Source organism: Anoplolepis gracilipes, unplaced genomic scaffold (genome assembly GCF_047496725.1).
Source record: "Anoplolepis gracilipes unplaced genomic scaffold, ASM4749672v1 Contig22, whole genome shotgun sequence".
NCBI classification, from domain to species: domain Eukaryota; kingdom Metazoa; phylum Arthropoda; class Insecta; order Hymenoptera; family Formicidae; genus Anoplolepis; species Anoplolepis gracilipes.
The window spans coordinates 365,475-509,653 of NW_027328675.1; the positions used below are offsets into that span (position 1 = coordinate 365,475).

At 40.2% G+C, this 144,179-nt stretch overlaps 8 protein-coding genes and 2 pseudogenes across 8 annotated transcripts; 3 read left to right on the plus strand and 7 right to left on the minus strand.

The window, feature by feature from the left end:
* Window positions 1–62,181: 62,181 nt before the first annotated feature.
* On the minus strand, window positions 62,182–63,594 carry LOC140675954 (uncharacterized). The gene is made up of 4 exons (XM_072910545.1): window positions 63,346–63,594; window positions 63,009–63,267; window positions 62,657–62,912; window positions 62,182–62,584 (listed from the first exon to the last, which is right to left on the minus strand). Exons 1-4 carry the CDS (start codon window positions 63,592–63,594, stop codon window positions 62,182–62,184), a joined length of 1,167 nt encoding a protein of 388 aa, XP_072766646.1.
* A 135-nt stretch (window positions 63,595–63,729) lies between these two features.
* LOC140675955 (uncharacterized) lies at window positions 63,730–64,500 on the minus strand. The gene has a single exon (XM_072910546.1). The coding sequence runs from the start codon at window positions 64,498–64,500 to the stop codon at window positions 63,730–63,732; it is 771 nt and encodes a 256-aa protein (XP_072766647.1).
* A 3,244-nt stretch (window positions 64,501–67,744) lies between these two features.
* LOC140675956 (uncharacterized) lies at window positions 67,745–68,467 on the plus strand. The gene has a single exon (XM_072910548.1). The coding sequence runs from the start codon at window positions 67,745–67,747 to the stop codon at window positions 68,465–68,467; it is 723 nt and encodes a 240-aa protein (XP_072766649.1).
* Window positions 68,468–68,569: 102 nt separating this feature from the next.
* Window positions 68,570–69,652, plus strand: LOC140675957 (uncharacterized). The gene is made up of 2 exons (XM_072910549.1): window positions 68,570–69,457; window positions 69,518–69,652. Exons 1-2 carry the CDS (start codon window positions 68,570–68,572, stop codon window positions 69,650–69,652), a joined length of 1,023 nt encoding a protein of 340 aa, XP_072766650.1.
* Window positions 69,653–83,107: 13,455 nt separating this feature from the next.
* Window positions 83,108–85,495, minus strand: LOC140675958 (uncharacterized; annotated as a pseudogene).
* Window positions 85,496–90,984: 5,489 nt separating this feature from the next.
* LOC140675959 (uncharacterized) lies at window positions 90,985–93,479 on the minus strand. The gene is made up of 3 exons (XM_072910550.1): window positions 93,320–93,479; window positions 91,233–91,793; window positions 90,985–91,175 (listed from the first exon to the last, which is right to left on the minus strand). The coding sequence occupies exons 1-3, from the start codon at window positions 93,477–93,479 to the stop codon at window positions 90,985–90,987; spliced, it is 912 nt and encodes a 303-aa protein (XP_072766651.1).
* A 4,321-nt stretch (window positions 93,480–97,800) lies between these two features.
* On the minus strand, window positions 97,801–98,376 carry LOC140675968 (uncharacterized). The gene has a single exon (XM_072910558.1). The coding sequence runs from the start codon at window positions 98,374–98,376 to the stop codon at window positions 97,801–97,803; it is 576 nt and encodes a 191-aa protein (XP_072766659.1).
* Window positions 98,377–127,822: 29,446 nt separating this feature from the next.
* LOC140675960 (uncharacterized) lies at window positions 127,823–129,096 on the plus strand (annotated as a pseudogene).
* Window positions 129,097–131,097: 2,001 nt separating this feature from the next.
* LOC140675961 (uncharacterized) lies at window positions 131,098–131,649 on the minus strand. The gene has a single exon (XM_072910551.1). It carries the CDS (start codon window positions 131,647–131,649, stop codon window positions 131,098–131,100), a length of 552 nt encoding a protein of 183 aa, XP_072766652.1.
* An 8,328-nt stretch (window positions 131,650–139,977) lies between these two features.
* On the minus strand, window positions 139,978–140,613 carry LOC140675962 (peroxynitrite isomerase THAP4-like). The gene is made up of 2 exons (XM_072910552.1): window positions 140,470–140,613; window positions 139,978–140,070 (listed from the first exon to the last, which is right to left on the minus strand). The coding sequence occupies exons 1-2, from the start codon at window positions 140,611–140,613 to the stop codon at window positions 139,978–139,980; spliced, it is 237 nt and encodes a 78-aa protein (XP_072766653.1).
* Window positions 140,614–144,179: the final 3,566 nt, after the last annotated feature.

The window sequence follows — 144,179 nt, forward strand, 5'->3', positions numbered from 1 at the left end:
GACGCGAGTGACATTGTGATCGGACACGTGCAGAAAGTGATGCGAGACATAAGGCGTTTTCCAGCAAACGACACTGTGTAACACAGTGTCCATTAGTGTAAGTGAGATACAACGAATGTTCTCCCTCACACTAATGGAAACTATGTCGCCTGTGTTACTTACTGAAAAACGCCTATATTAATGTAAAAGTGAACACTGTGTTTAATGGCGAGTTTGTGACAGGCGATAAGCGCGCCAATAAAAGTGTCAATACAAAAAACTGTGAACTCTTTCGTACGTCTGATTTACACGAGTGGTACGAACGCCGCGTTATCGAGCCCACGCTAGCATCGCTAGAAGAATTTCAGGAACGTGATAGCGGATGGGTATTATCGCGTATACTAAATTTGACTGTAAATATAAATAAATATAATTCTATGCGTGCCGGATGTTGCGTGCAATACCGCGAAAGATAATAATGAAACGAGCAGTAGTTAACGTGCAATCTCAGGACAATGCATGTTTTGCGTGGGCGGTGGTGGCTGCTCTGTATCCAGTTGAAAGAAACACAGACCAACAATCATCATACCCGCATTATACAACAGAACTGAATCTTCAAAATATTGAGTTTGCAGTCATTCTTAATCAAATTAAAAAGTTTGAAATTTATAACAACATTTTAATCAACGTGTATACCATCGAGAATGAAAACATTAGCCCGTTACGCCTTACGGAGCAAAAAAGGCACAAGCACGTCAACTTGCTCTACGTGCAAGATGCGCGAGATATCGGACATTTCGCGTGGATCGAGAACATGTCCAGGCTCGTAAGTTCGCAACTCAGCAAACAATGGTCAAAAATATATCTGCGATCGGTACGTATATTTAATAAAACCGTCTAAAAAATATATATAAAACAAGGATATAAAAATTTTAACTTTTATTTTACAGATGCATGCATTATATTTACTCGGACGAGAAACTACAGTCGCATACAGTAGACTGTGGAAAGATGAAGACGACTGCACTATCCGGTTACCGAGCGATAAGAACAGGTGGCTCGCATTCACCAACTACAACAGGAAGGAGCGACTACCTTTCGTCGTGTATGCCGATCTGAAGTGCGTTTTGGTGAAAAAAGAAGAAAATTTTTATCAACATCACCAAGTATTTAGTATGGCTTATTATGTACATTGCTCGTACGATAATTCGTTATCCGCGTATCATTCTCGTTGCGAAGCCAATTGCGTTGCATGGTTCACCGACGAACTTAAAAATTTGGCGCAACGTATAGAAAATATTTTAACAACCAATGTCCCCATGGTAAATTTAACGCAAAATGAATGGAAAGAATTTCAAAGTGCGACTCAGTGTCATATATGTGAGAAACCATTCATAGAAAATGATACGCGCGTACGCGATCATTGTCATTTGACCGGGCGGTACAGAGGTCCCGCGCATTCAAATTGCAATCTAAATTACAAAGAATCTTTTTGCATTCCAATAGTATTTCACAATTTATCCGGTTACGATTCTTACTTTATAATCGAGGAAATAGTCACAGCGTACGAAGGGGAAATCGATTTACTTCCGATAACAAAAGAAAAATATATTTTATTTACAAAACATGTTAAAGGTACGAAAAACAAACCAGGAAATCACATTAAATTATCTTTCATAGATTCATATAAATTTCTGACAACAAGTCTCGACAAATTGGAATCTTTTCTGAGCAAGGATAAACTCAAAATTTTACAATCAGAATTTAAAAATTTACCGGCAGTAAATTTTAATTTATTAACAAGAAAAGGTGTCTTCCCGTACGAGTACATTGACTGCGTAGATAAATTGCAAGATACGGGTTTACATTTACAGGTACGCGCGTGCTAATAACAAGTACATGCAGTCGTATGACTCATCGAAATCATCAACGTACTTGATGTATTTCGATGTTAATAATTTATACGGATGGGAAATGTGTCAACCATTGCCCTATGCCGATTTTCAGTGGGTTGATAATGTTTCTAATTTTGATGTATCATCGATCACGCTCGATTCGTCTACAGGCTACATCCTCGAAGTCGACCTCGAGTATTCGCAGCATCTTCACGATTCGCACACTGACCTACCGTTTTGTCCGACACATGACAAACCACTCGGCAAGCGCGAGGACAAGCTTCTCGCAACCTTATATGATAAGAAACGTTACGTGATACACTACCGTAACGTGCAGCAATGTCACGTCACGATCTTCGTGTTACATAAATTCATTATATATTAAAATTTACTCAATTTCCGTGGCTTCGTACTTATATAGAACTCAACACAAAATTTAGAACACTGGTGAAAAATGAATTTGAAAAAAATTTGTACAAACTAATGAATAATGCCGTGTTTGGCAAAACGATGGAAAATGTGCGCAATCGCGTAGATGTTAAACTTTTAACAATGGTATGGAAGGTACGGCGCAGAGGCATTAATTGCAAAACCAAATTTTCATAGCAGGAGCGTTTTTTCGGATCTAATCGCTGTAGAATTACGTTAACTTGAGGTGAAATTTTACAAACCAATTTACATGGGGATGTGTATTCTCGATATATCCAAGATATGTTTGTACAAATTTCACCACGATTATATGGTGTCAATGTATCGGGAGAGATGCAAAGTCATGTACACTGACACGGATAGTCATATATCACATTGAGTGCGACGATGTGTACGAGAATATGAATTGCGACATCAGCAGATTTGATACGAGCGACTATGCGATAGACAATGCGTACGGTATATCGTTCGTGAATAAAAAGGTACCGGGTCTAATGAAGGATGAAAACAACGGTACCATAATGATCGAATTTGTCGGGCTTCGAGCAAAAATGTACGCGTTGCGCGTAGATGGTAAGAAGGTAAAAGGCGTCAAGAGTAACGTTGTCGCGAGAACGATAACGTTTGACGATTACACGCGGTGTTTGAACGAAGAGATTGAAATGACGCGTAGTCATTCGTGTATAAGATTAAAATTGCACGAGGTATACACCATTCGCGAAGCAAAAATTGCTCTAAGTCCGTACGACGACAAGCGGTATATCGTACCTACAACTACTGATATGTTACCGTAGGAACATTATAAAATACCATTGTAAATAATTGTATGCGTATTTCATATTTTATATATTGTAATGACTATTGGAAAGGATATATTAATAAAGATTTTGCATATTTCAAATATTTTATATATTTTTATATTGAATACATTGTATTTTTTATAAAATTAAATTACATGATCCTTATGTACTCAAGAATTGTGCGAACTATCAAATCCTAGCCATTTCACGTAAACCTCGTCACCCTGCGCAGAACCTTCTCCATGAGATACACACCTGGATAATTCGCGCGATGCAACTCGTGCTCGTAAAACGCTTCAGCGATAGATTTTTTGCGATAATCCTCGAGTAGATATGTTACGGGATTAGTACGCTGCACTTTAACAATCTTAAACAGCTCGGTTGCCCAATTTGATGTGTAACCCTTTTCGAAAAGTTTTTTGTATTTGCTAACGCGTACCGGATCACCTACTTTGAACTTTGCAGGACCCGCGATATTTATGCGGTTATACACGGTAGCCAAGAGTCTTTCAGCGATCGCGGGGGTGACGTCGACGGGTTACATGTTGATCGTTCGATGCTTCCGCGCGTTGTAATCCGATACGAGTCCCGGCAACGCGTTGATCCACTTATAAGTTCCGTTCAACGTAAACATCTTCCACATATCGTTCTTCAGCGTGCGATTGAATCGCTCGACGACCGACGCCTTCAATACCAAATATGTGGAATAGTGATTAATGTTATGTTTCCTTATAAGCCGTTGCACATCGGTATTGTAAAATTTCTTCCCGTTATCGGTTTGTATGTTTTTCGGGCATCTTTTGCTATCTCAAATTATTTCGGCGATTGCATCAGCCGTCTCGCTTCCACCTTTACTCTTGAATGGTACAGCCCACGCATACTTGCTCAACACATCGATGACGGTTAGTATGTAGTGGTAACCTTTGTTAAAACGAGAATACGGATGTATTTCGACGATGTCGGCTTGCCACAGATCATCGTATCCCCGCACTATGACGTGTCTTCGGGGAAAATTTTTTCTCGCCGACGCGTACAGTTCATTCACCAACTGCCATCTCTCCAAACTATGTTGATTCTTTGCTTTGTCAGTTTTTCTCGATGGCCGTTTGTTGTTCGCTTTTTTATCACTCATTTTCGTTTATCGTCCTTTAATAGCCGTTTTTTAAGTTCCGTTCGCGTTTCTGGCCCGTTTTTGACGCGTTCTTTATGTTCTGCTTGCGTTTTTGACCCGTTCTTAATCCGTTCGCAGCCGTTCTCGATCCGTTCTTGACCTGTTCTTGATTCGTTCTTGATCCGTTCGTAGCCGTTTCTGACCCGTTCTTGCGTTGTTCACCGCCGTCCTTCACCCATTCGAAAATTGTTCCTGACCCGTTCGCAGCCTTTTTCGCAGTCGTCTTTGACTCGTTCGTAGCCACTTCTGACCTGTTCGTAGCCTCATTTACAGACGTCTTTTGACCAATCGTAGCGGTTCTTGAGTTGTTTGTAACCTTGTATGTAGCCGTTAAGGACATGTTCGTAGCCTCGTTCGCAGCCCTGCTTGAGATGCTGATAGTCTCGTTGGAAGCTGTTGCTGCTGCTAGGTCGTTCACTGCCACTGCCACTACCACTGCCACTCATTGTAGTTAGATAGCAGTTCAATAATCCTTCGTAGCTGTTCGATAATTGTTCGCAGCCGTTCGATAATCCTTCGCAGCTGTTCGATAACTGTTTGATAGCCGCTCCTAACCTGTTCACTGATGCTCATTCAGGTTAATAGCTGTTTCTGAGTTAGCGTTAGCCGCGCGTTGAAGTTCGTTTAGCACAATCTGTATTGCTCGCACGTCCTTCTCAAACGATGCTAGCTTCTCGTCTGATTCTTTCTGTCGATTCATTAATCTTTTAACGCAGGACTCCACAGTTTGTTGACGGCATCGATGTCAGCTTCAGGTTGCGCTACACGGCGAATCTTACGCGACCTTGCGTCGAAGTCTGTAACGACGCGATACAGAGCGTTTTCGTGCACATATTTTTTACCAATCTATCCCAAGAACCGTTTGTGCCGGTTGCATCATTTCTTGGATCGAATAATCCAAATTTGTTGATAGGCATTTTTTTCCGATGCTTCGTAAAGTGTCACGCGACGCTGATCAACTAATTAATTTTGTCGAGACACCATTCAATTTATAATAATTTCTGCTTTGCGAAGTTCCTCGATGATCGACTGGATCTCGTTGTCGTGAGCGTTGTGACCAGCTTGGCACGAAGCGTCGAGCAATCGTAGCCGATTCATTAGCTCGTTGAGGTAGTCTCAGTGTACGTAATCAATCTTATTGTTGGTAAGTGTCATAGCGCGAGGTATAGAACCCCCCCTCCAGATTTTGTCTTTTTCGATTCGAGCGACATCAACGGTGCAGGTATTAGTTTGTACTTGTACCCCCTGTTACTCTTCAAATGGCCCTGCATATCATAATTGCGTTTATGCACGTTCGTCACCAATAATATGCTCTTGTATTTTTCCAAATAGTTTCCCCTCATGTAAAGTTCGTTATCAGGAATTCTCTTGAAGATTAACTCGTACAATCTTGGCGTACCGCCAATGTACCGCACGTTATCTATGGTAATAGAGTCATCTTTGTTGATGTCGAATCGCTTGTTGCCAAGTCGCATTTCATTCCTTCTATCAAAATAGACTCCATACACATGATCAATCTCGTGATTTCTGTTGCCACCGAGGAAAGCACCCATGTGCTTTTGTCCAAATGGCCAAAAGTGCCCGCAACGCTTCTTGACCTTCCTGCGTTTGTAACTTGTTTCGAACAAACGATGTTTCAAGCATGTTGCCCGAGGTTTCGAAAACATCTTCGTTTATGAGTGTTTTGGATATCAGGATGTACGCTTGTTGGTGTGGCTAACGGTGTAGAGGCTATCGACGATTCATACAGTAAAACGTCCGATCGTTTCCTTTTTTTTGGTGTAGCATCTTCCTCTTCTTCCTCTTCCTCTTCCTCTTCCTCTTCCTTCTCATCTTTATTCTCTTCCTTCTCATCTTCCTTGTACCGCTTGATGGGTAAGATTTTAATCTTTGCGCTACTCTCCGACTTATTTTGCACCAAGATCGAGTTGTTGACAATCTTTTGTAAAGGCTCGATAATAGGTTTAAAATGGGTCTTGACCGCGATATCGTCACCGATCTTACCGGTCTTCAAAGCGCGATGTTTCTTGCGGATCGATTCGCTCGTTTTCGGAATTTCCTTCGCCATCTTTTCACGCTCGCGAATATTATCGTTCCCAGCTATATCGGTAGAGTGTCGAACGCGTTTCATCCCTCACGACAGAATGTAGGCAACGACTAATCGTTTTGCGGTATCGCAAACACGTTAAATCCGTTTCTGTATCGCCCGCTTGTAAGCAAGCTATCTTTGTCTATCACTAGAAATCCATACTTTTGCTACCAACAAGTACGACATAACTCACTGAAATCCTCGTATGACATGTCGGTATTCACGTGATTGTACACGTGTTTCAAGTTGGTACCATCCTGTTTAAACAAGATTAGCAGGTTCGCGTTGTCGCGTAAAAGATGTTTCGGTATTCTCGTGTATGTCTGGCAGAGATAGAAGCAGTCGATGTTCGAGTGGCGTCCCATTGAAAAATATTCTCTTCGTATTCTATCGTATTTTGTTTGTCGCACGCCACATCATCGAAAACGAAAATCGAATTTGGACATGCTTCGCTCGGTGGAATGACGTTACTGTTATTGGAGAATGTAAAATAGCCGATTTCATCGATCGACGTTAACAAATTCTCCAGATATCGATATTTTGGCTGTTGCAGCGATTTTGAATATACGTACACATTTTCAAAGCGGACGCCGTGTGGGCTTTTTATTAAACTAATCAACACGTTAGTTTTACCGCAATTTGAGGGGCCGCAAACGATTGCGCGTATAGTATTCAGCAGCATCGTACCGTGTCTACGCATCTCCGTATTGTCTCCCATCGAGCGTAATCTGGCGTCGTAATTTGTCACGCGTATCGCGAAAGGTTGTCGCACGAATTTCATTTTCCCACTTCCGATTCGGATCGCGCGCCTGCCTATTTATAGCTGCGCGGAACTACAAAGTGCTCAGTAACGAAAGAATGTTTGTCCTGCTATCAAGTCCTTACGATATTCTCGATTTGAGTGCCGAACAGCTACAGTTTGTGTCTAAAGCAGTTTTATTGCGAATGTGTGGCAATCACGTCCACTGCGTGTGGGACAAACTTCCGGAATACATAAAGACGGATTCGGAGGTTCAGACCTATCGTCGCTGTTTCGAACATTACAATCGACCGTGACAACAAACGCACATTGACGGTCCAGCGCCGATGATGAAATATTGTCGTGAATGTCAACGCAAATAGGTAGAGATCTATTAAATCGCGTCATAAACGCACATCGACATTTGCTAATATCCAATCATCCGGCACTAAGAAAAAGAAATTGAACGTATCAAACGTTGCGTTTTTACAATTATTGAGATTCGCGGTGCGAAACATTTGAATGATGACTGACATTCTCACATCGCGGACGAGCCAATCTGACGATCGCATCGTCAAGATTGAGACTCACGCCTACAACCCATTCGCCAACACAACGTTCGGACACAGTAACGATAAGAATACACATACAAAAACAGGATCTGTATACATTGCCGTATGAAAGTTCTTATACATCGAGGGAGAATTGAAGATAAACAATCCAATTGACGGATCCAATGTGGTACTGCAAAATAATTGCGTCGCATTCATGTTTGATGAGATTCGATACGAACTCGATGGCGTGGAGATTGATCGCAACAGAAACGTGGGAATAACAAGCTCAAAAACTATGTAACACTATCATCCGATAGAAGCGTGATTATGAGAAATGCTGGCTGGAGTGATCCAACTACTGTGAATGGACACTTTAATTTTTGCGTACCGCTCTACATGTTATTGGGATTTTGCAAGGATTACAGACGCTTAGTAATTAACGCTCGTCACGAGTTGATCTTAATACGATCGCGCAATGATAACAATTGTCTGGTTGGAGCTTCGACGCTGGAGCCTGTGATCAACATATTCAAGATACAATGGCAAATGCCACATGTGTTGTTGAGTGAAATTAAGAAGCTGTCTATGCTGCGCGCTCTGGAAAGCGGACGCTACTTCAGCATGGGTTTTCGCTCGTGGGATCTGTACGAGTTTTCGCTGTTGCAGCGTACAACCAAGCATTCGTGGGCCATTAAGACTCAGCTGGAGAAACCATGATACGTTATCTTTGTTCTGCAGACAGGCCGGAAGATTGTTATGTCCGAGGATACGAGTAAATTCGACGACTGCAAATTAACAAACGTGAAACTCTATCTGAACTCGGAATGTTATCCGTACGACGACATGAATCTGGATTTCGATAAAAACAGATAGTCGATTCTGTACGACACGTACGCGCGTTTCTGCAAAAACTATTACGGATACGAGTACCTTGAACCGAGTCTCACCGTTTCACTGTTTTTACGTTACGGTCCGTTTGTGATCATTGATTGTTCTCGACAAAACGAATCGATCAAGAGCGCAACCGTGGATGTGCGATTGGAATTTGAGTGTAAAGAGAATGTGCCTAATAATACGACTGCGTACTGTCTCATCATACACGATCGCGTGATCCAGTACAATCCGTTAACCAACGTTGTGCGCAAAATCACCTAAGTGTTTGCGACAATAATTTAGAGAGAGAGGGGAAGCAGGATATAAATCTAAGTGTTACGAGATGGTTGTCATTCTTCTTCGTAACTGACGAAGAGAGATCTCGTCATGTCTGTACCAACGTTTGTCGATCTGCAAGGATTTATCGTTTCGAATAAATTCATCGCAAAGGAGGTGACGGTGCTGAGAAGAGGAACTGTTTCGCACACTACATTTTTCGGAGTCCTATATCATGGCATCTCCTTACAAAATCCGAAAATTGTCAGGCTTCATGGTTGATGGCGAATCATCATGGACTACAATGGGAGGATGGAATCGTTGCGTACAGCATGGCGAGACGATTGATTACAACAGCTGTGGTTGAAGAAAAAGAAGATGATGAAATGCAGTGTATCGTATACGTTAAAGGATACCGGAAACGAGAATGACTGGCTAATATGCTCGGCGACGATGCGAGAGAAAATTTAATCATCGAGACCTTGGATGCTGATTAGAACGATATCGAATTTCTAAATAATCTAGATGTTAAAAATACTATGCGATCTGGAAAACATGTTAAGAGTTGCGCATTACAAAATGTATTCAAAATATTTAACTGGTGGTCGCAACGCCAGAAAAAATTGCAAGATTTGGAAAAATAAAATATTTAAACATTAATATGTTTTATCTCTTATTCTCCCTCCTCATTCCCTTCCTCGCGAGTTGTTTAAGAATTCTTTTTTATCCGAGTATCGTCTCTCCTTTCTCCTAAAATTTCAGAGCGTTAAAGTATTTTAGAATCTCCCGCCACATTTATCACTAATCTCTTCCCACTACTTTGATAAAACGGGTGTCACGTATATTGGATTCTTCATACGATCAGTGTTGCGTTAAACGTTCGTGAAAATGGTTCACTTTTGAAATCTGGAAATATGTACTACGTCGAAAGAAGCAGTGGCGGCCCCAGCAGAAGCATGAATAATTACGTACCGAGTCGTTATGAAACTCCATCGTTTGAGAACAAATGTGACAAGTAAGTTTTTATTTAACTTCTTTCTGTTTTTAAACTAATTTTATTTTTATTTTTCCTCAGCAATTCGTTGGAGCGTCGTACGATTCGTATACTAGGTAGATGAAACGCATTGACAGCCACGGAATTCAAATTCCTTGAAATTGGTATCAACGTGGATCCACCGAGTTACGTAGAAATTGTCGTAGGAGATCATCAAGGAAAGGAACTGATATTATCTCTCGAAACGTGGAAAGAACTCTACGAGCAACGTAACAATATTCACAATTTACTGCGAAAGGACTTTAAAGATACCTATAATTTTATAAGCGTTGGACCGCTAATAGTGCAAGTTTATACGATTAACGACACCAAACTTAGAAGTCTTGAATCTTTAAACGTACGCATGATGATGATTGAACCGACGTTACACCGTATGTTTGATCTCGATCAATGCATCGATATAACCTTTGATCGATTGGTTAGAATTACCGAGATAATCGAGACTAAGTTTACACAATTCTCCAATATCGCTTCCACTGTAACGGATAATAAAGAAGTATCAAATGTAATACGCGCCAGCGACGCCTTCAATAAACATCAACTCGTCGATTGCGAACTGGTAGCTTTAGTTTTTAGTCACAATATGTAATAATAAAAAAAATATAAAAGAGAAGAATAAAGTTTTTTTAAAAATTTAAATCATGATATAATTTATTCGCACGCATTTCCCATCCGTGCTTCCTCGCACCCGTAAACAGTCCCAGTTCTCATATGTAGCTCGTTGCGGGGGATGACGTCATGCTGGGAAGGGAGAATGCCAAGTTAAGGACCGCGAAAAAGAGCCAACACCTAAAAGATAGATAGCGCGAGACGAAGGAGAGCGAGAGTGTAAGCGCTAGGAAAGAAAGAGATAGCGCGACATCAGAAGTAGCGTAAGGTTTAGGGATCGTGAGAGAGCGAGGCGAAGAAGAGCGAGAGAGTAAACGCTAGGAAAGAAAGAGATAGCGCTACATTAGAAATTGCGTGAGGCTTAGGGATTGTGAGAGAAAGAAAGAGGCGAAGAAGAGAAAGAGAGCGCGGCGACAAGATGACGCGGCGGAGAGCGCACGCGAGAACGCAAACACGGAATTTTTTTTTTAATTTTAATTATAGGTTTTTAAATAATTTTTATATCTTAATATTTTAATACTAACAAGAGTAGGAAGGAAGGGGAAAGACATCTTATTCTAAAGTAAATTATACGTTTTTATAATTATTGTTTTAAAAAAGGACATTGTTGAGAAGTCGAACACAACCATCATTAAATCTCTTTCCATATCATCCTTTCCACTAAATAAAACCACTAAAAAACTAATCAACTACTAACAACTTCTTAAAGGGAAACTCAAATCTTATCCTTACCACAGCGGATAAAGGCAATGTTACTGTTGCTTTGGATAAAGACAAATACACCCAAAAAATGGAAAATTTATTGTCAGATAAAGAGACTTATGTTTTATTAAACAAAAACCCTATTAATAAACTAATCTCAAGCCTCCATGACATACTCAAATGGTGGAAAAAATAAGAATACATCTCGACTATTGAATATCGTAAAACGTCCTTCAGTGAAGGCAATTTATCGCGAGCATATGGGTTACCCAAAATCCATAAGATTAACATCCTTACAGGTTGATTGTATCATCTATCAACAGCCCATTATACAACTTAGCCAGTTGGTTACAGAAAATCATGTACGACAGCTTCCCGAAACCGAATAGCCATATTGCAAATAGTTTCGATCTAGTCAACAAATTATCTGATTAATATATTGATAATGATTATGAGTTGTTTTCGCTAGATGTAATCTCACTGTTCACTAACATCCCTATCAATTTAGCAGTAGAAAGCATATCAAAGAGATGGCAATATATTACAAAAAATTGCAACATCCCGGAACCAGAATTTTTAACAGCAATAAACTTAGTCTTAAACTCTATATACTTTGTTTTCAATAACAAATTTTACCGACAAACTTTTGGCCACCAATGGGCTCCCCACTCCCTCCGATCATCGCCGACATAGTCCTACAAGACATAGAGGAGAAAGCATTGATGTTATTGAATTTTACCCCTCCCATTTACTTTAGATACGTAGACGACATATTAATATCGGTACCTCCAAAATTTATTGACCAGACAGTGACAATTTTTATTCTTTCCATAACAGAGTACAATTCACAGTGGAGAAAAATGTCCACAACAAAATTAACTTTTTAGACCTCACACTCATTTTAACTAATAACCATCTAATATTTGACTAGTACCACAAGAACACGTTCTCGGGTAGATATCTCAATTTCCATTCCCAACATCCTAACAACCAAAAAAGAGGCACTATAATAGGCTTAATCGATAGAGTATTTTTATTATCACATCCTATGTTCCATGAAAAAAATATCAAATTTGTAATAAAGATTTTATTGGATAACTCCTATCCAACCGATTTTATATTCAAAACTATTAACAACCGTATAAAGTTTTTAATTAACAATAGACCATCCGACAGAAAATCACAAACACCCAATAATAACTCATACTTCACAATCCCATATTTACATTTGGTAACTGATAAAATAAAGAATGCTCTAAAAGATGTCGACATCAAATTAGCCTACTACACCATAAACAAAAATAACAAATTTATTAAGACACATAAAGATCCTATCCCTATTCCCATGAAAACAAACGTGGTATATAAAATTAATTGTCTAAATTGCGACGCTTCATATGTTGGCCAAACAGGTAGGAAACTGAATGCTAGGATAAAAGAACATAAGACCAACATAATGAAGCCCGGTAACAACAAATCAGTGATCACTGACTACCGCCTAAAATACAATCATGACTTTGACTGGGACAATGCACAAATACTAGACAATGAGCCTTATTATACAAAAAAACTGATATCTGAAATGTTACATATCAAACGATAAATAAACAGCATAAATCTACAAACAGATACAGAATGTTTGCCAGCTATTTACGAGGATATAATAAACAAACTGCCTAAGATCTAATGTCACCTATTTAACTCTTTCCATTTTAAATATTTTTCACCCTTGAGCTCATTACCATCTGTACCTTCGGCATAACCACACGTTAAATATCAGTTGCGCGATATATGTACCATAGATTCAACAACACGCAAACGGAATGCATATCCTGTAAACTTTTTCTGAGTCACCATCATTATACACAAAGTAGCGATAAATAACTTCATTATATACAGGTATTTATTATACTCATTTTATTAATACAGATTTAACCCTTCAATCTAACTGCATACCTCCCGCGGTCTGGAAACCTCGGAGAATTGCCTCACGGGATTATTATGCAAGCCGTACAAAAAAGAGCCGAACAAGTTGGGTCATTATATATATATGTAATTTGTACAACTAACATGCGACAAATATGTACAGCTGTTCTAAGGCATTGATCCATTTAATCATGCGAATACGATCACGATTTTTAGTTTACACATTGCTTATGCCTTAATTAGACGATGCGTTCTCATTAACCTCGTTTTTATCTATTTATAATTACACATTTATTTTATATATTATGCTGAAGAGAATTCAAAACATGAATCGAAACGTTGTTTTTTATTACAATTCCGTCTTTTTATAGAATGTTACTAAGTTAATTAATGTTAATATACTTGTGACACATTACCTATATAGAAAAAACTTATAATTTGATTCACATCTCCTCGCTTCTATTGCCTCTTTCGTATTCATTTATTTATATTTAATAATTCGGAGCTCTTTCTGTAATCTTATTATTGTTTTATTTAAGAAGGTGTGTGTATGTTTATTTACAAAAAAAGTGTGTGTGTGTGTGTGTGTGAATTTAAAAAATAAAAAAGATATAAAAAATATAAAGACGGCACGACGATGGTCGAGCGGCACGGCACGACGGCTGCTGCTGCGAAGCGCTGGAGGGGATGACCGGGCGGTGGTGGTGGTGGCGTTCAGGTAGGGTTCCTGCATAACAGAAAAAAAAATTTATTAATATTTTCTTAATTTAAAAAAGAAAGACCTACACATCAAAGTAATTGTAAATAATAATATTTACAATTACTGATCGGAATCAGTATTAGAATCTGTATCATTATCGATGACATGTCGTGGATACAACAGCCATTCGATATATTCACGGATTTCCCGTTGGATTTCTTGCATCTGCTCAGAACATGCTTGCCGATTCCCGCCCGGCAAACAACAATTTTCGCAAGGCTTTCCCTTTAGTCTTTTCACTAGTCCGTATATAAGATTGTAGATTAGAGATCATGGTTGAAGAATTTTTTACACCAAGTTCGTGATTTCGTAGAAACTGCACCACCGTATTCAATTATTTTTTGCTCACCATTTTCACAGCACTTAGCGTGTCCTAGCAATGTCTACAAAAGTTTATTCCTGTTCCTGCGCACAAAAACGGCACACACTACATGCTATTATTTGGCACAGTGAATTTCCACAGTTATTGCAAGAGTTCCAACCATGATGAATATATCATCCAGTTTGGTGTTTGTACACAATTTTACCATGTGTATATGAGTCTTGTACTTCAATGAAACATCCAGAACAAAACTTCTCACTATTACCTTCGTACCTTTCCATTTTATAATAAAATAGAGTGTTACACATTTGCTGTCGTTCGGTAATAGCTCGCAAGTCTTTACGCATTAACGGTACTACTTGTTCATTTAAATAATCTTCAGAGTCACTATCATAATCAGTTTCTATTTCCACTTCTTCATCCATTTCTTCATCGTCCATATCTTCATCACTGTCGTCGATGATAATCACATCTTTTTCTTCATTGTCATCGATGATAATCACATTTTCTGTTTCTATATTATTTATTTTTACACTTGTGACAAAGTCACCAGGGCCGAACAGCCGCCCCTGCAAAACAATCGGCGCCACCAAACGGTACAACGTTGGGGCTCCTGGTCTTTCCACTCGACCACCTCCCTATTCTACTCGTAACCGAAAGTGGGAGGCCGGTCGCCGGGTATATAAGCCGGCTCGGCCGAAGAGCCGGCACCTAGTCCTGTCCTGATCCTTCCTCGAGAGAGTTCTCTCGAGACTCCAGACACAAGCGACTATCTTCTACCACGATCCTGCGGACAACGAGCGTTCTCGTTGAACCGACCGGGCGTTCCCGGCTTCCAGCACCTTGTCCGACCACCCCCTGGACAACGAGCGTTCTTGTTGGACCGATCGGGCGTCCCCGGCCTCCGGCACCTTGTCCGACCATCCTCCGGACAACGAGCGTTCTCGTTGAACCGACTGGGTGTCCCCAGCCTCCGGCCCCGCACGAGATTGAAACTGTCCGTTTCCCGACGCCCACAAGCAAATCGCCCGTTTCCAGGCGAATAACGTTGACATCCGTCCGTTTCCGGACGACACCAACCAATCCGCCCGTCTTCGGGCGACCGGAGAGAGAACCGTCCTTCACCAGGACGCCCCCGGCCGCACAGCCAAGCGCCCATTTTGTCGTGCGCTCCCGTCCAGCCGTCCAACCGTCCACCGCCAAGACGCCACCGACCGAACCGCCAAGTCGTCCGCCACCAGGACGCCACCGACTGAACCGCCAAGTCGTCCACCACCCGGACGTCCCGACCGAACCAGCGTATATATATTTTTATATAATATATATTTTTTTTTTATTTTATATTTTATATATAATTATATATAAAAATATATATATATATATATGTATTTATGAAAATAAATAAAAAAGAGAGAAAATAAATAGAGTTTTTAATTTACTTTAAATTAATATTTAATATTAATATATGTATAATTTAATCATTAATATTTAAAAAACTTTTTTATGAAAATATCTAAATTTTTGTAATATTACGCAGCATAACGTTATCTTCTCTAAATTAGTTACATTTTTATATAAGTATTGTAAATTTACAGTTAAATGCTCGTTGGTTCATTTGTGACAAACCATGAATTCGATCAGATATCGATATTGTGTTATAAACCCGGTAAAAAATTTTTATATATAATCAGACAAAAATAGTCGTATCTAATTATACAAATTTATATACGAAATTTGTCCATTTTATATATGATTATATATAATTATTAATAATTATACATAAAATGTTGCAGGCATTGTGTATAAGTATGTATAAGCTTACATATACATAATTCTAATTGTAGCTATCAATCCATTTATATATAAATATACGTAACGTTTTATACGGTGTCATCTATAATAATTATACATATTTTTACACAATTGTGTTGAATCCTGTATAATAATATTCAATTCTGTATAACTATACATAAGAAATTTTTTATCGGGAATTTAAAATTTGAGTTTTGTAATAATACAATTACGAAAAATATTTTATATCACGAATTATCATTTCTACACGTTTATTTATAAATAATTATAAATTTAATTACAAACGGATGCAAGTTTACAATTACTGTTTTAGTGAATCTCAAAATTACTCATAATGATACATGTATATATATATTTTTTAGCAAATTTTTTTACATAAATAGAAAAAAAAATACGCAATCATAAATAAATTAATATTTAATTAGAATAATCATATTTTTTTGATATATGTGAAACCGAACTTCTAATATTAATATAATATAATTATAATTTTACGAATGCCGGCATTCGATGCGCAGAGTTCAGCCACGTTTCTTGAAAGAATAAAAAAGAAAGCATGACATAAGCGCGAGAGCGAACGAGACGCATATAGAGACAACGCGGTGTCCTATAGCTCTCTCGCTCATTCCTCCTGCATTCAAGCGTAGAGTGAGTGAGGCAGTGCTACAGGACACCACTAATCGGCATCACGTCTTGTCTGCTTTCTCTCTCGATCGTGCGGCTTGCGCTAAGGATGCAACATCGAATTGCCTCCCACTTTTTTCTCCTCCGCTGCATGAACTCCGCCGCGCTTCAAGTAACACGTAGATACGCTGCATGTGTATGTGACGCTCTCGATTGTCATACACGTACGTACATACACATTTACCGACGGACACCATTTATGCCGGTGCGTGTACGCCAGATCCTTGTACTAGCGCATGAACTCCACGTACAGGCGATGGAAGTTCCCGTCCCTGACGAACTTCTTCTCCAACCCCCGAAGAACTCGCAAAGCGGGCAGGCGCGTGCAACCAAAGTCAGGGAGCGGCTGTAGAACGGACAGACGAACTTTATATCGACCATCGGGCGGAAAAACTCTTCATAGTGGTGATCTTCAGACGTGAGAGCGACGTCGAGGGTTGACATCTCTTCCTGGGTCCAGAAATTGGCGAACCAGCGTGATGAGATCCTTGTCAGTCCGACACAGGTGTGTGGTAGCATGTCGGAGGGGGGAGGGTCGTTGACCCGACCGCCGCAGAAATATCCATCCTAATGATGTCTGTAGTGCCACAGGTTCTTGCGGTCTTCCTTTCCGGAGCCCCTCCAGGATTATGGCTCCATGAACATCCGCCCCTAACAAAAGTTCGACCGGATCAGCCGCCAGGTAGGGTCAGCGAGGTCCAGTCCATGGAGGTGGTGCCAAGCCTGGCGATTGACCCGGATGCTGCTCTCGTAAATGTTGAGCTGCGGAAAACCAGCGCGGAGACTGAAAAGGCGGGGCCGATCCCGCGCGGCGACACAGCAATATGGACTAGACCACGCGACCGGTCCGTCTGGATTCCGCCGACCCCGAAGATGGCGACGGAAGTGGCGACTCGGGGCAGTCGCAAGCGCTGCACCAAGGACTCGAAGATGAGCGAGGACTCCGAGCCCTACTCTATGAGTGCTCGGACACTGTGGAGTTCACCGAATCGGTCGGCTACTCGGACGCGAGCCGTCACGAGGAGTACGGCGATAGGGACCTCCGGGGGCCTCTGCGCGACGTGTAAAGTAGTCACTGGGACGAAACGCGTCGTGTAACGATGAGTGGTATCGCTCATCGCAGACAGTGCACTTCTTCTGAGATGTGCACTCAGCCACCTTGTGTTGCTCAAGACAATTTAGACACAAATTGTTGGTCTCGACGTGGTTCCTCTGCTCCGCAACCGTCCCGAACTGATAGGTGTCATCAGGCACAACATGATGTAGTGGTCCTTCTAACAGAGAGAGCAATGACCACGCTTGCTCTTCTGCTTGCAGGTGTGCAGCGAGCGCGTCGGCCAGGATAATGAAAAGCCCATCTTGGAGAAGGTCGCGTCTGCTGCACTGGCTGTAGCGACACTAGCGTGTGCATCCGTCGTTTCAGGAATTTGATAAGCGTTTCGTAGGTCGGTGGTTCGGAAGAGAAGCTAACGGAGTTCTCGCATTTGCGCCGCGATCGCGAGTTCAGGAGCTCAACGATAAGGTGGACGAAGAGGTCTTCGTCACGCGTGATCGGCCGCTCGATGCTCTCGAGGGCACTGGAAGTGCTTTGCACGCTGTGGTACAATTTACGCAACTCAGTGGCCGACTCACCTTTAGACGTTGCAGGGCGGTGAATTGAGCGAGATACGAACGCACCAGAAGCTACTTGTTAAGCTGAGGCAACTGGATGGCAGAGTAGTGCGATGAGGAGGCGGATCATTTATAATTAACTTTATGGTGTTAATTCTATGAAAAGTAATAAATTAAAATAAAATTTTATAAAGGATAAATATTTTTTCCAATAAAAATTAATAACAATAAATTGAATTTTAAACATTTAGAAATAATATTAATTTATTATAAATATTTGTGATAAAATATCATAATTAAAAAAAATTAATTTTAAATAGAAAAAAAATGTATTAAAATTGCTAAATTAATTTCAATAAACAATTTTTCATAATAACTGCTATAAGGTGACTGCAAAACACACATCTTTTGCTAAAAGATAATTTTCTAATTATAAGTTACAAAATTGTAAAAAAAATTATTTATAAATAATTTTGAAATAGTATGTGCGTGTATATATATATACGCATATACTATTTCAAAATTATATACCTGAAAACTCATCACTTGGATTCAATAAGATTACTTCAGTATTTTGAGTATGTGTGATTGCTTGTATCAATTGCTTATTAGGAGTTTCTGGTGCTCGCTTATCTTTAGGTATACAAAAATTATTTAATAGCTCACGTATCGCTCGAACCTTATTTGGCGGCTCTATTGACAACAGAAATAGTTTGCGTTTTTTAGCGCGTTTTGATACTTTGGGTTTTTCAATAATTTTATCTATTATATCATCTTTATTATCTATTTTCTCTTCTTCAACCAGATTTGAATTCTAAAAATGTGCAAATTATAAATTATTAATATAATAGTCATAAAAAATATAACATACACATGTATGTAAACCAAAAAAAATTGCAGTTAGTAAATTTATAACATTTTTCACATACTTCTTGTAAAATTTTGCTGCTGTTGTCGTTTTCCAAACTGTATAATTTTATATTAGGTAAGTCTTTCTATTTTCACTTCAGGCTGAAATTCAGTTTCAATAACTGTTAACACAAATATATACATAATACATATAAGTATGTATAAGTACAAAATACATATATATATATATATATATATATACATACATAAGTTATATAACTTATCATAAATAAATTATATATAATAAATAAATTATCATTAAATTATCACTTAATAAACCTGTTGAATTTTCAGAAATAACTTGTTTAAGTTTCTTCTCATTTGTAGCTGCAGTGGCAAGAGACAAAGTGTTTGCAAATGTTGTGAAGACAGATGGTGCTTTTAATCTTGGCAAAAGAGGAATAGTTCAACGACCCTCAATATTCCAATCTGTACCAGTATTTGAACCATTCAGTCTGCATTATAATAAAATTCACATTAAACGTATAAAATTTAGAAATCACTATGTTCTATGACATTGCATAAAGTTGTCAATATAAAAAACTCATCTCATAAGCTACTTTTATCGCGTAATTGAAAGATATGTATTTTTTTATATCATATAATTAATTTTTTCTTATTTTCCTGTGTGTCAAAGTCATTGCATAGAGTACATACTGTTCTGCAATTGTTGCAAACTTCTTGTCATTTACAGCTCTCCGTATTTCAGCGCGATGTCTTTCATTAAAAATATGTAACACTATAGCCAGTTCTTGCAACAATTTCTGTTTCTCATTGGTCAAAAGACCTTGAGCGCGTAAAACAGAAACCATAATTCCACAGGCATCTAATTCTGTAAAGCAAAAAAATCATTATCTACTAATATACATAAAATAAAAATAAAGCTTTACCAAAGTACATAAAATAAAAATAAAGCTTATATACTTATAATTTTATAAATATATTCCTAAAATCATCCAAGTTTATTTAAAACTAAAATTTTTGTTAAAAAGAATAAATTATGTTTTATGTCTAAATACGTTAAAAGAATACGAGAGACGCTAGACAAAGCGACTTTTCCTCATAACCCTTACCGAGGCTTTGTAAGCACTTACTGCTCTCGTCCAGAGTCATTTCCGACCACATCGACCGCGATTTCTTCCGCAACCGGGCTGAAATCACTTCGACAGAACGACCAAATCTGCGTGCGTCTCCCGCATTTTCTCGTAACCAGTGTTGTTCTCGGGGCCGCTTTTTCTCGCGCATATGCATTGTCTCATGCGTACCAACCCAGGGTAACCAACCCCCTCCCAAGGGCACATCACCTTGTCATGGTGGGGGGGCTCACCCCGGAGGTGATCCCGGTGTGGTCGTCGAGTCTTAGGACTCACGCCCCCCGGATGATCCGAAGGGGTGATAAGAGTGTGTCAAAAACATGGATGGGAAAACCTAAAAGAAAGGTTTTTGTGGTTTCGGATGCCACGGGCCGGCGGGGGAGGGAATTGTTCCCGTTCTCCTCTCGTCGTCATCCAACGAGGGGCTCGTCGACGAGGTCTCCGGGGGCAGAAGCGATCACCGTTGGTCGCTTAGAAATGCTGCGGACGATCATGAGAATGGTCCGCAAAATGCAGGAGGAGGCTGCGTTAAAGGTGGACAATGCCGGCGTAGAGATCGCGTCCATCAGCGAAGAGGAAGAGAAGGAGAGTCCACGCTTGAGACGTCTGGCGGGCGTACTGTTTGATCAATACCACCGTTGTGACTGCTTGGTGGACCACCTTTTAGAGAAGGTGGAATGCTTCCTGAGTGAGCCCCGGAAGGATATCTTCACGCAAGTGGAGGATAATCTGGACGCGGAACGCAAAACGCGGAACGTAGGCGTCCAAGTCTGGCCAGTTCTTCGGGAATTAAAAAGTTATAGGTCTCCAGACCACCCCGGAGACCAAAGAGATGGGTGTATCCTGCGATGAGGAACCTTGCGGTGACGTCAGGTTCGAGTCGTAGGACACACTCCCCATGGAGTGTGAAGAGCCTTCGGCCCCTCGTACTCCTTAGGAGGGCATGGAGGTGGAGACGGTTGCGTCTCCATCCATTCCTACCCTTGATATGGTGGAGGCCCTGAGGGGCATTATCAGAGAGGAGATGGCCCGGGTTCTTGAGAGCTCAAGCCATCGGGAGAGAAAAAAAGGGACCCCCTGCCCCCCGTCTGTGGGTAAAACCGCAGATCATAGGGGTCAGATAGGTGTCCCGGGAGAGAGGGAGAAGGAGCGAAAAATAAAGGAGAAAAGAGGACCAAAGGAGACGGAGTGGAGAGAGGTCCTGGGTAGGAAAAGTAAAGGGAAGAATCGGCCAACACCAGCGGCCGAGAACAAGAAGGATGGGGAAAAGATCGGTGGGGCTCAGAGCTCCAAACCCTAATTGTCGAGGTGCCTGGTTGTGGGCTACCTTAGCACCTCATGCTGTTCTGGAGTGAACCGAGAAAATCGGTGTTACCGATGTGGAGTCTCCGGCCACTCCAGAAGAGGGTGCAGGACAGCGCCCATTATTTCCTGTCTTTCCGGGTTTCAAGAGGGAGTGAGTGCGGGAACACCCACTCCCCATTGCACCTTGACCCCAGGGAAGATGGTGGTCCCGCAACGCCGTCAATGGTGCGTCGCTGAGTTTCTTCTCAGCGGTGCATCATAGGAAGAGAATTCTCCCCGAACATCTAGGGGGGATTGGTGGGGATGAGTCCTGGTAGAATGCTAAAAGCGGTCCCAGGGCTCACTCACTTTTAAACCGCCTAGGAGGACCACCATGGAATTTTAATGGTTATACCCCGTTAAATAGGGGGAGTCCCACATACTCCCGGGGAGTTCCCGCGTAACGCATTTCTCCTTGTAAAGAAAAGAAAAAAAAAGGTAACCAACACACGATTAGTCAATCAAACCATTTGTTTCCCCAGTCGTGCTGTGTCCAATCACGATACCCATAGAAACCATACAACTTTTGTCTGAAACATTTTCTTGTAAAATGCAACGGAACAGAAATATTTGGGGTGATAGATTAAAATGGGTCATCTTGTATACAATATATATACAGGGTGTCCCCGAATTAGCGAATCAACTTTCGTGGGTAGATAGAGCGTGTTAAACTGAAGAGAAAAGTCTTATCTCATTTTGCTAAATTCGCAATAATTAATGAGATATAAATTAATAAAGATCGGCCAATCCGTGCCAAGATAAGCCCGTAGCCGGCTACGCGTCTTTGATCGCCAGAGAACAATTCACGAACTTGTAAATAGTGTACATATATTATCTTTTGACTAGTTATTAAATCTAGTTTGATCAAAAAGGAGTGTCGTTCGTCTCACCACCAGAAGCCTGTTATTTCACCGTTCACATCCAACGCGCTTCCGTCGCCGCATTCGCTCGCTAAACGATCTCCGATAACCCTCCGTTAACTCGCGCTATCGCAAACATTTCTGGTCCTTCGAGGCGGATGATTTAGTGTCCAGTGACTTTGGTGGAGTGACTGTGACGGTAATTTCAAGTTTTGGTGACCTGCAAAATAAAGAATGGAGGTTGAGGACATTATACAGAGTCAGCGGGAATTACATGGTAGTATAGCGCGCTCCGTGGAGAACTTTAAAAAACTCGGCCAGGCCAACATCACGGCTGGGGTGGTCCAGGCTCACTTGAACGGACTCGAAAAATGTTGGTCGACCTTCGAGGCTCAACACGCTCTTCTTCGCATGCAGCACAAGGAAGCCATAGCAAACACGGATTATCTGAAAAAGGACTACATTTCGGTAGTGAAAGAGGCTTACCATCTAAACAAGGGCGTTCTCCTGGATTACGCATTTCGCCAGTCCAATTGCGGTGAGGACTCTAGAATCAAATGATCCGCCTCCTCATCGCACTACTCTGCCATCCAGTTGCCTCAGCTTAACAAGCAGCTTCTGGTGCGTTCGTATCTCGCTCAATTCACCGCCCTGCAACGTCTAAAGGTGAGTCGGCCACTGAGTTGCGTAAATTGTACCACAGCGTGCAAAGCACTTCCAGTGCCCTCGAGAGCATCGAGCGGCCGATCACGCGTGACGAAGACCTCTTCGTCCACCTTATCGTTGAGCTCCTGAACTCGCGATCGCGGCGCAAATGCGAGAACTCCGTTAGCTTCTCTTCCGAACCACCGACCTACGAAACGCTTATCAAATTCCTGAAACGACGGATGCACACGCTAGTGTCGCTACAGCCAGTGCAGCAGACGCGACCTTCTCCAAGATGGGCTTTTCATTATCCTGGCCGACGCGCTCGCTGCACACCTGCAAGCAGAAGAGCAAGCGTGGTCATTGCTCTCTCTGTTAGAAGGACCACTACATCATGTTGTGCCTGATGACACCTATCAGTTCGGGACGGTTGCGGAGCAGAGGAACCACGTCGAGACCAACAATTTGTGTCTAAATTGTCTTGAGCAACACAAGGTGGCTGAGTGCACATCTCAGAAGAAGTGCACTGTCTGCGATGAGCGATACCACTCGTCGTTACACGACGCGTTTCGTCCCAGTGACTACTTTACACGTCGCGCAGAGGCCCCCGGAGGTCCCTATCGCCGTACTCCTCGTGACGGCTCGCGTCCGAGTAGCCGACCGATTCGGTGAACTCCACAGTGTCCGAGCACTCATAGAGTAGGGCTCGGAGTCCTCGCTCATCTTCGAGTCCTTGGTGCAGCGCTTGCGACTGCCCCGAGTCGCCACTTCCGTCGCCATCTTCGGGGTCGGCGGAATCCAGACGGACCGGTCGCGTGGTCTAGTCCATATTGCTGTGTCGCCGCGCGAGATCGGCCCCGCCTTTTCAGTCTCCGCGCTGGTTTTCCGCAGCTCAACATTTACGAGAGCAGCATCCGGGTCAATCGCCAGGCTTGGCACCACCTCCATGGACTGGACCTCGCTGACCCTACCTGGCGGCTGATCCGGTCGAACTTTTGTTAGGGGCGGATGTTCATGGAGCCATAATCCTGGAGGGGCTCCGGAAAGGAAGACCGCAAGAACCTGTGGCACTACAGACATCATTAGGATGGATATTTCTGCGGCGGTCGGGTCAACGACACTCCCCCCTCCGACATGCTACCACACACCTGTGTCGGACTGACAAGGATCTCATCACGCTGGTTCGCCAATTTCTGGACCCAGGAAGAGATGTCAACCCTCGACGTCGCTCTCACGTCTGAAGATCACCGCTATGAAGAGTTTTTCCGCCCGATGGTCGATATAAAGTTCGTCTGTCCGTTCTACAGCCGCTCCCTGACTTTGGTTGCACGCGCCTGCCCGCTTTGCGAGTTCTTCGGGGGATGGAGAAGAAGTTCGTCAAGGACGGGAACTTCCATCGCCTGTACGTGGAGTTCATGCGCTAGTACGAGGATCTGGCGTACATGACTCCTGTGAGTCGTCACCAGGCCGGGGCCGGACCGGTTGCCTACCTCCCTCACTGGTGTAATTCGGGAATCGAGGGAGACAACGAAGCTTCGGGTTGTCTTCAACGGGTCTACAGCCACTCCTTCTGGCCACACGCTCAATAAAAACCTGATGGTGAGTCCAAATTTATTGCCTCCGCTTGCCGATGTCCATCTGCGCTGGCGGTGACATCGTTACGTCTTGGCCAAGGACGTGGAAAAAATATTTCCAGATCCTGGTACACGAGGCGGATCGAGATCTGCAACGAATCCTATGGCGCTACAAAGAGGACGACGAGTCAACGGAGTATTAATTGAACACTGTTGCTTACGGGTTGGCCTCGGCTCCCTTCCTCGGTTTGCCAGTTGGCCAATAACGAGGGCGGGCAATACCCTCTCGGCGCAGTCGTCTTGAGACAGGATGTATATATGGACATCTTTACCGGTGCTCACACTGTCACGGATGCCACCTCCTCGTGGGCACACCTTGTCGTGGTGAGGGGGCCTAGTAACCGAAAGGTGAAGCCAACGTGCCCAAACAGCATTGCCACGAGTCGGTGTCAGCTTGCTGAACGAATGGTTCTCATGTGGCAAGCGCACTTCGTGCGTTGTTCCGACGGTCTACGGCCGTCCCCCCCCCCCTTTTTTTTTTTTTTTCTCTCCCTCCTAATTTTATGCGGGTTCTCCTGCGGGATGAGGGTGCGGAGCGGTGGGTGCTCCTGCCGTGAAACGTCCCTCAGTGGGGAAAGTGGGAGCCGGTCGGGACCCTCGCCCGAAGGACTGGATGGGTGACTCAGTCACCCGCCGGGCCAGAGGCGGGGACCACCCCGATCCCAGTGACTCTCACGTGTGAGAGAGTGTGTGTGTGCGAGTGAGATTAATATCTTATTTATTTTCAGGATTCTTATTTTCAGGTATTATCGAGTTAACGTCTAAAGACTAAGGTGTTAGGAACCGTGCTTAGGTACTGCATGATCGCGTAGACGTAAAATGTCGTGGTCGCGAACGGTCCGTCCCGGGATACCTGCCGTCCTCCCGGTGTATTTAGGCTTGGCGGCGTAAAGGTGGCTCTACGTCGCTCGACCACCCCTTCCACCGTACTCTTGGAAATCATTATGAAGTTCGCAAATAAAATCTTTGACGTGGTGAGGAGTGCCCGCCTGGCCGACTGCTTCCGGTCTGGCGCGGCCGCGAGTAGGGAAGCGCGGGGTGTCTCCGTCGTTGAGTCGCGGGTCTGTTCGACCGTGTGCTAGGTGGCGGCCTCCGCCTCCTCGAGAGCGCCTCACCGAGCTGTGCGCGCGCGGGCCCGTGACACATTACGCGACGGCGCACAGCCCTGGGATTGCGGCCTTCCTGCCGCTAGAACAGCGTTAGTAAATCGCGATACAACCGTGACTAGAACCGCGTGCGTCGTTTTGGAACGTTGCTTGATTACTTCGATTAGGTCGGCGTCATATAATTTAGCGCGAGAATCGGGAACAGGCACCGAACAAATAGCGCGCGAAATAAATAAGCCCGCGATTAGATCCGCGCCTAGATCCGCGAACATTGCGACAACGGTGCGAAAGACGGTTAGATTCGCGGACCCAACCCCACCCCACACAGCGAGTGGCCCGGCGCCACAGGAATTAGGTAGGATAAGCTCTAGCTTAGGTAGTGCGTCCACGGGTGTTAGGATGCTGCAGCTGAACATGCGACGTTCGGCTGTAGTAACGGGTGAGGTACGTTAGCTCGTAGTCGAGAAGCGACTTGACGTCTTAGTATTGCAGGAACCACACGTCGGGAAGCAGGGTTCGGGTTACACAGTTGTAGGATTAGGCATAGGGACGAAGGTTGCCGCAGTGCGCTCACAACGTTCGTGGGCAGCAGTGGCGATCTGTAATCCCAATTTCGATACGGTTTTCATCTCGCAGCTTAGCACTACGCACTGTGTCTGTGTGGAAGTGCAGGCCCCCAGCTTCTCCTTCTACGTTGTTTCGTGCTACTTCCAGTACAGCGACGAGATTGAGAAGCACCTCAGCCACCTCGAAACGGTGCTTCGTTCACTGAGGGGGGAGAGAATTATTATAGGTGTAGACGCCAATGCTCGATCGTCACTCTGGGGTCCCCAAGAGACGATAGAGGTGCCAGATTCGAGGACCTCATCAGGGCATTTGGCATGTCAGTGGTCAACGATGCTGGACAGCCGCCCACCTTTTGGACGACAAGGGGTTCGTCATTCATCGACGTAATCCTGACGTCGCCCTCCATGAACAAGTTCATCTGTGACTGGAAGGTAAAGTGTGACTGGACCACCAGTGACCACAGGGCCGTGGACATAAGATTGAGATTGCCGAAAGAGTCAGGTGCCGATCGGGGCGCTGGGAACACGAGGTTTGACACAAGTCGGGCCGACTGGGAACGGTTCTCTGTCACCCTGACAGATCTTTCAAGATCGCAACTGGAGGCTATCGATCTGTGCTCCACAATAGAAGTAGAGAAAATGGCAGAAACGCTCACAGTGGTGCTCACAGAGACCTGTGTCGCGTCAATGCCTAGGAAGCGCAAATTTAGGAAGTCCAATCCGTGGTGGACAAAAAAATTAACTATAGTTAAGAAACAGGTATATAGGTTGCGTCGTGCCCTTCAGGGAGGGCAACAGAACCCTACTTACCTCCGGGTACTGCTGGAGTATCGTTCTTCACGAAGGCAGTACTGTAGGGGGGTGAAACGGGCGAAACTCGCAAGCTGGCGGAAGTTCGTCATATTGCACGGCAACCAGGAGCCCTGGGGCTTCGTTTACAAGCAACAAGCGAGCAAACTCCAGGTTGAGAGGGTGCTAAGCACACTCTGGCGTGACGAATATTCCACAAAGTCACTAGGGGAGACCGCTAGTTACCTCCTGGATGTGCACATCCCAGATGACCGGGAGATAGAAGACACGCTTGAACAGCGTGAAATTAGAAACGCGTGTAGAGTTGCCCCCGATACAGCCGACGCCTCTCTCTTCACGGAGACGGAAATGGCCCGCGCGGTAAAAACTTTTAAAAATAATAAAGCTCCGGGTTTAGACTTAGTCGAGGTCGCCGTACTCAAGGCGGCCTGTAAAGTAATCCCCGGTCAGTTAGTAAGGCTCTTCAACGGGTGTCTCCAGTGGGGCGTCTTTCCTTCTGTCTGGAAGGAGAGTTCACTCCGAATTCTCCTGAAAGGCGAAGACAAGGATGAGAGAGACCCGAAATCCTACAGACCCATTTGTCTCCTCTCCGTAGTAGGATAACTTTTCGAAAAGCTTATAAAAGCTCGTCTGCTAGACACGTCACTGGCACCGGGGAAGGTCTCCGGTCGACAATTCGGGTTTATGCCCGGAAGGTCGACGGAGGAAGTTGTCGTGGAGTTGCGACGGATGGTCTCTGCCTTCGAAAGGAGGTACGCCATTGCGCTTCTCTTTGACATTTCCGGGGCTTTTGACAATGTCTGGTGGCCCCTTGTGTTAGAGAGTCTTAAAAAACGGGATTGTCCGCGTAATATCTTCGAAGTACTCCGGAGTTACTTCAGCGATCGAAGTGTAAAAATTTCTCTTAGCTCCGCGGAAGTGTCCAAGCGGGCCGAGGGGGGGTGCCCTCAGGGTTCCGTTTTGGGCCCGGCCTGCTGGAACCTCATGTTTGATGGCCTATTGAGAGTACTGCAAGACGTGATTCCAGATAGATACGCCGCGTACGCGGACGATCTCGTGGTCGTCATAAACGGAAACTCGCGAAGGGAACTCGAGACAGAAGGCCAACGTGTAGTTAATATAATAACAGAATGGTGTAGGTCCGCGAAACTTCAGATTTCCGAGCGTAAAACTGAAGCCATCATTCTGAAATCCGACGCGATCGCGAGAAACCCGATAGGTAGACGGGGAGGAGCACGACCGGATAGGAAGCGAAAAACAAGCAAGAAAACCGTCGACTTCGAGAACAGACCGCCAATTATTAAAATCGGTGAAACGAAAATAGGGTTTAAGCAAACGGTTAGGTATCTTGGCGTCTATTTGGATAGAAATTTAAAGGTCAGAACGCACTGCGAATATTTAAACAGCAAAGTCGGGCAGCTGTTCGAGAAATTAGGTAGAGTAGCAAAAGCCCAGTGGGGCTTGCGTTTTAGGACACTCTCCACAATCTACCGGGGCGTGTTCGCACCGACAGTGGCTTATGCCGCTGCGGAGTGGGCCGACCTGTGTACGGAGAGAGATATTAGAATTCTGAAAGCCTTGCAGCGTCAAGTCTTAATTTCAATGACTGGCGCATACCGCACGGCCTCGTGGGAATCACTTTGCGTTGTCGGAGGAGCGACTCCTGTAGATATAGTTCTTCGCGAAGGTGCCGCGAGTTATAATGTTAGGTCGGGAAAAGACGCCAAGATCGGTAATATTGAGATCCCCGCCGGAACCGAAAGAAAAACCGCGATCGTAGGAATTAAAAACGAGGCGATAAATATGTGGCAGACCCGATGGAACTCTTCAAGTAAGGGTCGTACCACGTTCGCCTTCTTTAGGGACGTGCGAGATAGACTAGCCGCGCGTTCGTTAGAAATAAATCATTGGAGCACACAGGTCCTCACTGGACACGGGGATTTTAGGGAAAGACTCGCGTCGCTAGGTCTCGTGGAAAGTGAAGTGTGCATTTGCGGAGGTGGAGTTGACTCAGTTCAGCATGTTGTGCCTCCGTGAGGGGGCACAGGGTTTTTCGGGATTCGTGCAGGGAAGGCCGGGGATACGGCGGGCAGTGGCCTCTATTTATTTTAATAAAGTTCTTGTTTTTATATGTGTTTGCTTCTTCCTTTTATTATAATAAATAACAGTAGATAGACTCAATGGGTTGGTATTTTGTCACTGCTCCCAGCGAACGTTATGTCACTCGCGTTTGATATCGGTTGAAGCGAGAGAGTGGTATCTCTCGTACGCTCTGTCGCACGGGTAGCCTGATACGCGTCGACTTATCTCAGGCGCGCGTATATCTCTTAGTTATTCGTGTATGACTCTGTTGAATCTGGTTAACAGCTGCCCGTGACGATTATTACTCGTTAGGTTCTAATCAACGACTGCCCGTGACGATTATTTCTCTTTTGGATCTGATCAACGACTGCCCGTCGCTTCATCGCGGCGGGTGCTGAGCTTCCCTCCGAACTGCATGGTTTTTCGGAGGGGGTCCCTTAGCAACATGACCAAATATGGTTATGTTGCTGAATTCGCATTTTAGTGCAGGCGAGGAAGTTCAAAGTCGAATTTCCTCGCTTGTACTTTTAGCAATTCGGTGACACCTTTCCGGTTTTGTGTTCGCGCTCGGTCTCGGGCGCGTGTGGCTCGCTGCGTCAGCGGCTCGCGCGATTATCGCTTCGCTCGCGATGCATTCCTGCATCAATATAATTATATGTGTATATATATGTATATATTCATTAAGTCTGTAGCCTTTTCTAGGGCTATAACACCCCTCTCCCGTTGGAAAAGAAAACGGAGGTACAACGTTTTCTGTTTTAGGGAATTTATTTCTTTTTCTTAAGTTTTAAGTTTCCCGATATATATATATATATATATACTATATGTTTTCTTTTATATTATTTTCTTATTTTTGTTTACAATTTTGTTTGTTTTCACGTTTACAATATTTAAATATAATTGTTTTTCTTATCTATAATCGCGTGCTTAGGCTACGTTTTAATATTGGTTTCGGGAGTTGATCGATCGGTTCGGATCGCTCTTCGTCGTATATCCTAATTAATGGTCGCTTCCTTCTTTTATTTTTGTTTCGTATGACTATGTAAAGTACAATTAATATTATTATTATTGTTATCGTGATTGTTCCGCTTGTCGCCATTGGATATACGAATTGTTTTTTCGCGAAGAAATTTTGTTCGTTACTTTTTAAATTGTTGTCTATTTCTTCTAGTTGTAATTTTAATTTTGTCAGTTCCATTCGGTGTTGACCTATGTCTTGTATCGTGTCATTATCGTGTGTTATCGTGTTGCTTTCTCGTACCAGTGTCAAGTTATATTCAGGCAGGTACGTTTCTATATCCGTTTCATAGATTGTCTGCTTCGTCTGTATAGTCATGTCTGGAGTTATTAATTTGCATTTTCCCTTCAGCGTAATTTTCCCAGTGTTTATATCACTTTTTTGTATTCTTGTCGTTTGTCGTATTGTATTGTTAATTGTTGTTCTGTAGCAGTCGAGTAGAGCCATGTTTGTGGCTGTTGTAATGCGATCCATGTGGTACGCATTGATATAATGTATTTCGTCTTACAGTTACGTTGACGCTGCTGTGTATAAATTTGTATTTCGCATGGTGCATTTAAATTTACTCTATATGTCGGTGTCGCATGCTCACATGTGTATTGTGAGTTAATGTTAATACAATCTTTTAAATCTTTTTCTGTTACTATAACGTATGTTAGTTTTTCTTTGTCTACCGCAATTATTTTATTGTTAATTTCTGTTACTGCGAATATATTGTTATAACTGAATACAGGTAACGCAATTACATTCATTATGGTATAGCTCGGTTGCGCAATTAATGGGAAGATTAGAATGGTATAAATAATTGCTTTATCGCTGAATGCGCTTATTTTCGCGTATTTTTCTATAGTAAGCCAATCTTCGGTGTGTACTTGAAAAGGGAAGTACAGTCCTTGTGGCAACTGCTGTGTTGCTTCCTTTAAATGTGTTATTATGCTATCTATCGGTGTTAATCTCGGATGTATTGCTCCGTTTTTTGTATATGTTAGATATTCTATAATGTTATCCGCGTCGCGTATTAATTCTGCTATTACTGCGGTAATTATGGTAAAGTGTTCGTTTATCTCGCTGCGTTCTATATATTCATTTACTCGTTTCTGTAAGAGGTATTCGTTACGTTGTATTGTATTTTCGATTTTATCAATATGCCCGATAGTCGTATTTATTATTTTAATTTGATTTTGTACGGCATGCTGTATTGTTTTTTGACTGTTTTCTAATATGTTAAGTTGTTTGTTAATTCGTTTCTCGTCGTTAACGTCCATTGTGCCAAATAAAGACTTTGATAAGGAACCTATTCCGTCTATGAGTCCTCGTCGTTTATTTGTCTGTTTTTTGTATATTGTTTTAATTTGTATTATGACATTTTTTAAATATTTTGCTTCTCTTTCTGTTAGAATGTCTAGGTTCACACATGTATCTCGAAGATAATGAGTGTGAAATTTCATAGTTTCGCATAATCTTTCGGTCTGTTTTAAATATTCGTTTATTTGCTCGTATCTTTCGTATAAGTTTGATAAGTCTAATTTTATTACTAGTTTCCAGTTTTCTTTTGCGTAGTGGATTTGTCCGATTTCTTCGAAGAATAACCCTGGATTATGTTTAAATTCTTGTATCTGGTATGAGAGATTCGTCGTCTTTCGTGTGACCTTTGCTGATCCAGCAGGCGAATGTCCTGTAATATCATATTATATTTCATTTTATTATATTTTATCTCTTGGGTGTCGCTCGCCTTCTCTGACTTCGCGGGGTTCGCGCTAATCCAGCGGGTGATACGCCGGTAATATTATAATGTTGGTTTAGTCTCTCAACGACTTTTGGTTGAGGTAGATCTTTAAGATGTTGCGATTTTTGCTCCAATGGAGCCTGCCGATTTGTAGCCAGTGCGATGGATATCGGGATGGTATTCATCCCGATATCTGCCGCGATTGTTTTAGGAGTCGCCTACCGGTTGTGGGTCTACCGCCTCCGGTGGACCCCGTAGTGCGGGCGCGGAGCGCCGTTCTCCGAAGTTCCCGGGTCGCGGGGGGTACTTTGTCCCTCCCCGTTCTCGGTGCCTGGTGTGAGGTTTGTGCGGGCAGTGGTGCCCGCCCTGGACTTAATGCATCCCGTCCGCGTGGAGCTGAGGAAGGTCCACGACCAGTTCGACTTCTTCGAGCTGAGATGTCGCCGGGGGGAGGAGGAGGAGGACTAGGACACGGATCCTTGAAGAAGGTGAGTACTAGTTTTCTATATATGGCTTAAGCTTGTTTACGTGTAAGCGGGTGCTTTTCCTTCCTTTCTTTACCGTGTAGTTGATATTCGAATGCTTTTCGATTATTATGTACGGTCCGATCCATAGAGATTCGAGTTTTTTCGATCTTCCGCGTCGTAGCGTTTCATCGTAAATGAGTACTTTATCGCCGATTTTGAACTTTGTTTCTTTTGCGGTTCGATCGTAGTGTTCCTTCGATTACAGTTTTTTCTCTGTGATATTATCTTTTGCAACTTGATTCGTGGCGCGTAGTCTTTCTTTTAGCTCTTGCGCGTAATCGTCATAGTTGTATGTCGGTTGTGGTGGTTTCGTTAATGCTGTCGGTATTTCGGTTTGGTGTCCGTATACTAGCTCGAAGGGCGTGTATCCTGTAGCTGTATGTGGCGTAGTGTTGTAGGTGAACATCGCGAACGGAATCCATTCGTCCCAGTCAGTCTGATCATTATTAATATAATGTCGTAGATATTCTGTTAATGTTCTGTGCGATCGTTCTAACGCGCCGTTACTTTCAGGATGATACGCGGTCGTCTGAATTTTATTTATTTTTAATAATTTACACGTATTTTTAAATATTTCGCTTAAAAAATTTGTGCCTTGATCGGTTAAAATTTTTTCCGGTATTCCGTATTCTAAAATTATTTTTGTGGTAAATTCTTTACTAACAGTGTTCGCTTCTTGATTTGGTATCGGTATTGCTTTACTAAATTTTGTCAAACTATCTTGAAAAGTTAGTAAGTATTTATTTCCGGTATTAGTTATCGTTAATGGACCGACTATATCTAATGCACATTTTTCGAACGGTTTACTCGGTGTATCGGTGATAACGAGGGGTGCTTTAAATCGTCGCGATAGTTTATTTTTTTGGCAAGTGTTACATTTTTTAATGTATCGTTCGACGTCTTTCGTTAACCCGGTCCAATTGTGCGTGAGGCGAATTCTGTTTATCGTCCTCTCGATACCTTGGTGTCCTCCTGTGGGTGCATCATGATATTCATATAATATTTGTTTCTTTTCATCTGCGCTATAGGCACGTGTCGCATCGTTGCTATCTTTCTCGTCCTCTTTTTTATCTCTTTCTTCGCTGCTGATATCGTCCATCTCTTCGTCTTCGGCGGTGAGAATCTTTTCTCTCTCTTGCTCGTCGTCGTCTCGCGTTACGTTGCGGCTTAGCGCATCGGCGTTCGCGTTCGCACGTCCGGCCTTATGTATTATCTCATAATCGTACTCTTCTAATTTTATTCGCCATCGAATTAATCGTGATCCTGGATCGTTCACGTTAAATAACCATATTAGAGGTTTGTGATCTGTAATGACCTTAAATTGTGTTCCGTACACGTAGGGTCTGAAATGCTTTACAGCCCATACAATAGCTAATAGTTCCTTTTCGGTAGTGCTATAGTTCTGTTCCGCGCGGTTCAGTACTCGGCTGGCGTAAGCTATCGGTCGGTCGCTGCCTATCTTTCCTTGCGATAAGACCGCTCCGATCGCGTAGTCGGATGCGTCTGTAGTTATATTAAATTGTTCAGCGAAATCTGGATATTTTAATACGGGTGCCGTTATTAATTTATTTTTAAGTACTTCGAAAGCATTTTGTTGCTCTGCGGTCCACACAAATTTTTCGGTTTTCTTTGTCAGTTAATGGTTTAGCTATTTTCGAGAAATCTTCTATGAATCTTCGATAGTAACCGGCTAGACCTATAAATGATTGGATATCTTTCACCTTTTTTGGCGTCGGGAAATCTCTTACCGCTGTTAGTTTAGACGGGTCAGGAGATATTCCATGTTCTGATATTATATGGCCCAGGTACATTACTTCTTTGCGTAGGAATTCGCATTTATCCAGCTGTAATTTTAAATTATTAGTTCGAAGTCGTTGCAGCACTTCCTTGAGTCGCTTGTTATGATCTTCGAGGCTTGCTCCGTAAATGACGATGTCGTCTAGATAGACCAGGCATTTGAGTCCTTGTATTCCTGTCAATACAGAGTTCATTAATCTCTGAAATGTCGCCGGTGCGTTTTTCAATCCAAAGGGCATTCGGTTGAACTCGTAATGTCCATACGGAGTTGAAAAGGCAGTTTTAGGCTTGTCCTCTTCGGCCATTGGTATTTGATGATATCCAGATGCTAGATCTAATGTTGTGAAGTATTTTGCGTTTCCCAGCTGGTCCAGTATATCCGTAATATTAGGCAGAGAGAAGGAATCGCCGATCGTCAAGTCATTGAGCTTTCGAAAGTCTATAACTATTCGAAGTTTCGGTTTACCTGATACGTCGGTCTTTTTTGGTACTACTAATAGCGGAGCATTCCATTGACTCGCGCTGGTACGAATTATTCTGTCTTCCAACATTTGTTGCACTTGTTTATTTACTTCCGTCTTATGTTTCTCCGGAAGGCGATACGGTCTTACATTTACCGTTGAGGCGTCTACGCGCGTATTTATCTCGTGCGCTACCGTCGCAGTGCACGACAGTGGTTCTCCATTCAGGTGAAATATGTCGCTACATTCATCACATATCCTTGAGAGTGCCTGTCGTTCTTCAGAGTTGAGATGCTGTGTTCGCAACAATTGTCAGATGCGCTCGTTACGTGGGGTATTTTTATCGTCCGTCCCCACGGTTATTGTATAGATACCGTGCGGGTTATCTTTATCGATGTCGTCTATAGTTACAACAGGTGTACGTATCTCAATAGTCTCGTCTGTTGTGTTGATAACGCTGATTGGGCAGAGAAAGTTTTTCGGTTCTACCAGACATCTTCCTATATATATTCCAGGGGCTGTTTTCTTTCGCGCGTACTATTCCCGTTTCGTTTCGATTAGTCGCGGCTTGCACGATGGTTTCACTGCGTGGTTTCAAGATAATTTTATTATATGGTTGCATCTTGAGTACATCCGTACCGATTTTTAACTCTTTATTTTTGTAATCGCAGGATACCTTTTGCTTCCTTAGGAAATCGATTCCTAGTATCCCGTCGTATTCCATGAGGAAGTCGTCTTTTACTACGTAAATTGCATGTTTAATGTCTTGTCCGGTTAGATTAATTGTTGCATGCATCTTCCCTATTGTATACTTTGTGTCCGGTTATTCCTATTAACGCTAATTTTTTATTGTATATCAATGTTTCGCCTTTTAAATGCTTTACTTTTATTAATGATATGGTCGCACCGGAATCGTATAGCATGTTTATGCGCCCTGTCTTCGTTTCGCGTATGGGCATCGTTACGACGTCGAGTCCTTGTTTATCTCGCGTCTGTCGTACGTGTGTCACCTGATATTCCAGCGCGCGCTTTGCCTTGCTATCGCTTCTTTCTTCGTCGTTACTACGCTCGGAGTCGGAACTCTTTCCTCGCGTCTTATAACGCGTTCCTTTTGAATTACTTTGAATATCGCTCGATTTATTCGCGTTATTCGGGTTTTTTCAATCCTGTGGTTTTCTTTGCGGTCGGCCGTTTAAAGACCAACACTCGTCGCGATTATGTCCGCGCTTTTTACAATACTTGCAAAATTTTTCTACCACATTGACGCGTGGTCTTTCGGGTTTCGGCAGAGCGTATCTGCTCATTCGACAATCTCGTCCATAATGTCCTATCTTGCCGCATTTAAAACATATTGCATTAGTATCTCGAGGCGGTCGCGAGTAATTCGAGTCGAGTTTATTTTTATTTTGATAACTGTTTGTTCTCGCTCCCATCGGCTTGATAAGTTTTTCTTCCGAGCTTGCGCCGTTTATCGCCTCTTGCAATGTCGAGAAGCGTTGTGACCGTACGAGTACTTTCAAGTCGTCGCGTAGTCCGATTTGATAATTAATTAACGCTTGGTCTCTGATAGTTTGCTAAATCGTGTGTTTTTGTTTTAGAGTATGCTCTTTTCCTTCGGTCATAGAGTCATATAATTTCATAGCTACTAGATCGACTCGTTGTTCAAACGCGTAGGCAGTTTCGCTTGTTTTTTGCTTTAATGAATTAAATTCGACTTGCAAGTGTGTCGTGCTTTGTTTCGTTTGATAACAAGCTTCGAGTTGCGTCCGAAATTCATCGAAAGTGCGTATATCGCGCGTTTCAAAATCTTGTCGCGCTCTTCCGCGTAACTTTGTATATAATATCGCCTGCATAAGAGATTCTTCGTCTGCCGGATTTGTATTTTGTATTGCGTATGTGTATGAATTCAAGAAATCTTGCAACTTGTGTCGCGATATTCCGTCAAATTCCGGAATCATTTGTCTCGCTTCCTTTAACGTCAGGAAATTGGGTGCCATACTACGTCGGTTTCTAACGTCGCGATCGGTCCGTCCGTAATATATGCTCTCGGAAAGTTCTTCTCGACGGCTTGTATTTTGATCGCGTTGCTGTAGTTGAGCTACTTGCTCTGTTAAGAATTGTATTGCGTAGCGCATTTCTCTTAACATTGCGGACGTAGAATCGTTTGTCGATTCTTCTCGCGGTTGTATCAGTTGATTAATTGTTCGTCGCAATCGTGCGATCTCGTCGTCTACCGCGTCATTAGACACGTTTGCGGACGTAGACGCGCGGGGATTTTGAGCTTCTGCCATCTCGCGCGTTCGTGCGTAGATTTCTTCGGGATCAAAAATCTCGCTCTCGTAAGATGTCAATGAAAATTCTCGCCGGAGTGATACCTGGCTTGGAGTTCGACTAAGATACGGTCTCGTTCGTCTGGTTGAGTCGTGTAAATCGTCAGTGGGGTCAGTCGGATTATTTTCAACAAGACTCGCGTCGAAACTCGTAAATGGAAATTCGCGTTCTGTTATAACATTGCTCGGTAGCTCTGTGTCGCTATCACTCGAGTATCGAGTTTCGAGGTTCCGTCGGACACTATCGCGTATGTCTCGGAGCGCTTCTACGGCTACACTCGCGGGACTTAATTCGCAATATTTTATAGCTCGATTTGCTCGTTCGCTAAGCAACCACGACTTATTTGCTATCGGTGTCGGTACGTTTCTTCCTTCCGACATTCACGCAAATTTAATTAAAATTAATTTGGTTCGGACTTACAGTAGTAGTATCGCTCGCATATTCGCTCGCTGTCTCGGTTCTCGCTGACGTTGCGTCGTTCGCTCGGCGGCTGATAAGGCTGGCGGTCGCGTTCCGGCGGCGATGCGTCGTCGATGGAGTTGTTGTAGGTCGGGCGGCTTGGCGGCTCGCGTTCTTGCTCCAATTCTGCGATGCTCTGTTTATTTCGTGGTCCGTAGTCGTCTGCTCTGCATGTAGTTTTTTCTTGGCTTCTTGATGTCCGTCAGTGTTTGCTAACTTTCTGACGTGCCTGCCTGTTTACGCACTTTGTATTTTATTGCAGGTCTTGCACGACGGTCGAGGTGCCAACTCTTTGACATCCACCGGGGGTGTTCCCTGGATCCCACCGCTGCCACCAGATTGTTGTGCCTCCAGGAGGGGGGCACAGGGTTTTTCGGGATTCGTGCAGGGAAGGCCGGGGATACGGCGGGCAGTGACCTCTATTTATTTTAATAAAGTTCTTGTTTTTATATGTGTTTGCTTCTTCCTTTTATTATAATAAATAACAGTAGATAGACTCAATGGGTTGGTATTTTGTCACTGCTCCCAGCGAACGTTATGTCACTCGCGTTTGATATCGGTTGAAGCGAGAGAGCGGGGTAGTCTGATACGCGTCGACTTATCTCAGGTGCGCGTATATCTCTTAGTCATTCGTGTATGACTCTGTTGAATCTGGTTAACAGCTGCCCGTGACGATTATTACTCGTTAAGTTCTAATCAACGACTGCCCGTGACGATTATTCCTCTTTTGGATCTGATCAACGACTGCCCGTCGCTTCATCGCGGCGGGTGCTGAGCTTGCCTCCGAACTGCATGGTTTTTCGGAGGGGGTCCCTTAGCAACATGACCAAATATGGTTATGTTGCTGAATTCGCGTTTTAGTGCAGGCGAGGAAGTTCAAAGTCGAATTTCCTCGCTTGTACTTTTAGCAATTCGGTGACACCTTTCCGGTTTCGTGTTCTCGCTCGGTCTCGGGCGCGCGTGGCTCGCTGCGTCAGCGGCTCGCGCGATTATCGCTTCGCTCGCGATGCATTCCTGCATCAATATAATTATATGTATATATATATGTATATATTCATTAAGTCTGTAGCCTTTTCTGGGGCTATAACAAGCACTTCTTGCTGGAATGTCCCCTCTTTGACGCGCAGAGAGAGATACTGCGAAGCGTCGTACCGGAAGGTGAATGGCAATGGCCGGATGTGGCACGCTTCTTCGTGTCAAGCCCAGAGGCTCTTTCCGTGTTCACCGATTTTTGCCAGGAATCCCTCTGGCTGAAGGGATACGAATCGTAGACTATATATTAGGTAGGTCCGTTGTTCAACCGAAGAGGTCGGAGCCTTCGGGTATGGGAGTGTGACCCCGTAATCATTTCGGGACAACCACGCTCTCGAGCAGCGTTCGCGTCGCGTTAGATGAAATTAGGTAGGACCTCATTTACCTTAATACGCCCACCTATCCCACTACTCCTTTCGCCCGACAGGGTCAGAAGCGTTCATCCAGGTCGGGATGCAAATGGACAGGCCTCCCCGTGGTCCCCGTGGGCACGACGGATAAGATAGTGGGGTGAAGGAGTCGGATAGTGGCGAATGCCAGCCGGCGGAGTTTATGTCACCCTAAGGAAGGAAGGATGGGCTTATTCGTCGTGGCCAAACTGTCCATCCTGCACAAACGATCCAGCAGGCGCTACTGGATTTTTCCATCGCCCGTCTCGGGGCGGTTCCGATAGACAGTGGATGTAAAAATGTGGCGTATGCCTGAAAGGGCGAGGTAGCACTGGCCTTTCCCACTCGTGGGAACGGCTCACACATTAACTGTCACGGATGCCTCGTGATTAGAACCGCGTACGTCGTATTAGAGCGTTGTTTCATTACTACGATTAGGTCGGCGTCAGTCAATTTAGCGCGCGAATCAGAAACCGGCGTCAAACAAATAGCGCGCGAGATAGATAAGCCCGCGATTAGATCCGCGCTTAGATCCGCGAACATTGCGACAACGGTGCGAAAGACGGTTAGATTCGCGGACCCAACCCCATCCCACACAGCGAGTGGCCCGGCGCCACAGGAATTAGGTAGGATAAGCTCCAGCTTAAATAGTGCGGCCACGGGTGTTAGGATGCTGCAGCTGAACATGCGACGTTCGGCTGTAGTAACGGGTGAGGTACGTCAGCTCGTAGTCGAAAAGCGACTTGACGTTTTGTTATTGCAGGAACCACACGTCGGGAAGCAGGGTTCGGGTTACACAATCGTAGGATTAGGCATAGGGATGAAGGTTGCCACATTGCGCTCCCAACGTCCGTGGGCAGAGTGGCGATCTGCAATCCCAATTTTGATACGGTTTTCGTCTCGCAGCTTAGCACTACGCATTGTGTCTGTGTAGAAGTGCAGGCCCCCAGCTTCTCCTTCTACGTTGTCTCGTGCTACTTCCAGTACAGCGACGAGATTGAGAAGCACCTCAGACACCTCGAAACGGTGCTTCGTTCACTGAGGGGGGAGAGACTTATTATAGGTGTAGACGCCAATGCTCGATCGTCACTCTGGAGTCCCCAAGAGACAGACGATAGAGGTGCCAGATTCGAGGACCTCATCAGGGCATTTGGCATGTCAGTGGTCGACGATGTTGGACAGCCGCCCATCTTTTGGACGACAAGGGGTTCGTCATTCATCGACGTATCCCTGACGTCGCCTTCCATGAACAAGTTCATCTGTGACTGGAAGGTAAGGTGTGACTGGACCACCAGTGACCACAGGGCCGTGGACATAAGATTGAGATTGCCGAAAGAGTCAGGTGCCGATCGGGGCGCTGGAAACACGAGGTTCGACACAAGTCGGGCCGACTGGGAACGGTTCTCTGTCACCCTAACAGATCTTTCAAGATCGCAACTGGAGGCTATCGATCTGTGCTCCACAATAGAAGTAGAGAAAATGGCAGAAACGCTCACAGTGGTGCTCACAGAGACCTGTGTTGCGTCAATACCCAGGAAGCGCAAATTTAGGAAGTCCAACCCGTGGTGGACAAAAAAATTAACTATAGTTAAGAAACAGGTATATAGGTTGCGTCGTGCCCTTCAGGGAGGGTGAGAGGACCCTACTTACCTCCGGGTACTGCTGGAGTATCGTTCTTCACAAAGGCAGTACTGTAGGGGGGTGAGGCGGGCGAAACTCGCGAGCTGGCGAAAGTTCGTCACATCGCACGGCAACCGGGAGCCCTGGGGCTTCGTTTACAAGCAACAGGCGAGCAAACTCCAGGTTGAGAGGGTGCTAAGCACACTCCGGTGTGGCGAATATTCCACAAAGTCACTAGGGGAGACCGCCAGTTACCTCCTGGATGTGCACATCCCAGATGACCGGGAGATAGAAGATACGCTTGAACAGCGTGAAATTAGAAACGCATGCAGGGTCGCTACCGATACAGCCGACGCCTCTTTCTTCACAGAGGTGGAAATGGCTCGCGCGGTAAAAACTTGTAAAAACAATAAAGCTCCGGGTTTAGATCTAGTCGAGGTCGCCGTACTCAAGGCGGCCTGTAAAGTAATCTCCGGTCAGTTCGTTAGGCTCTTCAACGGGTGTCTTTAGTGGGGCGTCTTTCCTTCTGTCTGGAAGGAGGGTTCACTCCGAGTCTTCCTGAAAGGCGAAGACAAGGACGAGAGAGACCCGAAATCCTACAGACCCATTTGTCTCCTCTCCGTAGTAGGAAAACTTTTCGAAAAGCTTATAAAAGCTCGTCTGCTAGACACGTCACTGGCACCGGGAAAGGTCTCCGGTCGACAATTCGGGTTTATGCCCGGAAGGTCGACGGAGGAAGTTGTCGTGGAGTTGCGACGGATGGTCTCTGCCTTCGAAAGGAGGTACGCCATTGCGCTTCTCTTTGACATTTCCGGGGCTTTTGACAATGTCTGGTGGCCCCTTGTGTTAGAGAGTCTTAAAAAACGGGATTGTCCGCGTAATATCTTCGAAGTACTCCGGAGTTACTTCAGCGATCGAAGTGTAAAAATTTCTCTTAGCTCCGCGGAAGTGTCCAAGCGGGCCGAGGGGGGGTGCCCTCAGGGTTCCGTTTTGGGCCCGGCCTGCTGGAACCTCATGTTTGATGGCCTATTGAGAGTACTGCAAGACGTGATTCCAGATAGATACGCCGCGTACGCGGACGATCTCGTGGTCGTCATAAACGGAAACTCGCGAAGGGAACTCGAGACAGAAGGCCAACGTGTAGTTAACATAATAACAGAATGGTGTAGGTCCGCGAAACTTCAGATTTCCGAGCGTAAAACTGAATCCATCATTCTGAAATCCGACGCGATCGTGAGAAACCCGATAGGTAAACGGGGAGGAGCACGACCGGATAGGAAGCGAAAAACAAATAAGAAAACCGTCGACTTCGAGAATAGACCGCCAATTATTAAAATTGGAGAAACAAAAATAAGGTTTAAGCGAACGGTTAGGTATCTTGGCGTCTACCTGGATAGAATTTTAAAGGTTAGATCGCACTGCGAATACTTAAACAGCAAAGTCGGGCCGCTGTTCGAGAAGTTAGGTAGAGTAGCGAGAGCCCATTGAGGTCTACGTTTTAGGACACTCTCCACAATCTACCGGGGCGTGTTCGCACCGACAGTGGCTTATGCCGCTGCGGGGTGGGCCGACCTGTGTACGGAGAGAGATATTAGAATTCTGAAAGCCTTGTAGCGTCGAGTCTTAATTTCAATGACTGGCGCATACCGCACGGCCTCGTGGGAATCACTTTGCGTTGTCGGAGGAGCGACTCCTGTAGATATAGTTCTTCGCGAAGGTGCCGCGCGTTATAATGTTAGGTCAGGAAAAGACGCCAAGATCGATAATATTGAGATCCCCGCCGGAACCGAAAAAAAAACCGCGATCGTAGGAATTAAAAACGAGGCGATAAATATGTGGCAGACCCGATGGAACTCTTCAAGTAAGGGTCGTACCACGTTCGCCTTCTTTAGGGACGTGCGAGGTAGACTAGCTGCGCGTTCGTTGGAAATAAATCATTGGAACACACAGGTCCTCACCGGACACGGAGATTTTAGGGAAAGACTCGCGTCGTTAAGTGAAAGTGAAGTGTGCATTTGCGGAGGTGGAGTTGACTCAGTTCAGCACTTCTTGCTGGAATGTCCCCTCTTTGACGCGCAGAGAGAGATCCTGCGAAGCGTCGTACCGGAAGGTGAATGGCAATGGCCGGATGTGGCACGCTTCTTCGTGTCAAGCCCAGAGGCCTTTTCCGTGTTCACCGATTTTTGCCGAGAATCCCTCTGGCTGAAGGAATACGAATCGTAGATTATATATTAGGTAGGTCCGTTGTTCAACCGAAGAGGTCGGAGCCTTCGGATATGGGGGTGTGACCCCGTAATCTTCTCGGGACAACCACGCTCTCGAGCAGCATTCGCGTCGCGTTAGATAAAAAATTAGGTAGGACTCCAATTACCTTGATACGCCCACCTATCCCACCATTCCCATCGCCCGACAGGGTCAGAAGCGTTCATCCAGGTCGGGATGCAAATGGACAGGCCTTCCCGTGGTCCCCGTGGGCACGACGGATAAGATAGTGGGGTGAAGGAGTCGGATAGTGGCGAATGCCAGCCGGCGGAGTTTATGTCACCTTAAGGAAGGAAGGATGGGCTTATTCGTCGTGGCCAAACTGTCCATCCTGCACAAACGAACCAGCAGGCGATACTGGATTTTTCCATCGCCCGTCTCGGGGCGGTTCCGATAGACAGTGGATGTAAAAATGTGGCGTATGCCTGAAATGGTGAGGTAGCACGGGCCTTTCCTACTCGTGGGAACGGCTCACACATTAACTGTCACGGATGCTTTTTTGGCACAGCATAGCCACGAGTCGAAGTCAAAAAACTGAATGACTCATATATGGCGAGCACGATGATCCGTGCTGGCCACCGTTTCACGGTGCGTACTAAACGTTCACTCCAATCAAAGAAAGCAAGCGGAGAGGGGTTTCCCTCCGAACTTGAAGTAAAACAAATGAAACGAATACATACAAAGTATCAAATGCACGGTACACGACGAAGCTGTTCTACATAAGACTGACAGGGCTAATGGGATATACAAAACCTAAAAATGGAAACCTGATCTAAGTGATCTAAGTTTCAAAGAACTAAATGTAAAAAGGCACATAAGGCATATGCCTTCGAGTACTATATTGTCTCCTACTGAAACAAGGAATTGACGGATTTAATAGCGATGACTATAATATATTTAGCTGAGAAAAATCTCAAAATCTCAAAGAACTGACACGCAACTAAGCCAGAAGCGTAACCTGCTTGCATCACAAGATGTACAAGCGAAGTTGGACGTTCACTACAATTAGTGTTGTCTAAAACAATAAATAAAGTGGACCATAGAAAAGTTCTACAATCGTCCACAAGGCCAAATAAAAACGGCAATTCCTATCATTTAAAACACTGACTTAGCCTAGCTAAGCCAAAATGGAATTACTGAGTGCCCTCCTCTCGGTGGTTGGAATCGCCTGTCTATTCACTCAAAAGAGGCGGCCGCTCGAAACCGAAGTGTCCTTAGGCGCGGATCTCCGTCACCTGGCAAAGGGGAAGCTTTGCTTCAAACGGGCGCTATGAGCTTTTGGCGTCCCAGTACACAAGTGTCGGGACGAGGCGTACGCCGCTAGCTTGTGCTCCATCCTCGGATACGAGATTCGAAGGACACTCGAAGAGCGAAAGCTTCCTCTGCTGCGGTAACGCCTCCTGCGGCAAGGAAGTTAGTAGCTGGACAAAGGGGCGTAGGAGTGCTTTAGCGTTCCTCGCCTCAAGTTCCTTAAAGCGTTTTTGAAAATTTCGGGGCACAGGAGTGGTAGTGATCCTTGCCCCTATCTAGTCAGGAAAATTCGGCAATCCTGAGGTGGACAGGATGCCGACCTGACACAAAATAGCCAAAATTGTGCAATAACAGAACACTGACTTTGCGTCAACTCATTATGCATAATAAAAACGCTAACTTATACTAAATTAAACTGGCAGGCACAAAGATGCCATAAACGACAAGGATAACAACTCAGCGGGCAGAGGGGCCAACACTTCTGAGCCCTTAAAGCAACACGCCGCGAGCGGATCCAAGGAGCAGGCGTGCGCACTCTGAAGCCCATGCAGCAGGCTGCGACGCACAGTGGGGTAAATCTGAGAATTCCGGTAAAAAATACATTTTTTGCAATATTTTTTTAAATAAAAATAAGCTACGTAACCTTTTTCAGTATAAGTCAAGGTACTTGAAAATGTTTACATTAATAAAATAATTATAAAATTAAATGTGAATTTACTTGTGTAAAATTGATGAATTTTGACCGTAAATATTTTTAGTAAATTTTAAATATTAATAAAAAAAAGTATTCATCGAAATTTATTTTTCAATTAATCCTTCCTATATGTATTACTATGTAGAATACACATAAAAAAATGTAACATTTATTATTTATTTACTTTTTAAACTCTATGCAAATAATTTAAGATATAAAAATAAATATTTGTTAATTTTGCAATTCATATTTTATTAACGTAGACAGTTTGGAATTTAGATGAAACTCATCTTCAAAATGTAAAAGATAATGAAAAATTTATTTGCTGATATTTGCTTATTAAGAAGATTTCTAAAATTAAGTGACGAACGGTTGGCCGCATATAAAATTATAATATACCTATTTGTAAAAATATTACATATATTGATACAAAAACTGAAAGTTCACTATCTTAGCTAACATATGTAGAGTTGATATGTAGAAATGAAGTAATACTGGATACTACCGCTAGGTGGCTTGTGAAACCACGATTCTTTCATAAACAAAATCTAGCACGCGCAGGATAAATAATCGTGTGGCGCGAACTATAATCACCTTATATAGTTATATCTGATTTGATGTTTAAAATTTCTTTGCTAATTTTGGCATTTCCATATAGTTTATTGTTTTAATAGTAGTGTGACGTGTCTCAGTATTTTTCTGCGTTCAGTATTTTTACTAATAGTTTAAATTTTTTCTATATTATAAATATATTATTATTATAAATATATATATATTTTCTATATTATAAATATATTATTTTTCTTGTGTTTATTGTATTAGTCTTCTTACCTTAATAATTTTACTAAGTTAATATTTTTCACTATTTTTACTCTAGTTTAGTCCCCAATACAGTTTCGTTTTCTTTTCTTTTCTATTTTAATTAATAATAAAATTCAAAATGAATTTATTTGAAATAGAACAAAGTACGTTGTGTACGTGCCTGTGGAACAATCGATCAAAACAAAAAATTAAAATAGACATTAAGAATGGTGAAGAATTTGTGTTAGACGGCAAATGGGGAATGGATGGTGCTTCGGGGCAGCAAACTTTCAAGCAAAGATGGGCGTCAAATGATTCCGTAACAGAATTCGAAGAATACCCTTTCGAAGAAATGTCCGACAAATCTATATTCATGGTTTCATTTGTCCCGTTACAAATAACATCAAAGAATAATAATAAGGTAATATGGATAAACGATCGGCCTTCGTCAGTCAGATACTGCCGACCGATAAAATTTACCTATAGGAAGGAAACACTTTCCACTACATTGACAGAATAAAATTATTATAAGAAAGAAATTAATAATTTAATTTCGACAGTAGTGACAGTAAATCAAATTAGTTTTACTATTATTTATAACTTGCAATGCACCATGATTGATGGGAAGATGTGTAATGTCTTAACCAGCCAAAAGTCGAGTGCTTCTTTAATATTTGCAGAGCAAAATCGAGCAAAATGAATCAATTAGATCGAATAATGGCATTACCAATAAATAAAGAAAATTATAAATTTGGGTTATCAACATTACATTGTTGAATTAGATTCATGGAGTGCCTCCTGCATATTTCTTATAACATAGAATTTAAAAAGGACCATGTTTCAAGAGAATGTAAAATATTAAAAGAAAAAAGGAAAAAACACGTTCAAATGGCTCTAAAATCAGAATTATCCATTAATGTAAATTTTGTTAAACAAGGATATGGCATCACAAATGACGGCAACACAGCGAGAAGTTTTTTTTCTAAACCGGATGTTGTAGGGAGAATTCTCGGTATAAATACAAATTTAATTCATTTGCAAATATATTACGTCATTTCTAGCGGTTTCGAGATCGATACAAATAAGTTTGAACAGTATTTACTCGAAACCGCAAAACTATATATATACGAGACTATAATTGGTATAAAATGCCTCCTACAGTGCATAAAGTGTTGCTACATGGCGGTAAAATAATGCAAGAATTTAATGTACCAATTGGTCGCCTTTCCGAGGAAGCTCAGGAAGCTAATAATAAAATTTTTAAAGATGCTTGTGCTCATAATAACAGATGCTGCTCTCGTAAGGCTACCAATGAGGACGTAATGCATTTTCTTCTGGTTGCATCAGATCCATTAATTAGTTTCATAAGATTAAAAAAAAATAAAAAGATTAAAGAGTTATCAGAAAAAGCAAAGTCATTACTAAAAAATGTTGTCTTGGACGTTGAATAAATTGTTTAAACAATGCTAATATTTCTTTCTATCTATTCTGTAAATTTATGCAAAAATAACTTATGCAGTTAAAAAATAGAATAAAAAATTAAAAAATTTTTTTTAAATTTTTATAAACATAGAAAATAAAACTACAATCTATCTTTAAGATCCTCAGTAAATTTCAAAAAGATTCATTATGTTTTAAGGATTTGACAGAATTTTGACCGCAAAATCTCATTTTCTCCCACTGTGCGGCGGCGGATCAAACAAAGTCGCGAGTCGAATGCTTCAATTGCGGAAAAGCGGGACATATTGCGAGGAAGTGTTGTATGCCGTGGATAGAATGCGACCGATGTAACCGGTTAGGGCATCGCTCTGAGAAATGTCCTTTGAAGAAAGACGTGAACGCCGTAAATGAAATTAACAGCGTATCGAATTTATACAAGCGGTCGATAATCATTAACGGACGTAAAATTACCGGATTAGTTGATATCGGGAGTGGATGCACGCTAATACGAATGTCTGTCGCCGAGAAAAATAATATGGCAATAACGATAACGTCGAATAACGTATTGAGGGGGTTCGCGGGTCAAATTACCATGAGTAACCGAGCGGCGTTTTGTGAAATCAGAATAATGGAGGCGACGGCACGGGTTGATGTTATCGTGGTTCCGGATAACCACCTCATGTACGATGTGATAGTCGGTCGCGATTTCCTTGAGCAAGAACACATCATGGTTATAAAAAGGGGCAATCAACTAATATTCAAACAATTGCTCGCGATTAATGACGATGTAGAGCACCTCGTTGACGTCAATTATTTGAGTCCGAAAATAGACGATATCATCACGATAAGTACAGGCACGATTAGCGAAGCGGCGAGACAGCAAGGTACTGCATTATTGCGAGAATTTAGAGACTGCGTATCCTTTTCGATAGCGGAGTTAGGGAAGATGGATGCGACATTGTTGAGTATCCGTTGCACATCCGACGTACCTGTCGCGTACCGCCCGTATAGATTAGCCGAAAACGAAAAGCGCGCAGTAAAAGGTATTATCCAGGAACTCCTGGACAATAATATCATCCGAGAGTCGAATTCACCTTACGCGAGTCCGGTGTTACTGGTGAAGAAAAAAGATGGCGAATATCGGATGTGCGTGGACTTCCGGAAGCTGAACGCGATTACGATCTGAGACAAATACCTCATGTCGCTAATTGAAGATCAGATTGACAAATTGGGAGGCAACAAATATTTTACAGAGTTAGACCTAGCTTCCGGATATTACCAGATGCCAGTGGCGGCTGATTTTATCGAAAAGACGGCTTCCGTAACTCCCGAAGGCCACTACGAGTTTTTACGAATGCCCTTCGGGCTGACAAATGCAACGGCCGTCTTCCAACAAGTGATGAATAGGGTCTTGGGTTATCTGAAGAACTCGATTGCGATTCCATACTTGGACGACGTGATCATACCGTCTCAGACAATAGAGGAAGGGGTAGTGCGGTTACGTCAAGTGTTGGATACCTTCCGCAATCACCATCTGACCTTAAAAAAAGAGATGCACATTTTTTGCCGAGTCGATAGAATATTTAGGTAGAGAGATAAGCGCGCAAGGAGTTCGGCCAGGGCAAGGCAAAGTCGAGGCAGTGCTACGCATGGAGAGACCCTGGACAATCAAACAGGTACGCCAAGTCATAGGGTTAGCTAGTTATTTCAGAAGGTTTGTGGAAAACTTTGCAACCATAGTGGAGCCGCTAACAAAGCTGACCAGGAAGGATGTACCTTGGACGTGGCAGCACGAACAGGAATCGGCGTTTCGTAATATTAAAACGAAATTAACGTCCCGGCCGATACTAACGATATTTAACCCCGTACGACGTACGGAAGTACACACCGATGCAAGCGCGATAGGGGTAGGAGCCATACTACTGCAGGAGAAGGACGGCAAGATGGTGGTGGTAGCTTATTTTAGCTGGCAGACCACCAAGGATCGGCAATGCTACCACTCGTACAAGCTGGAGACGATGGCAGTGGTGTTAGCCCTGAGGTATTTCAGGGTATATTTATTAGGGATGCAGTTCAAGGTAGTGACCGATTGCAATGCGTTACGCTTAACCCTTGCCAAACGGACCTGTTACCACACATTGGCCGATAGTGGCTGGAGATACAAGAGTATACCTTCGACATCGAGTATCGGCTCCAGTCTAAGATGGCGCATGTGGACGCACTCAGTCGCAACCCGATACAGATCCCGATAGAGGTGGCGCAGGTAGATATAACGGAAGGCGATTGGGTGCTGACGGCACAATTACAGGATGAGCAGCTATCACGGATCCGGACCATTCTATTGGAAAGCAGCAAGACGCACGAAACAAAACACTATTTTGACAAATATATACTAAAAGACAACAGAGTGTATCGACGATTAAGCGATAAAACGATAGCGTGGGCGGTACCATGGGATGCACGCATGCAGATCTGCCGGTTATGCCACGACGACGCAGGACATTTGGGTGTCGAGAAGACTCTGGAACGCATACAGCGGAATTACTGGTTCGCAGGTATGCGACGGTTCGTAACGAAGTACGTAAGGGCGTGTTTACACTACGCCTATTATAAGTATGTGAACGGTAAAAAGCAGTGTAAATTAAACCCTATAGAAAAGGTGTCGGTGCCATTCCATACGGTACACCTCGACCACGTCGGTCTTTTTGAAACAAGCCATAGACAAAACAAATTTATTCTGGTACTAATAAACACTTTCACAAAGTTTGTTATCATAGAATCGGTAAGGAGTCAGAAGACGAGCTACGTGGTAAGGATGTTGACTAACTTAATACATTTGTTCGGAGACCCCAACAGAATCATAAGCGACAGGAGAATGGCTTTCACTTCCTTGACGTTTCATACATTCTGCGACACGTACGGGATTAAACACATGCTAAACGCAGTTGCTACCCCACGAGCGAACGGCCAGTGTGAGAGGTACAATAAGACCATCGTACAGGCGCTAGCTACGACAACAGCGGGAATGGACTCTCGCGACTAGGATAAATCCATTAAGCAAATACAGAGTGCTTTAAATACGACACACAATAAAGGAATCAATACCGATGGCACTAATCGGTTGCGAGGTCAGAAGCCCCACGGAGGCACCCCTGTTGTCCTAGAATCAGGACATGATGCATCAGCTCAGCCTGGACGAGCTGTGTACATAGATCAAAACGCACATCGGACAGGAACAACAAGCGCAGAAGGAGCGATATGATAAGACTCGACGAGAGGCCACCAAATACCACGACGGTGACCTGCTACTGGTACAGATCACGCGCGATCGGCAACGGATAGTAGTAAAAAACTACATCCTAAGTTCAAAGGACCTTTCCGAGTTCGCAAGGTCCTCTTTAATGACAGTTACGAAGTTGAGGACTTACGAGAAGGATCCAGACGAAGCTAAACGGTAGTAGCAGCGATACGAATAAAGTCTTGGATTACTATCCAAGGGGAGTAAGCGAAGGAGCCACAAGACGGACTGATCTCGGTCGACTCAACGGAGTTGAGTCAGTTAATATGGATTGGTCTCGGTTCAACAAAGACGAACCGAGCTAGTCAACTTGATTCACCTCAGAACGACACAACGGAGTTATCTAAATCTTGACAAGGAAGATCTCGCCTCGAGGTCAAAGGGCCAGCACGAATCATTGGACAGGGAGGAGCCTCGAGATTACCAACAAAAATGTCTGAGGACAGACATCGGGACAGAACGGCCGAGTGCAAGGAGAATTCGGGATAGTGCTCTTGAACAGCGCGCCGACGGATCCCAGCGCCACCGGACCGTAAAGAGAGATGGGACGAGAGAGGGCGACACGGGCGGACCCCCTGCAGGCCCTTCTCAGTAGGCGAGCGAACGTTTTGAGTGACGGGCGTATTGTTCTTTTTTTTACGAAAGAAGTCGTGTATTGTTCTTACGAAATATAACGCACTGTACGAAAGAGTTAACGTGTCGTGAGTCATTTCGGAAAGTAAAAAGCTGCAATATCATCTTTTAGCGAGTACTTTCTTACATATGCTTTAAACACAAATAATATTATAACAAATATTTTTTTCTCAAGATAGACTTTTTTTTAGATTACGATTTTCTAAAAAATAATTTTTCATAACATTTCATATGTGTGGTGGCTATAATTTTAAAATAACAAAAATTCATAATTCTGTTTTTAAAAACGCTAATCAGCTTTTCTTATGTTAGAAAATACAATTTTGATAAAAAATATTTTTTATTGTATTACATATATTTTGTATTATTTTTCTTACTGTATTAAATTATCTGTAAAAGTAAACATTTTTCTTTAGAAATTTTTTGCATTCTAACATTAACTGGTTCGCTTTACATATTTGTAAAGGAATTGGATAATGATGCAATAAATCCTGAAACAAAAAAAAATAAAATTATAAAATACAAAAAACGTAAAATGTAAAAATGTGAAACTTAACTAACAATAATGTAATATGTATGTATATATATAATATATGCATGCGTATATTTAAAAAAAATAATAAAATATAGAAAAATATAAAAATAATAAAAATATATAACAAAACTGTTTCGACTGACTTTTCGATTGATTGAAAACTTTCGAAACAAACCCCCACCACCGACCCGGCGGCGCCGAATGTTGGGGATGTCTGCGTTCTGATTGGTTGAGGGACGTGGCTGTCTGGAGAGGGAAGTGTTCTGATTGGTCTGTTCCATAGTGTCCATGTGTCTGATTGGGCCGCTCCATAGTGCCCATGCAGCGAATTGGCTCGTTCTATAGTGCCCATGCAGCGGATTGGTACGCTTCATAGTGCCCACCCTACTACTTATATGTATTAATGTTTATGTAAATGAGAATATTATATTTTATATTTTTATAATTAATATTATTTTATTTATTTATATTTATTTCTTATATTAATATAATTCGTATATTAACTTATATATTAATATTTACATTTCTTTCAGATTGTAACTTATTTACATCATTTAGCTATCTCTTTAATTATATCAATAAATATATTTAAAAATACTATTTGTGCTACTTTACTCATAGACTTATTAATATTTCTTTTAACCGGATAATATTTCTTTTAACTTTAAATTGCTACACTTAACCCCACTCTCGGTGGGGGTAAAGAAAGGGTAACCGTCATAAATAAAAAAACGTGTAGTACGCAAAAACGGCGTCTGGATGCGGCGCTCTTGTATAATTAAGTAAAACATCTTTCCTGGAGACAAAGAGAGATAATAAAAAATAATTGAACAAAGGTTTGGCTACCTGCTGTGCTATGCTATTGAAACTTTTCGACTAGAATAACGGGTCATCGAATCCCGACGTTCATTTATTGAGCGATAATAAAACAGAAATTTCGTGCGACTGATGTTGTAAAAGGGAAAAAGGGTAGTAGAAAGAAACGGAATGCGATTTAAGGTAAATCAATAAAAGTAATGATATTACTCGCACATATAGAATGGAAAAATATTTTACAAAATTTATTATATATAATTTTTACATTATTATTTTACACTTTTATTTTTAATACTATTTGTTATTACTAAGTTTTTATATTTTTACATTATAATTTTAATATTATTTGCTATTATAAATTTATAAATTTTACAAATTTTTATTTATCACAATTACCTAATACATAAAATCTTTGGTGATTTACAATAAAATTACGGCTAATGGGTCGGAAAATATGCGAATTTGTTTAATGTAATAAAAAAAATAGAAGAAGACGCTACTCCGTATATCTATACGGTAGTGAAAACCGACTATTGATAAATCTTTGCTTTACCAATACCGGAGCGCATTCTTTTGTCTCGGGTCGCGTTACGATCTCGTGAAACGCAGTTCGCCGAATTGTGCTAAAATTTAATTTTATCGCCCTTGTAACTGTTTTATTTTCTTCTTCTTTTATATTTTCTCGTGATTTCTCGCGCTCTAATAATAAGTCTTTAATGCTATTAAAATTAATATGACGGGAGTTTTCAAAATTAAGGCTTATACCTGTAACTTTACAAATTTCGTATGTACGACCCTCGGGAGTACGTACAACGTAAGCGTAAAATTTAGACCCACCAGACACGAACGCCTCGATGTAGCTACCACGACTGTGGCTCTCGAGTTCGTCGGTCATATCTCCCAGAAAATTTCCCGTACGCGGCTCGTATTTGCCAGGCTCACCGGTGCTCACGTAAATGCACGAATCTGTATCGTAATATAAAACGCGACGATCTAAATGTTCTAAATAGGAATATAATTTCAAGCGCGCTTGTGCTGTCGTATATACAGCTATTACAACATTAGTTATCAGAGAAGATACGACGGCTTCCTGTCGCAGTCGCCACGAAACATACATCACCTCGTCGTTTACAGACAGTATATTAGTTATTTCGTGCTCCGGACTTGTTATTAGTGTTGCGAAATGCTGTTGCGTTTTAATGATTTCGGTGTTGGGCATATTGGATCGCTGGCCGAATTTTCCCCAAAACGAATTTAAACAAAGTTTCGCGACCGACCGTAAACCGGTATTCCGAGCCATGTTATTTTTATTGAGAACGATATCTTTGGTTTCTTTGTACTCCCTCGTTCTTTAGCCGCGTCGTCGTTCTCGTATTCGCTCGGCCATCCGGTTGCCTCCTGCTTAAGTTGCAAAAATGAATTATATATTCGGCGAACAATCCGCCCTGTCGAGTCGCGTGATTATACTGGTTAACGCTGTATTGCCAAATTTTGCTTACCGATGTCACGAAATAACCTTTTTCAACGGCCTTACGTAATTCGCGGATACTCACGTGCCGGTGAATTCGCAATCGCTAGCCTGATCGTGCGTACAGTCCGTCTGTGAAAATGTTTCGCAGCAACTATGACATAATGCGAATAACAATTTTCCGCGAACGCGATACGGAAGAACCGGATGAAAGAGATCACGGGGAGGAAGTATCGTGCAACGAATGAGACCTTCGAGCGAGTCAAAATTATAACGGCCCCATTCTGATTAAAGCAGAACATTCTGCACCGACGTAAATATCCGGATGACCGATTAAAAAATCACCTGTTTTTAATACGTAGGGATATAGAGAACATACGTCCACGTATTTTCTCCGTGCCTGTAACCTCTCATATCGCGTTACGATATTTCCCGTACGCCCGCCAAAAAACACATTGCGAGGATCGAGCGGTGGTGTTTCCACTAGAGGATGGTTAACGAGATATTCGCGCATCTTTCGATTATCGCGCATTTTGCGATCAAAGTCGCACTCCCACTTTTCTGAGTATCCCCGTTGACGAAGCCGCCATGACGTCGCGAGAGTTTGCTTGTAACGCGACTCGATCGTATCTCTGCGTTTCGCTGCCGACGAAAACGTTTTATCGCGATTTAAAGAAAAGTAGGGCACCCGTGCCAAAAACAACTGAAATTATAATACGCTCCGTTCTTTCGTTTCCTTAATACTCGTAGCCTCGAAGTATCCATCGACGAGCGTGCCGTCAACCGTGCGATATTCACGCACACGCCTCGCATGATTTATCGGATGGCCGAGTTCACGTTCCATCCGTACCAATCACTGCAGAGCTTTACGCGAATAATTACACGTTTTCCTGTATCCGCCTAGAGGAATAATACCGATTTCCTTCTCGCGTAAAAAGTTTTTACGGAAAACGGTAATGCACGTTGAGGCAATAGTTGTGCATTCCTCGAATGGACATACATTATCGCGGTTTATACAAATTTTTCTAAAAGCTATGCATGCTCGTCGAAGAATGTCAACGTCGGTACGACAATAACGAACGATCTCGCGTTGAAAATCAAATACGATGTTTTTCTGCGTCATTTCAGCATGCCATGCAAGAAAGCGTTCGCGCTCTTTTGATCTCATATTTCCAAGAGAATAATAATGTACGGCTGGTAACGGTCCGACATACGTTTGATTTTCGACAGTGTTAAACATATGCGGGAAAATACCTTTATCCGATGTATCCTCCAGCCCGAAAGCCTTTGACAATTCCGATAAACGCATGGGCATATAATTAATATTGTCGATGAATTTTGTACGCCCTACCATTAAGACTAGTATCTTCGTGCCGTTTAAAACTACTTTTGGCTCTAACTGGCTTTGATGCTCCACTAAATATTGTAAAATAAATTGCGCGTCGAACGCTTTCGCATTATGTGCTATGCAAATAATTTGCTTGAAATTAACTAAAAGGCGCGTGACAAAATCAACAAATTGTTTAACCGGTTCATGCTGAAATATAAACTCCCACGTACCGCACCAAGGACACCACACGGACATGTCGTTTTCTTGCACACACGCCTCGCAAATTTGTTGCGCGATACATAATGTCGGAATGTGCTTTTTCACGGATATTGTGCCCTCTAATGTCTCGTCTTGTCGCGTTTCAAATCGTAAAAAACAAACGCTATATGACCCTTTTCGCGGCTGCGCTCGTTCTGGTTCGCGTTATCAAATTTGCGCAGCGTATCTTTTCTTTCATTTGATAAGATCTCGGCCTTACCGCGGTCGTCGTAACCAACGCTGACGACAATGACGAGGTTACTTCGGTAGAAAAATCATTAACGCGACGAAGAGGTTGCATATGACAAAAATGATTTTGCGACTGCTGCGACATACATAATTTGCAATAAAAAACCTCGCATTGGTGTTTTGAATTTGTATAAACAACACGCCCGCATTTATCGCAAAAATGTACAATGCTGCAAATACTCGACTTTGCGTTGTAAGATTTTTTAAGCAGATGTCGATCGAAACACAAAGTATCGTAAAACGTTCTGTTGCACGTCTCGCACTTTACGATTTCCGCGTCGGGCTTATCGCACGCGGGCATGGCGAAACAACACGGACATTTATGTGAATATCGGTGAGCACTTTTTTCGTTTCGAGAAGTCGTATTACACGCCGCGCAATAATCACGAGAACCGGCAGCGGCTTTTAAATTTAATATCGGATTATAATGACACGAATTCTCATAATACATGATATTTAAACGAGTTTTGTATTCGTGCCCGAGAGTAGCGAGCATCGAGATTTCGTCGTACAGCAGTTTCACCCTGCGACCGAAAGTACTAAAATTGTAAACTACGATCGCGATATTACCACCAATACCGTTGGAAGCGCTCGATTTCTTGAAGCCCGCAACCCTCTTCAGGAATCACGACACCGACGTTGCTCGTCAGCTGTAACGCTAAATTGCGTTGTAACGAGGAATGCTGGTATCTTATCGCATTCCATCTCGCGTACGTAATTTCCCGCGCTCACAATGAATCTGAGCTACTACGCGGAAAACATAAATTATCTGTATTTTTGATTAATAATATCGAGCGCTTCGTGATATCGTCGCGTGTTAATTTGATACGCCCGCGACCCGAGGGAACCGTGACGTTAAAAACTCTTATATTAAAATTTTGTGCGATATCGAGTCCACCCGCACTCTGCGCTACCGAACTCACGAGACGCCAAATATTCTCGTGTGTAAAGTCACGTACCAGACGAAACGATAACCCCGCAGGCCCATGAGTCAAGTTTGGCGAATCAAACGATAACTCCACGTAATCACCCGATACGTACGATTGCAGAGCGTACGCATGAATCTCGCGGAATGCGTTTTCTAAAGACTGATAAATACCGCTGCCTTCAGCCAACGGACGTATCGCGATACTCGCTACCGATTACCCCGAAATGTTTAAATTTACGCATATTTTCCGATAATACGTTAATACATATATATACAGGGTGATTCACGTAACGGTCACCACGATTTTTGGGACATTTTCGCCAGTTTAAAAAAAAATTTATACAGTGAAACTTAATCTGCTTTACGCAAGCTACAACATGCAATAAAAAAATTCGTAAAAAAATTTTTTTTTATAAACAAATTAATGTTATTTTGAATTTTTTAAATGGAACCATCATATCTTTTTTTACATAAATTGATTCCTCACAATATTCTGCATAAAAAAATTATAAGAATAGGATGGTCAAAAAGTGAATAGTTTACGAGATATTTTATATTTTAATATTATAAAGGTGGTTCTCATAACGATCGCCACGGTTTTTAGAGCATTTACAATAATTTGACAAAAAAATGTCATTAATCAGAAATTTACCAATTTGTAATCATCAACAAATTTAACAATAATTTAATTATTGCATACAATTTATTGTATGTTACATTTCAATTCAAAATTAACAATTTTAAAGCTTCTAAGCGTAATTCTTCGCTATCAAGAAAGTTCGCTAAAAACGTAAATAGTAAACAGACTCGACTTTGTCCTTATGTTACCATGTAGCTTAGCTATTTTTCTAACCAGGAAATTTTTAGTTGTTGACTAAGTTGTAAGTAAAGCTAAATTGAGATATTATTGTGTCTAAAACTTGATATAATGACTTACTATTGTAATACGGAAAAAGTAGATGTTACTAGTATTTGGCGAGTGTAGAAAAAATGCACGCAATGCAGTGGCTTTGTACAGAGAACGATATTCAGATAGAGCTCATCCTTCTGCAAAATGTTTTATAATGTTAAGCGTTCTTTACGTTTATATGGCACGTTTCCATGTGTAAAACGTGTCAATCGTACTAGGCCAGTTACTAATGATAACAACGCCATGTTAGCACTGGCCAATTTTAAAGTTAATCCGCATACTTCTACTTGAGTAGTCGCTGCAGAAATGGATATATCACAAGCAAGTGTAATCAGAATTGCAAAGAAGAATAAGTATCACCCATTCAAAATGACATTGGTACAACACTTACGCTTAACTGATGATCCTCGATGCCTACAATTCATCGCATGGCTAATCGCTACATATGAAGAAGACCATGAAGTTTTGAATAAAATAATGTGAACAGATGAATCAAAATTTACAAATAATGGTATTGTAAACCGTCATAATCAACATTTTTGGACAACGGAGAATCCGCATTGGACTCGTGTGCATAATTTTCAAAACAAAATAAGTATTAATGTTTGGTGTGGCATTTTGAACGGTTATTTAATTGGACCGTATCTTTATGAGGAAAACTTAACGTCAGATAGATATCTTCATTTTTTGTAATATTATCTGCCCCTTATGGAAGACGTTCCTTATGATACACGAAGAAGCATGTATTTTCAACAAGACAGATGTCCAGCACATAACGCAGTAATAGTTCGAAATTATCTGAATACTATGTACGGAGATCAGTTGATTAGTACATATGGTCCATGTGGCTGGCCTGCTCGTTCACTGGATTTATCTCCACTAGATTTTTACTTATGGAGATACTTAAAGTCAGTCGTATACAATGAAATAGCGATTAATAGTATCGATGATCTTCGAGAGCGCATAATAAGAGCGTGCAGAAACGTTAAACGTTCCAGTTTAATTGATGCTACGCATAATAATTTATTGAAAAGAGCGGAACTTTGTGTTGCGGAAGGTGGAATGCATTTTGAACATTTACTTTAATTAGTTTGTTATTATTTTTATTTATTATTTACGTTTTTAGCGAACTTTCTTGATAGCGAAGAATTACGCTGTAGTTTAAAAATTGTTAATTTTGAATTAAAATGTAACATGCAGTAAATTGTATGCAATAATTAAATTATTGTTAAATTTGTTGACGATTACAAATTGGTAAATTTCTGATTAATGACATTTTTTGTCAGATTATTGTAAATGCTCTAAAAATCGTGGCGATCGTTACGAGAACCACCTTTATAACATTAAAATATAAAATATCTCGTAAACTATTCACTTTTTGACCATCCTATCCTTATAATTTTTTATGCAGAATATTGTGAGGAATTAATTTATGTAAAAAAATATGATGGTTCCATTTAAAAAATTCAAAATGACATTAATTTGTTTATAAAAAAAAAATTTTTTTATAAATTTTTTATTGCATGTTATAGCTTGCGTAAAGCAGATTAAGTTTCACTGTATAAACTTTTTTTTAAACTGGCGAAAATGTCCCAAAAATTGTGACGACCGTTACGTGAATCACCCTATATATATATATACATAGGGTGTCTCAAAATGACCGTATCACCTCTTGAGTGCAGGTAGAGCGGGTTAAATGGAATAGAAAAGTCCTGTGCCATTTTGCGATTTTCAGAATAATTATTGAGAAATTAATTTACAAAGATCGACAAATCCGGCGCGAGTATCAGCCCGCTGCAAAAAAGATGGCGAGAAGGACGGCCTACCACAAAGAGATGGCAAGAAAGACAGCCCACCGCTAGGCCGGTCGCTAAATTATAATCGTTAATCTATTGTTCTTATCAATGCTTCTCGTCTATGCCCTTGGGCATCCGCGAGGCAATGGCGCCTATTTACGCCGCGCGTGCTTAGCGACCGTCCTTAGGGCCGTCTTTCTCGCCATCTTTTTTGCAGCGGCCTGATACTCGCGCCGGATTTGCCGATCTTTGTAAATTAATTTCTCAATAATTACTCCGAAAATCGTAAAATTGTACAGGACTTTTCTATTCCATTTAAGTCGCTTTACTAGAGTAGTATTCCTGACGTAATTATAAGACATTTTCTTCTTTACCAAAATTTTATTTAAAGCATAATTTTATGCTATAAGATAAAATAGTTAGCGACTCATGCGGCGGTAATCACCCGTCGGACGGTGAGCTGCGCCCGCGCTCGCGGTGCGCCGCGCCGCTCCTGCCTGCTTTCTATACTCGACGCGTGATTTGCTAACTATTTTTGCTTATAACACAAAACCTACGCTTCAAATCAAATTTTGGTAAAAGAAAAATTGTCTTAGAATTGTGTCAGAAATACGTCATTTTACGGACGGAAGGTTGTTCTGGGACACCCTATATATGTAAATATATATGTATATATAGAAGGTGTCTGGTAACTAACAAACCAATACTTAAGGATAGATTTTCTGGTCAATTTCAAAATAATTTTTTCTCAGTGAAAATATCGAGACATCAACAATTTTCAACTTATAAGCGATTAAAAAAAGAGGGTTTTTCACAAACTAAACAATTTGAAGTTAAGGGGTTAGACCACCTTGACACTTTCAAAAAATCGATTTTTTTTGCTTAAAATATTCCTTATAGTCTTAAAAATGATATATATTAGATCGGACTTCGAAATCGCAAAAGAAAATGATGTTTCGAGTGAGTATAGTGAAGCGCGTCACCGTGTTGCGCTACGTCGTGTAAGCGGATTATCAAAAGAGCCTATTACCTGCAAAAGGACACTTATTCTTATGAATTTTTTTTTGTACCTGTACATGGCTGCCAAAATTTTAACCGTTATTTTATACACGAGGTCAGTTATAGAACGAACAGACGCCAAAGGGCCAAAAACGACGCTCAGCGTCAAAAATCGTTACGAAAAACTTTACGCGTTTTTGTCGAAACAGCATTTTTCAAAACGGCGGGCAGCATAACTTCGCTAATTTTTATCCGATCGACTTGAATTTTTACGCAGATCTTTATTTCAACATTATCTAGGACTGTATGTAGGATTTTTGCGATATCTTAAAAATTCTTGTCGCTATCGCTTTATTTCATTCAAATTTTTGAAATTAAAAATGACTTTGTTTTTCAAAATGGCTACGTACATCCCTAGTTTTGAATATGTAGCAAATAAATATTTTTGTTTTTTTGTTCTACGACTAACCAGTGCTGAATAATCGTGTCCGCCGTTTTGCATGTCAATCAAAACCACGTACAAAAAGATAGCCATCACGCGCTTAATTTTTATATTAAATACTTTAAAAAATATTTTTTATATTCTTCAATATACTCATAATAAACACCAAAAAAGAATTTTTCCTTGTACAGTATAGTTTTCTTTAAAAAAATTCTTAAAAATGCTTTAAAATTTGAGGCTCCAAGGTGGTCTAACCCCTTAAAAGATTAACAAATTTATTATATTCTTCAGTTAATTTCAGGTAGAGTTTAGTTTAATAAAATTTTAATTTAAGGCTTAGTTATAAAGATATATAATGACAACGATTGGAAATTTGCAAAAAATGATTACCTCCTTTGTATGTGTTTTAATTGCCTTTGAATCTTGTAATGAGCATTATCACAATTGATTTTGATATGACACAAATAACTTTATTCTCATTATAATTTGATGTATACAGTAACGGAGACAAAGGTGAAATGCGAACTTTTCGAATGTGTTAGCACGGTAGTCGATACTAAAAAAATATCAGGCCCGTACGTTTTCACAGGATAATATTGTATATTAACATACTTGTCAGAAATACCGCTATATACGAATTATAGAAAATTATCGCAGTACCGTAACATACCGCGCGCCTTAACAAACTGTCAACTATCACTTATATAAACGCATAGATAAATGTTTCATTTTACTTACTAAATTGAACCATGAATCATAAATAAATCATTTAAATAAATTAATCTAACATTTCAAGTTTCTGTCGGTAAAATGCAAATCTTAGCAGCAGATCTTTTATAAACTCTTGTTGCAGTCCGAATAACTACAACTCTAGCCTTATTGTCCTTCCCTGGGCAGATTTCCTGCACTCTGCCTAAAGTCCATTTTAACGGTGGTAAGCCTTTCTCTTTACAAATTATTAAGGGACCAACTTTAATCGATGGTCAGCTGTCAGACATCCATTTAGTCCGCGCTTGGAGTTTTGACAAATATTCTAAAGCCCAACGCTTCCAAAAATGTTGTCTCATTCGCTCGATCGTTTGCCATCGCGATAATCTATTAACTTTTATATGTTCTAAATTAGGCTCAGGGAATGCAGTCATACTATTTCCTATCAGAAAATGTCTTGGCGACAAACAATTAAAGTCATTCGGATCGGACGATAATGTTGTTAACGGTCTCGAATTCAAAATCGCTTCTATTTGAGTCACTAAAGTAATCGTTTCTTTTAATGTCATTGATGCTTCTGTCGCTACTTTAAAAAAGTGTGTTTTAAAAGATTTCACGGCTGACTCCCACAATCTGTCGAAGTGCGGAGTACGCGCGGGTATAAAATGTCATTTAATGCCTTCTAACGCTATATTATCGATAATTTTATTCTTATCTATCTCTGAGGAGAAAAATTTCTTAAGTTCTAATTCGCGATTCGCGCCTACAAAATTCGTACCGTTGTCGGAGAACACATCTGACGGTTTACCTCTACGGCTAATGAAACGCTTGAAAACCCCGATAAAAATATCAGTGGTCATATCGGAAACCACTTCTAAATGTACGGCTTTAACAATCATACATATAAATACCGCGATATATGCTTTCGTGCGCTTAATGTTTCTTCGTCCGCTTTCTCGTATGTAGATCGGTCCACAAAAATCCACGCCCACCTTGCTAAATGGTCGAGCCGGTATCACTCTGTTGTCGGGCAGATCTCTCATCACTTGTTGTGATAACCTTGGTCGTGACCTAAAACAAATAATACAACCACGCAACAATCTACGAACTGTGCTGCGGGTCTTGATCGGCCAATATAATTGCCGTACTGTAGCCAAGGTAGCGTCTGCTCCGGAATAAAAATTTCTCCTGTGCTCGTACTCGATTATTAACTCCGTTAGCTTTGAGTGAGATGGCAAAATCCATGGGTGTTTGACCGTATATTGCACTTCTGCATTTCTCAGTCTGCCCCCACGCGAATCAATCCAAATTCGTCCAGCCACGGACTCCAACTCTTGTGCTCTAACTCTTCTGCCGACAGCGTCCGCGAATTTTTGAACTTCCCTTGACCTTTGCAGAGCTGTGCAAATTTTTTGCATATTGCAATCACTCGAAGTAATTTCTGAAAATTTGGTTATTATCTCGTTTACATTTTTTACAACAATGAGAGCAATACATTGAGACTCCTCGTCATCCTTCAAATCTTCTAGCGTCTCGGGCTCACAATCGTGATTTAGAAAACTGTCGTTCCGTAACCACGACGGGCCATTCCACCACAATGTTGAATCGCGCAAATCTTTGGGGTCGCATCCTCTTGATAGAATGTCTGCCGCATTCTCCTCTGAGTTCACATGCTTCCAATCTTCCATTGATGTGAGCTCTTGAATTTCTCCTAATCTATGCGCAACAAACACCGGGAGTTTTTTGTTAGCCGCCTTGATCCAATGAAGGATGAATCAGTCCAATAATATATTTTGTTGATCTTCATATCCAGAGAAATTTTTAACTTATACATGAGTCACGCTAATAGTAGAGCTCCACACAACTCGAGTCTTGGCATTGATAATACTTTGAGCGGAGCTACTCTCGATTTCGAACAGACTAAGCCGATTCGTATGTCTTCTCTGTTGTCGTCCGTTCTTATGAAGATGCAAGCGCCGCTCGCTGGCGTCACAAAATCCATGCAATTGAACCTCCGCGTCTGGCTCATCCGTGCCGATTCTACGCTGCATATCGAATCCATCCAGTTTACTCATCTCCATCGTGTTTTTGAGTCACTTATTAGTAATATCCATCGGCAGCCTGTCGTCCCAGCCTACTTGAATCTTTCACAAGTCTTGTATCAAGAGTTTAACATTTAAAATAACCGGTGCCAACAATCCAAGCGGGTCAAATATTTATGCTATATTTGACATAATGGATCTCTTGGTGTGTGATGCGTGGGCCTCCATTTTAATAGAATAATGGAACTTATCAGTTATATGATTCCATTTAATTCCAAGCGCTTTTGAGAAATCGTTTCTGTCCAATTCTCTCAACGTGCTACTTATAGATTCTTTTGGTAGATCCTGCAACAAATTAATATTATTAGATGCCCATTCACGTAAAAATCCACCTTTTGACAGCAATGATGTAGTTTGATCGCGAATTATTAATGCCTCTTCGAATGAATTAGATCCAGTTAATAAATCGTCGATGTAGAAGTCTCTGCGCGTTACCATAGCGCCTATAGAGAACTGCTCTTCCTCCAATACCACTAGTTGTTCCATCACTTTAGTAGCCAAAAATGATGCTGGAGCCGTTCCATATGTTAACGTGAGCAACTCGTACGTCTTGAGTTCTTCATCCGGGTTGTCGCGCCAAACGATTCGTTGAAGCGGAGTCTGATCATGACGCACCAATATCTGTCTATACTTCTTCGCAATGTCTGCTCTTAATGCGTATTTGAACTTCCTGAATCTCACCAATATCGAAAATAAATCTTGTTGTAACACTAGGCCAACCATCAACGCGTCGTTTAATGATATTCCATTGTTACCTCTGTTAGATGCGTTAAATGCTACCCTCAATTTGGTAGTCCTGCTGGAATCTTTCGTCACGCAATGATGTGGCATATAATACTGAGGCTTAGAGTTCCATGCAGCATTGTTCGTTTTGATCTCTCTCATGTGCTGCAATCTCAAATACTCGTGGATAAACTTAGCATACTTGCCTTTGATTTCTGGTTTTCTTTATAGCTTTCTTTCCAAATTTTTAAAGCGTTGAATGGCGATCTCTCTCGTATTTTCTAGTTTCTTCAAAAGGTCACTCTTGACTGGCAACGATATGATAAAACGACCCTCCAAATTACGCTCATATGTCTCCACGAAGTGTTTCTCGCAGTAGCGCTTTTCCGGCGATCTTGTAATTTGATGTTCATCATGCTCTACCTGCCAAAACTGAGTAATGCTTGCATTAAGCTGTTCATTAGTGACCAGATAGCACGTCGTACTGCGATCCGCTTGATCGGTCGTCACACAATTGCCCGAAACGATCCATCCAAGGACGGTCTTCTGCTATGTAGGCTGATTTTTCGAAATTTTGATTCTGCCGATGCACATCAGTTCGAAAAATATCTCAACGCCGAGCAATATATCCACGCCGTCGGCCTCGCACATGTCTGAATCAGCCAACTGCACGCCCCGTGGAATCTGCAAATCTCTCACGCTGACTCCGTTGATCGGACCTTGCTGAGTAATCCTATCAATTACCAAACAATCGAGTTTAGCTTCAAAGTCGTGGATTCTTGACAGTAATGTTATTTGCACGTAATCATGAGCCTGGGTTGAAAGTGCGCCCAGTCCGCTAACTGCTATTATTAGTTGAATGCTGCTTGAGGCCCAATGCCCTCGCACATTCACTCGTTATAAATATATATTTCTCATGCTTCGTTTGTCTTGTGATCGAGCCGCGAAGAGACCAAATATATGATAAGGTCGTCCCACTGATCCGTAGGCCTCTTCAAGGCCTTCAGAGTTCTCAGATGCTTTAATGCTCCGTTGATTAATTATCGTAACGCCACATGATCCTGTTTGCCTAGAACTGGCAATTTAAATAAAGCCTTAACATGTTTTTGAATTATTAATCTTGAATCGTCGTATCTTTCTTTTAATAATGTCCAAACTTCTGCGTAATTTTCTTTCGATGCGTCCAATGAATTGATGATATCTCTGGCTTCACTTTTTAAAGAAGATATCAAATATTGCATTTTTTGAATTGTCGGGAGTGAAGTATTATTGTCGATCATGCTGATGAACATGTTGTGAAACTGAATCCATTCCTCGATAACTCCCAAAAATACTAGTAAATTAATTCTAGGATATCTTAAATGATCATTTGAAGCGTTACTTATCTGATTTGTCGGCGTTCAATATCTATCCGTCCGTCCGTTACTCGTTGCTACAGTATTATTCTCGGTTGTCTTGCTCTCTATCATGGCTTCTAATGATGAAGTGACTGAAAAATATCTATTCTCGAATTCTTGTCTTTCCTCTTCATGTTTTTCCAATTCGTCCACCTCTATTTCTTTTATTTCCATTTGAACAGTGCTGAATTGCTCCCACGTTTCCGTAAACCTGCGCATTCGCTGACGTAGCTCAAATATTGATACATTTTGAATGTCTACTTTGTTAATATAATTCCGCGCTCTTGTTAATAGCCCTTTTATTTGCGAACATTTCAGTTTTAAAGATTTTAGTCTTGCTACATCGGAATTAACGACGCCCCTGGCTACGGACGATGGACTGCTTGATTCCGTCGGCATAAGTGGCATTATGCTTAAGTTATACTGCTCGTTGTTTGTTCGAGACGCGAAATTTCACGCTCACAAAAAGCGACAGAAGGGGGCATCACGCATTACATAAAATCATCGCGTCTAAAAATCAGTTTGTCAATCAATCGAGTTAATTAGCATTGTGCATTCGATTGCTGGGGTGTCTCATAATCACGCTGGAAAGTCTCTCCATAGCATGAGACAAACAATTTTTGTAAACATGTTTTGAAAAATCAAAGTCACAAACAATTTTATCGGATTTGACGTCACCTGAGCAATCAAAGCACAACAACAAGAAGTACAGCGGTTACAATTCAAACGGCTCGTACGCAAGAAAAACTCTCGCAACGCACGCCAGCGTCCAATCAGGGGAAGATACCAGCACCGCTATAAAAAAGGAGAGACGAGCTCGAACTAAATTCAAATCAGATATAAAACCGCGTTGTTCAATTCTTCGACAGCCTTTTTTGGAAAACGCAAGTAATCCGCTCGCTTCGACAAATCTCGCTTCCTTGCTCTCGCAGCATCGATCGCCGCTCTCGCTACGTGCATCTTCGTCGCCGTTGATGCACCGCCGCTTCGCTTACGCCGCATTCGCTTTACACTGACCGCCGCTACACAGTGCAGTGCATTCCGCAGCCGCTGAGAATTCGACGCTCAATTTCTTACTGTACTTTTGTAAATACCGCTCCCTTTTTTTGAGTGTTTTTTTGTTTGTGTCAATTGTGGGCTAAAACAGCCGCTTAATAAAGACAGAAAACTAAATATCACCAGTGCACTGTCCCTCTAAATACAAACAATCTATCCTTCCGCGACACTCTTTAACATTTTCTGATCCTTCGAGCCGGATGATTCAGCCGGCAACCGCAGTTCGCGAGTGTCCTCTTCGTGTTTTTTTGGCGCCCCGGGTGAAGAACGTGTAGTGTCAGCCATATCTGAAAAAACAAAGGTGCATTAATAATGAGCATGGATCTCAACTCGCTGATGAGCAGTCAGATCAACCTCCACGGTCGCATTAGTCGAGCCATAGACAATTTGAAGAAGATGGGGTCCGCCAATATCACCCTCGGCGCAATCGCATGAAGCTGCTGGATCAACAGTGGAGCAAATTCGAGAACCAGCACGATCTCGTCCGCGCCGCCTATAAGGATAAATATTCCGAAAGTAAGTACGTTAAAACTGACCTTTTTGACAAAACGGAGAACGCGTACGTTTTGCAGCGTAGCAAGTTCGCTGAGTTCGCACAGCAATTCGCAATTTCTGCTGCGCCTCCCTCGCAGGCGAGAGATGCCGCCGCGGATCACGCACCTAAGATCTCATTACCGCGAATCAAGCTTCAACCTTTCTCGGGCGCGTACGAGAATTAGCCGACCTTCCGCGAACTCTTCCTCTCGGTCATCGGAAACAATCAGGCGATCTCCAACATCGAGCGATTTCACTATCTTCGGTCCTGTCTCCAAAGGCCAGCCGAGCAGCTTATCCGACCATTAGCTATCACTGGAGAGAATTACGACCGCGCATAGGCGATCCTGAGCAAGCACTTCGAAAACAAGAGGGAATTAATCCGCGCCAGCTTCACCAAATTCACCGCCGTCAACAAGATGAAAAGCAAAACCGCCGAAGAGCTTGGTCGCGTGTTCAATGCGGTAACCGCGACCATGAATGCTCAGGAGAGCATCGGGAGGCCCATCAACGCGCACGGGATGGACCTTTTCAACCATCTTGTAGTCGAGCTCTTCGACCCGCGCACAAGACTCGAGTGGGAGTCATCCATCTGCGAGTCCTCCGATCCACCGTCGCATGAAGTCCTGATAGACTTCATTTGGAAGCGCATGTTGGCGCTTAGCGCCGCAAAGCCCAAGAACATCGCGAAGTCCTCTGGAGAGGCGCCGCGTCCCGCTAAAGCGCACCACGCAAGACCGGGGTCTGACCCCGCTCGGTGCGCTCTCTGCAAGGGCAAGCATCCCTTGATGCAGTGCTCGGACTTCAAGGCAAAATCCGCAGATGAGAGAAAGTCCTTGGTCGAGAGCCACCGGCTCTGTTTCAACTGCCTCGGAAACCACTTCATCGCCAAATGCCAATCAACTAAAACGTGCCTCATGTGCAGGGCCAGGCACCACACCATGCTGCATAACGCCTACACCGCATTGTCGAACAACGAGGTCAACGCTCTCTCAGCAGTCCACGAAAGCAAGGACTGCAAGGCGATCCTTCTAGCAACCGCTCGTGTGTTGGTCGCTGACCGCCACGGACACTCGCATGCCGCTCGAGCCCTCATCGACCAAGGATCCGAAATCTTCATCGTCTCCGAAGCGCTAGTGTAGCGGCTTCGACTCCAACGCTTCCACACTTCCGTATCCATCTTCGGGATCGGGGGAGCTCAGTCAGGATCTTTACGAGGGAAGGTGACCCTCAACTTCTCCATGATGACAGGAGCGCAGATCTCAGCCATAGCCTTCGTGCTGCCGCGCCTCTCCGCATACCAGGGGCCAACGATTCCAACTAGCAACCTCTCGCGCTGGCCACACATCCAAGGGCTCCCGTTAGCAGACCCGCGCTACATGGCTAACGACCCCGTCGACATGCTCTTGGGGGCCGAAATATGCTCCGACATCCTAGAAGATGGCCTTCGCAGAGGAAGACCACTTGCCCCCATCGCTCAGAAGACCTCTCTCGGGTGGATCCTCTCAGGAGGGTACGGCAACGCAACCTCAGGGGAGCAACGCAGCTCGTCGCACTGCGCCGTCGACCACGAATTGTCCGACCTCGTGCGTCGTTTCTGGGGACAGGAACGTGACGCACCCGCGCCAGCGACACTCACACCTGACGAGGAGCAGTGCGAAGACATCTTCATGAAATCCCACCAACGCTGCGCTTCCGGTCGCTACGTCGTGCGACTGCCATTTCGCAAGCCTCCCGTGCCCCTCGCCGGCACCCGCAAGCCAACTGAACGCCTCCTGACCGTCATGAAGGAGTATGAAGACCTACAACACATGACGTTAGCTAACGCCACTACACGAGATCAAAACAGATGTTACTTACCTCATTATGGAATTTTCCGGGAATCGAGCACCTCAACTAAGCTCAGGGTAGTCTTCAACGGGTCCCAACGCGTTCCATCCAACGCGTCGTTGAACGCGCACCTGCACATTGGAGCCAATCTCTTGCCTGCACTTGCGGACATACTTCTGCGCTGGCGCTGGCACCGATGCGTTCTCGTGTCGGACATTGAGAAAATGTATCGGCAGATTCTCGTGCATCCAGACGATCGTGACTACCAACGGATCCTCTGGCGGCACGACACAACCCATCAGGTACAAGGGTATCGCCTGAACACGGTAATACATACGGGCTGACCTGCGCACCCTTTCTAGCCATCCGGACGCTCCGTCAATTGGCCGCAGACGAAGGAGCTCAGTTCCCTCGAGGAGCAGTCGCGCTGCAACAAGATTGCTACGTCGACGACATCGTCACCGGAGCCGATAGCCTCGAGGAAGCGATTGCCCTAACGAGCGAGCTTCAATAGCTTTGCACGGCGGGCGGGTTCCCGCTTCGAAAATGGGCCGCTAACCATGACGAAATCCTCACTGACATTCCTCTGCAGCATAGACTTCAAAAATCGCCGCACTCGTGGGAGATGAAGAGCCACACCACGCTAGGCCTCGACTGGCACCCCGTAACGGACAGCTTTGCGTTCAACATCCAACCTCACAACATCACGGCATACACGAAGCGACGGGTCCTGGCCGAGACGGCCCGGTTATTCCGCTGGGATGGCTCGCCCCAGTAATAACCAGAGCAAAAATTATGATCCAGTCCGCCTGGTTGCAAAACCTGAGCTGGGATGCGCCGCTTTCAACGTCGAACGCGCAATCGTGGGAGCGATTCCTCGCTGGGCTCCCACAACTCCAGAAGCTGAACATCCGCCGCTGGCTGGGCTGTGGGATTCCAGGGACACGCCTACAACTGCACGGCTTCGCCAACGCCTCCGAAGGAGCCTACTCAGCGGTGGTGTACCTCCGAGGGACAAGGCCGCACGGACGTCCATCTGTTAGCCGCTAAAAGCAAGGTGGCACCCGTAAAGCGAGTGTCCTTGCCACGCCTAGAACTCTGCGCCGCCACCCTGCTAACCAACCTCACTCAACATATCCAAACTACTCTCAGTCTATTTACAGCGCCTGTCCATCTATGGTCGGACTCCGAGGTCATCCTCCACTGGATTCGCGGGCACTCCTCCCGCTGGAAGACGTACGTAGCAAACCGGGTGTCGGACATCCAACAGCGACTCCCCGACACTCAATGGCGACATGTTCCAAGACGCGAGAACCCGGCCGATTGTGCATCAAGAAGCATTGATCCAGGAGATCTGCTCGAACATCCGCTATGATGGACGGGACCCGCATGGCTGCTGAAAGGCACCTCGCAGTGGCCCGCTGCACTACCTGAAGCGCCACCAGACGTCACGGCAACGGAAGAGCGCCCCTTAACAGCAAACACCACTAGCACTGGCGATAAAGAGGAGTCTGAAATTCTTCTCAGATTCTCTTCACTGCACCGACTCCTACGCGTCACCGCATGGTGCCTGAAATGGCCCGCACCTACACCACACGCAAGGACATCACTCTCCACACACTTCAGTCAGAGGAACTGGACGACGCACTAACTCGGTGGATCCGCACAGTTCAAAGAAGCCACTACGCAGCCGAGATCGCCGCCCTGAGCAAGAATCGCCCAGTGCAGAATCGGAGTGCATTCGCCCCCATATCTCGATGACTCTGAAATCCTGAGGATGGGCGGCAGACTCCGACACGCCATGCTGTCGCACGACCAGCGGCACCCAATGACTCGCCTCGAGCCCACTGACACGGTGCAAGCTCCTGCAACAAATGCGCCATCACTTCTGGGAAAGGTGATCCCGAGAGTACGTGCATGAGCTTACCCCTCGACCGAAGTGGTTCAAGGACCATCCCGCTCCGGATGTCGGAGCTCTGTGCCTGCTGCGATCCGAAAACTGCCCGCCGAGTCGATGGCCCCTCGCGAGGATCATCAAGCTGCATCCCGGAAGTGACGGCGTAATCCGGGTAGTCATGATTCGCACGTCGTCCTCAGAGCTTGTTCGCCCGTTGAAAAAAATTGTGCTGCTCCCCGGAACCGAAAAAGCGCCGGGCACATCACCTCCGCACCATGCCCGTTAGCATCACGTCGTGTGCCGCGCGCATCCCAGTACATCCACTCCCTTTCACTTACCTCATCTCATCAGCACTCGCTGCACCATCACTTGTCAACCACGCACTCTTCACCGGTTTAGAAGACTGTTCTGTCATTTCGCTTACGCTTCACATTGCATTTGCACACATCCACCATTTCACACAACACCATTGATTGACAAGCTGATTTTTAGACGCGATGATTTTATGTAATGCGTGATGCCCCCTTCTGTCGTTTTTCGTGAGCGTGAGATTTCGCGTCTCGAACATTGTTATTAGCGAAAGTGTTAATAGATTGATATTTTATCGAAAATCTTTATATCTTGTGATAAGCGTTTAACGGATTTTTTTATTAGGCAGATAAATCTTGCCACGTATACGTGAGAACTTTCTCGAAACCACAACAGATTGTTGTGCCTCCAGGAGGGGGGCACAGGATTTTTCGGGATCCGTTCAGGGAAGGCCGGGGATACGACGGGCAGTGGCCACCTTTTATTTTAATATTATTTTTAATTGTTTACTTCCTTCATTTTATTATGATAAATAGCAGTTTAAAAGAAATCAAAGGTTTGGTATTTTATCACTGCTCCCAGCGTACGTATCTACACTCGTGTGTATTGTCGGTTAAAGGGAGAGAGCGGTATCTCTCATATACTCTGTCGTACAGGTAGTCTGATACGCGTCGATTTATCTCAGGCGCGCGTATATCTCTTAGTTATTCGTGTATCTCGTTCTATTTAATAACTGTCCGTGACGATTATTCCTCTTTAAGATCTGATCAACGATTGTCCGTCGCTTCATCGCGGCGGGTGCTGAGCTTCCCTCCGAACTGCATGGTTTTTCGGAGGGGGTCCCTTAGCAACATGACCAAATATGGTTATGTTGCTGAATTCGCGTTTTAGTGCAGGCGAGGAAGTTCAAAGTCGAATTTCCTCGCTTGTACTTTTAGCAATTCGGCGACACCTTTTCGGTTTCGTGTTCGCGCTCGGTCTCGGGCGCGCGTGGCTCGCTGCATCAGCGGTTCGCGCGATTATCGCTTCGCTCACGATGCATTCCTGCATCAATATAATTATATGTATATATATATATATATATATATATATATATATATATATATATATATATATTCATTAAATCTGTAGCCTTTTCTGGGGCTATAACAACAACAATATGTTTACTTGTTCAAGATTGTGTAGTGTTATATTCAGAAAGATAATATCTTTTTATTATCTGTTCTTTTTGATCTCAGACCGTCTTCTTCGATCGTCAATCCGGCTCAAAGGACCAAAATTATGTATGTGTTTTAATTGCCTTTGAATTTTGTAATGAGCGTTATCACAATTGATTTTGATATGACACAAGTAACTTTATTCTTATTATAATTTGATGTATACAGTAACGGAGACAAAGGTGAAATACGAACTTTTCGAATGTGTCAGCACGGTAGTCGGCACAAAAAAATATCAGGCCCGTACGTTCTCACAGGATAATATTGTATACTAACGTACTCGTCAGAAATACCGCTATATACGAATTATAGAAAATTATCGCAATGCCGTAACATCCCTCGACATTTTCATAATATATAAAAAAAATTTAGTATACCTTTGCTCTTCAATACAAATAACTTTTGTAATCAATTACTATGTTTACAAATTGAGTTTGATTCAAAGTATTAAATTATATATTACCCTCTTTTATTGTATATTCTTGTAATTTATTTCAAAAGCTTTTCAAATACTATTATATGGTATATGTATATACATATAAGGATGTTCCACCTAGAAGTGGCCACCCCCTTTTATCTTTTAAACTAAAAGAGATAAACCATAACAAATACCGTTTTAAAATGTCCAACTTTTATTATATCGAATTATCTACATTATTTTTAAAAAATTATGCATCTCTCTCCGTTCTTCAATACAGATAACTTTTGTCATCAATCAATATGCTTACAATAAAGTTTAAAGTAAAGCCATTTAATTTCATAAATATTATAATTTTTTTATGTTAAACATCAAAATAATATATATAATAAAAAACTGTTTATATTTAATTTTTAGTAATTAAATAAAATCCTTAATTAAATTTAATCCTTATTCATTGCATAAAAATTAACAAAATAAAATAAAAATAAAAAAATAAACACATAAAACATGAAAAAATAAATTGCTTTATTTTCATGAGAAAACAAACTATTATCACAAGCATTATAAAAACCTAAAATATATAATATTTGTGTATCTTATGAGAAAACATAAACTACTATCACAAATATTATTACATCAGCAGTCAGCTCGTTAAAAGAGGTTAGGGTTAGGTTAGGTAAGAGAGAGAAGGATAGTAAATATATATCTTTCTCTCTCGCAGAATTTTGCCCAGATTGCCTTATGGCGAGACTCTTATTAGAGGGTCTCTAAGTCAGGTCTGAGTGGAATATCTTATATACATAAATACATATACAGGCTGCAGCATTTATATTGAGATGCCTAAATATATTAAAGACAAAGCAAAATAGAAAGAAATGTTTCAGACAAAAGTTGTTTCGAGGGGGCCATGATATGGTACCATTGGTTTAACCAATCGTACCAAATCATGTTACGATAAACTTGAATAATTGTTGCAAGTTATATGAAGATCATGTTGAATTTTTTAAATGGGACTCCTTATATATTATTGCATATTCTTGTAGCTTACTTCAAGAGCTTTTTAAAATACTATAATATGTAAAATATTTTTTCATTCAGTATTTTTCGAGTTATAAAATTGGAAAGTTACAGTAAGCATACAGTAAATACCGCAAGCATTAACATATACTACGTAGTATACCTGGTAAATGTTTATCTTTATACAGTCAGCGCCAAATGAGTTCTGCTTTATCTGAATGTTATTCTTGACCTCTAAAAAGGTCAAGAATATAGACATTTTCCGTTGTTCGTTGTTTATCAAAAAGTTATAAAAATTTTTTTAAATTGACATTTTTTGCAATTATTTTATCAAATACTGAAAATTTAACAAAAATGTTTCAAATAAAAGTTGTAGGTCTCATATAGTCCCACTGTATCCGCGCATACACTTTCCTACCCATACAATAAATGGGTTGGGTTAAGTTATTTTTTTTGGAAGTGGAGCCCCCCGCAGGGAGGCAGAACCCACTGTATCAACGCATATACTTTTCACGCATAGAAAGTCTATGCGCAGGCATAGTGGGTTCCGTCCCCCTGCGAGGGGCTTCACTTCCAAAAAAAAATAACCTAACCCAACCCATTTGTTGTGTGGGTAGGTAAGTATATGTGTAGAAAGTGTATGCGCGGATACAGTGGGACTATATTATATATTATGTTATAATTAATATTGTATAAAGTTTAGACTCTTTATCGTTGTTTTTCTCGAAAACTATCACTCGTATAATAAAAATGGATAGGATATAAAATGTGTATTTTGACGATACCTACAACTTTTATTTGAAACATTTTTTTAAATTTTCAGTATTTGATAAAATAATTGCAAAAAACGTCAATTTAAAAAAATTTTTATAACTTTTTGATAAACAACGAACGACGGAAAATGTCTATATTCTTGACCTTCTTAGAGGTCAAGAATAACATTCAGATAAAGCAGAACTTATTTGGCGCTGACTGTGTAAAGGTAAATATTTACCGTATACCTTAAGCAATACTAATACCTGCGATATTGTAACTTTTAAGTCTCATAATTCGGAAAATACTCAATGAAAAGGTACTTTATCATAGTGTTTTGAAAATTTTCGAAGTAAGAATATGTAATAATATATAAGATCCCATTAAAAAAATTCAAGGTGATCTTCATATGACCTTCAAACGATTCATATTCAAGGTTAAACCAATAGTACCATATCATGGTCCCCTCGAAACCATACATCTTTTATCTGAAAAATTTCAATTTTGCTTTGTTTTCAATATATTTTGATGTTTCAATATAAATACCACAGCCTGTACATGTATTTACATATCTATATAAGATATTCCAGTCATACCTGACTCAGAACTCGTTTATAATGTAAAATGAAAAAGATGTTAAGAATTACGTTTTTTCACAATGTGTATCACATTTATTTTATTTTGTTCAAAGCATTATACACGTTTAAGTTATATCTTTATGTGTGATTTTTATATATTGTTATTGCGTTATTTCCTTTTCCAATGTAATATTCTTTAGTTTCATATTTGAAGCGCGCGCGCTATTTTCATGTACTCTTTATACAGCGGTTATCGCGGCGGAGCCACTTACGCAATATATCGATCTCAATCCGAGCAGTACTTCCGCCTTCTTCTTCGCTAACAAGACGACGTATAACACGATTGTAGTGTAAGAATAAAGGGCAAATAAATACATTGTAAGCCAAAACACTCAGCATTTTCTTTAGCCCATTAACTTGGGAAAAATTATATCGAGCACAAAATATAACAAATGGTCCTTCGAGCCGGATCATCACTACGATAATACACAAAAGGCGAGACATAACCAAGCACGCAGTACATGACTATGCATCTCGCACTCGAAGAGAAGGCATTCTCATAGGAAAAATTACAAAGGAATCAAAACAGGATTAAGGATTTCTTGTGTACGCATACCATACAGTACGATAAATCCCCACAACACGACGTTTGAGCGGTACATCCAACAGATGCATAGTAACAATTGTGTTAAATAAACGCTATTAAGTAACATTTATTCCGAGGTAAATATATTCCAATTTATTTACATTTATAATACACAATTTGAGCCAGTCAAATTCTTCCATATCGCATAGTGAATACAACATTTGCACGTATTTATTTTCTAAACTAACAAGTTTAATAAGTTACTATTTACATAATATCATCAATCAAAAAAAAAAGTGAGAGAGCAATTATTAGTCAAAAAAAGAAGTCATATCAAAGCTAAATTAACTCGATTTGTTAACTTTTTGAATGAATGCGACAATGATGAGCGGAAAAGACAAGAAATACCATCACGACTAGAAAAAATGAAATTGATATGGAAGGATTTCGACGTAGTGCAGACTGATTTGGAAGATCTTAATGAAGCAAAATTAGAGAGTGCAGAGCGTGATACCTTTGAAAACAAATTTCATTATTCCATCACTAAAGCTAGAAGCATGATTTTGACACTGCAAGTCAATGCCCCACAACAAAAAGAACAAAAATTAACTACCCAACCTATTCGATATTTTTATCTACATAATATGTCAACACACCAACAAAAATCAACCCATGACCAATCCGTCAATGCTTTTTACTCTTTAAAAAAACTTCCTTTTTTTGACGTTAAAATCGACACAAAAATTGAAGTCGTACCAAAATTTGACAATCTACATCAGAACAACATATTTGACCTCAAAGACAATTGGTTTATAAATTTATCCTCTACACACTTTCCTAAAGAGATACAAGGCTTTCTACAATTAGGCGATAATTTCAGCGTACCTTCCACCTCTAGATCTAAGATAACTACCGATTTTATCAAAAATTTCGAGAACAGTCTAAAAAAAGTTCCTGCCGAAAAAGGACATTGTTGAGAAGTCGAACACAAACCATCATTAAATCCCTTTCCACAAAATGAAACCACTAAAAAACTAATCAACTTACAATCAACTACTAACAACTTCTTAAAGGGAAACTCGAATCTTATCCTTACCAGAGCGGATAAAGGTAATGTTACTGTTGCTTTGGATAAAGACAAATATACCCAAATAATGGAAAATTTATTGTCAGATAAAGAGACTTATATTTTATTAAATAAAAACCCTATTAATAAACTAATCTCAAGCCTCAATGACATACTCAAACGGTGGAAAAAACAAGAATACATCTCGACCATTGAATATCGTAAAATGTCCTTCAGTGAAGGTAATTTACCGCGAGCATATGGGTTACCAAAAATCCATAAGATTAACATCCCTTACAGTTGATTGTATCATCTATCAATAGCCTATTATACAACTTAGCCAGTTGGTTACATAAAATCATGTACGACAGCTTCCCGAAACCGAATAGTCACATTGCAAATAGTTTCGATCTAGTCAACAAATTATCTAATTTACATATTGATAATGATTATGAGTTGTTTTCGCTAGATGTAATCTCACTGTTCACTAACATCCCTATCAATTTAGCAGTAGAAAGCATATCAAAGAGATGGCAATATATTACAAAAAATTGCAACATCCCGGAACCAGAATTTTTAACAGCAATAAACTTAGTCTTAAACTCTATATACTTTGTTTTCAATAACAAATTTTACCGACAAACTTTTGGCACACCAATGGGCTCCCCACTCCCTCCGATCATCGCCGACATAGTCCTACAAGACATAGAGGAGAAAGCATTGATGTTATTGAATTTTACCCCTCCCATTTACTTTAGATACGTAGACGACATATTAATATCGGTACCTCCAAAATTTATTGACCAGACAGTGACAATTTTTATTCTTTCCATAACAGAGTACAATTCACAGTGGAAAAAATGTCCACAACAAAATTAACTTTTTAGACCTCACACTCATTTTAACTAATAACCATCTAATATTTGACTGGTACCACAAGAACACGTTCTCGGGTAGATATCTCAATTTCCATTCCCAACATCCTAACAACCAAAAAAGAGGCACTATAATAGGCTTAATCGATAGAGTATTTTTATTATCACATCCTATGTTCCATGAAAAGAATATCAAATTTATAATAAAGATTTTACTTTTATAACTCCTATCCAACCGAGTTTTTATATTCAAAACAATTAACAACCGTATAAAGTTTTTAATTAACAATAGACCGTCCGATAAAAAATCACAAACACCCAATAATAACTCATACTTCACAATTCCATATTTGCATTCGGTAACTGATAAAATAAAAAATGCTCTAAAAGATGTCGACATCAAATTAGCCTACTACAGCATAAACAAAAACAACAAATTTATTAAGACACACAAAGATCCTATCCCTATTCCCATGAAAACAAACGTGGTATATAAAATTAATTGTCTAAATTGCGACGCTTCATATGTTGGTCAAACGGGCAGAAAGCTGAATACTAGGATAAAAGAACATAAGACCAACATAACGAAGCCTAATAACAACAAATCAGTGATCACTGACCACCGCCTAACATACAATCATGACTTTGACTGGGACAATGCACAAATACTAGACAATGAGCTTTATTACACAAAAAGACTGATATCTGAAATGTTACACATCAAACGACAAATAAACAGCATAAATCTACAAACAGATATAGAATGTTTGCCAGCTATTTACGAGAATATAATAAACAAACTGCCTAAAATCTAATGTCACCTATCTAACTCTTTCCATTTTAAATGTATTTTTCGTCCTTGAGCTCATTACTATCTGTACCATCGGCATAACCACACGTTAAATATCAGTTGCGCAATATATATACCATAGATTCAACAACACGCGAACGGAATGCATATCCTATAAACTTTTTCTGAGTCACCATCATTATACACAAAGTAGCGGTAAATAACTTTATTACAAACAGATATTTATTATACTCATTTTATTAATACAGACTTAACCCCTCAATCTAACTGCATACCTCCCTCGGTCTGGAAACCTCGGAGAATTGCCTCACGGGATTATTATGCAAGCCGTACAAGTTGGATCGTTTTATATATATGTAATTTATACAACTAACATGCGACAAATATGTACAGCGGTTCTAAGGCATTGATCCATTTAATCATGCGAATACGATCACGATTTTTAGTTTACACATTGCTTACGCCTTTATTATGCGATGCTTTCTCATTAATTTCGTTTTTATCTATTTATAATTTACTTATTTATTTTATATATTATGCTGAAGAGGATTCAAAACATGAATCGAAGATTCTTATTATAATTTCCGTCTTTTTATAGAATGTTACTAATGTACTTAATGTCAATATACCTGCGACACATCACCTATATAAAAAATTTATAATTTGATTCACATCTCCTCGCTCCTATTGCCTCTTTCTTATTTACTTATTTATTCATTCCAAAGTTAGACAGCCACACGAGATGAGAATGGGAATCAGAAAGAGCAAACAAAGAAAATCTTCCTAACATAGAGGATTTCATTGCATTTTTGGAAACAAGGTGTTCTTTCCTGGACGCTTTGACGCGCACTGGTGCACTCAATATAGCAAAAGGCGCGCAGAGTCATTCGAAGCAGCAGCAGGGCGGCAAGCAATTAAATCAAATACATGCTCATGTTAGCTCAGAAAATGCAGCTTGCCCCCATTCAAAACACTCATAAGATATTTGAATGTCTTATATTTTGCGATATGTCTACGCAGGCTCGCCTCGAGAAGGTTAAGAGCTGTAAATTATACTACAACTGTTTAAAACAATTTCATGGCAAAAAATATACTTTCGGATCATGTAAAAAATGTCACAAGCATCACAACACTTTATTACACATAGATAAGGCTGCTGATTCTAATACCTTTTCGCTAAGGGCTGAAAATGATAGCAGTGTCACGAAGCAAAATGATCCTATTTCTCCTTCAATAGAGCATACTAGTAAGAGCGAATTAAATAGGAACAATACGCAAAGCGCGATTAGTTCTCTATCTTCACATCATACACGTAATTCCTTTTTGCACGTTCTGTTGTCGACAGCCATAGTTCATATGCGTAATCATTCTGGGAAACTATGTGAATGCAGAGCTTTATTAGATTCAGGTTCACAGCCTAACTTTATATCACAGGATGACAACTATGCAAGCGCTTGATACTTCCTCAGCAGGACACAAACATAAAGATAGATAGAGTCAACAATGTCTCGTCCAGCTCTCAAAGCGAGACAACCGCCACTATATATTCGAGATTCAATAAATATCAGGAAACGTTGTCGTTTTTGGTCGTCGATAAGGTCATTAACAAGATGCCAGCCGTATCTATAGATGTCGATGCATTTCAAATTCCAGCTAATTCAAGCTAGCTGATCCCACGTTTCACGTGGCTGGCAATATTGATATGATCATAAGATCAGAACTCTGGAGGTTATTGTGTGTTGCTCACAATGGAAAGGAAGCTGTCTAAACAGCCAAATTTGAAGCGGCAATATGATTCTTTCATGGAGGAATACCTAAATTTGGGACACATGAGACTCATTACAAATGTAGCTGACAAGTCGCAAGAATCAGAGAGCACAACCTATTATTTGCCATATCATGTGGTTTTCAAGGAGGATAACGACAGTACACGATTAAGAGATGTTTTCAACGCGTCAGCGAAAACAAGCTCAGGCTTATCTTTGAACGATTTACAAATGATAGGATCTACTATTCATCAAGATTTGTTCAACATTATAATGCGCTTCAAGCAATATGTCTACGCAGTCTCTGCCGACATATCAAAAATGTATCGCCAAGTAAAGGTGAAGCCCGAACAATGCAAATTGCAACGCATTTTGTGGAGGTTTATACCAGAAGAGGAGATAAAAACCTACGAACTTCGCACAGTTATGGGGAAGCATGCTCAGCTTTTCTAGCCATTCGCTCCCTTCATCAGGTGGCGAACGACCTACGGCATCAATTTCCAAAGGCTGCTGAAATCATCATACGCGATTCTTATGTAGACGATCTCCTGACAGGTAGCAACAACGTCGATGATCTACTTCGAACAAAACAAGAAATCATCACAATCCTCCAGTCGGCCAAATTTGAGCTTCATAAATGGAAATCGAATCATCCTCCGTTAATAGAATCAAGCGAAAACAAAACGACAGTATCATTAGGGGAAAGCACTAAGATACGGTCAATCATGGGATACCTGTCTTGATATATTTCGTTACACTGCTGAACCGTCACAAAGTCTCAGACCCACGAAACGGCAAGTCTTATCTTGCATTGCTCAGATATTCGACCCACTTGGACTTTTAGGTCCCGTTGTCATAAGATCCAAAATAATCATGCAACAATTATGGCAAATGCAATTGAACTGGGACGAGTCATTACCCACTCAATTGCACATTCAATGGACACAATGGTATTCAAAAATCTCACATCTTAATTATTTAAAGATACCTCGACGTATTCTATGTGATAAACCAATACGAATGGAACTACATGGGTTTTGTGACGCTTCAGAGCGCGCATATGGCGCCTTTGTCTACATTAGAAGCAGAGACTCAGCTCACCAATATCACGTCAAGCTTCTATGCGCAAAATCCCGAGTGGCTCCGTTAAAGATCATATCATTGCCCAGACTTGAGCTCTGTGGCGCTCTGCTGTTATCTCAATTATATCAAAGAGTATTCGAATCTCTCAACATAGCTTTCGATGGTATACACTTCTGATGTGACTCTACCATAGTCTTATCATGGATCGCAGGAGATCCCAGCAAATGGTCTACATTTGTGGCTAACAGGACAGCAGAAATCCAGAAACTGTCAGCAAAGGGAGAATGACATCACATTCAATCGGAATTAAATCCAGCTGACGTTATTTCATGAGGAATAGACCCTGACGCAATTCAAGGTCATAAACTTTGGTGGAATGGATCTTCGTTCCTGGGTGACTATACTAGACAAAAGGCCAAACAGAATATGAATAGACTCACCGGCCCACTGCAAGTAGAGGACCTTAAGCGTAGCATGCAAATTCTTCTTATTATCGCTCAGAAAGAAAAGCTTATTTATGCGTTTTTGTGTTTTGCTACAAAGGCCGTACATTTAGAGGTTGTTTCAGATTTGAGTTCGTCAGCATTTTTGAACGCCTTGAAGAGATTTATCGCCAGGCATGGTAAATGTAATAGTATCTATTCAGACAATGGCACAAATTTTGTAGCAGCCAACAAAGCACTGAAGGACATGTACTAATTAATCAATGAGAACGAAGCTAAAATCCACGAATATTTGGAGCAAACCATTGAATGGCATTTTCTTCCCCCGCAATCACCTCACACACATGGGAGGTTTGTGGGAGTCAGCGGTTAAGGCATGCAAAAAACATCTGACGAGAATCATGGGTGCAACCTTATTAAGTTTTGAAGAGCTAACTACTATATTTACGCAGATAGAAGCGTTGCAGAGCCTGATATAACAGAGGTTAATGTAAACCGTCTCAATCACTACCAGCTGTTAGAACAAATGAAACAAAATTTTTGGAATCGCTGGTCTACCGAGTATTTAACACAACTCCAGCAGCAGAATAAATGGCGGGAGTTTCGACAACCGATACAGAAAGGAGGCATGGTTATTCTACGCGACCCAAATACTCCGCCCATGAGTTGACATCTGGGAAGAATATTGGACGTCTACCCGGGTAAAGACGGCTTAGTTAGAGTGGTGAATGTAAAAACAAGCAAGAGAATATATCAAAGACCTTTGAATAAACTTTGCGTTTTGTCTATTGAGGCATAAATTTCGTTTGAAAGCCCGAGCTTTTAAGGCTGGCGGTATTGTTAAGAATTACGTTTTTTCCACAATGTGTATCACATTTATTTTATTTTGTTCAAAGCATTATACACGTTTAAGTTATGTTTTTATGCGTGATGCCTTTTTATATATTATGTGATTGCGTTATTTCCTTTTCCAATGTAATAGTCTTTAATTTCATTTGAAGCGTGCGCGCTATTTTCATGTACTCTTTATACAGCGGTTATCGCGACGGAGCCACTTACGCAATACGAGGTGTGGCTATTAAATAACGAGACTGACGCTGTAAAACATTTTATTTTGATTTCATACATATTTACTTATTGTCACCTTCAATATACACCCCTCCTCTATCCCTACAACGCTCCATGCAAATCTTCCATTGTTCGAAACAGTGCTGGAAGTCTTCTTCTGTCAGCTCCTTCAGAACGCGTGCCGCTTTTTCTTTCACAGCTTCAACGGAGTCAAATCTTGTTCCTTTTAATGCAGATTTCACCTTAGGAAACAGATAGAAGTCGCATGGCGCAAGATCCGGCAAATAAGGCGGATGGTCTAACACTGGGATGCTGTACTTGGCTAGAAATCTCTTGACAGACAATACGGAATGAGCCGGCGCATTGTCTTGGTGGAGAACCCATGACTTGTCCTTCCACAATTCGGGTCGTTTTTTCCTTATTCTTTCACGGAGTTCGGCAAGAACGTGAAGGTAGTAATGTTGATTAATAGTTTGACCTTCAGGAACCCAGTGAAGGTACACAATCCCATGAATATCGAAAAAAATAATCATCATTGCTTTGAATTTTGATTTGCTCATTCAAGCTTTTTTGGCTTTCGGTGAAGATGGGCTCTTCCAGTGCATGGATTGGCGCTTCGTTTCAGGATCATAAGTAAAAAACCACGATTCGTCACATGTTATTATCCTTTCCAATAAGTTTGGGTCATTTTCAATGGCATTCAAAGTGTCAGTACAAACATTTTTGCGAGTTTCTTGTTGTTTAAACGTGAGAATTTTAGGCACCATTTTGGCACACACTTTTTGCATGTTAAAATTGTTATGTAAAATTTGCCGTACGAATTCTTTATCAATTCCTACAGTTTCAGCAATCGCACGAATATTTAACCGACGGTCAGATTGAACCAGATTACCGATTTTTTCGATATTGTCATCCGTTTTTGACGTGGAAGGGCGACCCGGGCGTGAATCATCTTCAACGTCTTCTCAGCCATCTTGAAAACGCTTAAACCACTTAAAAACACGTGCATGCGATAAACATTCATTGCCATACACTTCTTTCAATAAATTATAAGTTTCAGTAGCGGTTTTTCCAAGTTTCATGTGAAATTTTACAACAATTCGTTGCTCTCTTGTTACACTTAACATTTTTCCGGCGAAACAAAAAAAAAAACAACTCTAATGCGAACGAAGGCTACGGCTATACGGATTTGTTTACAGAAGCGAGAGGCAAAGCATTCGAAAGAGAAAGTTTCACGATAAACAGCTGTCAGTCGCTGGCGTTTGGCGCATGCGCACTTCTTCTGTAGCAGCGTCAGTCTCGTTATTTAATAGCCACACCTCGTATACATTATGGATAAACAGAATTGGATGAATTTTTTATCTATAACAGTTGACATTCCTCTCTCTCACCATCAGACCTCCGCAATCAGTCGGAAAGGACACTTCCTCCACCTGCGGAATCATATGTACCCCCTCCCTTCCCCCTCAATCTGGGGGACATTTTGGTACCTCCCCTTAAAAGTAAGTGGAAAAAATTTTGGTGCTAGGACGTAACAATATATATATATATATTGTTACGTCCCAGCACCAAAATTTTTTCCATTTACTTTTAAGAAACACCAAACTTATAATATAAATCGAAACAACAAGTTACCGACTACATTTTAGCCGATAAGTTATTCATTAGACAAGTTACCCATTATAATCGTTACCGACTCTAGCCGACAGTCCGAAACGTTAATCATAAAATAGCCGCTCTCCCACCACCATAGGACTCCCCTGCTATTCCGAACCCTTAGATAACTTTTCCTACGCGTCCACCCCACTCTTAAACCCTGATCCGCACAAACCGAGGGACTTCGAAACAGTCCCAAAAATCGACACATTAATTCGAGACTCTGAGCGATGCACTTCTCTCTCTAGAAGTGCTCCTCATTCTTGCAATTCTATTTCGGTACGCGATTCCATTTCCAAACACTGTTCCAAGTCAACACGCTTTCCATATCCACATTCGTTTCCACTTCAGTACGCGATTCTATTCCATACAGTTCCACTTCAACGTCATTCTGCCTCACGCGAGCGCATATTATATCGTTACTTCATTATACTACGTCCGTACACCCTGCGTCAGTTCTCTGTGCCGATAGCTTTCTGATTTATATTCACGCGTCACCACTGTAACCATCCAATGTAAGTTTAGTCAAAATATACATATATTTACGAAATCTCATTGTGCATTAATACCGAAACATACCTGAACCCAGTCCACATTTTCTACGTTCGGCGTCATATTAAGTTCCAATCCGACCCTCAACAGACCTGGTTTCGACTATTAACCAAACCAACGACGTAGCGGTGCAGACAATTGCACGCTCGTTACTACCCCTACCCAGCCGATATCGTGCTAATATTCTGCACATACGGCACTCTTACCCTAAGACCAAAGCTTACACCTTCTCCTGATAGCATCGTACTAATATTCTGCACATGCCACCTCCCTACCTCAAAACCAATGGTCGAACCCAGCGAACACGCAAAACTAATTTGATCTTTTTGTAGATGCCAAAAATAAGAAGAGGTGGACACAAATTCCACGCGCGACGTTTATACTACGAATTCAAATACGCCCCCGTCAGTGAAGCGAATAGTGAATTCCTCGGGACGGATGGCCTATATTTTGACTTAGAATACGAGGCGTACTTTAACCTGGCGCTACGAGCGAAGCAGGTCAAACCTCTGAGGACGGACATCCGCATAAAGTCTATGGGATATTTCCCGTGGCCGCGCAAACTAATACCGTTCGACACGTAGCTACTGTTTCACCCTCTGCCGCCCGCGAATTACGTATCGGGAGATCCGAGGAAGACCCGCTACCTCCAGTTACGCGACGAGATATATCTAAACTATGGGTATTCCACCCCCGAGCACTGGAGTTCCGCGGAACAACCGATAATAATAGATTAACATTACGCGGAACGAAATATAATAATATCTTGTAGTAGCGTTACTTAAAATACGAAACTTGGAAAACCCAGAGTTTTCTCGTGCCGACACTTTTTACGACCGACCCTTTTTTTTGCTTCCTGCGCTTTGTTTGGGCCAGCTCGCCTTCGGCTAAACCCTTCCGAAATAGTATTTTCGCTCCGCACTGCCGAGGTCGGTTTACGACCGACCCTTTTTTTTATTATTTCCTGTGTTTCACGTTGACCACTCTCTCTCTTGTCGAGATTTTCCAGAAAATAATACTTACTTCCAAATTAATACTCGTTCCAAATAATGTATAACGCGTGTTTTATTTTATTCATTAAATTGTAAACAATCAATATCTAATCAACTGAATCAATACAAGAAACTTACTTTTCGTTACTTAATTATTTGTAGCCCCAGCTACTCCTTCCCTGTTCCGACCGCGACTAACAACAACGCTTTATACGGACAATAACAATAATAATATTTAACCATAACTTATTGATAACACACCTACATGTGTTACGGACAACTGCGCCCCGCACAGGAGGGCCACTCCTCCCCTCCCGCCGTCGAAGCGCGTCACCAATTAGAAAACGTCCGTTGCACTTACATCTCGGGATTCGCTCATAAATTAGAACTCACCCCGTATTGCGCATCTTGCTTTGTAAATTCCGACAATATCGATAGAGACTTTTACGCGTACTTCAACGTACATCTCGCGATCGACAGCTCGCGCTATTCTGGCGTGTATTGCACAGCCTGCCTCCGTAATCTAGCAGTTTTTCCCGTTCGACTGCGACCGGTGCGTTAACGCTTACGCCGATTTCCTCAGAGGTTTAAGAAATAGAAATAGTAATGATATAAGGGGGATTCTAACTCAGGTGCTCGAGGGGGATGCGGGGGCGGAGGGGGACCCGCGGGCGCGGGGGGATGACGTCACGCAGGTCCGCGACGCGGTTTGTAGACGCGGAGTACGCGGGGAGGGGGAGAGGTCCGCGACACAGCTGTAGGTCTGCAACGCGGTTTGTAGACGCGGGGTACGCGGAGAGGAGGGAGAGGTCCGCGATGCAGCTGGTAGACGAGGGGACAGCGGAGAGGAGAGAGAGGTCCGCGGCGCGGCCAGTAGACGAGGGGTTTGCGGAGAGGGAAGAGATGTCCGCGATGCAGCCGGTAGACGAGGGGATTGCGGAGAGGAGAGAGAGGTTCGCAGCGCGGCCGGTAGACGAGAGGTTTGCGGAAAGGGAAGAGAGGTCCGCGAGTAGGTTAGGTTAGGTTAGATAGAGGCGAGTAGGGAGATGGATAGAGAGAGACAGCACGATAGGCGTTCGCAACGCGGTAGACGGAGACGCGTGGTATAGGATAGGATAAGGAGAGCGCTATGCGCATTGTACATAGCGTAGGACAATGAGAGCATGATGTGGTAGGAAAAGGAGATTACAATAGGAAGATAGCGTGAGAGAGAAAGAATGAGGATGAGGGGAAAGGATAGCGGGAACGCGATAAGACGGAGGCTAAGGCGTACGCTAGAACGCAGATTAAATTTTTTTTATATTATTATATTATTATTATATATTATATTATTATTATTATTACTAATTATATATATTAAATATAATCTAATCAATACTAAGTGGAGGAGGAAGAAGGATGGGAAAGATAATGAAGGCGCAAAACATATATACATATTTATCGTAAACAAAATATTTAATTATAAAAATGTGTATTTTTATACATATAGTGTGTGTGTGTTTTTAAAAATATAAAAGATATAATATAAAAAATATAAAAAAATGTAAAATATAATATAAAACATAAAAAGATATAAAAAAAAATATAAAATATAATATAATATATATAAAATATAAAATATGAAAAATCTAAAATTTAAAATTATAAAATATAAAATATAAATAAAAAACTAAAAATTAGTCGGAGAGAGGCGGAGGGGGAATTCGCGACGGCTGCTTCTGTAAGAGAAAAAATGAACATTTATATTAGTACCTTAAAAAATTGTTACAGCCACAGAAAAGGCTATAGATTTAATTAATTACTGAATATATATATGTATATATAATTATATTGATGCAGGAATGCATCGCGAGCGATAATCGCGCGAGCCGCTGACGCAGCGAGCCACGCGCGCCCGAGACCGAGCGGAACGCGAAACCGGAAAGCGCAGAGACGTACCGGAAAGGTGTCGCCGAATTGCTAAAAGTACAAGCGAGGAAATTCGACTTTGAACTTCCTCGCCTGCACTAAAACGCGAATTCAGCAACATAACCATATTTGGTCATGTTGCTAGGGGATCCCCTCCGAAAAACCATGCAGTTCGGAGGGAAAAACAGCACCCGCCGCGATGAAACGACGGGCAGTCGTTGATCAGATCCAAAAGAGGAATAATCGTCACGGGTAACCGTTAATCAGAACCGAACGAGTAATAATCGCCACGAGCAGCTGTTGACCAGATTCAACAGAGTCATACACGAATGACTAAGAGATATACGCGCGCCTGAGATAAGCCGACGCGTATCAGACTACCTGTGCGACAGAGCGTACGAGAGATACCGCTCTCTCACTTCAACCGATATTAAACGCGAGTGACATAACGTTCGCTGGGAGCAGTGACAAAATACCAACCCATTGATTCTATTTAACTGTTATTTATTATAATAAAAGGAAGAAGCAAGCACATATAATTAAAAGAACTTTATTAAAATAAAGAGAGGCCACTGCCCGCCGTATCCCCGGCCTTCCTTGCACGAATCTCGAAAAAACTCTGTGCCCCCTCACGGAGGCACAACAAAATACACAAACTTTTGAGCGTATTATATAGAGATACTTACAGTACGAGGGGCTCTTCTCCGAACAATCTGCGGAGACAGAAAATGTCCACGTACAGGTAAGGGAAGAACCCGTCTAAGAGACGAGCACGGGGGCCATCGCCCCACAAATCCTCATAATCCGCATATTTGCGGTTGAAGGTCCACCACCGACGCACCTCTTTCATGTGCGCGATGTTAATATACCCCGGGATGAGGTTGTGGTAACATAGATATTCCTGTAAAAGAAAAAACATATAAATATATTATAAATAAAAAAAGCATATAAAATAATAATAAACATTACTTACATCACCAAGTGGGATGTGGTAGCACCGATATTGGTAACACTATAAAAGATAAAAGTGTATAAATATAAATATAAATATAAATATAAATATATTATAGATAAAAAAAGCGTATAAAAATAATAAAAACTACTTACATCCTCGAACAGTACATCCAACAACACTCGGAATAGGTTGCGAGCCAAATTCTTAACCCAGCGAAGTACACGGTGATGGCTTCGCCTGCCAACCCCTTCGGAAAGCCGAAGGCGACGGTATCCCGGCTCGAAAACAGCGTCGAGAAATGCCATAATTTGCGACATTCTTAAATTCTTTACAAAATGAACTGCACTTCACAAATCAACTCACTGGATCACAGTTAGATACTTTATGCTAGTTCCAGCGAGAGCTAGGTAACGTCTCGGTAAAAAAATGGGTAGGGGATGTGCATGACATAAGAGTTAGCAACAAATGCTTGCTCTTCACAGCTGACAAAAAATTAAAAGCTGACGCGGACTGTCGCTCTACACAGCATTCATACAGATAATTATAATTAAATAGCGACACAATCAAATAAGCATCAGACATCTATTGAAACATTGATCAACATCGATCTAAACATGTTTAAACCTTATTATACATCAAATAAATATCTTAATATCATGACTTGAAATATAATACCAGATGCAGCTGCACCATGAAATGTAATATTCACCACACAGATGTATACATGGCTAAGAGATATAATACTTGCTACAGATTGATCCAACCACTATCATACATCAAATGAACATCTATCGAACATCAAACGAACATCTATCGAACCGCGATGAACATCTATCGTACATCAAACGAACGTCTATCGAACCACTATCGAACCACTATCGTACATCAAATGAACATCTATCGAACCACTATCGTACATCAAACGAACGTCGATCAACATCAAACGAACATCTATCGTACATCAAACGAACGTCTATTGAACCACTATCGAACCACTATCGTACATCAAACGAATATCTATCATACATCAAACGAATATCTATCGTACATCAAACGAACGTCGATCAACATCAAGCGAACCATGAACGACATGAATTTTAATATTTTTTCGCGTTTAAAGATGTCAAATATTCCACGCCTATTGTCTGCTAAAATGCAGACTAATAGAAAAATGCATCACGTACTGTAATATAATACATGCTATAAGGAGAGAATAAAAAGATAATAACACATACATGTATTGTAACAATAGTTTATTATAAATATGGATTGATCAAACCTTTATGATGATGATTCGACCACCAATTGAATAATTTAAATACATTTTGTAAAGCACAATTTCGTACATGTCTATTGCAACGCAGAGTAGCATCTAATTTATCTAAAGCAGGAACGTCATCATAGTCGTTATCCAATGTCTCGATAATAAGACCGATTCTCGCATCGTCTTCCAGTAAATTTGCCAACCATTCTCGTTTTTCATGTCCTTTGACATACACTCGAGAAGATGCATCTTCCAACGTCACGGCGTCAGTGATTAAACGTTTGGCCCTGTAGTACGGAATGTTTCCATCTTCCCATTGCAGATTGTGATGTTTTCCAATCAACCATGCAACTTGAGATCTCTCAGATCTCGTGAGCAAATGGAATGGTGTAAGACTCGTAAAAATATAATGAGAGAGTACAGAGCCCTTTGTCAGAATCGCAATTTCTTTCACGATAAACTTTCCTCCAACGATAAATCCTTGGAGATCCACAAACGTTGGCACAACCATAATGAAATGATATTGGCGAGAACTACGACGAACAACTAATGTCGATCATCGAGTATCGCTAGTTTTATAATGTTATAACATTGGAGGGGATTATTCCTGATTCATGTAATTTTGCGGACAACATTTGTCAACGGGTTATATTCGACAATGGGATCGTGCAAGATGAGGCAATATGCGATAGTATTTGCGGGTACATCTAGCTTACATTTAAATTCTATTCTTACGTCCACGGTAGCATTTTTGACAGACTCGTTTTGTCGCGAGCAGTCAATGACCGTGAGAGGACCGCACTCTAGAAATTTCATGGTAAATAATACATTATCATTATTGCATCCGTAATAATATTTACGAAAACGCGCATACATGTCGAATAGGATAGCGTATCTCTTTTTATCAAAATCCAAATTTAAATCATCATACGGATAAAAATCAGAGTTTAGATAGAGTTTAACGTTTGTCAATTTGCAGTCGTCAAATTTGGTAATATCTTTCGACGCGACATTTTTTCTATCAATCTGTAGTGCAAAGATTACGTATCGCGGTTTCTCCAGCTGAGAGGCAGTTTTCACAGTCCACGAATGCTTAGTCGTACTGTGTAGCAAAGGAAATTCGTATAGATCCCACGAGTGGAAACTCATGTTCAAGTATCTACCGCTCTCCAACGCTCGTAGCAAGGACAGTTTACCAATTTCGTCCAATATTACGTGAGTCATACGCCATTGTATTTTGTGTAATTCAATCTCAGCTTCAGCAGCCTGAGCTCCAAATAAACAATTGTTGTCGTTGCGTGAACGTATTAGAATCAATTCATGACGAGCGTTAATCACAACGCGCTTATAATCCTCGCAAAATCCAAACATGTTGAGCGGTACGCAAAAATTGAAGTAACCTTCACCACCATTATTTTCAACTATATTCCACGCATCATTGTGCAAGATTTTACTTCTCTCGTGTGTAAGGGAAATGTAGTTTTTAATCGTGCAAGTTATTCCAACGTTTCTGTTGCGATCAATTTCCACACCGTTGAGTTCATATCAAAGTTCATCAAACATGAATGCAACGCAATTATTTCCCAATATCATTAGTTCATCCTTTTTTCTTATCGTCAATTTTCCTTCGATGTAAAGGAAGCTTTCGCACGGTAACATGTACAAATCCTGATGCTGTATAGGTATCCGTATCTCATTGCTATATCCAAGTGTTGTATTTGCGTATGGATTGTACGTATGAGTTTCAATCTTTACTATACGGTCGTCAAAGATTAGTTCGCTTCCAATGTTCAAAATGTCAATCATTCTTTCAATTATTACGTACAACAAATCCCAAAGACTTTAAAAATTCACGATTCAACGCGCTGAGCTTCTTTTTAGCGTAACCAGACACCTGATTATTGTCACCAGACATCGCTCGCCTCCTCGCAAAAGTATTGTCCCTCGTAAAGATATTGCTCCGTTTCATTCAACACGAGCATACTATTTTTGACGTCGTCGTACGTGCAATCGTACGGTAATTTCCTCTCCTCGAAAATCGAGCAATCGACCCTCCTGATCCACAACACGTATCGTTAAATGAGTAATGCTTCGCACGACGATCGGTAGATAAATGATTTGCGCGGGCGTTTCCGATATCTTATATCCCGGTGGTACGTTCGGAGAAAATTCATGTATCGCGTGTACGCGCTTACTATTGCTATATGCACCAGCAGTCACACTGTATTCTATACGAATAATGTTTACGTTAATAATATTTATCGGCATATCTGATTCGTACCATTTCCGCGGCTGCAATACACGATTCGAGAATCCCAACAACAATCCTATGTTGTTGGGCTTATTAAAATTTATTCTGTATATGCATTTAATTTCACTTTTCAACGTATTATGATTAGCGCAAATCACAATTGGATATTTCTCATCATTGTTATTAACAATGTTGTGGGAATCGTATTGTAAAATTGTATGCGTTAGATATTCATTTATACCATGCAATTCGTACGATCCTTCGGGAATCGTAATTTCCTTGTCGTCGTTGTCAAAGTAAAATTTATTATTCGAGGAATTCACGTTCGGTATCGTATGATAAGTTTCAAAATCCGTTAAACCAAGTTCGTAATCATCATCGTTCAAATCCATGGCTGGAAAGTAGCTTACGGCAAGAACGCTACTCTTACCAGTCAACGTAAGTGTCAGTGACATGTTGAATACTGAGTCACGACAGTAGAGTGTTAGGCTTTAAATTTAATCGTTTGAAGAAATTGTAGACACAATTGTCCGCAAATACTCTGATTATAATTTTGATAAGACGCATGATTATATTCAATTTTTGTTACATTCTGTCCAAAATATTGCACCAATTCCTCGGGCAATCGAAGATTTCCAAAACTGTCAAAATACACAACATTATCTCCCCTCTTTACGTATGCTACCCAATAATTACCAGGACCCTCAACGTCGTCCAAATTGACAATGCAGCTCTCGTTTCGTTGCACGCCGCTTATCGGTAAATTATTGCGCATGAAAACGTCTCTAAAGAAAGGTATGCGCATACGTCTTGCAAGCTGTTCCAATTGTACGTTAATTGTTACACCCGCAGGCATTTTTAACGTTTTTTTTTCTTAGCAGTCGTTCAGAACCCCCGTCCACGCTTGTATGGAGCGAGATAAAATTCACGACCTTCCATAGCACGATTGTGACGTTGCATTTCTTCGAATTGGCGTTGCGCGGCCTTGCTATCGTTTACAGCCTTTGCGATTCCCGCTGCTCCACCAGCCAAAGAACCGACTACTCCCAACAATGGTAAAATCGATAAAATACCACCACGCTTCGCTACTGGAAGTAGCGTTTTTTCAACATCTTTTTCTTTTTCGGTGATTTTTTCATCTTCATTTCCATACCAAATTTCGTTTTTGCCTTCATGGCCGTCCAAACAGCCGTAGCAGCCGCTTTTTCACCAAGAATCGAATCTCTCGCGGTAATACGTTCCCGCGCCTTCACAGCTAGTATACGATCCGCAACGTGTCGTTCGCCGAGGTCGTTGCTTCGCGAGTAAGCTATATCGTGGTCGCGACACGCAGCGTCCAATGGATTGATACCTCGATCGCCTCTAGCCAATCGTTCTTTTAAACGAGATTCCGATCCGCAAAACTGATATCCAGGAATATGTAATTCGATAGGAAGCGCGTTTATCGCACGATTCAATAGACCGCTACCTCTTATAATTTTCGCTGACATTCGTAGCAATCTTTAATAAATGGTGCTGGACCGTCGATATGTGTTTGCTGCCACGGTAAATTATAATGTCGCAAACATCTACGATACCGTTGTACTTCAGAATTAGCCTTTATATGTTCGGGAAGTTTGTCCCACAGTCGTTCCACGTAGCGACTAAATTGTCTCAATAAAATAATCTTTGGTATATATTGCAACTGTTCAAAGGTAAGCTCGAAAATATGACTGTCGTCCGACAGATGAAAAAACATTTTCAATACTGAGCGGTTTCGATTCGATGCACATCTATAAATAGGTTCTCCCATGACTCATTCTCAAAATGCGGTTTGTGCAGCAAGCGACGATAATCAAAGTTACAAACTTTGATAATAGACTAATGCTTGAAAAAGAAATACGCAAGCATGGAAACATGTTACCAATTACTATACGCGGTATTATTTGCGGTCCTTCAAATTGTGGTAAGACTAATGAATTGATAAGTCTAATTGAAAGTCCGTACGGTGTTCGCTTTGAGAACCTGTACGTATACTCAAAATCGCTTCAACAACCGAAATATCAATATTTGGAAAATTTATTGACACCGATAGACGAAATTGGTTATTTCACATTCTCTAATAATAGTGAAGTCGTTGCTCCAAGCAAGGCGCTTCCGAATTCCATTTTTATCTTTGATGACGTGGCGTGCCATAAACAAGATACGATAAGAGAGTACTTTGCAATGGGTCGACACTCGAGCGTCGACTGTTTCTATCTTTGTCAAACGTATGCCAAGATACCCAAGCATCTTATACGCAACAATGCGAATCTGTTGATTTTATTTCAACAAGATAGTACAAACCTGAAACATGTGTACAACGATCATGTAAATACTGACATGTCATACAACGATTTTCACGTATTATGCCAGAAATGCTGGCAGCACAAGTATGGATTCGTAGTTATTGATAAAGACAGCTCGCTGACCAATGGACGATATAGAAAAGGATTTAATGAATTTACGATACCGTAGAGAGGTTAGACGCTGTCGACACATCAGTCTAACAACGTCTACAAAATATCCATCATGATAAACAACAATGATGCTGATGATGAACGTGAAAAGATTGTGAGAGAGATTGCAAAAAACAAGCGAATCAATTCGCAAAAAATATCACGCTTTAAAAACTGGTAAAATTGAGGAAGACGTCGCTTTGGAGAGACATTTTAAGCCAATCACTGAACCTCTAAAACAAATTGTTGAGAATACCATCGATGTAGAATCTGATGCATCGAAAGTGGAGTCGTTTGGTATACCCAGAGAAGAACAAGAGAGCATAAAGCAGAAACAATCAAACATTTCACTGACTTATGAAAAAATATCAAATGGGGGACGGAAACGATCAAACGATTCATTGATAACTTCTACAAATCAATCAAAGCGAATGAAACAATCGACTCCGATAAAAGCTGTACAACAACCTCAAATAATCTCGTCTCCTTCCGTCGAAGAAATTTTTGAGACCACACCCGAAGCGGTTGTGACGTCGGTTCAACGTCAATTACAAACATCCGGTCAGAAAATGTTGCGAGAACATCTTGGTCCGCTCGGACAAAGATATATCGGAGCAATTTTGGGCCAAGATGTAAATAACAAGATGAATTACGTATACGGTGTTAAATTTTCCGACGAAGGAATGATGCTCGGCAATAAACATTTCGAAGTGGATAAGAATGATAATATAATCATCAATGGAGTGAAATATGCGGGGATGCCGGGCCTCTACGAATTAATTTTCAAGAGAATTCCCGACGATGCTGTATATACAGAGAACGATATGCATAAATATAAAAGTATATTACTAGCGACAAACGCGCATAGACGTGATAGTAATGTGCGTAATCCAGTATTAGGCAACAAAGGATACAAATATAAATATATAATCGCTTCATTATTTCCTATCAAAAGAAAAATTGGAAAAGATATAAACCTACCACGCACTATGACACTAAGTGAGAATAAAATTGAATACGTGCATTGGAACGATCCCAACGAATTGGTAGATCGTTTGCGGCTGCTGGAAGCTTCGCGTCGAGCAGGTACCAATGCTCATGGCAATGAAATCATGTCAATTATAGAAGAGCTTCGCGAGGCGGGTCTTATTATAAATTAAACAACATGTTGACGATACTAGTCATTCTGTAAAAACATTTCGTATTGAAATGTCAATTAATAAATTTGGAGTATCGCTCGGTACGTCGAATAATGCATACTATGAATGGAACGGATTACTAAAAACGTATGTGCGAGATAACGCTCTGTGTCTGACTAGCGTCGGCTTTGACGCAAGGTTGCGCAAGATACGACGTGTAGCGCAACCGGAAGATGATAACGATGCTGCTAACAAACGGTACGTTGAAACGAGTGTTGAACTTTTGAGGAATAGGTAGAAAGAAATTGAGGAAATAATTATTGCGCTCGAAACGCGTGCAAACGCTTCAGATAATGATGCATAAAATGCAGAAAATGCTTCAGACATGTGTGCAAACTACATCCGACTCAGGAAAAGATACATAAAGAATTATACATGAACTTTTACATTATTATGAAATATGCCACGATCAAACATGCAAGAAAAGAAAAACAACTCTGAAAAGCGACTGCTCGTGGAAGAATTGTACGCTCCGGCGAGAAGAAATTTTCCGCGTAGACGTAGAGTGCGTCATAGTACGCGGATACGATGATCTGTGGCAGGCAGACGTGATTGAGATGCGTCCGTATGCTCGAGTCAACAAGGGATACAATTACATACTCACTGTTATCGATGTGTTGAGCAAGTATGCGTGGGTCGTACCGCTCAAGAGTAAAGGTGGAAGCGAGACGGCCGATGCGATTGCAGAGATAATTCGAGACGATGCGAGATGCCCGAAAAATTTTCAAACCGATCAAGGAAAAGAATTTTACAATGCAAATGTACAAAACCTCATGAAGAAACACGATATTAATCATTATTCGACATATTCCATCATGAAAGCTTCGATCGTGGAAGGATTCAACCGCACTTTAAAGAACAATATGTGGAAATTGTTTACGCTAAATGGTAATTACAAGTGGATTGACGCACAAGGTATACACCATTCGCGAAACAAAAATTGCATTTTATCCCAACTCGTTGCAGAATATAACGCGCGAAAACATCGCACTATCAATATGAGACCTATCGATGTCACTCCTACAATCGCTGATAGACTTTTAAATACAGTATACAACAATGTAAAAATTGCTGCTCCAGCGAGATTCAAAGTAGGTGATTCGATACGTGTGAGTAAATTCAAGACCATTTTTGATAAAGATTACACACCAAATTGGTCGGCCGAAGTGTTTAAAATTGTCAAAATACTAATCCCGCGACATATATATTAAAAGATTCGCGCGGAAATCCAGTAGCTGGAGGATTCTACGAATATGAACTATAACGCGTTGCTAACCTCGACATGTATCTCGTGGAAAAGATGATACGTAAAAAAGGAGATGAAGTTTTTGTGAAATGGCTGGGACTTGATAAATCGCACAACTCTTGGATACATAAAAATAATGTATTATAAACATAGTAAAAATATACATAAATTTACATGAATGAATATATATATATATATATAATTTATATTTACAATAAATAAATTCAATTATTTACAATAAATAAATACAATTATTTACAATGGTATTTTATAATGTCCCCACGATAACTTATCAGTAGTTGTAGGTACGATATACCGCTTGTCATCGTACGGACTTAGAGCAATTTTTGTTTCGCGAATGGTGTATACCTCGTGCAATTTTGATCTCATACACGATTGACTACGCGTCATTTCAATCTCTTCGTTCAAACACTGCGTGTAATCGTCAAACGTTATTGTTCTCGCGAAAACGTTACTCTTGACACCTTTTACCTTTTTCGTATCCTTCTTACCATCCACGCGCAACGCGTACATTTTTGCTCTAAGCCCGACAAATTCGGTCATTATGTTACCGTTGTTTTCATCCTTCATTAGACCCGGTACCTTTTTATTCACGAGCGGTATATCGTACGCATTGTCTGTCGCATAGTCGCTCGTATCAATTTTGCTGATGTCGCGTTTCATATTCTCGTAAACATCGTCGCACTCAATGTGATGTATAAGACTATCCGTGTCAGTGTACATGACTTTGCATCTCTTCCGATACATTGACACCATATAATCGTGGTGAAATTTGTACAAACATATCTTGGATATATCGAGAATACACATACCCACGTAAATTGGTTTGTAGAATTTCACCTTGAATTTACGTAATTTTACAGCGATTAGATTTTCTGAAAAAACGCTTCTGCTATGAAAATTTGGTTTTGCAATCAATGCCTCTGCGCCGTACCTTCCGTTCCATTTTGTTAAAAGTTTAACATCTACGCGATTGCGCATATTTTCCATCGTTTTGCCAAACACGGCATTATTCATCAGTTTGTACAAATTTTTTTCAAAATCATTTTTTGCCAGTGTTCTAAATTTTGTGTTGAGTTCTATATAAGTACGGAGCCACGGAGATTAAGTGAATTGTAATATACGATGAATTTTTTAACACGAAGACCGTGACGTGAACATTGCTGCAGATTGTGGTAGTGTATCACGTAACGCTTCTTATCGTATAAGGTTGCGAGAAGCTTGTCCTCGCGCTTGCCAAGTGGTTTGCCCCGTGACGGACAAAACGGTAGGTCAGTGTGCGAATCGTGAAGATACTGCGGATACTCGAGGTCGAGGATGTAGCCTGTAGATGAATCGAGCGCGATCGATGATACATCAAAATTGGAAACATTATCGACCCACTGAAAATCGGCATAGGGCAACGGTTGACACATTGCACATCCGTATAAAATATTAACATCGAAATACATCAAGTACATTGATGGTTTCGATGAGTCATACGACTGCATGTGCTTGTTATTAGCACGCGCCTGTTGGAATATTAACTCAGACCACCGCGTATACCTCGTTCGATAAACATAACCATGTCAATGTCTGTGAGTAATTCAAATATAATTTTTGTATGCTTTAACATGGCGTCCCACGTGTAGCCGGGAAGAGTATAGTAATACGCGGGGTCGAGCCCATAACTCTTGATACAACTCTCGCGGAAATTTTCAAAAATGTCTGCTAGTAACAAGACATCGATTTTTAAATACCGATCGCTATATTCGCCTAGCGTTCGAATGGAGAATTGCTTCCACACAGTCTCAGCGCGCACGTAATCGCTCTCGGATACTGTGTTACCAGTCAAGGAGCTGTAAAATGATTCTCGCGATGGTAAACACGCATCTTGCAATTTATCTACGCAGTCAATGTACTCGTACGGAAAGACATCTTTTCTTGTTAATAAATTGAAATCCTCGGCGGATACATTTTTGAATTCCGATTGTAAAATTTTGAGTTTATTCTTGCTCAGAAAAGATGCCAATTTGTCGAGACTTGTGAAAAATTTATATGAATCTATGAAACGTAATTTAATGTGATTTCCCGGTTTGTCTTTCGTACCTTTAACATGTTTTGTAAATGAAATATATTTTTCTTTTGTTATCGGAAGTAAATCGATTTCTCCTTCGAATGCTGTGGCTATTTCGATTATAAAGTGAGAATCATAACCAGATAAATTGTGAAATACTATTGGAATGCAAAAAGATTCTTTGTAATTTAGATTGCAATTTGAATGCGCGGGACCTCTGTACCGTCTGGTCAATTAACAATGATCGCGTACGCGCGTATCGTCTTCCACGAATGGTTTCTCACATATATGACACTGAGTCGCGCTTCGAAATTCTTTCCATTCATCTTGTGTTAAATTTACCATGGGGACATTGATTGTTAAAATATTTTCTACACGTTGCGCCAAATTTTTAAGTTCGTCGTCGAACCACGCAACACAATTGGCTTCACGACGAGAATGATACGCTGATAACGAATTATCGTACGAGCAATGTACATAATAAGCGATACTAAATACTTGGTGATGTTGATAAAAATTTTCTTCTTTTTTCACCAAAACGCACTGCAGGTCGGCGTACACGATGAAAGGTAGTCGCTTCTTCCTGTTGTAGTTGGTGAATGCGAGCCACCTGTCCTTATCGCTCGGTAACCGGATAGCGCAGTCGGCTTCATCTTTCCACAGTTTACTGTATGCGACTGTAGTTTTTCGTCCGAGTGAAAATAGTGCATGCATCTGTAAAATAAAAGTTAAAATTTTTATATCCTCTTTTTATATATATGTTTTAGACGGTTTTATTAAATATACATACCGATCGCAGATATATTTTTGACCATTGTGTTTGCTGAGTTGCGAACTTACGAGCCTGGACATATTCTCGATCCACGCGAAATGTCCGATATCTCGCGCATCTTGCACGTAGAGCAAGTTAACGTGCTTGTGCCTCTTTTGCTCCGTAAGGCGTAACAGGTAAAACTAATGTTTTCATTCTCGATGGTATACACGTTGATTAAAATGTTGTTATAAATTTCAAACTTTTTAATTTGATTAAGACTACAAACTCAATATTTTGGAGATTCAGTACTGTTGTATATTGCGGGTACGATGATTGTCGGTCTGTGTTTCTTTCAACTGGATACAGAGCAGCCACCACCGCCCACGCAAAACATGCATTGTCTTGAGATTGCACGTTAACCACTGCTCGTTTCATTATTATCTTTCGCGAATTGCACGTAACATCCGGCGCGCATAGGATTATATTTATTTATATTTACAGTCAAATTTAGTATACGCAATAATACCCATCCGCTATCGCGTTCCTGAAATTCTTCTAACGATGCTAGTGTGGGCTCGATAACGCGGCGTTCAGTACCACTCGTGTAAATCGGACGTATGAAAGAGTTCACAGTTTTTTGTATTGACACTTTTATTGGCGCGCTTATCGCCTGCCACAAACTCGCCATTAAACACAGTGTTCACATTAATATAGGCGTTTTTCAGCAAGTAACACAGGCGACATAGTGTCCATTAGTGTGAGGGAGAACATTCGTTGTATCTCACTTACACTAATGGACATTGTGTTACACTGTGTCGTCTGTGTCATTTGCTGGAAAACGCCCTATGTCTCTGTATCACTTTTTGCACGTGTCCGATCACAATGTCACTCGCGTCTTTCAATAATTGACGAAGTTCGATGTGATTATAATTTTTAACCGCACCAGTCAAGATGCGGCTCTCAAACGCCGTATCAATCTCTCGCCATATGAGTCTTTCCGCGTTATTGTTACTACTATAATCACCACCACTGGATATAAACTGTCTCTGCAATCGAGTTTTTGTACCCTCGAGTCGCGCAATTTTTGCCACCAAAGATTGTCTATTTCCGATTGAGAGTCACGGACGCTTGACACGCTGCGTTCTTCAAGTTCTTCGATAAACTCCTCGCAATGCTGCAGCCATCCAAAATATTCGTCCAATGTGGTGACTTGGTGGGAATGCTCCAACAAGTCGCGTTCTTTCTGCTCCACGTTTTCCATTTTTGTTTCCATTCACTATTGTATTACTAACAATTCTAATATCAGACAGTAACCGCTAAACTTTTTTCCGCTTCATCTATGCGCTATCAAATCGTACTATGGTTTGACGGCCTGTCATCCTTCTTATATTTCATCTAATGCTGTCTTAAGGACACAAGCTACCGAACGTCGGCGCTTTTGCACCACGTTCCGACATGTTCGTCGGCCAAAAATTTCTATTCTTTTCCCACGACATCCTAATGATAAAATGTCCATAAAAGTTAGTAAAAAAAACACTGTTCTAATGGACTCTAAAGTGCTCCGGCTATAAATCAATCACAAAGATAAACACCTAACAGTTGCAATTCTTCCTTAAAAATAGTAAGGAAGATGTCTCGCTCCTGTTTTATGGGAGATTTTCCGCGAGGGTACAAAGCTGCCGAATTCGGCGCTTAAAATCCTAATGATAAAATGGTCATAAAATGATCATAAAAATTAGAAAAAAACAGTTTTATGGACTCTAAAGTGCTCCGGCTATAAATCAATCACAAAGATAAACATCTGTTTTCGAATGTAAGTAGGAACCTCCCCCCCTCGTAACGTCAGACCTCTCGCACCTCGAGCTCCTGAGTTAGAACTCCCCTTGTATACCTACTCACCGCGAGCGGAGAGATAATCGCGCGAGCCGCTGACGCAGCAGGCAACGCGCGCCCAAGGCCGTGCATGAACGCGAGATCGGAAAGCGCTACCGGAGACATACCGGAAAAATATCGCTGAATTGCATAAAAATGCAAACAATTTCGACTTTGAACTTCCTCACCTGCACTAGGACTCGACTTCGCGAAGTCAGCAACCTGATCATATTTGGTCATGTTGCTAAAGGATCCCCTCCAAATAATCGTGCATTTTGGAAGTAATAAAACGACTCGCCGCAATTAAGCAACGGGCAGTCGTCACTCAGATTTTAATTAATAGTAACCGTTACGGGATAGCACCTTTCCCGACGTCTCGGACTAGCTCATCGGTTCCAGGGTTCGGGAGAAGGGGAAGACTCCAATTGACGAGACCGGGTTTTCGTATGACAACTGTTTATTTAGCGGTAGTATTTACATATGGTTGGGTCGTGTGCTATATACATGTGTAGTTGTGTACGTGTGAGATGTGTACGTGGGGTTGTGCGTGTGGGCGCAAGCGGATGGGGTCAGCAAGCGATATGTGTGTTTACAAGCTAGGCGTGCGGTCATTTACAAGCTAAGCAAGCGGTTATCTGCAAGCTAGGTATGCAGTCATTTACCAGCTAGGCAAGCGGTTATCTACAGGTTAGGCGGCGCGATATGAGCGGTTATCTACAGGCTAGGCGGCGCGAACGAGCGGTTATCTACAGGCTAGGCGGCGCGAGGTTGCGAGCGGGTCGCAGTACATGCGAGTTCTTACAAGCTAGACGGGTGCGCAACAGTTCGCGGTGCAACGCGACTATCTACAAACTGGGCGAGTTGCCGTATGATGCGATTATCGCAGCGCGGCTATCAGACGCGCTGCTGTCGACCGGGAACACCCGGCAGGAGAAGAGAACACCCTTCTCCCGGATCGACCGTTGGCTGGGATCGCGACCGCCGGGAGCACCCGGCAGAAGGAAAGCACACCCTCCTTCCGGATCGCGTGGTCGAGGACGGAGTCGGTCACCGGGAACGCCCGGCAGAAGAAGAGAACACCCTTCTTCCGGATCGACGGTCAGGAACTTGGAGAGAGGATTGAATCTAGCTGCTGGCTTCGCTTCGGAGCTTAACTCTGAGGCTCTTGCCCGGCCGGATTCAGGATCAGGACAGGTGTCTGGTCGTCGGTCGGTCGGGCTTATATACCCGAAAGCCTTCCCTCTCTCTCGTATCATGCGAGAGAGAGGGGGTTCCCAGTGGCGTGCGCGATTGTCGTGCGGTGGAGCGCACATAGGCGCTGGGTTTCTCAAATTCGGGGCGGACGTTCGGCCCCGAGACCGTTCGTAACGATGTTCGTTACAACGGACAGTCGTCAAACAGATCTAACATAATTATAACTGCAACAGACAAATGTCAATAATTAATCCAGATAAGCGCGTACCGGGAAGAAGTAGAACGCGTACCGGGTTACCGAATACTAAGGTATAATCACGAAACATCGCTATTTACTCCTGACGAAAACGAGCGAGAGTCAATAAATCTAGGGAGATACGACAAAATAATTTACTATTGTTTGTACTAAATCTAGCGTTTAACGTTAATACAAATAAAAGCGAATACACATTTTATAATAAAAAAAAGTAATAAATTATAAGAAAACCGCGGGAAAGAGGACGTCCGCTCTTCGTCCCTTCCGCAAATCTCAGCGATCATATTCTTGATTCCTGAACGGGATCTCTGGCGGAGGCATAGTATTACGATTAAATTCGTAGAGTATTATTATACTCATCTATAAATAATAAAAAATGATTTAAATGTAAATGAGGTTCCAATTATTAAACAAAAGATTGTATACTGTGCAGACTTTCTGCTTAATATCAGAAATTTATTAATTAATATTAACCCTTACTCCGTACTGATGGATCATGTTTAGCTGTGATTTTTCTAACAACGTCAATGAAAACAAATAATCACAAAATAATATATTTAAGTAAATTATTTTTTAAATTTATTATTTTAGTCTTTATTTAGAATGTTCAAAGAAAGTATATACATTTTTTCAGATTTTTTTACAACACTTTTACATATTAATAAATTTATCGAAAATACGCTAACTCACCTGTACAGTTAGAAGGTGTTAAAAATAACAATACGGAGTAAGAGTTAAAATTAATATGAAAAAATATGATTATTAATAAAAAATTATATATGAGTAATTGCCAACCATTTTAACTGTTATTACATCAAATTCTTAAAATCGCTGCTGCTTGATAAAACAATCTGGAAATTTCTTAGAATTTATTTTAAAACATCTTACATTTTCTGAGGTACTCGTGGCACTGTAAACAAGAAAAAATAGTATATGTATGTATGATGGGAATAAAAGTACCAAAAGATTTAAATAATTTTAAATCTGACATTGCACTTACTAACTTAGTTTCCAAAATAGGCAGATATGTTTATCGGGATATCCGATTATTATATCGCAACGTAGACCAAGTCTTCTGGCAACGCTATGATATTATATTATTATTTCTTGACCATATTTATGTTCTAAGACCTAATGTCAGAAATTACAATGCAGGAATTAATTAAAGGAAAAATATTTTTTAAATTACAACAAACATATTTACAGGATAATTTGCAATATTTTTATAATACATCATAATTAATATTATCCACATTATCAATGCACATGTATTTGAATTGTGTATCCAACACTATGTCTGCCGGATTGTTTAGACAAAAGTTTAATTTGTCACATATACATTCCTCGAGTGTATCCATAATCTGTGTTCCTTCTACTTCATTCCAATGATTATCGTTAATATTGTTGTTTTCCCAATAGGAAAAATTTTCTGCAGACGTCGAAAATATCGAATGGTCAGGATGTTTCTCTCTGAGACTTTTCAGTATCTCTAACGTTATACTATCTAGTGACGATGTTACGGTCGAGTAAAATACATCTTTCTCTCTAAGCTGTAACTCTTGTGCCAAAAAAGTAGCACTTCGTTCTAAAAGTTGCACTTTGTGAGGTCGCCTTTAAAACTTTTTTCATTTTAGCACCAGGTTATATTTCCTCCCTCCTCGATGGTGCGCCACCTTGACGTGGTGAGGAGGCTCTGTCCCGAAGCTCCCGGAAACCGGAGTGGAGGGATAGCTAAGAGCGCACCGATAGCCGGATTTCCTCTTGGACTCCGGCTCGGGCATGATGCATAGCACCGTCATTCATACCTGGGTGTCGGACGCGACGGTCACGGCCAAAATGATGGTAAACGCCACATAGTACACTGGAGGCGGAAGCCCTTAAGCTGGAGCGTGGCTGGGCGGAGGTTAGAGAGTAACGAAGACACTACGCAAGGGCCTTAGCGTGCCCGCCTCAAGAGTGTCCTCCCTTCCGGAGGAGTCTTCTTCAGAAGAGCCGATCGGAAAGGCACCCGATGCTTATCGGGCTCCCCGGGTGCTGATCTTGAAGAGAGGCTTACGTGTCGCAAATCCCAACAAGACGGGAAGCGAACGATTCGGGGCACGGCTTTTTGGGGGGGAAGGCGGACCTACGGGTGCCGACGAGCCTCCTGGGACGGTCGTTGTTTCCGGGCCACCCATTGTCGGCGGATCCGCCGGCTCTTCGGGGACGACGGGTTTCGCCGGCATTGCGTGGTCGTTGTAGAGAAGATATGTACCCTACGATGCAGGGTTCGGATAGGACCTCGATCTGTTGGCTTGACAGCAGGGCGAGGCATCAGGGGTCCGTTCCCCCTTTTATTTGGGTCTTGGTGGTGGGTGATGGAGGAATCTTCGGCTGGATTCGAGTCCCAAAGTCACCAAACACCGCTACAGGAGTCCTCTTTCCCCTATATAGGAATGCCGGAAGGATGAACCGGTTAACAGGACGCCCGATGTAGGTTGAAGGACCGCAGTCCCGATGCTATACACGGTACGCACAGGGGTCCGTCTTCCCCCCCGTATAAAAACACGGAGACGGGGACATGGGTTAGGAAGCCCGATGTGGGTTGAAGGACATTACCGTCCCGATGCTACACACGGTTCGAACAGGGATGCGCCTATCCCCTGTATAAAAACTTGGAGGCGTTCGGGGCAAGATGTTGATCGCATGTGATAACATCCTGTGAAATGGTTGGTGCCTGACCGGTGGCAACCGATACGTACCGAATTGGGGCGTCGTTGCACAGAAGACCCCTCCGGGCCAACTGCCTTGGGGTACGTGTCTCGACTCCTTCCCTGGGAATTCGCCCAAGGGGAAGGGCCCTGCTGGATCGGGGACTGGAAGCGGGAACCTGTTAGTAGTAGAACCCAGGAGGGGTTCTGCGAAACCAGGGCCCCGTGAAAGGTCCTCGTCAAGGTGGGGACCCATGAAGGTGGCGGCCGGACCGCCAATACAGGAGTCCGCCTAGTGGTAATTTGTCTCGCCCACTATAAAAACCGAAAGACGCACGCGAAATGGCTATTTTCCGAGGGTGGACACCGGAAGCCGGGACGTAGGTCAGGGGTGTCACCCGAGGGATGCTAAAAGTGGACGTGGTCCTGGCGAGCTAGGGGCCAAAGGGGATGTCGCCTGGTCTGGTCAAACGGCACGACTCGTCACCGTGTACGCGGCCAAACCACTAAGGGTCATCTATCGGCCCTCTTCGGAGGGTGCACCCCCTCCCCCGATGACTCGCCACCTTGCCGTGGTGGGGGGACCATCCGGAGTGAGATCCCGGTGTAGTTGTCGGGTCTTAGGACCTACAAGTCCCGGGTAATTCCAAAGGGTGCCAAGAGCGAGTCAACAAGATGGAAATGGTATAACGACCAAACGAGTGAAGAACATCCCAGGTTCGAATACTAGGGACCGGCGTTGGGGGGTATCGTCCCTGCCCCCCCTTTGTTGTTATCAGACAAAGGGCCACCTGGGAGGTTGCCAGCGAGCCTTCCGGGGGCATTGACTATCGCTTGAGATAGGGAAAAGAGGCCTGAATGGGCTGGGAGTGGTCCCACAACCGTGGATGATCTCAAAGAAGGAATAAAAGTTTCTACGAGGAGCCTTAATGCTAACAGAGATGACCTATGCGAGAGGATGCGGAAAGTTCACGTAGAAAAACTACGAAAGGAAACAAAAAGCCGCTGATGGGAGATGGTCGAAGACTATGCGGACCAATACGACGAGCTGAGTACTAACTGCAACACAATGCACGAAATGTTTAAGATGGTGTTGACCTATTGTGAGGCCTTGGCTCATAGGGTTAACTCAGCAGTCGTCAAGGAGACAGAGACACAAGACGAAGGGACCCAAATTGAGACCCGTATCTCAAATGCCTCCACGCAGATAGTGGAGACATTGATGAAAGATGAGGGAACCCAGACCAATCCCCTGCCCCCCAGACCAGGACAAGGTAGTCCCTCTGGGGGTTGAAGTAGTGAGGACAATTGTCCAAGATGAGGTAAAGTCCATCGTGGCGTCCAAAGGCCTAGATGGGCTCTATGAAAGGTTGGCGACACTTGTTACTATTGTGTTAACAGACACTCGACCCTCCCCGTAGTGCACCGGACGCATGGGAAAGCGGACAGTCGAAGACGGTGGAGATACCATGTCTTCCTCCTCCTCCCCCTCTCTCCGTAGGAAGAGGGAAGAGGCAATAGAGGGGAAAGAAGAAGGTCCTATTCCCCCGGACCCTCGTATCTTTTCGGAGGGTGCGGATTCCTCCGGGAGGTTCGACCCCTGTCTCATGAGGAAAGAGGAGATCCCCTCCCCGCCGGTCCCTCATCCCTTCTTGGAGGGCGAGTCCGCCGGGGGTGTGGTCCCTGTTTGGTCGGGGAGGGCGTCCTCTTTGGAGGGAGCGGATCTTTCTCCCCACCGGAATGTGTGGAAGCAGGAATAGAGAGCGACCCCTCCCCTGGCGGGCTCTCATACCTCTTCGGAGGGTGAGGGCTCCGTCGGGGGAACCAGTCCCTGTCATGGCGGGGGGGACCTGTCCTCCTCTTCGGAGGGGGCGGACTCCTCTTCCCGTCAGACCCGAGCAAAGCGGCCTTGTGGCCGCTCGAAGGAGGAAGCACCACCACCTAGGTGCTATCGGTGCTTCGTAATAGGGCACGTGAGAGTGGGATACCTGTCCTCCCTAGATAGGGGGGACAGGTGCTTTCATTGCGGCCGTCCCGGCCACAAACGAATCGGATGCAGGGGACAACCCCCGTCAGGCCCCCTCTGTGGGGACCTGGGAGCTCCAGCCATCCATCCTTTGGGGGACGGGGACCTATGTTCCCGCCCCCTGAGGATCTTATCGGTAGGGGCAGTTGTCCCCCCCACCGCCACCAAAGAAGGGTGACGGAGGGAAGTACGAGGAAGAAGAATGCCGTCGTATATGGACCCGGCGAGAAGCCGAGTCCACAGATGTCGCCCGGCAACGCCAAATGACGCGCGTCAGGGGGAGTAAGGAAGGGACACTAGGTCCCCTTCCCTCCCCCGCCAAGGCGGAGACTGGCTCAAACACCACAGGCCAGTGGAGGTTCTGGCCTGCTCCCCCCCTATAGAGGGGGATTCGAGAGCGCGAGATGAACTGGCGGGAGGAGGTAGTGACCCTCCCGTCGTTAACACCGAGATGTTATCGGAAGGGAGGGATTGCACACCCCTCCCTCCCTTCCCGCGATGGGTCTTTCGCTAAGGGAGACAGACAAGGGGGGGCCCCGGATGTATTGCAACTGCTAGTTCCCGGGGTTCCCCTATTGCCAGTGACGCCACTCGACAGGTTTTTAGTGGGTATGCCCGTTAAATAGGGAGAGTCCCACATATCTCCAGCCCACACACTTCTGCCCGGGGGATGCGTAATGCATTTTCCTGTTGTTAAAAAAAAAAGTTACATCGCCTCAGACAGTCAACGAGTCGCATATTGTAATATATTTTCGTTTGCTGTTCGCAAACAGCTTTTCTAAAAAATTTACATATTAACTATGCAATATGTACGTTAGTCCATAAAGTTAATAGTACTTTATTTTTTATATTTCTACCGTGAAAATTGAGTGAGAAAGTTTTTAAGCTCATTTATATAGAATAAAACTTCTATTTTATCTTTCAATGTCGAAAGTAATGACACCACATCTTTCTGTAACTCATTTGTGAAATAGGAGTATTTTGAATTATCGGTTGATATATTGTTAGAATAATATTTTTTAATATTTGTAGTATTCCGTAATTGTCTCGTACAATGCCTATTTTTATGAAGTTTAAACATTTTTTGTTTTCCTGCTCATTTTCTTCAGACGCTTTCTGTTCATTTTCCTTAAGCATCTTGTTATAGTGTTTTCTCGCTGTAGGCCATGTGAAATTGAAATAAATAATATTATCGTAAATTTTAAATGAACACTAAACTATTGCATTAATAAGTTTTCAAAGAATTATATTGTGTAATATATAGAGTTAATCAAAATTTTGATTTTCTTCTTTTATTTTAATACAAAATAATATGTACGATATATAATCTTCAATTTAAATTATTGTAATTAAAATTTACAATAACAATATACAATCATAAACAATAGACAGCATTACAGCTACATTCTATAAATATAACAAATTAACTTTTATTCCATGTATTATTAAAACATCAATTTATTACACTATTATAGGACTTGTTGACAGAGTGTTCACCTTATCACACCCGCAGTTCCATTCAAAAAACATATGCATTATCAACATTTTACTAATGAACGGATTATCCATTAAAACTCATATTTGATATCATAAATGGTTGCTTAAAATATTTGTTTCAGAAGGAATATAGTAATCTTAATAATAATGATCTTAAAGAAAAAAATTCGTTTTTCACGATTCCATATTTACCTTTTCTAATTGATAAATTCAATGACATTGTTAGAGACACTGGCAGCACAGTTTCCTATTTAAGCCTCAACAAACTAAATAAATTTATTAAAGTACATAAGGATAAGATCCGAAAATTTTCCAATACCCACGTGGTCTACAAAATTAAGTGTAATGATTGCGACGCATTTTACGTAGGACAGACTTGCAGGAAACTTAATACAAGAATAAAAGAACACAGACAACATATTAACCGGAATACTAATACAAAATCCGTTATAACTAATCATAGGATTAACTTAAACCATGAATTTAACTGGAACGATACTGAAATCCTAGACATAGAATCCCATTATAATAAACGTCTTGTTTCTGAAATGCTGCATATTAAAAAACAGTATAACAGCCTTAAGGGGATTTCGGAGTGACAGGCGAACTCCAACGGATTTCCGCCCTCTTCTTAGTGGAACTAAAATTGTCGATAATACCGATCGATTATTCCGATCGATAATACCGATAATTTTAGTTCCGTCGTTACCAACGTATATATTATTATTTTCATAACCTATATAAGTGACAGCACGTGTAATAACTGATAGCAACCTTGTGCTGTCACAGAGAGCGCACGGTTAGGTGCTGTTCGCCGTGCTATTTTTGCTGGCACAGTGCGATCACTGTGCTGTCATTGCCAGCTAACAAATTTCAGCGGATAGGCTATTCTAGATAACCAAACGTGCTAATATGCCAGTACACAATGCAATAAATATGCAGTCCCTATGTGTTTCTTTAGGCATTGTGCTCGTCTGGTGCAGAGTTAGTTGTGGACATCACAATATAGGACGTGCACATGCATGCACTATGCAGCCATCGTGTGAACATTAGTATATTATCTGTACATTTTGACTGTCTGAACTCATAAGTAACTAAAAAATTAATAATAATTTTAGAAATTCACTGAAAACTAGCAAGAATTATATATACGTAATGTTTATGAAATAGATTGTTTGAATAGATATATAATTCTTGCTATTTTCAATTACTAAAAATATAGAAACAGGTTTTGAACATTTGTTATAATCAAAACTCATTTATATTTTGCATTATATAGAATATTTCGTGCAACTGCGAGATGTACCACATCAAAGAGAAATAAGACAGTGTGGAAATAAAGAAATCAATTTATGTTTTGCATGAGAGCCAGTCGACAGAAAATTTTTTATCATTCATGATGAAGCGTAACAAAAAATATCAAGCATAAATGTTAGCTTATATATATATAGAGAGAGAGAGAGAACAGTGGTCATTTTAATTTTAGCTGATAAAAGCTAACATTTATGCTTGGTGTTTTTTGTTACGCTTCATCATGAATGATAAAACATTTTCTGTCGACTGGCTCTCATGCAAAACATAAATTGATTTCTTTATTTCCACACTGTCTTATTTCTCTTTCATGTGGTACATCTCGCAGTTGCACGAAATATTCTATTTAATGCAAAATATAAATGAGTTTTCATTATAACAAATGTTCAAAACCTGTTTCTATGTTTTTTAAGTAATTGAAAATAGCAACATTTATATATCCATTATTAACAAACAAACAATCTATTTCATAAACATTATGTATATATAATTAGTTAGTTTTCAGTGAATTTCTTAAAAAATTATTAATCTTTTAGTTACCTATCAGTTCAGACAGTCAAAATATGATTGTTATGTAATCACTAATCCAGACTATATGGATATGTATGTATATACAGGGTAGGCCAGATAACCTGTTACAAGCTATTATCTCTGAAAATACACATTATAACAAAAAATATTTTAGACAAAAATTGTATGGTTACGAAGGGGCCGTAAGATAATGTCATTGGTTTGACCTTGAATAGTCGTTTGAAAATCACGTAAGGTCACTTTCAATTTTTTACATGGAACACCCTATTTTTCGTTGTATATTCTTGTAGCTTAGCTTGAGAGTTTTCCAAAACACTATGATAAAGTATTTTATCATAAACTTTTCGAGTTATAAAGTTTGAAAATTACAAACTATTCACATAAGGTACAAAATATCGTAAAATATTCATTTTTCGATTATTATACTTTTTTTTGCACAGAATAATAAAATTAATCGATTAGTGTAAAGAAAACAGATAGTTGCTTATAAATAAAATATGTAATTTGCAACATGCAGTTGCTAATTTTTTTGAAAAGATAACTGTGTTTTCTTTATACCAATCGATTCATCTTGTTATTCTATGCGAAAAAGTATTAAGGTATGATAAGCGAAAAATGATTATTTTGCGAGATATTTTATACCTTGTGTCAAAATTTTGTAACTTTCAAATTTTATAACTCAAAATGTTTTTAATGAAAAAATACTTTATCATAGTGTTTTAAAAAGCTCTCGAGATAAGCTATAAGAATATGCAATAATATATAGGGTGTTCCATTTAAAAAAATCGACGTGACCTTCACATGACTATACAAAGTCAAACCATTTGTACCGTCGAATGTCCCCCTCTGAACCCAATAACTTTTGTCTGAAACGTTTTTTTCTAAAACGTATCGTTTTTTAGGTATTGGGTGTATCCACACTTTTGGCACACCCTCTATTCATACACATATAGTCGGATTTTATTCTTCTTGAAAAGCATATATATGCTTTGCATTACTTACAATATACCCAGATAACAAAATATATGCATTCTGAGTTCATATTTTGACAAACATAGACACAGATGCGGGCTCATATGCTGCTCAGAATGCAGACATGTTATAATATCTATAAAAGTTCATAAAAGAACGACATAATGAATACATAAATAATGTTCGTACTACTATTGTGTACTTATGTGTGCGTAACTTGTGTTCATGATATGTATCATCATGATATGATTACAATATATACATCATATTTCGATCAATATCATAAGATCATGACGTGATGAAATCTGATCATCACGCATTGCTATTTGGGTAACTATTGTAAGCACTTTTATGGAATTATATATCAAATAAAGACAAATAAATGCTATAAAGGCAGATATACTTCTATTTTACTGTTATCTATACTCTGAGATACATACGTTTAGATTAACGTGTACGAGATAATAGAGCAGTAAAAATATGAAATATTTTGAATATTGAAAATGTAGAATGGGCCCCTCCATCGCCTATTTCCGTGAGAACGCAACCAAAATATTTTATTTATTTTTTACGTCTCTCCGATTTCAATTTACGAGCAGTATTGAGACATTTTTTTTCTATTATCAAGATAATGGTATATTATCTAGAAAAAGGCAATAATTTGTTGCCTTCTATAATTTTAAAAAGATGCTCTCGCATAACATTTAACATCGTTCGAATAATTTTCCTCACAAGGATTGCCTCCTAAGGCTATAGTTGTGGTGAAAGCTGCAGCATAAATGCCACAACTAATGCCATCAGGTTGTTTTTTAACTTTTTCAAAAAAAATATTTTTATTTATTGTAGGATAACGTAGACGAATATAGTCTTTTTCCTTAGGTACCAACTTATCATATGTACAGCCAGGTAGGCTATCATATACGCGAAGTTTGGTGCCATCAAAGAAAATACATCGCCAGTGATCACTACAATTCCTTCCAATGGTTTGTAAGCTTTTCTTACTTTGGCTGGCTGTAATCATATGAAGGAAGTCCAGATATTGCACACTTTGCGTTTCATAATCTGAAGTTTCTCTTACGATACGCAAAAAACGATCTAATGATTCATCGTTTATTTTGCTATCGATAGGCAAAATGTTATTCATAATAACAGGAAGAAAAGCAATCGCATTTAAAATTTTTTCATATCTTGCTATATCATCTCTAGTTATATCACAATTGTTAGTTGAATAACTAATTATGATACAATCATCATCTTGCTAAACTATCATCCGCTACGACTGTTATATACGGAATATCGTTTATAACTTCATTTTTTCTAAAGCTAGTTGCTTTTCAATTTTGCCAGCCATTTTTATATTTTCCATGGCTGTTTCTTGAAAAGTATCAACTAACCTTTCCCTATATTTAATATAAGTTTTGTCGGATGAACAGTTATGACTGCACATAGCTCTTCAAACTGGGCAAAACCAATTCCCGTTATGATAATTCCTGCTACAGCAACTGTATGTCCAATGTTTTCGGTTTTTGGGGTTCTGACCAGATGTTAGCTTCATAATGGCACATTTGGCACTTGAAGAACAATTGTGTCATTAACCCAATGCGACGAGAATTTATGAGTTTCCAATCTTTTTAAATTGGCACTCTATTCCTTGCGCGTGATTATCAAAGGTCCTGTGAATTTCATTCCACATTAAAGAAATATCAACAATGCGACAATTTTCAGGCATGTTTTTCTGAATACGATTTAGAGGAATATTTTCGATAACAAAATCATTGTTATCTTCGCAAAGATCGATTTTCTTCTTTATTTGGTTGATTTTCCGTTACTCTGATATCAACCTCCGAATTCATCATTTCAGACAGTGATACCACTGATTTTCTAATGGACTTGTTATTGATACTCTGAGTAACAATGTCGACAATGTAACGGCTTTTAGGCATGTTTCCCTGGATACGATTCATATCCAGAGGGCCATTTTCGATAACGAAATCATTGTTATCTTTACAAAGATCGACATTTTCATCGTATATAGTTTTCTAAAACCAGTACACGAATAGATCACCTCTGTATTTTTTTACAACCAGTACACGAATAGATCGGCTCTGGATTTTTTTATAACCAGCACACGAATAGATCGCCTCTGGATTTTTTTACAACTAGTACACGAATAAATCGCCTCTGGATTTTTTTACAACCAGCACACAAATAGAACGCCTCTGGATTTTGTTTCTACAACCAGCACATGAATAGATCGCCTCTGGATTTTGTTTCTACAACCAGCACACGAATAGATCGGCTCTGGCACTAACTACTGTTATGATGAAACTACTACTACTGCTATTACTACTATTACTATTACTATTACTATTATTATTATTACTAGTGCTCTATAATTGTATTATATATAAAAGAAATATTTTTTTATAAACTATTTTTTTAATTTTCAGATTTTATTTTTACTAGCTAGGTAAAGTTACATATAATATAGTGCGAAAATGATTACGGAGGTCTGTATAAAATTGTTGACAGTTTTGTTGCTGCTTTATTTTAACATATTTCACTGATATATTTTGTAGTAACAGGCAAGACAAATTGACACACACATCTGCATCCATTTTATGAATGTGACATATTTCAGACAAACAATTTTGTTTATGACTCAAGGAGGAAAATAATAGTGCAGACTGTCTAAATATTGAATTGGAAAAAAGCAATGTTATATTTTTGCATATGAATGCAAATTGTGTATGTCAATTTATTTTGCTATAAACCACAAAATATTAATATCTGTAAATTATGTTAAAATGAAGCAGCAACTAAATTGTCAACAATCTTATACAGATCTCTGAAATCCTTTTCGCACCACGTTATATGTAAGTCTTCTAATTCACTATTCATATTCATACACAATCAGCATCTATTTTATGAGAATGATATAACAAACAATTTCCTTTATGAATCAAAGAGGAAAGTAATAGTGCAGATTCTGCCTAAAGATTGAATTAATTATATATATGCATATGTATAGTGAATTATATTTTTATATATGAATAGTTAATTAGAAAACTTACATATAATATGGTGCGAAAAGGATTACAGAGACCTATATAAAATTGTTGACAGTTTTGTTGTGACCTATACAAATAATTTTATGTATGACTCAAGGAGGAAAATAATAGCACAGACTCTGCCTGAAGATTGAACTGGAAAAAAGCGATGTAGGTATTTTTGCGTATGAATGCAAATTGTGTACGTCAATTTGTTTTGCCATAAATCACAAAATATTAATATCTGTAAATTATGTTAAAATAAAGCAGCAACTAAATTGTCAACAATCTTATACAGATTTCTGAAATCTTCATATCATTTTCATATCACATTATATATAAATTTTCTAATAACACTATTCATATGCAAAACTATAAGGTCGCTTTTTTCCAGTTCAATCTTCAGGCAGAGTCTGCGCTATTATTTTCCTCCTTGAGTCATACACAAAATTATTTGTATATGTCACAACAAAACTGTCAACAATTTTATATAGGCCTCCGTAATCCTTTTCGCACCATGTAAGTTTTCTAATTCACTATTCATATGCAAAAATATAATTCACTATACATGTAGGGAGGGTTCCGTTAGCGCACGGTGCGATAGCCCACAACCCGATAGCACACGACAAATTTAACGTTATTCCCGATAGCCCACAACTTTTTAGCACACATCCCGATAGCACACCAGGTAAATCGAGTATTTTCCCGATAGCGCACGAGATAAAAAATGCATCATCCCGATAGCGCACAATAAAAATGTACATTGTCTCGATAGCGCACTACCCGATAGCACACGGCAAATTTAACGTTATTCCCGATAGCCCACAACTCTTTAGCACACATCCTGATAGCACACCAAGTAAATCGAGTATTTTCCCGATAACGCACGAGATAAAAAATGCATCATCCCGATAGCTCACAATAAAAATGCACATTGTCTCGATAGCGCACTACCCGATAGCACACAGCAAATTTAATGTTATTCTCGATAGCCCACAACTCTTTAGCACACATCCCGATAGCGCACAAAGTGAATTGGGTATTTTCTCGATAGCGCACAATAAAAACGTACATTGTCCCGATAGCAAACAAAGTAAATTGAGTATTTTCCCGATAGCGCACAATAAAAATGCACATTGTCCCGTTAGCACATAAAGTAAATTGAGTATTTTCCCGATAGCGCACTATGCTAGTTGCACGCGATGACATACGCAATCGGAAAAAAAACGGAAGTGTCCCGTTAGCGCACGGTGCGATAGCGCACTACCCGATAGTACACGACAAATTTAACGTTATTCCCGATAGCCCACAACACTTTAACACACATCCCGATAGCACACCAAGTAAATCGAATATTTTCCCAATAGCGCACAAAATAAAAAGTGTATCATTTCGATAGCGCACAATAAAAATGCATATTGTCCCGATAGCGCACAGCCCGACAGCACACGGCAAAAACGTTATTCTCGATAGCCTACAACTCTTTAGCACACATCCCGATAACACACGAAGTAAATTGGATATTTTCCCGATAGCGCACATCGTCGTGTGTCACTTGGATGGTGCGCTATCGAGAAAAGATGCGTTTCTGTCCCGATAGCGCACATCGTCGTGTGTCACTTGGATGGTGCGCTATCGAGAAAAGATGCGTTTCTATCTCGATAGCACACATCGTCCTGTGTCACTTGGATGGTGTGCTATCGAGAAAAGATGCGTTTCTGTCCCGATAACGCACATCGTCGTGTGCCATTGAGATGGTGCGTTATCGAAAAAAGTGTGTATCCTCTCACACGCGGTGCGCTGGTCGCGGAGTGATCTTGATCTGGCATCTTTGATGGAAGTGTTTATATGACAATTTTTGACAAGGTTAGATCGACATAACAAGGTTAGAATGACATAACAAACAATTTCCTTTATGAATTAAAGAGGAAAGTAATAGTGCAGACTCTGCCTGAAGATTGAATTAAGGGGTTAGACCACCTTGACACTTTCAAAAAATCGAATTTTTTTTTTGCTTAAAATATTTCTTATAGTCTTAAAAATGATATATATTAGACCCGACTTCGAAATCGCAAAGGAAAATGATGTTTCGAGTGAGTATAGTAAAGCGCGTCACCGTGTTGCGTTACGTCGTGTAAGCGGTTTATTGAAAGAGCCTGTTACCTGCAAAGGGACACTTATTCTTATGAATTTTTTTTGTACCTGTATATGGCTCTGCCAAAATTGCGCTTTCGGGACAGAAACGCATCTTTTCTTGATAGCACACCATCCAAGTGACACACAACGATGTGTGCTACCGGGATAGAAACGCATCTTTTCTCGATAGCACATTATCCAATGACACACGACGATGTGCGCTATTCGATTTTTTGAAAGTGTCAAGGTAGTCTAACCCCTTAATTCAATGCTCAGGCAGAGTCTGCACTATTACTTTCCTCTTTAATTCATAAAGAAAATTGTTTGTTATGTCATTCTAACCTTGTTATGTCGATCTAACCTTGTCAAAAGTTGTCATATAAACACTTCCATCAAAGATGCCAGATCAAGATCATTCCGCGACCAGCGCACCGCGTGTGAGAGGATACACACACTAAGCTATGTATCCGTGTTCATGTGCATATAGTTTAGTGTGTGTATATTTTCCCACGCTGCTGCGTGCTGTATGCTGTCACTGCTGTCAGCGGTGCGACTGACATCTCTGAACTTCATCTGTTGTAATTTCAGCGAATTAATCTATCGCTCTGTCTCTCTCTTGCCTTGATCTCACACATTATACACGAAAATTTCAACTACATTTATCTTTTTTATTAGACTTCCGAACTCATTTCTAAAAGCTCATTAATACTCTTTTATGTTATCCCTATCGAGCCAGCTATATTTGTTGCATGAATAAGCTGCAGAACTTTTACATTAGATAAATATTCTTGTGACCTGACGCAAGAAAGTCATAACAAAATTGTGAATGTTTGATTTTTTATTTGAAATATAGCTGTCACGCATTGTTATTAAAAATACTTCATTCGTAAAAAAGGATTTATCAATCATTTTAATTAACAAAGATATCGATGTGTTTAAAAAATATTAGCGTTTTATCGGTAAGGTAGGACAGTACGGCATCCCCTTAATTTACAGACAGATACCGAATACCTACCCGACATCTACAATAATATTATTAAGAAACTCTTTGCTCTGCAACGCCGACATTAATAGGTTTAAATAGCGTGTGTATTCCAACAGCGACATTTACTTGCCACTTCTATCAATGTTGATTTACTCGCCTTTTTATTACTAACAAGGGAACTGTCGGAAGTGTCCCTCACCGATTTTAATGAGCTGTGGATACGTTGTAGAACATAAAAAAATATTAGACCCATATTTTTTTTAGCGGCGTATCTCAACGTTTAGAGGTTGAAACAATCTCTGGAAGAATAAGGAATTTTTCGTTTTTAGCGAATATTTTTGAAATTATAGCACATATGAAAAATGTTTTATACAAAAGTTTTATGGTATTTTGTACTCTTTACAATAGTATAATTGTATTTTTCAAAAATGTCAAATTTTTTAATTTACCCCACCCCCACCCCTTATTTTGCAAAATTAAAAAAATTTTTTAAGAACAAAAATTAAAGAGTATCGAAAGTCAAATTCATCCATGTATAATAATATGTAGGTTCCACGAATTAATTTTGAGAAAACAAGATAATAACTTCGTGCTATAGGCGCTGCACTATAAGTTGTGTTGCGTTATTTCTTTAGTTGCGACACATTCAATAAAAGCCTCTTGTGTATATATTTATGTTGTGCATATATTGGAACATAAAAATAGATTAATCTTAATGACATAATACGCAACGTATTATACGAAATAAAGCATAGATATATATATATATATATATATATATATATATATATATATATAGAGAGAGAGAGAGAGAGAGAGAGAGAAAATATATATTAATTTGAGAATATTAGATTCTTTAAGTTTATTGAACTCAAAACCTGGACCAAATAGATATAATAAGAGTTCTAATCCAAAGATCTGAGGGGGGTGAGGTAAGCGGGGGGGATGAGGCGAGGTACCTCGTCCCCGTACTGACGGGGGGGAGGGTGGTACCAAATGTCCCCCCAGATTGAGGGGGGAGGGTGATACCAAATGTCCCTCCAGATTGAGGGAAAAGGGTGGTACCAAAAACCCCCCTGTTTGGGGGGGGGCATACATATGGTTCCGCATGTGGAGGGAGTGTCCTCTCCGACTGACTGCGGAGGTCTGATGGTAAGAGAGAGGAATGTCAACTGTTATAGATAAAATAATCACCCCACTCTGTTTATCCATAATGTATATTTGCAATAAATAATTACGTTCGCAACGCGTTAGAGGAAGACGGTGCGATAGACGTTCGCAACGTGGTAGAGGGAGATGGTGCGATAGACGTTCGCAACGCGGTAGAGGGAGAAGGTGCTATAGGTGTTCTATATAGCGTAGGACAAGGAGAGTATGACGTGATGTGAGAAGGAAAGCGCTGTATGACAAGGGAGTGCATGATAGGAAAAGGAGAACATAATGATAAGAAAAGGAGCATGATGGTAGGAAAGGAGATATGGGTGCGAGAGAAAAGAATAGAGAGGAAGAAGGATAGCGAGAAGGAGAGCGTGTTATGGGGTGCGAGAGAAAGAATAGAGAGGAAAGAGGATAGCGGAAGCGCGATAAGACGGAGGCTAAGGCGTACGCGAGAAAAAGATAATTTTTGTATGTTAATTTTTTTTTATAATATTAAATGTTATCTTATTATCTAATTATATCTAATACAGAGGAAGAAGGATGAGATAGATGATGAACGTGGATAAGTAATAAATATATATAAGTTTAACATAAATTTTTATTTTAAAAGTATGTATGTGTATACATATAAAGTGTGTGTGTGTTTTAAAATTAAAAAAGAATAGAAATTGTAATAGAAAATTTAAAAAATTAAAATAGTTATATGTTTAATTATAAAAATATAAAAAAAGAATTAAAATTATAGTAGAAAATTAAAAAAATTAAAAATCTGTAGGGCGCCAGGGGAATTCGTCATAGCTGCGTCTGTAACAGAAATGAACATTTTTATTAGTACTTTAAAAATATTTTCTAAAATGATAAAAATTATAAATACTCACAATCTATTCGGAGTCTCTCTCATCTGACGACCTGGAGTCCTCCTGCAGAGTTTCGGGGAGCCACGGTTCCTCTTCCTCTGTCTCCCACACCTAATACGGAAGCTCACCAAAGAGTTTCCGCAAATAAAGACGATCCTCGTTAAACTGAGGAGTCACCTCCTCACACCTCCGGTTCTCGGGAGTGTCACCCCAAAGATCGTCACGCACCCATGCGTATAACTCTCTCTCGTGGCGCCGGAACATCCTTTTAATTTGTCTATCGTAAATATTTACAAATCCCTTAATTTTTACATCAGCCTGTGACTCGTACTGTAAAAAAACATTATTATTAGTACTATTAGTAACGCTATAGTACCAATATTATTAAAAAAAGTAAATACTTACGTTTTTAAATGCTACTATATTTAGTACAACTCTTATTAATTCATGTGCGAGATCCCTCATCGTCCTTGCCAAATAACGCCAGTTTTGAGTAAAAATTATATCCACTAACGAACACATCTCGTGGTGTGGCATCCCTAAAACTTTAGTCGTTCACAGACTAACACAGTGTTGATGAAAGTTCTAACGGAGTTAGTCAACGTCTCGGGAAAGAAAAGTAGGGGATGTATAGCAGCGAGGTCGATAGACAAAAGATCCTTTGAGCCTTTTTCAGTTTTTTTCAACACATGTGTGTGTATTAAATGAGTTATGTACAAATCGCTTTCTTCTTTCTTCTAAAAAAGCTTTCCTTCTTATTCTTTTTACCAGTCGCAGCCTCATTTTTTTAAGATGCCTCATTTCCGGAATATGTTTAAATCGCGTATGTTTTATATCGGTATTTTCATCGATCACATCACATAAAAAATCTATTTCGTCACGGATCTCGAAAAACAGTTTTAGCGATTTTGTATAAATCTTTGGTAAACCAATTTCACGATTTTGTAAAAATTGCACTACAGAATTCATGGCACTACTGAAGTCGAAGTTTATGCGATACTAAACTATTCAAAAGTTATAGCACCGTGTGTGCGGCTGTCGTATGATGAAATCGATTTAAATATTCGGTTACAAATGTATACGACAAAGCGAGAGATAATATTTTGGCTAAATGATAACATAAACAGAACGTCGAGAGTACGGATGTTTGCGCTGAAGAATAACGCGCCGACAGTACGAATGTTTGTGCTAAAGAATAACGTTTCGCATAGTGAGTGGGCATTATCATGTATATTTGACTATAAATATAAATAATAAATATAATCAGGCGTTCTATAGTACGATGTGGTGTAAGAATGAAAGTGCTATGTGTAGGACAAGGAGTGCATGACGATAAGAAAAGGAGAGCATGATGATAGGAAAAGGAGATATGGGTGTGAGAGAAAGAATAGAGAGGAAGAACAGCGCGCATGGTGAGAGAAAGAATAGAAAGGAAGGAGAGCGCGCATGGTGAGAAAAGGACAGCGCTATAGACGTAAGACAAGGAAAGTATGATGTGTAAGGAAAGGAAAGAGCATGATAGTAAGCAAAAAAGGTGACAGTAAAAGAAATATAAATGTATAAAAATTCCAAATTTATTTAAAATTAAAAAAATATAATTACAGAATATAGAAAATAATACTTGAACTATAGTTTTTAATGCAAATATGGGTTGATTGAACCTTCATGATGATGATTCGATCACCAATTGAATATTTTAAATACATTTTGTAAAGCGCAATTTCGTACATGTCTATCGCAACGCAGAGTAGCATCTAATTTATCTAAAGCAGGAACGTCATCATAGTCGTTATCCAATGTCTCGATAATAAGACCGATTCTCGCATCGTCTTCCAGTAAATTTGCCAACCATTCTCGTTTTTCATGTCCTTTGACATACACTCGAGAAGATGCATCTTTCAACGTCACAGCCTCAGTGATTAAACGTTTAGCCATGTAGTATGGAACGTTTCCATCTTCCCATTGCAGATTGTGATATTTTCCAACCAACCATGTAACCTGAGATCTCTCAGATCTCGTGAGCAAACGGAATGGTGTAAGACTCGTAAAAATATAATGAGACAGTACAGATCTTTGAGTCAGAATCGCAATTTCTTTCACGATAAATTTTTTATCGATAATAAATCCTTGAAGATCCACAAACGTTGGCACAACCATAATGAAAAGATATTAGTGAGAATATTACAACGACGAACGACTGAAGTTAATCATCGAGTATCGCAAGTTTTTATGTTATATGATCCGGTATGCAATTCTCCAATTTCGTTTACAGAAGATTCGAACGTTGGTTGGTTGATAAGACGAGCGTTCCTGCTTGTGTTGATTCATGTAATTTTACGTACTACGTTCGTTAGAGGATTGTATTCGACAACGCGATCATGCAAAATGAGACAATAAGCAGGAGTGTTTGCCAGTACATTTTCCTTACAATCAAATTCTATTCTTACGTCTACGGTAGCATTTTTCACCGATTCGTTTTGTCGAGAACAATCGATGATTACAAACGGACCGTAAAGTAGAAACAGTGAGACGGTGAGGTTCGAGGTACTCGTATCCGTAATAGTTTTTGCAGAAACGCGCGTACGTGTCGTATAGAATCGACCATCTGTTTTTATCGAAATCCAGATTCATGTCGTCGTACGGATAACATTCCGAGTTCAGATAAAGTTTCACGTTTGTTAATTTGCAGTCGTCGAATTTACTCATATCCTCGAGCATAACATTCTTCCGACCTGTCTGCAGAGCAAAGATAACGTATCGTGGTTTGTCCAGCTGAGTCGCGGTCTTAATGGCCCACGAATGCTTGGTTGTACGCTGCAACAGCGGAAACTTGTACAGATCCCACGAGCGAAAACCCATGCTGAGGTAGCGTCCGCTTTTCAGAGCGCGCAGTATAGACAGCTTCTTAATTTCATTCAACAGCACATGTGGCATTCGCCATTGTATCTTAAATATGTTGATCACAGGCTCCACCGCCGAAGCTCCAACCAGACAATTATTGTCATTGCGCGATCGTATTAAGATCAACTCGTGACGAGCGTTAATTACTATGCGTCTGTAATCCTCGCAAAATCCCAATAACATGTAGAGCGGTACGCAAAAAATAAAGTGTTCATTCACAGTAGGATTCACACTTGGATCACTCCAGCCAGCATTTCTCATAATCACGCTTCTATCGGATGATATTGTTTAGTTTCATAGTTTTTGAGCATACTTGTTATTCCCACGTTTCTGTTGCGATCAATCTCCACGCCATTGAATTCGTATCGAATCTCGTCAAACATGAATACTACGCAATTATTTTGCAGTACCACATTAGATCCGTCAGTTGGATTGTTTATCTTCAATTCTCCCTCGATGTATAAGAAACTCTCGTACGGCAATGTATATAGATCCTGTTGTTGTATGGGTATTCTTATCTCGTCACTGTGTCCGAACGTTGTGTTGGCGAATGGGTTGTATGCGTGAGTCTCAATCTTGACGATGCGATCGTCAAAGATCGGTTCGTCCGCGATGTTGAGAATGTCAGTCATCGTTCAAATGTTTCGCACCGCGAATCCCAAAGATCGTAAAAACGCAATGTTTGATGCGTTCAATTTCTTTTTCTTAGTGCAAGATGATTGCGTATTAGCAAATCTCAATGTTGTTGTTGTTGTCACGGGCGTCGTAAAAATTGTGTTGTCTTTCACGTCTTTCGATCCGTTCAGCACGAGCATCATACGCTAATTTTGCCGTCGTACATGCACTCTAATGGTGATCTCCTCGAAAGTCGAGTAATCGTCCTTCCTGATCGACAACGCGTAACGTTAAATCCGTAATGCTCCGTACGATGATCGGTAGGTAAATAATATGCGCCGGTGTTTCCGATATCTTATATCCTGATGGTACCCTCGGTGAAAATTCATGTATCGTATGAACGAATTTACCGTTGTTGTACGCACCCGCGGTGACATTACATTCGACGCGAATAATGTTCACGTTGATAATGTTAATCGGCACGTCCGACTCGTACCATTTTCGCGGCTGCAGTATACGGTTCGAGAATCCCAGCAGCGATCCAATGTTAGGCTTGCTAAAATTTATTCTGTAGGCGCATTTGATCTCGCTCTGCATCGTATTGTAATTAGCGCGGAGCACTATCGGCCATTTTTTAGCCTCAAAGTCATCGTCGTCAGTTTGTTTTTTATCATCATCACGAACTGTGTGTTGCGAACGTTTTCGTGAAATTGTTTTTTTCAAAAATTCATGTATCGCTTGCAGCTCGTACGATCCCTCGGGAATCGTAATTTCCGCATCGTCTTTGCCAAAGTAAAATTTATTATTCGAGGAATTCACGTTCGATATCGTGTGATAACTCAAAATCCGCTAGACCGAGTTCGTATTCACCATCGCTTAAATCTACGGTGGGTGAGTAATTTGCCGCAAGAACGCTGCTCTTCCCAGTCAGCGTGAATGTCATAGACATGTTGACCAAACTGTTTAACGAATACTAAATTAAATAGCGCAATGTATGTCTTTAAATTCGCGTGCATCGACCGCTCGGAGAAACTGCAAGCACAATAGAGCGTAAGACAAGGAGAGTACGACGTGGTGTAAGAAGGAAGGCGCTATAGGCGTAGGACAAGGAGAGCATGATGGTGGGAAAAGGGTAGCGCTATAGACGTAGGACAAGGAGAGCATGATGGTGGAAAAAGGGCAGCGCTATAAGCATAGGACAAGGAGAGTATGATGTGTAAGGAAAGGAGAGAGCAAAGGAGAAGGCTGCAGTAAAAGAAATATAAACGTAACTTATTAAGATATTAAAAGTATTCTTGACACATTTCCAATAAACTACGCATTTCGATTAAAAAAATATATCAATGTAACTTATTATTATATAATATACAGGAAGAAGGATGGGATTTTATAAAGAAGATACATAGCAATATATATGTTTAATATATAATTTTTATTCAAAATGTGTTTTCATACATATAATGTGTATGTGTTAAAATTTAAATTCGCTTGCATCGACCGTTCGGAGAAACTGCAAGCACAATTGTCCGCAGATGCTTTGATTATAAGTTTGATAGGATGTATGATTATAATCTATTTTTGACACATTTAAATATCGTATCAATTCATTCGGCGGGCGAAGATTGCCAAAACTGTCAAAATATATAGCGCGATTCACTCTCTTTGCATACTACCCAGTGAGTATCCGAGCCTTTAGCGTTATCCAAATTTATGATGCCGCTCTCGTTTCGATATATACCGCCGATCGGTAATGAGTCACGCATAAAAACACCTCTAAAATACGGAATGCTCATACGTTTTGCTAGTTGCAGCAGTTGTACGTTGGTAGTTGCACTCTCTGGCATTTTTAGTGTCTCTTTGACGTTTTTTTTTCTTCTTTCTCATTGAGACTCCTCGTTCGTATTTGTATGGCGCGAGATACAATCCGCGACCTTCTATGGCTCGATTGTGACGTAGCATTTCTTGAAACTGACGTTGCGTAGCTTTTCCGTCGTTTACCATCTTTGCTACACTAGCCGCTCCACCAATCAGAGATCCAAGAGCACCCAACACTGGTAGAATCGGTAATACGCCCCCGCGTTTCGCTACCGGAAGTTTTCGTTTTTTCATAATCTTTTTCTTCGTCGACGACTTTTTCATCCCCATACCCATTTTCGTCTTTGCTTTCATGGCCGTCCAAACGGCCGTGGCGGCTGCTCTTTCGCCAAATTCGAATCTTTCGCGGTAATACGTTCTCGCGCCCTCGCAGCTAGTATACGATCCGCTACGTGTCGTTCGCCGAGGTCGTTGCTTCGCGAGTAAGCTAAATCGTGTTCACGACACGCGACGTCCAATGGGTTGATGCCTCGATCGCTTCTAACCAATCGTTCTTGTAAACGAGTTCCAGGTCCGCAAAACTGATATCCAGGAATATGTAATTCGATAGGGAGTGCGTTTATCGCGTGATTCAACAGACCACAGCCTCTTACGGTTTTCATTGACGTTCGTAACAATCTTTTATCATCGGCGCTGGACCGTCAATGTGCGTTCGTTGCCACGGTCGATTGTAATATTCGAAACAGCGACGATAGGTCTGAACCTCCGAATCCGCCTTTATGTATTCCGGAAGTTTGTGCCACAGACGTTCTACGTAACGACCAAACTGTTTCAATAAAATAATCTTCGGTATATATTGCAACTGTTCTGAGGTAAGGTTGAGAATATCACAGTCATCCGACAGTGAAAGAAACATGTTTGATACTGAGCGGTTTCGATTTGATGCGCATCTATAAATAGGCTCTCCTCCCACTCCTCCTCCTCAGAAAGTATCGTTAAGTCTGATTAGACAAGTCATGTGATTCGTGCTACAACCAACGGTAATTAAAGTAACAAATTTTGACAATAGGCTAATGCCTGAAAAAGAAATACACAAACATGGAAAAATGTTACCGAATACAATACGCGGTCTCATTTGCGGCCCTTCGAATTGTGGTAAAACTAACTTGTTGATAAGCTTGATAGAAAGTCCAAACGGTATACGCTTTGAAAATTTATACATATATTCAAAATCGCTTCAACAACCAAAATATCAATATTTGGAAAATTTACTATCATCGATAGATGAAATTGGATACTTTACGTTCTCTAATAACAGCGATGTCATTCCATCGAGAGAGGCGCTTCCGAATTCGGTTTTTATCTTTGATGATGTGGCATGCGACAAGCAAGATACGATAAGAGAGTACTTCTCAATGGGTCAACACTCAAGCGTCGATTGTTTCTGTCTCTGTCAAACGTATGCCAAAATACCCAAGCATCTTATACGCGACAATGCTAATCTGTTGATTTTATTTAAACAAGACGGTACAAACTTGCGACATGTGTACAACGATAAATACTAACATGTAAATACTAACATGTCGTACGATGATTTTAGCGCGTTATGTCAAAAATGTTGGCAGCACAAGTATGGATTTCTAGTAATTGACAAAGACAGTTCAATGAGCAATGGACGTTACAGAAGAGGTTTTAATGAATTTGCAGTACCGTAAAATAATCAGTTGCTATCGAAATATTGACAGAGCAACGTCTACATAAAAAACATGAGTGATAACAGTGATCGTGAAAAGATTGCGCGAAAAATTGTACAAACGAGCGAGTCAATTCGCAAAAAATATCGCGCGTTAAAAACTGGTAAAATTGAAGAAGATGTAGCGTTGGAGAAACAGTTTAAGCCGATTAGCGAGCCTCTAAAACAGCTTGTTCAAAATACCATCGATGTAGAATCCGACGAAAATCGAGCCGTTCGATATACTCGAAAAAGACCATGTGGAAAAGAAAATTATTAAAGTTAAAAAACGACCAAGAATTTCATTGAATGATTTGAGCTCAAAGCAAAAACGATTAAACGTCTCATTAAATGATTTGCCGATAACTTCTACACCGAATCAAAGACGAACGATACCGGACACATCTACTCAGATAGAAATTGCGCAACCGCGTCAATTATCGTACGAGCAACCACCCGCCGACGAAATTTTTGAAACTACACCCGATTTGTTGGTTACAACGGTTCAACGTGAATTGCAAACGTCCGCAGGTATAAACATATTTCGAGAGCATTTAGTTCCACTCGGACAAAAATATATACTAACTGTTATGAATCAAGATAAAGATAAAGCTATGGATTATGTGTACGGCATTAAGTTTTCTAACGATGGAATAATCCTCGGTGATAAACATTTTGACGTAGACAAAAATGATAATATAATTATCAATGAAGTAAAATATATGGGAACGCCGAGTTTCTATGAATTAATTTTCAAAAAAATCCCCGACGATGAAATATACACCGAAGATGATTTGTTTAAATATAAAAGTATATTACTAGCGACGAATGCGCATAAACGTGGGAACAAAGCACATAATCCAGTATTAGGGACTAAAGGATATAAGTATAAAAATGTAATTGCACCGTTATTTTCTAGCAGAAAAGCTGGAAAAGATACTACCGCGCGCTATGACTCTAAACGACAATAAGATCGACTACGTGCATTGGAACGATCCAAACGAGTTGGTAGATCGTCTACGATTACTGGATGCTTCGCGTCGAGCCGGTAACAATGCTCACGACAATGAAATCATGTCGATTATCGAAGAACTTCGCGAAGATGGTCTTATTATAAATTGAATAATGTCTCGATAAAACTAATCAGTCGATCAGCGTCGCGTGACACTTTACGAAGCGTCGGAAAGAAATGCCTATCAACAAATTTGGCTTATTCGATTCAAGAAATGATGCAACCGGTACAAACGGCTCTTGGGATAGATTGGTAAAAAGTTATGTGCACGAAAACGCTCTGTGTCGCGTCGTTACAGACTTCAATGCAAGGTGTCGCGTAAGATTCGCCGTGTAACGCAACCTGAGGCTGACACCGATGCCGTCAACAAATTGTACGTGCAGTCCTGCGTTAAAAGATTAATGAATCGACAGAAAGAATCAGACGAGAAGCTTACTTCGTTTGAGAAGGACGTGCGAGCATTACAGATTGCGCTAAACAAACTTCAACGCGCGGCTAACGCTAACTCAGAGACAGCTATCAACCTGAATGAGCATCAGTGAACGGGTTAGGAGCGGCTATCGAACGGTTATCGAACAGCTACGAAGGATTATCGAACGGCTGCAAACAATTATCCAACCGTTACGAAGAATAACCGAACTGCTATCTAACTACAATGAGTGGCAGTGGTAGTGAACGACCTAGCAGCAGCAGCAGCAACAACAGCCTCGAACGAGGCTATGAGCATCTCAAGGAGGGCTGCGAACGAGGCTACAAACACGTTCTTCACGGCTACACTCAAGGTTATAAACAACTCAAGAACTCCTACGATCGTTCGAAAGAAGTCTGTGAACGAGGCTACGAACGGGTCAAAAGCGGCTACGAACGAGTCAAAAACGACTGTGAAAAAGGTTGCGAATGGGTCAAGAACGATTTTCAAATAGGTGAAGGACGGCGGTGAAGGACGGCGGTGAACAACGCAAGAACGGATTAAGAACGGGTCAGAAAACGTGAAAAAACATAGAAAAAACGGAACTTAAAGAACGGTTATTAAAGGATAAACGCAAATGAGTGATAAAAAAGCAAACAACAAACAACCATCGAGAAAAACGGACAAAACAAAGAATCAACATAGTTTGGAGAGACGGCAGTTGGTAAACGAACTGCACGCGCCAGCGAGAAAAAATTTTCCCCGAAGACACGTCATAGTGCGGGGATACGATGATCTGTGGCAAGCCGACATCGTCGAGATGCGTCTGTATGCTCGAGTCAACAAGGGATACAATTACATACTCACTGTTATCGATGTGTTGAGCAAGTATGCGTGGGTCGTACCGCTCAAGAGTAAAGGTGGAAGCGAGACGGCCGATGCGATTGCAGAGATAATTCGAGACGATGCGAGATGTTCGAAAAATTTTCAAACCGATCAAGGAAAAGAATTTTACAATACAAATGTACAAAACCTCATGAAGAAACACAATATTAATCATTATTCGACATATTTCGTCATGAAAGCCTCGATCGTGGAACGCTTCAATCGTACTTTGAAGAATAAAATGTGGAAAATGTTTACGCTCAATGGAAACTACAAGTGGATCGACGAACTATCGAGACTCGTTGAAGAGTACAACACGCAAAAACATCGCACTATCGGTATGAGACCTGTCGATGTTACTCCAGCCGTCGCGGAGAAACTTTTAAGTACGGTGTACAGCAACGCAAAGATTGCGGCGCCGGCGAAATTTAAAATAGGGTATTCGGTGCGCGTGAGTAAATTCAAGACTTTATTGGAAAAAGGCTACACACCAAATTGGACCACCGAAGTGTTTGAAATTGTTAAGATACAGAAAACTAATCCCGTGACATATATATTAAAAGATTCGCGCGGAAATTCCGTCGTCGGTGGATTTTACGAATACGAACTACAACGCGTTGCTAATCCTGATATATATCTTGTGGAAAAGATATTGAGGAAGAGGGGGGATGAAGTTTTTGTGAAATGATTGGGATTCGATAGTTCACGGAATTCTTGGATACATAAAAATAATGTATTGTAAAAATATAACAATATTATATAAAGTTTACATATATATAAATATATATAATATTCAAATATATACACTTTTTTCTTTTTACAACGGTATTCTGTAATGCCCCCATGGTAGTGTATCGATACTTTTAGGTATTATATACCGTTTATCATCGTGTGGACTTAGAGCAATTTTTTTCTGCCGCATGGTATATACTTTATGCATTTTTGATCTTATAGTCGATTGATGTCGCGTCATTTCAATTCCTTCGTTCAAACACTGCATATAATCGTCAAATGTTATCGTTTTCGCGACAATGCTATTCTTGACACCTTTTACCTTTTTCGTATTCTTTTTATCATCTACTTTTAGCGCATACATTTTTGCTCTAAGCCCGACTAATTCTGTCATTATCATACCGTTGTTTTTATCCTTCATCAGACCCGGTACCTTTTTATTCACGAGCGGTATACCGTACGCATTGTCTATCGCATAGTCGTTCGTGTTAAACTTGTCGATGTTGCGCTTCATATTCTCGTACACATCTTCGCACTCAATGTGATATATGAGACTATCCGTGTCGGTGTACATGACTTTACATTTTTCTTTATACATTGGAATCATGTAATCGTGATGAAATTTGTACAAACACATCTTGGATACATCAAGTATACACATACCTACATAGATTGGTTTGTAAAACTTCACCTCGAGTCTACGCAATTCCACAGCGATTAAATTTTCCGAAAAAACGCTCCTGCTATGAAAATTTGGTTTCGCGATCATTGCCTCTGCGCCGTACCTATCGTCCCATTTTGTTATAAGTTTAATATCTTGCGCACATTTTCCATCGTTTTGCCGAAAATAATTATTATTTAATTTAATTATATTTATTAATTAATTATATTTAAATTAATTATATTTAAATTGTTCATTAATTTGTATAAATTCTTTTCAAAATCATTTTTCGCCATTGTTCTAAATTGCGTGTTTAATTCAATATATGTACGTAACCATGGAGATTGCGCGAATTGTAATATGCGATGAATTTTTGTAACGCGAAGACCGTGTCGCGTACATTGCTGCAGATTGCGGTAGCGTATTACGTATCGTTTCTTATCGTATAAGGTTGCGAGCAACTTGTTCTCTTTCTTGCCGGGTGGCTTGTCACGCGTCGGACAAAACGGTAAGTCAGTATGCGCGTCGTGAAGATGTTGCGAGTACTCGAGATCGACTTCGAGGATATAGCCTGTAGGCGAATCGGACGCGATCGATGATAGATTAAAATTGCATATATTGTCGACCCATTGAAAACTAGCGTAAGGCAAAGGTTGACACATTGCCCATCCGTATAAATTATTTACATCGAAATACATTAGATACGATGACGGTTTCAATGGGTTGTATGACTGCATGTACTCGTTAGCATGTACTCGTCGCATGCGCGTATCTGTTGGAACATTGACTCAAACCACCGCGTATACCTCGTTCTATAAACATTACCATATCGATGTCAGTGAGCAATTCAAACTTAATATTTGTATGCTTCAACATGGCATCCCACGTGTATCCGGGCAGAGTATAGTAATGCGCAGGGTCGAGCCCGTAACTCTTGATACAATTGTCACGAAAATTTTCAAAAACATCGGCTAATAACAAGACATCGATTTTTAAATATATAGATCGCTATATTTGCCTAGCGTTCTAATGGAGAATCGGTTCCAAACAGTCTCGGTGTGCGCGTAATCGTTCTCGGATACTATGTCATCGGTCAAGGAACTGTAAAATAATTCGTGCGGAAGTAAACATGCTCTCCTTTTCTTACCATCATGCCCTCCTTTTCCTATCATCATGCACTCCCTTGTCATACACATACAACGCTTTCCTTCTCACACCACGTCATACTCTCCTTGTCCTACGCTATATAGAACGCCTATAGCACCGTCTCCCTCTAACGCGTTGCGAACGCCTATATCACCGTCTCCTTCTAACGCGTTGCGAACGCCTATATCACCGTCTCCCTCTAACGCGTTGCGAACGCCTATAGCACCTTCTCTCTCTACCGCGTTGCGAACCTCTATCGCACCGTCTCCCTCTACCACGTTGCGAACGTCTATCGCACCGTCTCTTTCTAACGCGTTGTGAACGCCTATAGCACCTTCTCCCTCTACCGCGTTGCGAACGTAATTATTTATTGCAAATATACATTATGGATAAACAGAGTAGGGTGATTATTTTATCTATAACAGTTGACATTCCTCTCTCTCACCATCAGACCTCCGCAGTCAGTCGGAGAGGACACTCCCTCCACGTCCGGAACCATATGTATGCCTCCCCCCTCCCCCTCTCAATCAGGGGGGTACCATCCTTCCCCTTCAATCTGGGGGGACATTTGATACCTCCCCCTTCCCCCTCAGTCTAGGGGGAGACATTTGGTCTCCCCCCCGATCAGTACGAGGGGCGAGGTACCTTGCCTCGTCCCCCCCCCCCGCTTACCTCATCCCCCCTCAGATCCCTGTATTAGAACTCTCTTATTATATCTACTATCATTATTAATGAAATATGGATGTTAATAAAAGATCGAAATTATGCCCACCAGTTGATCGAATTAATGTAAAAATCGATTGCAGGTTGATTTGGTCAATTTGACATCAAATCGATATCTTTTTGATAATTCATTCCTCACTGGGTATTCATGTAATCATATGCAAACCCTTGCACGCTCCCCCCCCCCCGTGTGTGTGTATGTGTAGGTCATGAAAATATTCCTTCGCTCATATTTATATTAATCCATGCGAATAAAAATGAAAATTATTAGTACTATTGCACATGTACATATGTAGAAAAATTATAATATTTCAAAGTCGCATATCTCAGAAACTAAACAAGACCGCCATTTAAGTTATTAGGAAAAGTTGATCAGTACTTTCCTCTCTATAACATATATCAAGGCCAACATCATCGAGGAGGTGTGACTTTTTTTAGATATTTACCTAGAATAAACTGTCCAAGACATTTAACAAGATTAAACTTATTGTTCTTTAAAAGAGTTAATAATATTTACTGCAATATGTAATAAATATTTATTACAATATTATATATGAAGTAGTGTCCAAAAATTACATATATTTTATAAGATTTTTTCTGTTTATAACTTTTTAACAAACAACGAGCGACGGCTAAAAACTTTTGAATGTTACTCGGAGTGATGATTTTCATAATATCCCAGATAGCCAAGCGTGATTGATCATTAAAAACAAACTAATGCAATGCATGAGTTGTTATATGTTTGTTGTACGTTTGCTGACATCGAATTAAAACGCGCTACTGAATTCAGCAACATGAGAGCATATTACAAACAATTACCCAGATAGCCAAATGTTGCGATTTTGCAATCATGTTGCTGATAACCGTTGGAGCAACTAATTTTGAAAAACTAGGGACAAGGTGCGACAGCATTATGCTTGTCGGGTTGAACTCATGTGATTTCTAATTTTCAGAACAGCAAACTGATAGCAATATGGTAACATCGATTGCTGTCAGCAAACAAGAGACTTGACAGCAACTTGATGACAACCTATATTCATCGATTGTCCGTGATTAACCGCATTCATAATTTGGCGATAATTTTTCAGGGGATCAATCATGTAATTTTTGTTTTAGTAAGACAAAAACAAAAAAGTTAAAAGTTCTTATTAATTAAGCATTCAAAGATAAGAAATTTTAACTTTTCGTTTCTATCCAGACAACATTATGTCATTTTAAAGACGTCTAAAAGACATTCTAAAATTGCTAAGACATCTTAAAAGATTATCAGAAAGACGTATTTATGACGTCTTTAAGACGAATAATCTTTACTTATTCGGACAATCTACCCAAAATGTTACAATTTTATTTATTTGGATAGAAATTATCCGAAATGAAATTGATCAAAATGGTTGTTATACAATAATCTTATTAGTCGCGCTTTTATTAAAAATTTCGTAAATTAATTGTTTGTAATATGCTCTCATGTTGCTGAATTCAGTAGCGCGTTTTAATTCAATGTCAGCAAACGTACAACAAACATATAACAACTTATGCATTGCATTACTTTGTTTTTAATGATCAATCACGCTTGGCTATCTGGGTAATTTACGAAATTTTTAAAGCAAACGATCTGAGATATTGAAACGTTATATTGTCAGCAATATGGTAATATCTGATAATTTGCCATTTCATCTACAGCTGACTACAGCATTATGATAGCAACAATACATGTATAATATTCCCAGACAACATCCATGTCTTAAAGACGTATTAAAGACGTCTTTTTTGTGACACCTTCAAGACTTGACCAAAAAACGTATTTCTGACATCTTAAAGGCATTGTAATTTAAGACGTCATTTTTAAGATATCTTAAAGACGTCTAAAAAACATTTAATTTAAGACGCCATCTGAAAGATGTCTATAATACATTTAAAAGATGTCTATAATACATTTTTTTGCTTTATCGAAAAAGCAACTTAAAAAAGCTATCTTTACATCATCTTTTGATAGTTATTTTCCCGACAAAGCAAAAAGTTGACTAAAAGATGTCTTTTCGGACAAAAAAAAGTTCATTTTCTTACCGCTATACAGAGCTGCATGAGGTATCTATCTCGTATTTAAAATTGAGTTACCAAAAATATATAAAAGCGCGACTAATAAGATTATTGTAACAATCATTTCGATCAATTTCATTTCGGATAGTTTCTATTCAAATAAATAAAATTGTAACATTTCGGGTAGGTTATCCGAATAAGTAAAGATTATTCATCTTAAAGATGTCATAAATACGTTTTTCTGATAATTTTTTAAGATGTCTTAGCAATTTTAGAATGTCATTTAGACGTCTTTAAGACGACATAATGTTGTCTGGGTAGAAACGAAAAGTTAAAATTTCTTATCCTTGAATGCTTAATTAATAAGAATTTTTAACTTTTTTGTTTCTGTCTTACTAAAACAAAAATTACATCATTGATCGCCTGAAAAATTATCGCCACATTATCAATGCGGTGTACTAATCACGGATGACAAATCGATGAATATAGGTTGTCATCAAGTTGCTGTCAAGTCTCTTTATTTGCTGACAGCAAATCGATGTTACCATATTGCTATCAGTTTGCTGTTCTGAGAATTAGAAATCACGTGAGCTCAACCCGACAAGCATAATGCTGTCGCACCTTGTCCCTAGTTTTTCAAAATTAGTTGCTGCAACGGTTATCGGCAACATGATTGCAAAATCGCAACATTTCGCTATCTGTGTATATGTCAAGGTCATTAAGTTCTGAAGAGGTTGACCTTATGTGAATATTTACTATATTTTTTCATAAATACAATCTATTCAAAGATTAATCTTCCAGACTTTTGATATCACTTAAATTTACATTTATGCAAAATTATTAATACTATTGTAAATATATAAATACGCTTGTCTCTATTCCAACCTAACCATTTCTTTTTTGATCGTCAACTCTTAATGAAACATAGTGCATTATTATTGTTAAAACCCACAAAGAATATCTGTAAGCAACACTCTAAAATCTGTTCTAGTTTATCATTTATATTTCTTACATATTCTTCAACAATAAAAGTGATTGTTAAATTGTAGCTGCATTATGTTATTTTATCGATTTGTGTTTGCTTTGTGTATTTATATAAACATTGATTCATTGATTTATGCTTTTGCGAAAGTTAACAAATTTAATGAGAATGAATACGAAAGTTAGTAGCAATCAAGGTCTATAGATGAACGACGGGAAAGGAAGGAAGGTCTTCGCATTCATATTTACACATTTGGCCCCAACATGGCGGCCGCTATCTTCCAAATGTTTAACCTAAGTTTTTTTGTCAGAGTATCAATATATAAAAGAGGTTAAGGGTAGATAAGAGTGCTTTAAAAAAAATTAATATAAATAAAATTACATCAAAAAGTGGTAAAATAAAAGGAAAGAAAGTATATTGAAAATAAAATAAACGTAATAAATTGTAAAATATTTAAATATTTATTATAATTTAACAAAAGAACGCAATTTTTTAACATAACGATATAATTTTTTTATTTTTAAACATAACGCAATTTAATATATAGTTTTAAGTATAACATGTATTATAATATTATGTTATAAAAAAAATAAATTCTAAAATAAATGTTATTTTATTAAATCTCAAAATAAAAAATTATTAATAAAAATTAGTAAAAAATTAACTTACTACTTGTCTAAATGCACTTTTTGAACCAAAAGATTTATGTTTTGATTGTTTAATTAATTGCTTTTTATTATTAAAATGGATAATTTGGCGAATGTAGATATAGCGATAAATAATATTATTAAATGTATTACATGATTTATACAAAGTATGGTAGAAAATACCCAAGTCTTAATCATAAATAATAAGTGTTTAAATAATTGAGGATGTAACTCACACCGATGCAAGTGCTCTTGAAGATGTGCTTCGACTGTAATTATATATTTAAAAAGTGGAGTAGAAGGATTTTCTAAAAATCCAAAGGAGAGATTGTTAGTATAAATCGAAAATCGATTGTTATCATTCACCGTAAGTGTCATTACACATGATCGACAAACATATTATTTGTGGAGAACATAAGATACAGCACTTCCAATAACATTATTGATGACATTACATTGGATTGTATTTTCTAGGTTTAACAAAACTATAATCTTGTTCATTTTCATATATTTGTGAATACATACATTTTTCAGGTGGAATACTTTCGTCTTTTTCTCTTTAAAGTCTTTCTTAAAGTATTAAAAAAATCAATTCGAAGGTTTCAAGATATCCACAGTGATATTTGGCGCAAGTTTCAATTGATAACGTCTTTGGCTTTCTTCTAATTGCTCAAGATATCGAAACCGAACTTCATTACAAGGTAATTCTTCAGATTGCACAATCGTTAAAACTACTTTTATAATAAGATTATTCATTAAAGCTGACCGTAAATTTTTCAATAAATGAGGAACATCTGGAAATATGTATAAAGATTCATGCGGTCGTATGGGATGAATTATGAAAGGTGTATTGTTATCTTTGCCCACTTTCACACCTAATGTTCGCCATATAGCTTGGTTTTTTGGTCCCATATCTGAGACAAGACCATGTACTTTGTAACCTATTTTTTCTATCTCACCAATTATTTCTAAAATGACATGACCTTTTCATCTGAGGTTTTCGTTGTAAGATGCCATGCAATAATTTGTTTCCAATTGTCATTTAATCCTCTTAGCATAAAAACAATAACATTTGAACTTAACGTCTGTATATCTTCTTCATATGTTGTTTGACCAAAAAAAGATCCTAAAGCAACAAATTAAACACAGAAAAAACAAAATTTTAAAAAATTTAAGAAATTAATAAGTTAATAAGGATATATATATATATTTTTTTTTGAATAAATATATATATATGATTTTATAATTATAAATATTAGTAAATGATTAATGATATATAATAATTATACATCATTTAATAAAATTATTCATTATTAATATAGGTATATAGAAATATGAAAATTGTGTGTGAGTATAAATGTATTTATTTTCAATATTTAATTATATAAAATAAATTAAGGAAAGTGATATATTATTAGTATAAAATATAAATAAAATAGAAAAATGTAAAATATTGGTTTATAGTTGTAAATATTGGTTATAGTTGTTAAATAAAATTAAGTGAGTGCTTGATTTATATGTAAAATTAAATAAATATTTAATTTCAACACGTTAATTGTGGAATGGACTTATTTACTTCAACATGTTAGTTTGGTTAATTAACGTAACAATATTACAACATCAGTTTAGAGTTTAGAGTGATTTAATGGTTTTATTAAAATTCAATTAATACATCACTTGTTCCATTTATTTTATAAATAAAAGTTGTTTTCAGAAATTATAACTCATCCTTTATGATGCTCATCATGTGTTGGCTGTTTCCTAATTAGCCATAAATTTGTCATATTAAACTGACTGTATAAAAACAGTCAAACCATCATGTTATGCCACATGATTAGTGAGTGCTATGGCAATGAGCTTTATTTAATTATTTAATAAAAAATCTACTTTTATTTAATGCTTTGTATTACCTGTACTGACATCATATTTCAATGTTTTGCAAATATCCATTTCGTCCATTAAAAGTACACAGTCTGATTGGTGTGAAGATGTGTGAATTTCTTTTTTTTTTTTCATTAAGGAAATCACATCTTTTAGTACGCCAGGACTGAAATCTAGTTGAGCGATGTGTCTACATAAAGTAGGAATAGGATGGCAACTTCAATTCTTCTTTAAAAATAAATATGATTTCCATCCAACTGAAAATCAAAAAATAATAACAAGCCATAAAAATCATTATTTAATGTTACTTAATGTTTTAATGTTTTTATTAATGAATAAATAATTACTAAAGAAACTAATTACTTACCAGCATATCTTATTTGCATAGCCAATTTCAAGCATTGTGGAGACCAATTTGCTCGTCGATTGGTTAACCCTGATCCAAATTCTTTCAGAAATGGTATTTCTTCTATTTTTTTAAACAATGTTGCATATTTTTTTTTAAAATTTTTGTGCTTTAATCTTAACAGTTTTTCTCTTTTAAATTTTAATGTAAGTTCATTATTTTTTTTTATTGTTTCAGCTAATTTCTTTTTTAAATATTTAATTTCATTAGCTTGTCTGATTGTTCCATCTTTATCAGAAAATTGTATAGTATTAAATGCAACATTGTTATATACTTCAGTTTGAGTTTCTGTATCTACGTGCACAGATTGATTATCATGCTGAATATTTATTTCTATAAAAAAAAGATTATTATTAAGATATTAAAATGACAAAATAAAATGCTAAGATAATATTTGCCACTTACGATCAACTACATTTTCTTCAGGCAAAACACCTACAGAAGATTCAGTTTCATCTTGTAAAACTTTATTAATACTTTCCTCATTTATAAAAATTTGTAGGAATGGCATTAGGTTTTAATTTACGTCGTCCATCCTGTCGTTTATTTTCAAATTGAGAATCATCAAAATGAAACTGCAACGACAACAAATATTTATTGCCTATTTATTGTATTTGCCAAGGATACTCCAAATATTCAACTATACAATTTTAAAACTTAATATATCAATAATGAACTTGCTAAGCCTCGATAACTATTATATAATAGTTATAAAAAAATATCAAAAATTATATAATAGTTATTATAAATATTATAATAATAATAACTAATAGTTATTATATAATAGTTATAAAAAAATATCAAAAATTATTTATTTAGTATCAATTTTATTGAATTAAGTAAGATATATATTTTGCTTAATTCAATAAAATTGATATTAAATAAATAATTTTTGATATTTTTTTACAGTTTTGTACTATGTTTTAGAATCGAATAGTCGTATTACAAAATTATTTACTCAGATTTAATAATACCTCACATAACCTCAAATCTCCTTTTGGATGTTTAGCACACTGTTTAATCCAAATTTGTTTACGTTTTTCGTCAGCAGGAAATCTAAAAAGACGAAATCCTTGTTCTGCACGATTGCGACAATTTTTCGCACAACAGCATGGCATTATTACAATTTTTTAATACTATTATCTATCACTATCATATATATCAATTCCACTTCCACCTTCCACTTTTACTACTACTCACTTTTCTCGTACAACACACACTCACACATACTTTGTAGCCCCAAAATGGCGCTCATGCGAAGACCTTCCTTCCCCTGCCGTCGTTCATCTATAGATTTTGGTAGCAATATGTTGCCCGTTTATATCATTGCTTCGAAAGCTGATCTTGTTAAATCAAATATGTGCGGAAAGGAATTACAAGATTTCCGAGACGGCGTGGATCAACGAATACTATGGAGCTTGAAAAGTGAGTTTATTTAATTATGATTTTTTTATAAGAAAAACTCAAAAATTAGAAGAGCTAAATGATAAATTATTGTTTATTTTTATTCTACACTCAATTAATTGTTTAATTACAAAAACTATAATTAAAGTTAACTAAAATTGTGTGTCTTTTTCTATCACTGTAAGAAGAGCATCAATTATTAGTAATTATTAATAATTAATTAGTCTTTGTAGTAAATTTTAACTAAAAAATATCACGGTAATTAATTATAATCTTTATACGTGCACATGAGTGAAATTATTTTAACATTTTAAATTAAAATCTTGTATATAAATTTATAGAAAAGTTGATTTAATAGCTTAAATTGATTTTATAGCTCGAGATTTTCCAGCCGAATTGTGCCAGTATATTATACAAATTAAAATAAGATAAAAGGTTATATAAACATATATGTACATGTGTGTACGTGCGTGCATGTATAAACGTTTATATGTTTTATTGAAGAATTATAAAAAAAATATGAAATATATAAATAAAAGATATTATAGATTTACTATAAATACTTAATATGTTTATACTGCAGTTGTGTTTACCACTTGATATCGTTAAAGATAATTAATGTAATTTTTATTAATTACTACTACTGTAAAAGATTAATACTATTTTTATTTTAATAATTCAAATTACAATAAGATTCTTAAAAGATTAAATAATTGAAATCACAAGAAGGTTCTCAAAGATTAAATAATTGAAATCACAAGAAGGTTCTGAAAGGTTAAAATCAAAATAAAAAGGTAGGTAAAGAAGAGTTACTGAAGTAGATCGCAAATGTCAGCCAGAGCATATTAAAAGTATTCCCGGCAAGTTTTGAAATGACATTTGGCATATTATTTCTCCAATACAAAAAATTTCTCTTAAAATTTCAGCTCCTTAACTCTATTATTTCTTGTGTTGTCGTGTTGTAATGAAATTAAAAAATGATTTTTTCAATATGTTAGCATCAAAATTACTATACTTAAATAGTGCAGGATCTTTTATTTAATTGCCTCATTTTTTCAGTTAAAACTTTATATAATTGATACAACGGCTACACTTTAATATTTATATTAAATAATATTTATATATTTAATATTTAATTTTATATTAAATTGAATTTATATAAATAATTCGAGATATTTAAAGATTACTTTTTAGATTTAAGGAGTATCGAAAACATTGGTGTATGGCTATGTTACTGACAAGATGCTTATTATTAGTGAGATACAGACCTATATCTTTATTTTTTTTAATTATCTTTAGAAAAAAAATAAATTATAACTATTTATGATTCTCTATTTAAGATATAATTTTATGATTAATAAATAATAATAAAATAATACAATTTATTGACAAGTAGAGTAGTGTTATAGTGGGGATTCTAAGCCATGGGGCGCCGAGGGGGGTGGGGGGGGGCGGGGGTATCTGGAAGGCGCGAGGGGTTTGGTGTTACGGAAAGGGGGGGTGGGGGGGGTGAAGGGTCCTACACACATTCGAAAGTAGATGTTTATCTTTGTGGTTGATTTTATAGCCGGGGATATTTTAGAAGTCATAAAACTTTTTTTTCTAATTTTATGATCATTTTATGGTCATTATATCATTAGGATTTTAAGCGCTGACGTTCGGCAGCTTTGCATCCTCGCGGAAAATCTCCCATAAAACTGGAGCGAAACATCTTCCATAATTTTTAGGCAAAGAACTGCAACTGCAAGGTATTTATTTTTGTGGTTGATTTATAGCCGGGGGACATTTTAGAAGCCATAAAAGTCGTGGGAAAACAATAGAAATTTTTGGCCGACGCTGCGACGAACATGTCGGAACGTTTTTATAGATGCAAAAGCGTTGACGTTCGGTAGGATGTGTTAAGACGGCATTATTAGGCGAAATATAAGAAGAATGATCGCGAAAGATAATAATGAAACGAGCAGTGGTTAACGTGCAATCTAAAGACAATGCATGTTTTGCGTGGGCGGTAGTGGCTGCTATGTATCCAGCTGAAAGATGCACACACCGACAATCATCGTACCCGCATTATACAACAGTACTAAATCTCCAAGATATTGAGTTTCCAGTCACTCTTAATCAAATTAAAAAATTTGAAATTTATAATAACATTTCAATCAAGGTGTACAGTTTTGAAAACAAAAACATCGTCCCTATTCACCTTACGGAGCAAAAGAGAGACAAGCACGTCAACTTGCTCTACGTGCAAGATGCGCAAGATATCGGACATTTTGCATGGATCAAGAATCTATCTAGACTTGTTAGTATGCAACTCAGCAAACACAAGACTAAAAAATATATCTGCGATCGGTATGTATATTTAATAAAACTGTCTAAAAATATTTAAAACAAGGATATAAAAATTTTAACTTTTATTTTACAGATGCATGCACTATTTTCACTCGGTCGAGAAATTGCAATCACATACAGTAGACTGTGGAAAGATGAACGACTGCGCTATCCGATTACCGAGCGATAAGGATAAGTGGCTCGCATTCATCAACTACAACAGGAAGGAGCGACTACCTTTCGTCGTGTACGCCGACCTGGAGTGCGTTTTGGTGAAAAAAGAAGAAAATTTTTATCAACATCACCAAGTATTTAGTGTGGCTTATTATGTACATTGCTCGTACGATAATTCGTTATCCGCGTATCATTCTCGTCGCGAAGCCAATTGCGTTGCATGGTTCACCGACGAACTTAAAAATTTGGCGCAACGTATAGAAAATATTTTAACAACCAATGTCCCCATGGTAAATTTAACGCAAAATGAATGGAAAGAATTTCAAAGTGCGACTCAGTGTCATATATGTGAGAAACCATTGATAGAAAATGATACGCGCGTACGCGATCATTGTCATTTGACCGGGCGGTACAGAGGTCCCGCGCATTCAAATTGCAATCTAAATTACAAAGAATCTTTTTGCATTCCAATAGTATTTCACAATTTATCTGGTTATGATTCTCACTTTATAATCGAGGAAATAGCCACAGCATTCGAAGGGGGAATCGATTTACTTCCGATAACAAAAGAAAAATATATTTCATTTACAAAACATGTTAAAGGTACGAAAGACAAACCGGGAAATCACATTAAATTACGTTTCATAGATTCATATAAATTTCTCACAACAAGTCTCGACAAATTGGCGTCTTTTCTGAGCAAGGATAAACTCAAAATTTTACAATCGGAATATAAAAATTTATCCGCCGAAGATTTCAATTTATTAACAAGAAAAGG

Coding starts and splice junctions, on each gene's coding strand:
- LOC140675954 (XM_072910545.1), bottom strand. CDS start 63,594: ATGGAGATGAGTAAACTGGATGGATTCGATATGCAGCGTAGAATCGGC. Junction 63,268..63,345: donor CTACTATTAGCGTGACTCAT/GTATAAGTTAAA, acceptor CATTGGATCAAG/GCGGCTAACAAAAAACTCCC. Junction 62,913..63,008: donor GGATGACGAGGAGTCTCAAT/GTATTGCTCTCA, acceptor AAATTTGCACAG/CTCTGCAAAGGTCAAGGGAA.
- LOC140675955 (XM_072910546.1), bottom strand. CDS start 64,500: ATGAGAGAGATCAAAACGAACAATGCTGCATGGAACTCTAAGCCTCAG.
- LOC140675956 (XM_072910548.1), top strand. CDS start 67,745: ATGAAAAGCAAAACCGCCGAAGAGCTTGGTCGCGTGTTCAATGCGGTA.
- LOC140675957 (XM_072910549.1), top strand. CDS start 68,570: ATGACAGGAGCGCAGATCTCAGCCATAGCCTTCGTGCTGCCGCGCCTC. Junction 69,458..69,517: donor GGCACGACACAACCCATCAG/GTACAAGGGTAT, acceptor CACCCTTTCTAG/CCATCCGGACGCTCCGTCAA.
- LOC140675959 (XM_072910550.1), bottom strand. CDS start 93,479: ATGCCTGCGGGTGTAACAATTAACGTACAATTGGAACAGCTTGCAAGA. Junction 91,794..93,319: donor GGACGACGTTGAGGGTCCTG/GTAATTATTGGG, acceptor CGTGGAATATAG/TTGAAAATAATGGTGGTGAA. Junction 91,176..91,232: donor CGACATGTATGCGCGTTTTC/GTAAATATTATT, acceptor TGAAATTTCTAG/AGTGCGGTCCTCTCACGGTC.
- LOC140675968 (XM_072910558.1), bottom strand. CDS start 98,376: ATGTGTATTCTCGATATATCCAAGATATGTTTGTACAAATTTCACCAC.
- LOC140675961 (XM_072910551.1), bottom strand. CDS start 131,649: ATGTGTTTGTACAAATTTCATCACGATTACATGATTCCAATGTATAAA.
- LOC140675962 (XM_072910552.1), bottom strand. CDS start 140,613: ATGCCATGCTGTTGTGCGAAAAATTGTCGCAATCGTGCAGAACAAGGA. Junction 140,071..140,469: donor GAGATTTGAGGTTATGTGAG/GTATTATTAAAT, acceptor TTGTCGTTGCAG/TTTCATTTTGATGATTCTCA.